Here is a 144179-nt window from a genome sequence, read left to right on the forward strand (position 1 = left end):
CAAAATGGTGACTAAAACAGAGTGTTTGTGCAGCAGATTCCCACAGTGAGTGTGACCTAGTTTCTTGCCAACTGCTAACTGGAGATCGACCTGTGGTTGCCTATGTTTAAAATTCTTCTAATTCTTCTAAATATCTGAGGTACTCCTTCCATGGGTCAAATTCTGGCCTATTTGGTGATTGGGCCACTTCCTTCATTTGTTGTACCCATCCCTATTTCAACTTTGTTGCTCTTGTAGTAGGCCTGCTAGACTCCATCTCAAGCTTCTTGGGTTGTTCTTCAACTACAACCTACTTACCTTTGTCTTTTTGTGTGATGTCATGCAACACCTTCTTTTGCAAAACATAATAACTTGGGCCTTATAATCAATACACGATTTAATTTATCATAGGATTTGGAGTGATGAGAGGATGATATGGGTAATGCCATTTAAATGTGCAATCATAGCTCTTGAATATGAAAATGGAAAAGGGAGTTGTGGTTATTTCTTGTTTAGGAGTGAAGAATGATTATATATATAGGGGAGTAGGGTAGGGGGTTTAAAACACAAGGAAAGGGGAAAATGGAATGTAGAATATAGGTTATAATGCTTAGGGAAAAAGAATAGAGTAGAGGGAGAAAAAAGAGGTGGAAATTCAACAACTATCTTGCTTTGGAACAATGATGTTTTCTCAACTATCTCATGTAAATCTCATGGTAGACCCACTATTTAAACTCATGACTTGGTTATCTCAGACTTTGACAATTTTCCCAATAACTCAAAACAACTTCATGTTTTTGACCAACCCTCTTGATGACCACACCCATGGCGATATTCTGGATAGTGACACTTGAACCTATGATAACATCTATGACATTAGGTTTGACTTTATTCAAAATAAACATTAAGTAATTTGTAGACACTCGACAAATACAAAGCTATTGACCCTAACATTGGCTCCAATGGCAATGACAGCCTCCTTGTGAAGTGCCAAGAATGAAAACATAGACTAGTAGCCTATCCATTGGGCAGATGGAGTCAAACAATCAAAATTGAAAATATGACAGACAAGACTAAAAATTTAATTATTGACTCACTAGACTTATGGTAGCAGATCACTGATACCTTATGGCCTTCACCTCGGGCTCCAAATCTCAGTGCCAACCACCTACACTTGTTGAATATATATATACACTCATTTGAAATGATCCCACCAATGTAGCCAATCAAGAAAATGGCTACTTACTTGAATTCTGCCCACACTTTCCTTTAGTAGGCAGAAAAAGTAAGAGAATGACAATACAAATTTCCCACTAAAAATATTTTCATGATCCATGAATTCCACAATGTTCTTCTGATCTAATGATTGTAGAAGGCTAGCCATGGGATCTTGAAAAACATGGAATATTCCCTTAAGATATCCTTATTGGTAACTTAGAGAAAATGAAAGATATCCTTCCCTTGAAGATTCCAATGGAACAACAAAAGATTCTTCAAAAGAAAGATTAGTTACCTTTACTTGATGATCAAAAAGAGGAAAAAAGCAAACCTTCAGGAACTTAGGACTATATTCGAAAGGAATGGGAGCAATTTGTTCATCAATATTTCCATGTACGTCAGAGAAAGGAAAAGTTTGTTCTTAAAAATATTCAATTAAGGAAGCCACATCAGCAAAAATGTCCATATCCATGAGTTCTTCAATAACCTGCTTTTCATGATTTTCTTCGTTGGTTGTAAACTAAGACAAGGAATGACATGAAGAATAAATTTCTTCCTCTGCTTGAACATTATAGCAACTATCCTCTACCATTTCCTCCTATTTTTGAAAAGTATTCCCATACTCTTGATCATGAAAAGACGAGCAAGACTGTTGTAAATTATCATCAAACTCAGAGGATGGAACATGATTGTCATAATTAAAATCTTGCTAGGCTTCATTTTCATCCAAGAGAGAGCCTACCATTTCTTCTTGGTGATGAAGGGGATTTTCATGAAGGGCCTCTAAAATTTCCTCATCCATGAACCCATTATCTTCATACAAGCTTTCCAAATTTTCAATCAAACTCTCAAAATGTCCACAGTAATTTTGAACCAGCAATAAAGACGGATAAGATTCTTTAAAATTTTCAAAGAATGCTTTAAAGAACATAAGCTAGTTGTTGGTAATTATTCGTACCATGACCTTGCCTTTCCTTTTATAGTAGCCGTGAACATCTTCATGTCATTCAGCTTTAAGCCTCTGTGAATGCATATAAAATTTGATGACATGTAAAGAAACATCATCACCCTTCTCATATTTTAACTTTGGAAAATATGGTTGCTAATCTATATAAGGCATGCGATTTGGAAATCCTAGAATGTGATCTCAATTCATGGGGGCATACCTCGTAGCTCAATTCATTCTAAAAACGTGGAGACACCAGTGGAACTTGAAAATTTGAGTTCTGCTTGATTAGAGTCACCAGGTGAATGGTTCAACCTTCTTTATATGTCTGAATGTTGTCCACCATTAGCAAACATATCTAAACTATGATGATATTTCCCGACGAATATGAAACCATTCACTCCCCAGAAATGACAACAATATGTTAGCACTCCATGATTCCTTTTAGGTTGAAGGAAAAGGGTCACAGAGGTAACCACAAAACTCTTTTGGTTGAGAGATTGGTCTTCTCCAACCAGAGGGGGGTCCCTCACTTGTAAAACTCAGAGACTTTGAAGCACTAATTCTAGCAGAGACCATATCTGAAAAGTATTTTTAAATTTTAGTTGGTGATTGGTGAAGGATTATGGAATAATTTATGCATGTGATCATTCATTTACTGGTTCATCATGCTTATGCATTTCCCAACTAGTTTCATACACAAAGGCTTGACTAGTACACACTTCAAAGTAGGAAAACAATTTGTAGTATAGTGGAACATGAAAACTAAAAAGCTCATTCACAACAATAGAACAAATTAAATTTTTGTTACTAAAATTTCAATGAGTGAATATCAAGAGGAAGGAACAAAACATTTAAAGGCATAAACATTTCATTTGCAACTAAAATATCTTGTACAAATAAACAAGACCATACAAGATGAATTCTAATGTATTTGTTCCATTACACATTTAAAGAAGAATAAGAAGAAAACATGAATAAGATCACAGACACACTAGAGAGTGACAATTTCGAAGCATCATACCGCAATAATCTCAGTAATGTTAACTAGAATAACTTCAGCATCAATCATATTCATTAATAAAAATCACATCATACATGAATCTACAATATTTCAGAATAATTTTGAACCAACAACAACTTGTTCTATCTATATTGTTTAGTTTAAATAGACCATAGAAAAAACAGAATAATTATCTAAATACATTGCATCACTAATCCAAACAATAGATCAATCTAAAACCAAAACGAGTAAAGATTCAAATTTTTCAGAACTTTTCCTCAAAATATAATACAAGAAAAAACATAAAAGTATTCATGACTTTATCTTAATAAAAAAAATTAAATCCCTATAAAATCTAGTCTATCTTCGAAACATATCTTCATGGAATGAAACAACAAAAAGAAGAAAAGGTGGTTGTTGTTTGTTCAAGAACCGCGTGGCAGCTGAGGAGCGATTATGATGGCACTTTTTCCTTCCAAAAATGTCATGTGGCTGGAAACTGATGGTCTAAGTTGGCTACCACCTCTGCTACATGTTCACACCTTTAAGCTCTGACAATTGGCATCTTCTCAATGCTCGTGCAAATCTGTATGCAAGGCCTGCGTAACGCTTATACAATGGGCCAATATCTTGGGTATATCTCCAAAATAGTAATACCTATGTAAAACTGGAAGGAGGTTATTGGAGATGATATTTTTTTGAAGATAAAACTCTCTCCATTTCTCTAAATTCTTCCCCAGATTCCCAGAACATGCTCTGCAAAACAATGGCTTAAAACAAGAAATTTGCGAATTGCAGAAAAATATGCTTTGAAGATGGATTTGAAACTCTTGATCTGTTACACATGTACAAAAACTGGAAGATGTTTTTGTTATTTTTCCTATCCTTGAGAAAAACCTCTTTCAGTTTCCCAAAATTCTCCTCCATGTGGTCGAAAACCATTCTGCAAAATGGTGACTAAAATAGAGTGTTTGTGCAGCAGATTCCCACATTGAGTGTGACTTGGTTTCTTGCCAACTGCTAACTGGAGATTGACTTGTGGTTGTCTATTTTTAACATTCTTCTAATTCTTCTAAATATCTAAGGTACTCCTTCCATGGGTCAAAGTCTAGCCTATTTGGTGATTGGGCCACTTCCTTCATTTGTTCTACCCATCCCTATTTCAACTTTGTTGCTCTTGTAGTAGGCATGCTAGACTCCATCTCAAGATTCTTGGGTTGTTCTTCAACTGCAACCTGCTTACCTTTGTCTTGTTTTGTGATTTCATACAACGCCTTCTTTTGCAAAACATAATAACTTGGGCCTTATAATCATTAGGAGATTTGATTTATCATAGGATTTGGAGTGATGAGAGGATGATATGGGTAATGCCATTTTAAATGTGCAATCATAGCTCTTGAATATGAAAATGGAAAAGGGAGTTGTGATGATTTCTTAGAAGTGAAGAATGATTAGATGTATATGGGAGTAGGGTAGGGGATTTAAAACATAGGGAATGGGGAAAAGGGAATGTAGAATGTAGGTTATAATGCTTAGGGAAAAGAAATAGAGTAAGGGGAGAAAAGAGGTGGAATTTCAACAACTATCTTTCTTTGGAGTAGTGATATTTTCAACTATCTCATGTAAATCTCATGACAGACCCACTATTTACACTCATGACTTAGTTATCTCAGACTTTGATAATTTTCCCAATAACTCAAAACAACTTCATGTTTTCGACCAACCCTCTTGATGACCACACCCATGGTGATATTATGGATAGTGACACTTGAACTTATGACAACATCTTTGACATTAAATTCGAATTTATTCAAACTAGTCATTAATTAATTTGTATACACTCGACAAATACAAACCTATTGACCCTAACAGTTTCGATGAGCCCAGTTTCGAAGGGTCGATATCAGCCTTTAGCCATAAGTCCTCAGTTAGTTAGCTCAAACATTATAACACATTGAGTAACATAAACCACTATGGAGGGGTACCCTATCGACCTCACATAGTGGTGGTGTTGCACCATGTGAGTCATGTGGGCCATGTGGAGCCTTCTTGATGACACGACCTCTTCTTAATGGGCCAAAATTTTAACAAGCATAAATTTCTAAAAAGAAATTGGATTCAGATAAACTTATATTGTTGGAAATATCTTAATGAGTTAAATGTAATGGTGGCATTAGTCTTAAGATTCGAATGATTTGAGAAATGACGTTGTTGTAACCCCATATTCATAACATACCTTGGAGATCAAGTCAAACAAGTAATCCCTCCCATAGCCAAAGATGGGATGAGGGCGTGTGAGGTGGTTATAAATTGGTATCATAGCATTAGTTCAATCACCACATGAAAGAATTGGGAGCTCTAGTACAGAGTGGTATCAGAGCTTAGGTTCAACATTGGACCTAAAGGGGCTCACACACATAGATTAGAATTTAATTTTATATCAACAAGTAAAATTTAATTACTTATATGTCGTTTTTTTCTATAATATGTAACTGACGTGGGTTTTGGATGTGTGAACAACTTCATATCGCATGTTTGGTGTTGACAGGCCAAGGTTATGACTAATATGTTTATGCATGATTTAGCTTATAATTGTGTGTATGGGACAACACATAAGGAGAAACAATCTATAGAATAAAACATAGGAATGCATAACAAAATGGTATAGTATAGTATGGGCATAACCCATCCTAACCAATAAGAAGATTCAATTGGAAAGAGGTTAGAATGAAACTCCCATAATTGGATGTATACCCTTATAAGGATGAGAGTTGAACTAAGAAGCTACAAGGCTAACAATGAAAAGATTTCCAAAGCTCAAGAAAGGAAAGTAGAGGTGAATGAAGTGATATTGCATAACTTGTCAGATTTGGTTCTAGTTATCTATACATGCACAAATCCAAGAAAATTCCATCTAAAATCTTGAAGCATGGATTGGAAACCAATAAGGGAGAAGGTGGTATGTCAAAGAAGAGAAACATGTAGATAAGTGAAGACACGGTGAGGGGAGGAACTCCAATCAGCACTCCAGAAATAGAAGCAAATAACCATGAACAACTATCTAATGCTACAACCAAGACAAAAAGACACCACCAACAAAGGAAGAGTGAGAAAAGCACAATGTCAAAAGATTTCAAGAAATCAAAGCCCCCTACCTTTGATGGAGCGATTAAGAAGAATGAATAAGCAGAAGCCTAGCTTTAGGCTTAAATAAGTACTTAGAGAGACCATGACTACTCTAAAAACATGAATGCATGGAGAAGGTATTGTAAGGGATAATAAAACCTATCTCGGTAAGGAAAATTTTAACACTTCAAATGAGGAGTTGTAGAAGGAAGGGGTGTGTTCCTGGTTATGATTAAGTAACCAGTGTAATATAGAACATAAAGTTTTGAATTGAAGAATACCCCATTCTAAATTATCACTTGCACTTTAGTCATGTTGCAATAACTAGAGTTGCAACACTTGCACCCTTGTGTGTTGTAACATTGGGGTACCATAGTTGTTGCAATGATACATGGGTGTTACTACAACCTATAAATGATGCAGCAACACAAAAGGGTGTTGTAGAAATTATCCCTTACTATTGATTAAGGAGTATTTGTATGAACCTTCATGAAGTGATTCTCATGAATTTTCATCAGTCGACATAAAAAGGAAAATTCCTTCCTAAATACATAAGAATGAATATTAAGGTGACATAATTAGAAGATAATTGTAACTTGATAAAAATGCATCTTTATGGGAAAATTTGGTGAGGGTGGTATGAAAATGGAAAAAGGCACTCAAGAAGATGTTGTACGGGTGCTAAAAAAAATGCTAATTTTCGTTCCCATCGCATTATAATAAAAATTTAGGTTTTTTGGTATTTTTAATCTGTTACATAGAATTCAAACACCATACCTCCTCCTTCACTTCATGCTTATTTTTGCACCTCTTCTCCTTTCAACTCATTGCTCCACATTGTTCTATTCATTGCTCCTCTACTCCTCTCCTCTATGCCTCATATCACATGGCATTAATTTTTTGCACGTCTAATTCACTCACAAATCATGTTATTTATAGACATTGATTCAAGCCTTTCCTACTTGCTTCTTAAGGCCAACTTATAAAATTGTCTTCCCTTAAAATTCATGTGCTCCCCTCAACTTCTCTCAACTAACATGTAAAATGGTCTTCCCCTAAAATATGACATTAACAACAACATTTCAAGACTAACATAACTGAATGTGGGCCATGTTGGGGACTTCCTAATGAACTCTTTGCAAGACTTTGAATCTTTAATGTATGTTTTTTTAGGTTCTCCACCCAATACTAGAACATGATCTTAGGAGGGATGGAGTTTGCACAATAAGGTGCACCAAACGCAAAACAATAATAGTTTTGCATTGTCAATTTTTTTAATGTTTGTGAACCTTGCTTTGCTAAATAAAATGACTTGGCTCATTGTAATCCAAATCAGGAGATAAGGGAATTAATTTTCCTTCCTCGAGTTCTTACACTCCTATAAGTGTATTTAAGTTGTCTTTTCCGCATGCTCTACTCAGTTGAATAACTTTCCTTCTTTAGTAAATTGGCTAATTGCTTTTGGCATATTTAACTTGACATTCAATGCTTGACCTATAGTCATAAAACGTAGAGACACTATGACACAATCCCATTTTATTTCTTGGTTAGTAACTCAATTGGTTATTAGCCCTTTGGATTATTTGGTTGTGGTTGACATTGTAAGTTAGTCAATTCAATATCCCTAGTCGTTTCTCTTGCGTAATTTTTCCCCTTTCCTTGGTAGACTAATGATTCTTTGTATAATCTCGTAGTAATATGTAAAGTTCTTTCCAACTAGAGGTATCCTCCATGGAAGTGACTAAAAATGAATTTAGTTTTTTCCTCTTTTCATCCACTGAAATCCTTGACTAGGGGGGAACCTAAATAGTGTTTAACTTGAGCTCATTCGAAAATATGATCTCTTTACCCTTCCTTCTCAAAGTATTGTGTGAATATCTAACAATGATTTTCCCATTAGATTTCCTCCATTTTTTCTTATTATATATTATGTAGTCACACCTCCAATTCTATAGTTCTTTCTCTATCAACCATTGCTTCTACCTAGGCTCCACTAGGTTTTCTCCTAATTGGAATGGTCCCTTCATCCTCAACATAGTTGCAACTTCATGATTATCAATAGTTGGTTCTCAAGTTTTGAATGCAAAGGTCAGGTAATTGATTTTAGGCTTGATTACAAAGTCGCTTGATCATTTAGGAGTATAAAATAATGTATTGAATTCATATGCATACTCTCTATTTATAGATTTGTATGGTTAGGATGCAACAAATAAATATGTTTATTAAATGTATAGATTTATATGATATTGTTTCATATGGAGATGTCATTTGAGCACCAATTTTTTTTTATCGTCGATTGGGTCATGTGGACGTTTAATCGAGTCAATTTCTATGTACTATTCAATCGCATCACTCTGGCCAACCTTTTTCCTGTCGTTCAATCTTTAAATTTTGTTCGACTTCTTTGTCCATGTCGAGTCAATGTCACCAATCGATTTGGTTCTTTATCATATTTTGACTTGGATTGTTTTGTTTCTCTAGTTGTTCCATCACCACTATCTTTATTCGTCAATTCCAGCCAATCGGATTTTTTCACTTCCTTTTCCAATTTAATGATTTTCCCTTGTCTTGAAAGGTTCTTATTTTCTTAATTTATTTTTTTTATTTTACTACTTCCCTTTCCCTCTTATTTAGGTATTTTCATATATCTTATTCTATTGGTTGCATTTGTTTCATTAGACTCTAGAGGTGTATGTTCATTCAATTTTATTTCTTTATTAGTTTTCCTACTTCTCCGAAGAATCTGCTCCTTCTCCATTTTTTATTTTTTTATGCAGTGTACGAATGAATGTGCTTATTTATGGTCTAAATAAACTTATAATATGATTTTTTTTTAGGTATTTTTCATATGAATTATTATAACCAACTTTATTACTAATTACTATTACATAAATAAATAGATTATTTAATTTATAGAAGGAATTATCGATCGTCACTGCAATGGATTTCAATTAAATGGAGGTCTAATGTCATCCAAAAAGAGGTTTTCGCCATTAGGACCATTCAGAAAATTTAGCTATAGTATTTATTTATTTAAGCATTATTGATGACATTTTTGAAAAGTTCCCGTTTAGTGTTCTCAATTGGATTGTGTTGGTCTATCGGATTCCATCGATGACAAATGAACCTAGCCACATACTTTCTAATTTCTTAGGTTTTCCTTTGATTTGAATGTCATATAAAAGAACAAGATATCCTTGTTTTATTTATTTATTTTATGTGTCAATCATGTCATCTTTTTTTTGTTTTTTTCCTAGAATTCATAGTTATGAAGTGCAATCAGTTGTTCTTATTTTATTTGATTTAAATGATAGAGATTCTATTGCTTAGCTCTAACGGTATTATGTGTTAGGATAGAGGATACTTTCGTAGTATTAGTCTAGAAATGTATTGGAATTGGCCATATTATAATTCAAAAGTAATTTATCTAGTCGATATTTTATATGTTATTCTATAAACCCAAAGTATTATCGAAACTTCATCATCTCAATCATTGTCGTTGATTCCACATATTTTTGTAAGCCCTTTATGTAGGGTTTTCTTGAATGACTTTACTATGTTATTTGTTTGTGGGTGATATGCTTATGTCTTTCTATCGTCAATTAGGAATTTTCTTAGCAATACCATAAGTGTTTTATTTAAAAAGTGGGTGCCTTGATCATTGATAATAGTACAGGGACACCCAAACCTTGTAAAGATATTCTTATAGATAAATTTTACATCTATTTCTTTTGTAAATTATTTGACTAGTTCTTCCTCTACAAAATTTTTTAAGTACTTGACAACAATGATGATGTATTTCACTCCACTTTTTTTTAGCATTCATGGAATGGAACAAAAAATTCAACTACCCAAATTTCAAATGGTAAACATGGGTTTACTGAGATCAAGGGAATCTTATCTTTCTATAGTGGTTGGTCATTCACTAGAAAATATCACATTTCTTTGCTATGTTTTTTAACAATATGAAAGCAAAGTTTGCCACCAAAGTCCAACCTAAAGAATCTTCTAAGTTTTTGTATCTACATGGTAATTTCATCCCATCAGTACTACATTTGCTTCTTGTTTGATCCATTCCCTTTCATGTTCTAAAGCACATCTTCAGAGGACATAATATGGTCCTAGATTATATAAATATCCATTCATTATTGTGAATGGTGTAGCTTTCAGGGCTAGAACATTCTTTTTCCTTTCATGAAGATCTTTAGAATCATTTCTTGTTTCCAAAAATTGGGTTATTTCAACTAGATCATTTGGAACTACCTCAAGTCAAAACAAGTGTGTATTGAGCAAATCACCTTCAATTCTTGTCGTTTCACTTGTGTCCACTCGTGACAGGTGATATCGCTAGACATTGTTTTTTCCTAGTTGAAATATTATATCAAATTCAAATTCTTGAAAAAATAATATTTAAACGTATGTGAGATCTACTTATCCATCTTATCTTGATGATGAAACACACGGAATGGTTCAAAACACGTCGACCAAAAAAGTCTTATGTGATTTTTCTGGAAAAAATAAATAAATAAATAGAAAAATAAAAAAATAAAAAATAAAATAAAAAAAATAAAAAAATAAAAATAAAAAAAAAAATAAAATAAATAAATAATAAAAATAGAAAAATCTTTATACACATTATGGATCACAGAAGCCTCAATTCGGAAAATAATAACCACTGACAAATTGTTCCTTAGTGAATTGGATTATTCACTAGAAATTTAAATGTGCAGTGGTATGTAAAGAAGGTGAATGGATTTGAAAACAAATAATGACCTTTTTAGGGAAAAAAATCATGGACAAACCTTCTCTTTTTGTAGTAAAGTAATTTATTTTAGCTTTGTTAAATTTCCTACTCGGATGCACATTTGAGTGGTCATCACTAGGTTGAGCCAAGATGGCACCGACCATGACATTCAAGGCATCAATGTGGACATGAAGTTTCTTTTGATAATCATGGAATATTAATATTGGAGGTTCTCCCAATTTTCTTTTTAAGTAGTTTGAATGATGTATTACATTCATGACATCATATAAATTCAACATATTTTTGTAATAGCTCATCGATGGGGAAGGTTATATCAAAGTAATAGAGAATACCTATTTTATAATATACATTCTACACTAGGAATTTTTTTATTTAAATCTAATTGACTAGGGATTTAAGATCAAGAATTACTTTTATTTCCACCATATCAACTTTGATACTATCATACAAATTCCCTAACAGTATTCCAATAGGATTTGGACAAAATGCATTTCTTAATATTGAGGTAAAGTTGTGTTTTTTGGAACATTTCCAACATCATTCTTAGATAATGTATATGTTCTTGAAGTATATAGGCATAGTTTTATGTATATATTCTTGGAAAGATTTTTCAACAATCCTTGAAAATATTTTTGGAGCATTTTTCATTCCAAATGGCATCACACAATGTGAAAATGAGCCAAATTCATATGAGAATGTAGTTTTTTCTTCATCTTTGAAAGAAGTTAGTACCTTATTTTACCTTGAAAACCCATTCGTAAAAGAATAGTGTTCATGTCCGATGACTTCAACTATAATTTCATTAGGAATGGATCAATTACCATTAATTTATTTAAACACATAAAGGTGATGTAGTTTCTCAATATTTTGGGGCCATGCTTCATGGAATCCATAATTACAACAATAATGTTGTCCTATTGTTTTCAGTTTTAAATGTCAATCCTTGGTTTGTACAAACTTTACAAATGCCAAGCCATGCTTTCTTGTACTCCTAATGTAGTTATTGATCCTAAATAATGAAGTCTAATGTGACATTGTTGGCTCAAGTGAAAGGAAATTAGACCATGGTTAGTTATCTCAAATTATTCACAACAAAAACCATTAGATCAACTTTCAACTAATTCTACTTGCAAGTAAAGAGAGAAACTATCACTCAATTGTACGAATGGAAATACTAATAATAACTTACATGAATGGAAATGTTATTGCTAATATTATAGAAACAAATATATTATTGATAGGATATATATATATATATATATATATATATATATCTATATATATATATATATATATATATATATATATATATATTATCCAAATCGTATAATTTAGAAATGCAGTAAATAAAGCATTTATAACAAACATCAAAAGGCGATTATTGAATTCTTGATTCCCTTTCCACCAGACAATGTTTCCTAGTGCCATTGATCTAAATCCTGATCGTTAAAAACTATCACTCAATTGTACGAATGGAAATACTAATAATAACTTACATGAATGGAAATGTTATTGCTAATATTATAGAAACAAATATATTATTGCTAGGATATATATATATATATATATATATATATATATATATATATATATATATATATATATATATATATATATATATATATATATTATCCAAATCGTATAATTTAGAAATGCAGTAAATAAAGCATTCATAACAAACATTAAAAGGCGATTATTGAATTCTTGATTCCCTTTCCACCAGACAATGTTTCCTAGTGCCATTGATCTAAATCCTGATCGTTAAATTGATACTTGGTTTATCAAACTTTTAAAGGTGTTTTTGCCTATTAAAAATCACCATAAAAGGGTTCAAATTTAATGGAATGTGAAACTTTGTAGAGAAATTGTAGCAAAATAAATGAAAACAAAAAATCACGCAATGGAAAATGACACCAGTAATTGATAACAAAGTTCAGCTATCTCAAAGCCTACAACTTCGGGCTTGGTCTTCAATGGGGAGGCCTCTTTATTAAATTTTAAAATCCATAAAAATACATCAAATACATTCTTTACTAGTCCTACTGTGTTTCGATCAACCTCAGGATTCCAACGCAATTGAAGACACTCAAAAAGACCTCCTGGAACTCCTGGAATAAGCCTCCAAAGTTTTGTTATGTCATTGGACTTCTTTGCATAAAATCAATTGCTGCATAAAAAAATTCAATTGTCTATCGTCTAGTGTATTGATAAAAAATTTATAATGATTTGGGAGAGTTTGGGCAATCAAATATCGACCTCCCCACCTGTTCATTGTGATATGGATAATATATAAGAAAAAAATAAAAATAATGTCGACAGGTATGGCCTTCCCCATCACCTGATGGCTCTGCACCTATCCACATTACAATATATATAATATATGGCCCGTGGACCATTCCCAAAGCCTTATCCCTGTGTCGATTATGATATGAAGGCCACCAGACTGGGTAGGGCGCAGAAAGCACCTACGGATCTACAAGATATAGCGAGCTCTGACCCCCCCCAGCTTTTAAATATATAACAACCATTACACAATAACTAAATTTGGTGCCGAGAGTTAAAACAAGAAATAATTGTGGTCTAATGGTAGTGAGTTGAGATTGCAAGGTGGAGGTCTCAAATCAAATCCCTCCGAGGTCAGTCAATCCTTAACAAAATTTTGACCAACCATAAAAGGCCACATATCACCCATTGATAGGGCCACATGGCAACCTCCTATTGGGCCCGACCTTGGAACCATGAATCAGATTCTTACGCTGAAAACACAAATTCAAACCTTGTCTGCTAGAACCATGAAATTTGACCTTTTGACCAACTTTGAATTTGACTTTTTGACCCACTTTGACCACGAATAACTTCTACATACAAACTTGGTATTTTTTGCATTGAAGTTGTGTTGGATTAGTTTTCTCGAGATCTATGCAAATGTAACTATTTTCATATGAATCCAGAGACTATGAATTTTTGGCCATTTTAGATCCCTTTTGATCATTCCTCCCCATTTAGACTTTTTGGACCATCAAAAGGCTTACGTTTCACAAAACAAGTGAGGTAGTTGCCTCCCCACTTGGTCAAAATTTGTCCCCCATGTTCTGTGTACTTGGCTCATCATAACAAGTTGCACAAAAACCATAACAATTGAAAGTACATTATTAGCCAACTGTATTTTTACACACCCTCCTGCATTCATTACTTCAGCTACTATCCATGCACTAAACATTAGCATCATAAATAAATACAAGGATGTTATAAAAAATGAACCAATAACATTTTTAATTCTCTTAACAGATTCCCACAACAAAATCTCATGTTGCAACATTGATGCTACTTGAGACACAACATCATTAGGTTCATATGTAGCAAATTTATGTTTCAAAACATCTTCTTTATCAACCTTAGTAGACATAAGTGAAAATGTCTTTCTTTCATTCACGAACCTTTTCAATTTCCCCATGGTAATAATCAAATAATCATATTTCATTCAATGAGGTCGAACAATGTATCCCACACCATCCTTGAAAAGATGATACTTGTTTTCCTCCCTGAAGTAGATTACCTTTGTGTCAAACAAATAAGGACTTTTAAGCATAATTCCACATATAACTAATGGAACCACATCCAATTCAACTTCATCCAAAAATTTTGATGTAATAGCAAATCTAAGCTTACATTTTTCAGGCACCTGTAGCTTAGCATTATCACATACCCATGTAAGTGGATAAGGTTTAAAAAGTGGTGTTGTCTTCAAATTTCACTTCTTTACAACTTCTTTAGATATAATATTAGCTTGAGATCCTGTGTCAAACAAATTATCTACTTTAACATGCTTAGTAATCACCCTCATGTGAAACAATTCATTTTTTTTTCTTACAGAAGTGGATGATAAACTAGAAGAATTAACATGTGATGTGTAACACCCTCCTCCCACACTTACCCAAGATAATTGTTCCACCAAGGTAAACATGTGACAAAGAGTTACTATGGCATGATTCAACTCCCCAAGTACAGTTAAGGAAGTGGAATTGATAAAACAAAACCAAACTAACCTTCTTGAGGAGCTACAGGATCTTCCGGAGCCAACCAACCCCTCCAGGTCTCTAACTCCTAAGAGAACTTGATGTTTTTTTGAACTAGACCCCCAGTTTCTCCCATGACAAGCCTTCAATGCGACTGAGACCCTCTAGTCACTCCATACCAAGGCCTCCATGTGATTGTGGCCTTTTTCAGGCAGATTTGTGCCAGCAACCCAAGATTCTGAACCACTTTTCACGACCAGGACTCAGGCCTCTACCCAGAACTTCATGAAACTTTCATAAATGATAAATAACATGATGTCAATGCCTCTATTGCAAAAAATTAATAAGGACCTGACCTGACAAGGCCTAGCCACAACAAATATTTCGTCAAACACATCATGAACATGTAATCTACAGGTCATAACAATAGATCTGAACATAGGGGCCACATAATTTTCTGATATTCATCAAGAATAATTGATTCCTTATCACAATAGTTACATTATCATCTCTTAGGTCATATATTTATTCACGTTCATTTAATAATCAAAACATGAGGAGAGCCATATCTCCAGTCTATCATAAACCATGCTTATAACTAGCATATAACCAACAAAATAACAACAATAAAATAGTTGTAAAAAACCACATATCAACAAGTGCTTTTACACATGAAATTACCAAAGGAAAAGGAGTTCTTATAATGTATGCATAATCCAACTAAGTCAAGGACTTCCATGAACCACCCGACCATAGATTGGGTTGACCAAATCTTTCTTTCAGTCAATTGCCCATGTGCCATCTTCTAAGCATGAATGTGGGACTCACAACATAACCAATCAAGTCTTCCTCAGGCTTTACCGTATATACACCAAGGGATTCCTAGGCCTGAAATCATCATCAATACAACCATGATTTACCGCAATCCAACCTGATCACTAGGCCATAAATAAGAATGGATGCCTTCGGATCTCTCCACCTAAATCGTGAGGAATTTTTCTATCTCAACCTCTCAGCTTTAACGTGTATCCCGCCATTACCAGTCAAGGGATTCCTAGGCCAACGAGGTCACTACCCTCTGAGCTTTACTGTGTATCCCACTGTTACTGGTCAAGGGATTCCTAGGCCCAATCAAGGGTATCCATAATCACGACTTACCGTATATCCCAACCCTAGATTCCTCGGCCTTGTGACTAATCCTGAGACCACCCCACTCAACTTCAAATCGATCCGGAAATCCAGATCAACCAAAACAAGAGAACCCCATCACACCATGGCTATCCAGAAATGGCAAGGCAAGGCTTAAATCCATTGTCACACCTAGCAAGACCCATACCAAGGACAACAAGAGAACCAAATACACACATGCATGTACTATATATGCCAAAACTGGAAAGGAAATTATACATGCATCTTGATACCTGCAAGTAATCCCATTGTAGTCGTGTGATCCAACTCTTCCTTGCTTGATCTTTGCTTTTCTTTGCCTTCTTGCTCCAAAACTCAAGAATGCCACACTCCTTTAAGAGTGCTCAAAGAAAAAAATTTGTCCATGAGTATGAGATAGAGAGAATAGAGAGAGATCTCCAAAACTAAACTGACAAAATTCCATGAACTGATCCTTATTGAACCTTTTTATTAATGAGGCCTCTATTTTCTTCATTTCTCGTTATTTTCCTTCATTTTCCTCCTCACATTCAACCTGTGACCTTTCACCTTCCTTTTCTCCTAATTTCCTTTATTTTCATAAATAAAATTCCAATTAATGCCCCTTTGCCTTTTCAAAGCCTTTTCCTTTGTCTTTGCCAATTTCCTTTAGCCATAATAAACCATATGAACACCCATTAGGATGTTTTTCCCACCATTCAACTTGGAATATGTGTCCCATGACCTTGGTCTTATATTTTTTTACATGATTTTTTTAATCGAGGCTGTTACATGATGACGATTTACCTTTAACACCAATAGTTCTGATTTGGCCTTCATCACCTGAATCTGACCCCAAATCCTCTAGTTTTGTTGTTGTTGCAACTTTTTTCTTCCCCTTATTTTATTTGAACCATTTTGGTTTCTTTTCTAGGTGTAGTTTCCAACAATGTTCCTCGTCATGCCCCTCTTTCTTGTAATTCTTTCAAGTGAGATTCTCCTCCTCAATCTTAAATGAATTTGTCTTCTTTGCTTTCCCTTTTCCTTTAACCTCCTTTTAAGATTTTAATTCCATTGTTCCACCTCCTGTTTTCCCTGCTTCAACATAAGTAGCTTGGACACATACTTCTTCTAAGTTAGTTGAACTAAACATGAATATAGTATTTTGAATATATTCACGTAACCCAACTATATACTTCATGAGGGTTTCTTGAGTGTGTAATCGAAAATTTAAGGTTAAGGATTTCTTTTGAAATTCCTCTATGTATTCTTTCACTCTTTGTCCTTTCCTTAACTTAAGACTTTGTCATTCAATTAATGTTTTCTCTTTGTATCCTAAAGGATAGAACTATTTTCTCAATGCAAGAACGAAGTCATTCCATGATGGAAAAATATTACCAATTGTTTGAGTTCATGTTACATTTTACTCTACCACCAAACAAGTGTTGTGCCTTCAAGACGAAGCTGTGCTAATCTAACTTTACCACCTCATCTGTAATTTGTTGCACACTAGAGTACACTTCCATTTGTCTGGTCTAGTTATCCAATCTTTTAGCGTTAATTTCTCCATTATACATTTGTAAGTCAAATTTCACATCTAAATTTAACAAAGGTTATGATGAAGACGTTTCAGGTTATTTTAATAATGAAGAGATAAGATCCTTTTTCTCATCTTCATTTTCTTTACTTGAATGTGATGGTTGCCCTTTCTCATCCTTGAGATCATCTTCATCTTTTTCCTTATTGAATTCATGATATATCTCCTCAACCATGGCTTGCAAGGTCATAAATGTGTCTGCAAAACCTACATATGAACCGAAAGGATGTTCTTCACCACCTTCTATAGGCGTCTCTTCACTTTGAACTATTCTTCTTCTCAAGCCAATTTCAGGATCTCCTTGTACAAGTTCTCCTTTACTGCATCTTGCCTTTCTCCTAGTGATCATGCACACTTATAAACCAAAGTTATCAAAAACCACTCTAATACCACTTTATCTGAATCTTGATGGTTAAATTGATACTTGGTTTGTGAAACTCTTAAAGGTGTTTTTGCATGTTAAAAATCACCATAAAAGAGCTCAAATTTAATGAAATGTGAAACATTGTAGAGAAATTACAGAAAAATAATAAAAAAACAAATCACACAATGGAAAATGACACCAAAAATTGATAACAGAGTTCGGTTATCTCAAAGCCTACTTCTCTGGTCTTGGTCTTCAATGGGGAGGCCTCTTTATTAAATCTTAAAAGACATCAAAGTACATAAAAAAAGTACATCAAATACATTCCTAAATGGTCCTATTATGTTATGCTCGACCTTAGGATTCTAGTACAACTAATGGCACTCAAACATACCTCCTAGAACTCCCATAATAAGCCTCCAAAGTTTTTCTATGTCGTTGGACTTCTCTACATAAAATCAACTGATGCATAAAAAAATTCAATTTCTTTTCCTCTGACGCGTTGTTCAAAATTCTATAATGATTTGGGAGAGGTCCGAGGTCAAATCCCAACCTCCCCACTAGTTCTTTGTGATATGGATAATATATATTAAAAAATTAAAAGTAATGTCGATGGGTCCAACCTTCCCCATTGCCTGCTAGCTTTGCACCTATCCACATTACAATATATATAATATATGGCCTGTGGGGCATTCCCAAAGCCTTATCCATGCATTGATTATGATATGGGGGCTGTTAGACTTAGCGAGGCATGGAAAGTGCTAGCGAAGCTGCTAGATATGGTGGGCTCCCCCCATCCCTTTTTTAAATATATAACAACCATTACACAATAATTAAATCTCATGCCAAGAGTTGAAACAAGAAATAGTTGCGGTCTAGCGGTAGTCAGTTAATTTTGCAAGGTGGAGGTCTCGGGATTGAATTCCTTTAAGGTTGGTCAATCCTTAACAAAATTTTGACCAACCATAAAAGGCGATGTGTTGCCCATTGATAGGGCCGCATCGTGGCATCCTATTAGACCTTGCCTTGGAACCATAGATCAAAACCTCATGCTGGAACCTTGTTTGCTGGAACCATGAACTTGACTTTGAATTTTTGACCCACTTTGATTAGAACTTTGACTGCAAATAACTTCTACATACTCACTCTATTTTTTCTCATTCAAGTTGCGTTGGATTTTTTTTCTTGAGATCTATGCAATGGCTTTATTTTTGCTCAAATCGAAAGAATTTGAATTTTTTCCCTTTTTAGATCAACCATTAATGTAATCACATACAAAATATGCACTAAAATGGAGAAAAAATCTTAAAAAGGAAGAATTATGGATTGATCTATAGTAAAATCAGTAAAGCTACAATTCTATATGGAACATGTGCAAAATGTTATAAATTGCAATTTAAAGAATCAACTTGTTGTTCTCATATCAAATGTTCATCATAGAGCTTAGATCTTGTATCTAAAAAGTATGAGAGTCATTCAAAAGAGAAGAAACACTAATAAGTCAACCTTTTATAGGAACATAAAAAATACAACATCACTACTCTACTACAATAAAGAAAAATGCTATGAACAATTTAACATAAAAAATATGTAAATACCAAGAAAATAGATACACAAGGGTCTCTATATCTGTTTGTTCAATTTAGAGTGTCCTAAATTGCTATATTAATTGTCAATCCGGGAGTCATAAACTGTCGAAGTGTGGCGCACTATATGTGCAAGATAACCTATCTCTTACTTTTTGTCGTTTTTTTTTTTTTTTTTAATTTTGTTTTTGGGTTTATCTTCGTTGATTTCCTAATGTGAGATGGAAATTCTAAAAGACAAGTATGGATATAAATGTTCAAGGCAATGATGTCCTTTATAATGATGTCCAAAACTTCAAACTTCAAAAGATCTTAGAATATGCAATGATGAAAGTAATTCCTAAAAGAAAATGAAAATGTACCACTATTCTAATTAAACAAATAGTGAACTATTGATCATGAAACCCATTATCCTTGTTGCTGTCTAAATACAAAAGAAACTGTACTCAAAGAAATCCAAAAATTGCAAGTAAAGTAGAGCTAAAATCAAATTACTTCAATTCATATTTTGACCCCTCACCATTAGTCTCGCTATGGCTTTCGGAGGTAATCATAAACAACTTGAGCAATCTGATATCTAATTTGCAGAAAATAAAACTAATATCAAATTACACACTCATACTTCAATCCCTCACCATTAGTCTCGCTATGGCTTTCGGAGGCAACTGATAATGACATGAGCAATTTAATATCTAATTTGCAGAAAAATAAACTCATATCAAACTACACACTCATACTTCAATCCCTCACCATTAGTCTCGCTATGGCTTTCGGAGGTAACTAATAATGACATGAGCAATTTAATATCTAATCTAACTAATAAAGCCAATGGACAATCTTGAAATAGCAAAACAAAACTGAAATTAAAAGCTAAGAAAAATAAATCAGCAGAAAGATAAGACTGATTCCATGTCATTAGTCATTGTGAAAACTATATGCAAATGCCCAGGCTGCCTACTGTAATCTGGAACAAATACACTGATCAGCGTTAGCAATGTAAAGCATGTAAAATCATGGACAAAAATAAAACGTTAGCACCATAAGAAATGCAATATATACAAGTGAATAATTATGGCATAATGAACGTAAGAAACACAATGGGAAACTATACAGCAAATAAACAAAACCTCAGCATGTGTAGGGGCCCTCTGCACAACCTCAAGCAACAGCTATCAACCACAAATTGTGCTTATAAACAGAGTCTTCTCATATATTCAAAACGCAGTCATAACAATGAAACAATGTCACAGAACAGTGGGCTTTATTAACAGCAAAATTACATTACCGAGACGAACTCCTATGCGTATGGAAACGCATTATTTATAGAAAACGTTTACATAACTGATTTCCTAAAAACTGTGCTGATAGAGGAAACATGAACAACAATGTCCAGGGATCTAGCATCATGGCTTTCGTGATGATTAAATCTATTGAGGGTGGTTGTTGGATTCGCCTTATGGAGCAGTCCATAGGTGTTGATATGTCCCCAGAGATCTAGGAACGGCCACACAAGTCTTCACGTGTTGAAAAACGGAGTCCTGTTGCTATAGGACTCTTGTATTTGACCATCGCTTGACCACCTTTGACCACGACCTTCTTTGATGAATTCGACTGAGCCAATAGGACTCGGTCCATGTCCACATCATTTCCAACTTGCCCATGTGGCTCGATTTGCCTGAAGACACCTGCAATATAGACTTTAACAAAAAGGTTGCGGAAAGTGACAAGATTCCGCAGCTCAATGAGCAAAAATCTAATTCAAACAACAGACACAAAACATAGTTAGGAAACCAGTTTATGTGCTCTTTTAAACTCAATATGCAATGATGTTGACAGCTCAGGAGGTCCAGGTAAATGGAAAAAGTCCAGAAAGGTGTATAGGAAAGATGCAAGTTTGGGGCACAACAATATCTCCTATGGGTGGACCCTCCCCAAGGTTCTAAGATGTCTATATGTATTCAACATTATCTAGCTAGAAAATATGACTACTTCTTCATTAACTCTGTAAATGAAAATATGTAATTTCTTGATATAAAATCCTAAAAGTATGCAAAGTAGTAGGGAAAAAATAGCAAAAGACTGCCTAAATTGAGGCCTAAAATTGAATTCTAGCTATACATTAATGTTGGGAGAACAACCTCCTTTGTAGAAGAGCTAATTACCCTCCAAGAATCCCAAAATAGAGGGCTATTGTCTCTTGGTATACCAAACAAGTTTCTGAAGTTGTGTTAAATGAACATAATTGGGTAGAGATCAAGTCCTTCTATAGGATGGAAGAGTATACCTACAACTTCTACTTGTTGTCAATTAAAAATTATGCCAAATCATTTACTTAATTTTCACAAAGAAGTCAAAAACATCCAAAGGTGGACTAATAATTTGAGCAACTCTAATGTACTCATAATAACCATGCATATATCAAAATGTTTGTTAACGCAAGGTCAAAAGCATGTAATATTGATGATATATTATTAGATGTTAGGGTTCTAAATATCCAATATGTGGGCTTGCCATCACCACCATATTGAATTCTTACACGCCCATATGCAACCAATATTTCTGCTACTACTCCGAACTCTTGTTTTATTGCTCCTTGAGGACTTGCCTTGCATCCCATGTAATATATCTAGTTATTTCCCTCATTTTTGTAAAATCTACTTGCATCCTCTATTCTCCTCCATTATTTGGCTTCTTGGTATTGGATAATTTCACTTTATGATCTAAGGAGGAGTGGTAGGTTAAACCCTAACCTAATCCACTATATCTCCTTTTTGTAGCAGTCTATTCTAGAGAGGTGTCCTAGAGATGGCATTATGTAAGGTGATGAGTGAGTATAATTCCCTAACTTAAATGTTATAGCTTATGGCTTTCTACCTTCTTTGGTAATATTATGTGGCTTCATCCCCCAACACCCTCATCATGCCTTCAAATTGAAAAATGGTTTCCTCGTGTCTATGTTTCCATATTGGTGCTACCTATTGATGTTCTGACAAAATAGCATGATATTCTATGATGGTGCCAAGATTAGGATCCTCCACATTAATCCATTGATGGGTAGACAACTCCTCCTCCAATTTCTTTATGACTTCATCTTCTCTCATATCATCATGAGTTAGTTAGGACGTCAAGGTCATGAGTCGTGCATCCCCCACATATGGATTAGGGTTCTAGGAGGATAATTGTGATAACACATGGTTATGGAGGTAAAATTCACACAACGTTTCCTTCTCCTCCATATTTCTACCTTGATAAGATTTGATGAATTATCTAGGAATTTGGATATGAAATTTCCCTTGCTAAGCTAAATCTAACACATGATACTCCCACTATTGCTCTCTTAGAAAGAGTGCATATGTCCTAACTAGCTACCTACAACTAGCTAGATCTAAGGATAAATGTGCCATGAAGCCCATAGAAAATTCCATGTTTGTGATATAAATGTCCTTGCTTGTCATTATTCGTTTTGCTTGTTCCAATTGTTACCTGAGGTGCCTATTCCATTTTTCTAATTTCTCTCTATTTGTTTGCTTCCTAGATGTTGAGAATCATCATATCCTTCTTGAGTTGGTGAATTTGATTTTGTAGTAGGGAAAATTTAAAGGATGGAAGTTTATATTAAAGTTTAGAAACCCTCAGGAATCTTACTAGTCACTAATATGCAAATTGTAAAATAAATTTGATTTTGTAGCACGGAAAATTTTAACGATGGAAGTTTATATTAAAGTTTAAAAACCTTGACAAATCTTACTTGTCACTAATATACAAATTATAAAATATTTGAAGATGTTTTTATAAAATTATTTAGATTTATAATTATCTTACATTAACCTATATGAAATTTTGGTGAATTTTAAGGTAATATATATATTGCGCAAATCATTTTTAGAAAAATACATAAATTAGTGAATCATTTTTGTGGAAAAAAATGGAAAATTATCCCACCTATGAATATTAGGCACTAAAATTTTCCTTTTTTGTAGGTTTTCTACCTCCCCTACTCCTTGCTAAGTTGCAATTGATATTCTTCCATTTATGGGCCTTTATCTTGTCATTTTCTATTTCCAACATGACATAGGGTAAGAGATGAGATGGTAGGATTATTTCTTTAGTTGATGGTCCAACATTCATTACAGGTTCTTGATGTACACCTTATGTTTCTTCACGGGGAAATCCTCCCTCTTTTTGTAGCTTTGTTTGTTTTGTAGGGTGCTTATAAAGTCCTAGTTGCTCTTTAGGGTTTGGGGTTTCTTCTATATGGACTATAGTTGGAGAAGATTCCTTCTATTTGGAGCTAACATGGTTCTAGTCCTAGGACTTTTGAGGACTTTAGGTTTAAATTTAATTACCTGTGAACTTTGACTAGGTTTAGGGGGTATTCCCATCTTAGCTAGTGTTGTTGCAACTTCTTTTGATACCTCCAAGTTAATATTCTTCCTCTTTTGTCTAGAGGATTTAGAAAGTGTGGTTGCTTTCCCTTTTCCTTTTCTTATGACTATAAGACCTAGATCCTTTAAGGTTTCTTAGGTCTCCAAGAAAGCATGTTTATCCACATTACAAGCCCATCCCATGGAACATAATATTCCAAGATATCTAGCGCATAACAAACAACCAGTTTAATAAGTGCATGATGAGCCAAAGCATCATGCTTTCCTCCAATTACTTTACTATTCATTTCATTCAATGAATATAATAGAAAATAGGGAATGCTTAAAGTTTGTGATGGTTGAAGGTGGTGTAGATTTTTGAGTTGATATAGCAATCTAAACTGGTTTGCATACACCACACTCACTCCATCTTAGGAGATGTATTTGAGTATGTGATATGGAAGCTCATTCCAAGGTTGTGGTAAACTTTCCCTTTTTATTCCATTCTTATACTCTATAAATTCCTCATTCTCCAAGAAAAAGAATCGTTTTTTGGAAAGAATAGCTTCTTTCCTCTCTTCTTTGTCCTATGGAAATCCTTATGGAATCTCAATGATTCTTCTGATTATTTCCTCGTTGACAAAGAATATATAATTCCTTTAGCGTAATCACATATTCTTGTCCTCTATAGTTTTAAATATTTGAAATAAATTTGAGGGTAATACTCATCATCATAGCCTATGAATTTTTTAAATTACCCCAACCAAGGACTCCTCTAGAAAATTTCTACGACCTCAAAATTTTGGTAAATCTTGGTGGGGTTTATATGTTCTCTTAAGTTGAAGCCTATCCTCATTCTACAAAATTTAGAGAGAAAGTCTATTTTTGAAATTGAAAAGGGGTTTTCCTATGGTTTAACTTTGATTTCTCATGGTTTTAGAAAATTCAATTTAGTAATGTTTGAAAAAAAGAGAGTTTCCTATAGTTTAACTTTGATTTGTGGTGGTCTTAAAAAATTCAATCTAATAATATAATTTAACTTTGATTTTTCATGATTTTAGAAAATTCAATTTAATAATATTTAAAATTAAAAAAACAAAAAACACAACACCTATAGTTTAACTTTGATTTTTGGTGGTCTTAAAAAATTCAATCTAGTAATATTTATAGTTACTTATAAATAGCATACAAAAAGGGCTTTGAATTTTTCACACCATTATATGGATTTAATAGAAAAAATAAAAACATCTTTAAAAAAATAAAACAAGACCAACCTATTTTTTTACCATTATAATCTTTCTCTATTAAGCTCCCTCTCGTGTCTATAGGCAACTTGTAATACTCGTAGCCAACTCTGTAGCCTGTCCTATAGAGAAAATTGTGCTTATGCAGCAAACTGTCTTATGCCTTCGACGAAAAAGAACTAAATCGCATGCAAGGGTGCTCGAATGAAAAGGCGGTGGAAAATAAAATTCTCTTAACCACAACTTATTTCGAACAATGTCACTCCTTCAGCTGTCATCTCATTTCACTTGACTACTTAACCTCGACATTCCTCCTCCGTCTCCATCGCTTAGTAACATGATGTCGTGTCACTTTTTTATATGACTGTCGTTTATTTCATACCACTTGTATGAATCTCATTCTTAAGTAGAATCAATCGAATGCATTCACAATTTAGGGACAAGGGCATCCACACTCAGAATTTAAATCTTTGAAACATGTGACTTGAAATCATTTATTAAAGTTCAGGAGTTTGTGTAATTATTTTAAATTTTAGTTAAATGAAATTTTATTGGGTTGATATTGTGATTTTTGGTTATTTAAAATGTATTTTTGATTATATAAAAAAATTTATTACTATTAAAAAAATTTAAAATATTTAAATTATACAAATTACATAATTCAAGTTTTTAAAACTCCCTAAATATTTAAATGGTATAAATCATATAATTCAAACCATTTTTAAGTATAACAAATCTATATTATACATTTAAATGTAACAAAAACAATTATATATTATATATTAAATTTGAAACAAATTTAACTGAAAAATATACCTAAAAATAAAATACATAAAAAAGTTAGACTATTATAGTTCCCTCCAATTCAGATCAGATCTATGAGATTACTAGTCTCCTGTTCCCTCTGATTCACATCTATGAGATTACTCTCCTGATTAGAAGATAGCAATGAAATTTGATTCTTTCCCATCTTTCACTTATTTATCTATCAACACTGAATCAGATTTCACATCTCTCTCCTCAAAATAATGTACACTTATGGCTGCAAATCCTTCGACTAAAAAATATTCAATGCCAGTATTCCAGAAATATTAAAACAAAATTGCTCTTCTCACAAAATCTTCCTCTGAAACTCATTAAAAAACTTGAATTCTCTAGAAGATGCATTAAGTACGCAAGACAGTTGGATTCATATACATTGAACTCAAATACATAAATTTGCAAACAGATTTAAAGCTATTTGGAGATATGTGTGATCAGCAGGGGCGTTGGCATTTCATTATGGGCGCCGCAGTATACTGAAGTCATTGACTTTCACGTAACAACGATCCTCATAATTGCTCCATCCTTATCCGTTCGTGTGATTTGTAGACCGCCGCTAGAAATGCTACAACCGTTCACAATTGCATGGAGGTGATTCTGTAACTTTGGACCCTTTTTGGCTCCTACTTGACCGTTTGTGTAATCCTCCTTCAAAGATGCAGATCTCCATTCAACTCCGGATGCCACGATTCCGACGCAAAACGTTACCCAATTTTAATAACATTGACCACGATAGAACCTTCGTTACAGAGCTCTGTAATTTTGGGTTCCGAGTACGCTACCTCCAAAGCAATTTGACACGCAGGTGCCATTTTTTCAACTTTCGACACTGTAGTGTCATGGAACAAATCCAACAAAAACCACAGCTCCCGTATGTTTCCAAGATTACTCCCGGTAAATTATTGCATTATTTACTTCCTTCTAATTTGCTGTAGGATGCTTGCGTTTTCGCCTTCACATTGTTAGGTTTAGGGTTTTGTCTTTGTTGGAATGGTTAGATTTAGGGTTTTGTTTTTGTTCGATTTGTATTAGGGTTTTGTTTTTGTTAGAATTGTTAGGTTTTAGGGTTTTGTTTTTTCTTATTATTTGTTGGGTGAATTTAGGCTGAAGTTTCATGTGATGTCTGGTTGGCTGGCTAGTAAGTAAAGATGCTGAACAGTATAGTCCAAGTAATAAGATCCGCAGTGCCCGCCATATCAAGTTAGTGTTGCAGAAGGTGATTGACAAAGCCAAGAAATTGAAAGCCTCTATCACCAACCCTCACAATCTTGATCATGACAATCAAACTGAGACCGAGTTGGATCAATCTAATCATTACAGTAAAGTCAAGGACGATTGGTCAGAGGAAAAGAAAGCGGAAATCACACATAATCTTCCCGGCAAAGAACGTGAGAAATCAAATACTCTAATGTTTCACTGTACATTTAATGAGGATAGGGTTAGGGTTTCTCATTATTTGTTTCCAATTTGATTTTGTTCTCGCAGTGCCTGAGAAGATACCCGATGAGGTGCTCGAGCCAGAAATAGATTGGAGTTCTCCAGGAGCGTTTACGAGGAGCAAAAGCTTTGGCTTTCGATCTGCGTTCCAGAAAGTCCAGAGAGTTCGGTCGTATGAAGATATTGCCAACCTAGTTACAGGTTTAATTTTTCTGTGAATCTTAGTCTAGCTTATAGATTAAATGATTTTTTCAAATTTTCTAGATATTTTTAAAAATTTGAATCTAAGTAGTTTAATTTATAGATTTTAGTTTCTACTTTCTGAATTTATTTATACATTTAAAAATATATTTGAAATAAAAAATCTGGTTTAAAATTATATCGTGGAAAAAACTATTTAGTCTATAATTTAAACTACACTTCCCTTTAATTATTCTATTCTAAATGTTGTGTGTAAGAGGGGATGATTTATGTATTGGTAATGCACTTAGGTGAAGTACCTGCTGCTATTGCTCCACTTCCTGCGCCCGTTCAGGCAATAAGCACTGACGATGATTTCGGGAAAGCTGATCAGAGTTTAGATGCAACAACCCACAAGGAGAAAAATGTACATTTTCTGGGTGCTGACACTGACAGTAGAATTCAGAAATTGAGTTTTGGATCAGACAATACGAATCAATCCGTAAAAGTCCGCGATAAAGGCCAGGATGGAACAACTCATGGGGAAAATACAGGTATGAAACGAAACATTTTTTATACAATTTCAACACTAAAGAATGTAATCCTCTAAAAGCTTGCACATGAATCAGGACAAGAAACTGCTACGTAATTAGAATTCAAGTCGTAAGAAATATATATAAGTCTACATCTTATTAATCGTAGGGATCTCCATGCTATGTGTAAAAAATCATCAGACTGATCTCATGGTTCATGGTGTGGTTCTTTATAAGCGAAGAATGATTAATAATAATAACCAAGAGCAAAGAGATAAGTAATAAAACCTTAGAAAAAATCATTTTATCGCAATTTTTTTTCCTTCGGGTGAATTGATATTATTTGTATAATCAAAAGGAAGGATTACATAGAAACAACTTTGTTGAAACTAAAACCCACAGGAGCTTGAAGGCTACGATCCAAACCCATATAACATGTCCAGAACAAGAGTTGCTCTGCAACACATAAAGATCCAAAATTCCCTGCCATACAAAGTGCACTCATCATTTCATAGAACATCCAGAGCAAGACCCATATAACATGTCCAGGACAAGAGTTGCTCTGCAACACATAAAGATCCAAAATTCCCTGCCATACAAAGTGCGCTCATCATTTCATAGAACATCCAGAGCAAGAGTTGCTCACCAAAACAGAAATATCCAGAACATCATCTCATACCAAGTATGCCAAACAATCCATACAAGTTGACATCAAAACAATTACATTCAGAATACCCAACAATATAACAGAATTGCGCAAGGTAGAAACTCCCAGCATGACCTATAAGATTGAAATATTGTCAATAGAGTTTACTTTAATCCATCCAGCTGCAATATGTAATCACTTGGAATAGTGGAACAAGCTATGGACTTTTACAAGATATGGCAGTAATAGATAAACCCTTATCATAGCTAATACAAGTAGAAATCAAACTTCATGTTACAAATAGCTTACTCAGTAAGGGTGAGTGATTCCCATTATAACATAGGTGCAGTTATACACATTATTGTAGTCAGGTAATGAACACATCACTCTTATTGATAAGGTATGCTATCACTCACAAAAAATCTTGATTCTTAGGGGAAAACTCTAAGGTAAGTTCTAACCAATCTTTTAAACTAAAAGCTAGCCCTTTCAATTTGAAGGGGTCCTTTCTATAACTCAGCAAAATTGACTCGCTATTTGATGATCTCGATGGCTAGATCATATGTAGAGTGAGGGGTTTTGAAAAAAGGAGTTTGGTTGGATAATAAAGACAATCCATTGGGCGATCATGAAATAACAAAGATCTGTAAGATGATGGTTATATGGTCAATGATTGGCAAGAGCAAGGTAGACAACAATTTCTTAGACATCAATTTATCATTGTAGCCGAAGGTTGAAGGAAGGAAACAATCCACTACAGTTGGGCATACAAGATGAATCCAAAAGCAACTTTAGAGGACAAGGGTGATAAATATCTGAGTACTATTGAAACAGAGCAGTGAAGAATTATGATTCATTTATCTCTACTCAAATATGAAGCTGAAACATTAAATGAATTAATTCTGATTCATTTATCTCTACTCAAATATGAAAACATTAAATGAATCAACTGAGAAAGGAAACACAATCAGAGAGAAGAATCATAGAGAGGAAACACACACATGAAATTGTTGGAACAAGAATCTTTGCATCAAAGAATAAGTACTTATGATCTTATAGTCTCAATCAATCAAAATGTGAAGAATACAAGGCCCCGAAGTCTTAAGATTGCATAGCCTTGCTTTATAAGAAAATTACAAACTCTAACAAGTTTCTCCTTCATACTTAATTACAAATTGCTAAAAATAAAAGAGATAAGCATATCTCTCAAATACATGCACATAAACATCTTCCCAAGCCTATCTGCATCTAAAGATCATGTTGTTGCTGGAGTCATAGGTGGAGAATTTGATGAGGTGGCATCCAAGTCAATAGTTGTCCATGAGCTTTTTCCTCATGAATTCCTGAAAAATAGGGTCCAATGATCCCTTTTAAACTCTAAAACCGTGAAATCTATTAGAAAACTTTAAGAAGTTTTTTTAAATGGGTCCGTTACGGTTTTGTAAAATTCATTCTCATTTTTAACTCACCATTTTTACAAAAATGTGTTGCTAATCCCATTGTGAGCACATTTTTTTTTACAAACACACAATAATGCTGACTCGGCGCTTTAACCATGTTTTTACAAATCGGCCTTGACACTAAAACATGTCATCATTTTAACATTGTTTTTTACAAATCAGCCTTGACCTTGAAACTTTCACCCGCTTCTAAAAACTAACAACTAAAATTGTCATAACAATTGCCTTCACCGGGATGTTGTCAATCATATATGGCAGCAAGAGCCCCTATAGACTAAAGGCCTGATCCATTGGGCTTAATACAAATCAACAACTGCAACTTGCAACCTACCGCTGAAAGAATTGTTGAATCAAATAATAGGAAAATGCCAAGTTGCAACCTACCGCTGAAAGAATTGTTGAATCAAATAATAGGAAAATGCCAATACAACCATGCAAGTAGTTGCTAAAATAATGTAGCTCCTTGATTGTGCTCTTTTCCTTGCTCCACATCATTAGATTTTCCTTTCTTAATCTTAGCTTTGGCAGGCATAAATCCATCACTCTTTACTTTATGGAATTCTTGCAACTTATTTAAAAAGTTGAAAACAAATTCATTATTGATAAAATGCGAAAACTTGGGCCTCCTTATTGACTCTAAAAATACTACAAAAGGATCTGCAAATGCCTGCAAATTGATTACACAACAATGTAAAAAACTATCACTTTGATGTATAATCCCTTCCACTACATATTTGCTTCCATGCATCTCAATCTGATAGTTGTCATGAAGAGGTTGAAATCTTCATATGACAGTTGTAATGGAATACTTTCTAATAAAGAAAATATCTCTAGTTGTTTTTTAGAATTAGCATCCTCACAATCATCATTTTCAAAATCCCTGTAAGTTAATGGCTGCAAATCCGAACTGACAAAACTTTCCATATACAAATCCATAGGATCATGAAAAACATGAAAATATTCATGCTGATCTATAATGTTGTCAGTTCCAGTACACATGTGTGATTTTTCATTAGTTCAAGTTCATCTGCTTCATTTATGATTTTAAAATTCTCTTTTAGCAACTTGAATGAAGAAAATCATAAAGGAAAAGAGTTACCCTAGCTAATTGATCACTCTTTTTATGTCGAATGTTGTAACTGTGATATATAGGTTGAGTGCTTTCATTAGACTTTTGAAAATGAACATTTTTTTATGAAGGAAATAAAGTTTGTTGTTCATGAAAGTCGTCATCATAATAATCATCATATTTATCATATATAGGAAAATCAAAATTTGAAGCAGCAACTTGCTTTTCAACAAGCTTATTATTGCTCTCTGCAAAAACATCATCATTGATACTTTCAAGAAAATGTATGATATTATCAATCCTATGCTCATAATAAAATGGATCAAGATTCAGAAAAACAATCTCTTTTGAACATGCTCATTCTCTTGTTCATCTGAATCTGTAACTTCATCCAGGATCAGCATTTTTTAGAGTTTCGTGTCACAGAGAAAGAAAGGGATGAAATTGTCTCTATGTTTAATAAGAATAGTTAAAGTATGAAATATGTTCAATGCTTACCATATATGCATGCCTATTCAAGCTTAAATAAGGCTAGTGACTATGTACTCATATCAATGGTTATGCTTCTATAATGATCTGTGGAAATCACGGTATTGGTATAATTGATACTAAAGAAGGATTTGTGACACATATGTCCAATACCCAAAGATAACATCATATACCAAGGAGGTTCATTTGCATAATTTTCATGCCAATACCATGCAAAATTGAAACTAAGTACTAAGATCAACATAGAAACTTGTAACCAACTTGGTACTCCATGAAGAGGGAGTTAAGACAAATCTATAAAACTAGAGCAGAGTGCCAAGACCAACATAGATACATGTAACAAGCATGATACTCCAACAAGAGGTAGGCATGACAAATCCAATAATTCATTCTAATAAAGTATCCATGTCCAAAGCCTTTACCAAGAGAAAAGACTCGTAATTGTGTCCAGAAAGCAATAGACATCGTCATCCACTGTGACAAAGTCAAAACAGAGCATACACGTTCCCATAATTCATATGAAAAATAACATCCCATTTCATCATAGGCCCAAAAATAGAAATAAACCACCATAAAAAGACCATGGCTGTAGAGTACAGATATAAAAAATGATGTAGTCAAAAAAACCATGAGACCCACGAGCATCAATCCTTATCAGAAGAAATAATAGTGAGTGGTTGACCATGATTTGAAGGGGTTTCACCATGATCAATTGGAGGTTCTATGAGGTCACTAGAACTAGAATCACTCACCAGGAAGCCTTCAACACGAGCCAAGCAGGAATCCATATTATCCAAACAAAATTTGAGGTTGTGAATCATTTATTTTAGGTCTTCTAAAGAGGAGAAAGTATTTTAGGTCTCCACTTGCTTTTCCTTAAATATCAAATGCAACAGAGTTTCCATTTGTTGGTGTAACGTGAGTGAATTCAAGAAGATAAGCCTTCTCTTCTAGAATCTATGAGGGTATGGAACCCATTTCACATTAGCATCACCCGATTCTAAGTCTAAGTGATAAGACTTATCCCATGCCTCCTTTCTTTATAGCAATAAGATCTCACTTCTAACCTCCAAAGGAACATAATCAAAGAAAGTGGATACGGAATCAAAGGTGAAAGGTCAGCCCCTTTTGGTGCCAACATTTCCTCCTCCTCCTCTTCTGCTAGCCATCCTTTGTCTAGATCCATTAGGACCACAATCAAATAGCACTATACAACCAACAAGAACCTCTATATTCAAAGCTACCAGCCTAGATCCATCTAAATTCGGATCTATCATGTGCCGAGAGGGATCAAATTCCTTGAGGGGCAAACCTTAGTTTTGGAGTGTAGAATTTGAGGAAAGGTCTGCACCTTGAGGGATTTGATCCCTCTTTGTGCATGATAGATCTGAAGTTAGATGGATCTAGGTTGGTTTCAGCTCAGGGCAGAAATGTCATATTTTTAGATTATCATTATTATGTATATATTTGAGATAAACCTCATACTTTGAAATTTATATTATGTTTTATTTGCTTGAAATGACCATATAATTATGTTCTTTAGTTTAGTCTATCTTGCTTGCCTTGATCAATCTCAACTATTTTCTTCTACTATTCTTGTTGTCACCCCTGTTAGTTTTGCCATATTTTCATATCGATTATATGAAAAAATTAGTTGAATCATAAACCATTCAAATCATTAACTCGAGCTATTGTAGTAAACACCAATATTAATAGGTTGAATTGGTATAACAAAAAAATCAATGCACGTTGTTAATATTTTTTTTGTGCTTACACTAAAACCAATCACATTGTTAATCCAATCGCTTTAAAATTAATGTACCATTATACATCCAATTACATCAAATCATAAATCAACATCTACACTTAGTTCAATGCATCTAATGCAAGCAATCAAATATGTTTTGGAAAAAACATCTACACTGAAATCAATGCAGCTAATGCAAGCAATGAAATAGGATTAGGAATCAACATCTACATGGAAATCAATGCATCTAATGCAAACAATCAAATATAATAAAAAATCAATTACATTGAAATCAATACATCTAGTGCAAGTAATCAAATATAATTAGAAATCAATGCAACTAGTGCAAGCAATCAAATAGAATTAGAAAACATCTACACTAAAATCAATGCATCTAGTGCAAGCAATCAAATAGGATTAGAAATCACATTTACACTGAAATCAATGCATCTAGTGCAAGCAATCAAATATCAATATAAATCAACATCTACGTTGAAATCAGTGCATCTAGTGCAAACAATCAAATAGGATTATAAATCACCATCTACAATGAAATCAATGCATCTAGTGCAAGCAATCAAATAGGATTATAAATAACCATCTACACAAAATTTAATGCATCTAGTGCAAGAAATCAAATAGAAGTAGAAAAAATCTATGCTAAAATAAATGCATCTAGTGCAAGCAATGAAATAGGATTAGAAATCATCATCTACCCTAAAACCAATGCATCTAGTGCGAAATCAATTATCATTAAAAATCAACATCTACGCTAAAATCAATGCATCTAGTGCAAGCAATCAAATAGTATTAGAAATCACCATGTTAAAATCAATGCATCTAGTGGAAGAAATATTTTTCCCTCTCTCCCCCCTCCATCCATATCTATATCTCCCTCCATATCTCCTTCTTTGTCTCTCTGTCTCATCCCCAAACATACACACACTCTCTACAACTCTCCCTTGTCACTCCCTCTCTCTCTCTCTCTCCACTTATCTCTCTTTATGTCATTCTTATTCCCTCCCTTTATCCCCTTCCAACTCCATCTCTTTGTCCCTCCATCTCTCCTTCCCTCTCTCTGTCCCTCTCTCCTCCTCTCTCTCCTCCTCTCTCTCCTCCTTCCTCTCTATCCATTTCTCTCCCCCCATCATTCTCTCTCTCCATTTGCCCTATAACCCTGTCACTTTCTCCCTCCCTCTCTCCTTATCTCTCTCCTCCTCTCAACCCTTCCATATCTCTCTCTCTCTCTAACCCTATCACGTTCGCCCTCCCTCTCTCCTTCTATCTCTCCTCCTCTATCCCCCTCCATCTTTGTGTATCCCTCTCTCTCTATATTAGCCTTCTCTCCCTATCTCTCTCCTCTCCTTCTCTCTCTTTTCATTCCTCATCTCCCCTTTAATTTATTTTATCTCCTTTAGTGAAAGAAATCAAATAGGATTATAAATCACCATCTACACTGAAATAAATGCATCTAGTGCAAGAAATATTCTTCCCTCTCTCCCCACTCCATCTATATCTATATCTTCCTCCATCTCTCCTTCTTTTTATCTCTATCTCACCCCCCCAAAACACACATGCTCTCTCTCTCCATATTTATCTATCTCTCCCTCTCTCTATTTGTATCTTCTTCCCTCCCTTCACATTTCATCTATATCTTTATCTTCCCATCCCTCTCTTTTCTTTCTATATCACCCCCAAAATATACACACTCTTTCTCCATATATGTCTATATCTCCCTCCCTCTTCCTCTCCCTCACTCTCTCTCTTCCCCTTCTCTCCCTCTCTCCTTCTCTCTTCTTCTCTCCAACTCTCCCAAGCATAAACATCATCTCTCTATCTCTTCCTTGTCATTCCCTCTCTCTCTCCACTTTTCTCTCTCTATGTATTTCTACTCCCCTCCCTTTCTCTCCTTCCAACTCCATCTCTTTATCCCTCCCTCTCTTCTCCTTTCTCTCACTCCCTCTATCTCTCCACCTCTATCACTCTATGTCTTTGTTCTTCCCTCCCATATATATCTAGAGTTAATATATATCATTATAATATAAAAATATTAATATTATATCAAATTTAATATTGTGAGAGAGAAGGAGGAAGGGAATATCACATGATAACAAAATTTATAATAAAACTACATCAAACGAATATTTTTTAATATTACAACTTTGACATGGAAATATTTATGTGTATACGGATTTTAATATATCCATAGGATATGGTTTTATTTTAAATATTCATTAAACAAATAATTAATTAAAAGAATATTAAAAGATTTTACAACAAGATTTTCGATTCTTTGTGTTGAATTAACCTTTTTACTTTGATTTAAGAAATGGTAGTGGGACTCAAGATGTTTAAAATTTTACCTAATTTGGAGTTTTAATGTGGTAAAATCTTATGTTGAAAGTAAATTTATGATCCATTCAAATTCAACGTAAATGATAAAAGAAATATTAAATGCATGAGATAAGTGTGTTGTAATTTTTTTATCTAAACACATTAGATAATTGTATTGTAGTTTTTTTTATCTATATGGTTAGTTTTTTCTATTTTCATTATTATTATTATTTATTGGAGAGACGAACATAAATATTATTTAGATTTCTAATTTTTTATTTTTATGTTAGCCGACATTACCTAAAATTTAACTTTAAGCACGGGCGTACTTACACACCAGAGCCATACCGGGTTGTAGAATGCGCCTCTCGGCACAATGAAAAGGATGGGTGATAGCACCTTGACTACCAGACCTGAAAACTACTATTATGCAACCAGCTCACAAAATAGAAGAAGAGATAGATCAACGACTTCAAAATTAGCCTCTTCAAGGGGGAAACCTCCTTTACATTCCACAAAATAAACAATTCTTGGATGATTCAAATGAAAAAACCTCATTTCTATACATAGGAGTCTAAGGGGTCACAATATAATCAAAGCCAACATAACAATAATAATGTAAAGGCACAACAATAACAATAGTGGGATTTTATGGGGCACACTAATAACAATATGAGGGCAACATGGGCACAAAAATAACAATAAGGGGGATACATTGACAATAACAATTAGGGAATACACTAGTATTATAGGAACCTAATATGCCCCTATCCTTCAAAAAAGTGTTTTCCTCAACGCTTGAGTAGTTTTGGATTCTTTTGTATAAAATTCTCATCCTTCCATGTGGAATCTTCAGTGGGTAAGTTCTTCCACTTGATGAGATACTCTTAAATTGATCGATTTCGTAGATGTCGAGTTATTCTTTCTGTGACTGCTTCAGGTTCGAATATGATTTTTCCTTCCTCGTCAATTTCTAGCAATATTGTTTGAATTGGGAGATTGTCACCTATAACCTTCTTTAAACATGAAACATGGAAAAATGGGTGCACTTAGGAAGATACAGGAAGCTCCAATTTGTATGCCATAGTACCAATCTTTTGCAACACCTTGTACAGACCATAATACTTTGGTGATAATTTATTATCCTTCTTAGCTTGCTTGGAAACATTTGTTTATATGGTTGTAGTTGTAGAAATACCTAGTCACCTACATCAAAACTTCTTTTGTTGTGATGTTGATCTGTGTGTTGTTTCATTCTATTCTGCACCAAAGTGAGGTTATCCATTAAGAGTTGGAGAACTTGTTTTTGATGCTCAATGTGATCTTCCACTACTTGAACCTTAGAATTTTTTCTTAAAGATGATGTGATGGACAGTGGATGATATCCATAAAGTGCCATAAATGAGGTCATTTTTGCTGCAGTATGCAAGGAAGTATTATACCATCATTGAGCCAAAGGTAACCACTTGACCTATTGTGTATGTTTATCATATACAAAGAAATGAAGATATCCTTCCAAACATTTGTTCACTCTCTCAGTTTTCCCGTCAGATTGAGGATGATAAGATGAGCCATGACCTAATTGAGTACCCAGACACGAAAATAATTTTGTCCAAAAATTTCGAGTGAAAAATGGGATCTTTGTTGCTTACAATAATCTTTGGGTTTCCATGTAGCTTTTGAATTGTTTCCATAAATGGAATAGCAATTGTAGTGGCTTTAAATGGATGAGATAATGCACAAAAGTGTGCATACTTGGTAATTCTATCAACTACCACCATGACGACACTCTTTCCTTCAGACTTGGGTAAACCTATGATAAAATCCATTGAAGCCTCCTCCCAATGTTGCCTTGGAATGGATAAAGGTTCTAACAGGCTCGGGGTCTTAATTGTCTCAAATTTTTTTTGTTGGCAAACCAAACATTCCGCCACAAACTTTTGAATATCAGATTTAAGGCCATCCCAAAAAAATCCTTCATAACCCTTTGGTAAGTTTTTAAAAATCCTGAGTAACCTCCTAAGGGAGAGGTGTGCAATTCCAGAAGAATCTTTTGTTTGAGTTGGTAATTCGTACAAAGGTATAACTGATCTTTGTACCATATTGAATCATTTTTCTAGCTAAATGTATCAGATGTACTGGGATCTTGCTGCAACTTTTGAATGTGCCCACGCATCTTCGTCATTCTTCCATTCATCATTTTTCTTCCCTTTTTTGTAAATGATTTCAAAGTCATAACCCAACATCTTTTGTGACAAATTGAGTAAAACCTATTATGTGGTGGAGATGAGTTGGAAACATAAAACACCTCCTTATAAAGTTGTATTGTGCAAGAATTTGACTAATGTTTGGTTTAAGACCATAACACTTGCAATGATAAAGTTCTTTCAAAACCAACTGACATAATGAATTTAATACCTCTAATTTGCCATACTCTCTAGTACACCCAAACCCCATCTTACCCACTCAAACAGAAATGGGAGCAATCTCAAACCGACTCCCTTACATGTGACTAAATCCACTCTTAGTAAGAATTCACAAAAATTTGATAAACAACAAAGTTCCTTTCCTTTCATACTAGCATTAAGAATAATATATTAACTTTCTTAATTTTAATCTTCTAGCGTCCACAACTAACTGTGTATCTCCCACTATCTCCCATAAAAAATAAATAAAGATTATAAATAAATTTATGACAATATTAATGTTAAAGTAATTTTAAATGGGTTATATGATATGCAATTACTTAATTCAAATTCCTTTGAACCTTAATATTCCCAAATAGATTATGTTCATCTCTATTGGTACCTTACAAGGTATTAGACTTTTAGGCTAATACATTTTTATGGAATCGGAATCAAGATGCTTTTACCATCTCAATTTAGTTATTCACATAAGATAAATATATATAATATTTTTAAAATTTATTTTAACATTTAACTATAATTAATATAAGTCCAAAAACAAATTATAACAATATTGTATATATTAATCGTAATAAAAGATTAACCATCTAAAAACTTCATAAATTATATATTTATATATATATATATATATATATATATATATATATATATATATATATATATTTTGAAAGATCAATATTACAAGGCTGGTGTTATAGAAATTATGAATTGTAATATTAACTAATAATAAGTTAAAGATAAATAATTAATAAATTAGTAGATAAACTTAATTAAAATATAAGATAGGAAGGTTGTAATTAAGAGAACTTATTGTTCTTAACTTTAATAAAGAAAGTAATTAGAAAGTGAGTAATAACTCATCATTAGAACTTGAAAATTATATTTTAAAACCCATGATTGATAAGCTATTAATTTAGTGAATATAAGCTATTAATTTAGTGATTATGTATTACAAGCTTTAATGTGGGGATGAATAGGGATAGTTAGATAGAATTTAGTGATTATGTATAGTTTTGGTGTGGGGATGAACACACATAGTTAGATAGAATTTAGTGGTTATGTCTTACCATTTTTATTTTTAATGTGGAGATGAATAGGGATAGTTAGATAGAATTAGAGGTTAGCTATGGTAATTGGAGTTTACAATTTGATAGGTGTATTTGATAGGTGTATTTTTTAATGTACCACCATTATATTATAATAACTAATATTAATTGAAAAATATGTGTTTTATAATTATATATAAATTAAATATTTATAAGATATTTTTCAACTGAAAAAGTAAATTAAATATATATATATATATATATGGAAAAATAACATATTTTTTTATGAGGGCATTTTTTTTAATTAATGATAGGTATTTACAATTTTAATGTTAAGAGTTTTGATATCTCTTTAAGTTTTGGTGTAATCTAATTATTAGTTTTTTTTCATTTTTTTTTTAAATTTCATTTTTTTTTTAAATTATATCTTAATATATTACTTTGAAAAAAATGTAATTTCTTATTATTTAAAATGTGTTTCTGAATGCGTAAATAAATAAATACAATTCAATATCAAACTATATATTTAAATTCTGCAAATTACAAATCTAAATAATCTATATAATTTTTTAATAAAATTAACCCAACCAAAAAAACATCCAGAGTTAAACTCAGTTTTAGAGTTATGTTGAGGCAACTTTAAAGTTATGGGAAATCTCGACAGGATTTGACTATAACAACTCGCCATCTTAGAATTTGCTAAAATAATCTCATGATTGGACTGTAGCTATAGAGCTTTATAACGGCCATCAACCAATGTCATTAAAATATTAGGCTTTGTTTCACAAAAGGAATTTTAGGAATTCTCTCTCATCACTATAAAGATGCATTAGACGTGCAAAACACAAGCATTAAACTTAATATATTATATTTTCAAATAGGTATAAATTTATTTTCAAATATAAATTTAGACAGTTGTAATTCACAATGAAAGAAAGAAAATATTGCTAGAAAAACTGTGTTAACCATTACTGAAAATTCCTCACTCCTGTAAATCTTTCGCCCATCATCCAAGACATGAAGCAAACTATTTGGTGGTATGTGGGATGAACCGGGGTGTGACACTTCACTGAGATGAGCGCCGCGGTACGCGTACGTCGTCGACTTTAATTGTTCTATCTTTATCGGTTTGTATGACCTGTAGACCGCCGCTATAAATCCTGCCTGCCACTGGTCACAACTGTACGGGTGTGATTCTGTAACCTGGACCCTAAATCTCTCAGCATTGAAACATGAAAATAAATCGTTGATACAACCATTCATCGTCCTCCTCGTGGGATCTGCCCTGTACTTCTTTCAACACATGTCATACGCTGGCCCCTTTTTGGTTCATACTCTGCACCGCTTTTCTAATTCTCCTATACTTTAGTTGCTTGAGAGATACAGATCTCCCTTCAACTCCGGATCCCACAGTTCCCACTGAAAACAATACACATTTTAAGCAGTCATCGTAGTTTAGTTTTGGCCAGGACAGAAGCTTCGCTGGTTTGAGAGAAAACTTAACGAATTTGGGTTCAGAGAGCGCTACCTCTAAAGAAATTTGCTAGGCAGGTACCTCTTTAGTTTGTGTCATGGAAAAAATCCAAGACAAACCACAGCTTCTGGAAGTTTCCAAGATCAGGCCTGGTAAAATATTGCTTTCTGTTCTTTCCTTCTAATTTGCTGTAGGATGCTTGTGGTTTAATCACCTGGAAATTTTTAGGTTTTGCTGTGGGATGCTTGTGGTTTAATCACCTGGAAATTGTTAGGTTTTTTATTTTGCTTTGATGAAATTAGGGTTTATGAATGTATATTTCCACTGTAGTTAAGTTGATATACGTTTCTCATATTTTTAGATATATGAGAGTTTACAGATATCTCAGTTTGGAGTGGTATTACCACTCATCATCTAGTAAATAAATACTTGGGTAGCTAAGGATGGGCGGTGAGACCACTCTAAACCTAAGAGTAAATTGGCACACAGCATATATCCAAAAATTTATATGGTAATTAGGTTTTGTTATGACTTAGGGTAAGTAAATACTTGGGTAGCTGGTGGTGAGACCACTCTAAACCTACGAGTGAATTGGCACACAGCATATATCCAAAAATTTATATCGAAATTAGGGTTTGTTGTGACTTAACGTTTTGTTTTTGTAATTGTGGTTTAGGATTTTGCTTTTGATGAAATTGTTGGGTTTAGGGTTTTGTTTGTTTAACTGTTGAATGATTTTAGGGTTTTGTTTTTGTAACTGTGGTTTAGGATTTTGCCCCTGAAGAAATTGTTGGGTTTGGGGTTTTGTTTTTGTAACTGTTGGATGATTTTAGAGTGAGATTTCATGTGATGCCTGGTTGGCTGATTAGGAGGCGACGATGACGAGCAGAATGTTCCAGGTACTAAGACCCGCAGCGCTAGCCATAATAAATCAGTGATGAAGAAGGTGAAAGACAAAGCCAAGAAATTGAAAGCCTCCATCACAAACCCTAACAAACATGATCATGACAATCAAACCGACACCGAGGAGACTCAATATGATCAGTACAGTAAAGCCGAGGACAATTGCTCCGAGGAGAAGAAAGCAGAAAGCACACATAATCTTCCTTCCAAAGAACGTGAGAGATTGAATGCTCTGTGTTTCACTAAGAAGATAAAGCTAGGGTTTTTCGTTTTTCGTTTGGGTTTTCCATTTCTGGATTTCAACTTGATTTTGTTCTCGCAGTGCCTGAGCAAGGACTCGATCAATTGCTCCAGCAGGAAATAGATTGGAGTTCTCCTGGGGCGTTTACTAGGGTCAAAGGCTTTGGTCCTCGATCTGCCTTATGGCCGGAAGTTCATAGAGTTCGCTCAGAAACTGCCACACTAGCCGCAGGTTTAATTTTTCCTCGCATATATATATACTTTCAATTTTCCAATTCGAAATGTTTTGTATGTAGAAGACGGGATGATTTGTGTATTGGTGATGCATGCAGGTGAAAAACCCGCTGCTATTGCTCCACTTCCTGCATCTGTACAGAAAATAAACACTGATGATGATTTCAGGAAAGCTAAAGCTGATCAGCTTTTAGGTGAAAAACCCTACAAGCAGAAAAATGTGCATTTTCTAGATGCTGATGCTAAGTAGAATTCAAAATTTGAGAGTTGCATCAGACAATTCAAATCAAACCCTGAAATTCAACAAGGGCAGGATGGAACAAAATTTGATGGGGATGATACAGGTATCACAGGAAAGATTTTCGATACAGCTTCAACAGTAAAGAATGTAATCTTTTCAAGGCTTGGCTATGAATCAGGACAAGAAACTGCTGTGTAATTAGGAATTAGGTTGTAAGAAATATATATGTGTATAATATCATAGTGATCGTAGGGATGTCAATGTTGTAAGAATTCATGAGAGTGACCTCATGGTTCATAGTGTAGCTCTTTAGAATGGAAGAATGAGTGTAGGATTTGTGTTTAAATGTATCTGTAAATTTGATATTTTTATTTTAATGCTGTGTATAGATTGGGATTTTCCCCACGAATATAATTCACGTACCACCACTTTAGTGTGGTCTGAGCTCCATGCTGATATTTTCCATCAATGTTAACGGACTCTTTAATGCTTATTTGGAGAACAAAACAATCTAGTATAAATTGGTTCTCCAATCTGTTATAAATATGGTAATAAATCCAAAACACATCGAGTCGAATTGTGGTAAATGGTAAACTGGTTATTTTTTACGATTAGAACGGGATTTATATTAAATAAAAATAAAAATAATTGTCATTATCTCGGTCATCATTATCATTAGTAGAGTATTTTTGTTATATTTTTATTAATTATTATTAGTTTTTACAACATTTTTTTCACTTTTCACTAGAGGTGTAATTTATTTTAATTTTAATTTTCAGTTAAGTTGATATATAAAATTTAAAAATATTAATAATAAAGAATATTTAATATAGAGTATATTATATGGATATATGTTTTCTATTTCCATTCCATATATAAAATTTAAAATATTAATAATAAAGAATATTTAATATAGAGTGTATTATATGGATATATATTTTCTATTTCCATTCTATATATGTTTTCTATTTCTATTTCTAAATATGAAAGGACATTTTTTTAGTTTTCACAAGTTGTTTAATTTATTTTATTTTTAATCTGGTTAAGTTAATATATAATATTTAAAAATATTAAGAATATTTAATAGAGATATTATATCATATGGATATACTTTTTCTCCTAAATATGAAAAGACATGTATTAATATTTTGATGCGAAGAATGTGAAATATTTTATTTTTAATATCGTTAAGTTAATATATAATATTTAAAAATATTAAGAATATTTAATAGAGATATTATATCATATGGATATACTTTTTCTTCTAAATATGATTGGACATGTATTAATATTTTGATGTGAATAATGTGAAATATGAATAAAATATTTAATCTCAACTGTGTATATATTATATAAAACAAGTGAAAATAAAAATAAAATATAGTTAAAACATTTTATTAGTGTGTTGCTCAAAATCACCACAGTGCATCTTACATTTGGATATACCAAGAGCAGAAAAGAATTAAGAGCTGCAAATTTTCCCTCAATTTCTCAATTTTTTGCACTCTAAAACTTTGAAATGAAGATGCTTGAGAGATTGAATCAATATTTAAAAATATTAAGAATATTTAATAGATATATTATAGCATATGGATATACTTTTTCTTCTAAATATGAAAGAAAGTGTATTAATATTTTGATGTGAAGAATGTGAAATATGAATAAAATATTTAATCTCAATGGTGTATATATTATATAAAACAAGTGAAATAAAAAATTATAGTCAAAACATTTTATTAGTGTGTTGCTCAAAATCAGCATAGTACATCTTACATTTAGATATACCAAGAGCAGAAAAGAATCTTGCATTTGGATATACCAAGAGCAGAAAAGAATTAAGAGCTGCAAATTTTCCCTCAATTTCTCAATTTTTTGCACTCTAAAACTTTGAAACGAAGATGTTTGAGAGATTGATTTACTCTTGGAGCTTGAGACATTGAATCACTGTCAGCCTTTGATAGATCGTGATTTAAGATAAATCTATGATGGTTTTATAAACAATTCTTATAATAACAAAAAATTGTTGTAAAGGTCCATGGGGTGAATAGAGGGTGCTAGGGTGTAATGTTGTTCTAAATTTTGTGGGCAAGTATCCATCCATGTTAAGGGTTGGTATGGTGGAGGCATCCCTCGATGATTTTGATGCCCTTGGATGGAGGTTTCTCAAACCAAAGATTATGTGTGCACTGAGGATTCACACAACTTAGCAAAAAATAAATAAATTTGTTGTTAAGACTACAAAATTAAAATAATAATAATAAATTAATAAAAATATAACTAAAATACTCCTACTATGATTATTTTCCTTTCCAACTTAATAATGATAATTCATTTTTTTATTTTTGTTTGTCAATTTAATATAAATCATGTTTTAATTGTAGAAAATAACTACTTTACTATTTAGCAATATACTAATAAAATGTTTTAGCAACACACTAATAAATGTTTTAACTATAAGAATTTTTTATTTTCATTTATTTTATATAATATATGCATAGTTAAGATTAAAATATTTTATTCATGTTTCACATCATTCACATTGAAAAGTTAATACATGCCCCTTCATAATGGGGATAGAAAATATATATTCATATGATAACAAGGTTCACAATTGGCCTTTGTTATTAATTGGGTTTATATGGAGGTCTTCAATTCCATTGCTAACGATTCGTATGGAAGCGATGGTAAACCCTTGGCCACTTGTTTTATGCATTTTTTTCACACCTAAGCTAAAGAAGTTTGGAATTGTCACAGTGAGAGGTAGAGTTGATGGTCTGCAAAGGTGGTGGAATATTTGGCCTTTTCCCCTGGGTGATTGGTTTTGTGTACAACGGCGAGTAGCTTTGAAGGTTGGTTGGTTGGCATCTACCATTGTGGAGTCTTGGGTCAAGTTCTTTCACTTCCTAGTTTTTTGGTCTTCACGTTTTTAAGTAGAGTTGAGTCTGGTTATGGGGTCTCAAAGTCTTTGTCTTTGGGTTTGAAAGACCAGCTACAGGTCATGTTGAAAGACAAGGGTGTTTTATTTCTTTGCATGTGGTTTCGGGTTTTGAGCTTCCAGCTTTTTTCCAATTCTATGCAGTGGTCTATTGTATGGTTGGAGGAGTTAGGAAGTTGGTGTGCCAAGTTTGGAGCAAGTCTAGAAAGTTTCATGTGGTTATTGTTTAGGGGTTTTGTTCGTCTATTTAGTTATTGGGCCTCATGGGTATTCATGGGTCATTCTCTGTGTTTAATAGTGTCGGGGTTTGATTCTTATTCATAGATTTCAAAGCCTTTTTCTTCTCTTAACAAAGTCTATGTTGAGTCTGGCATTTCTGTTCTAAGTTCTATGGATATTTGTTTAGGGTGGTGTCTTGGTCCTATCGTTGCTGGGTCTGGCATATTTGATTGTTTTTTTGTAGGGAGAGGAATTCATAGCAGTTGTCAAGGTGTGCCCCTAGGGTTTTATCCATGCCATCGACGCAGAGAATGAGATGCAGGCAGGGTGGAGGTGGCAGTGCTCCTTAGGGTTAGTGAGGAGAAAGACTATTTTCCTAAGTTGCAGGAAACATGGGTGGTCCCCTGTTTCACATGTGTTTCACATTTTGAAACATGAAACACATGTGAAACATGCTTGAAACACATTTCAAGAGTGTTGAAATGCATTTCAAGATTTTAAAACACACTTCAATCCTAAGTGAAACGTGTTTCAAGCGCATTTTCAAAACAAGGTTGTGTTTCGAGAATGTACAGTGTTAAAACGTGACCGTACTCATGCGCATGTGGGTCATTACACCAAAAACGTATATATGTGTGTGTGTGTGTGTGTGTGTGTGTGTGTGTGTGTGTGTGTGTGTGTGATTTTTTAATGGCAACTAAACACATCTAGAGGCCTTTATATCTCTAAAACAAATTATAAATAGAACTTGTCTGTTGCATTTTCTATGGCATTGTTTGTGTTTATATATATATGATTTTTTAATGGCATCTAAATGCATCTAGAAGCCTTTATATCCCTAAAACAAATTATAAATAGAACTTGTCCCTTTCATTTTCTCTGGCATTGTTTGTGACTTGAGCAAATGAGAATTCGAGATGTAGCACTTTTGTGGTGTTTTAGGAAGCTACAACCATAATATTTGGTAGATTTGTAGTGTGTTTGGAGAGCTATAGCCAAAAAAACATCTTCTGGTAACTAGATTTAATTTGTGGCAATTAGTTTTAAATTTTTTATTTGTATTTTCTCAGGGTTTTTTTTTCTTTTCAAAATTCATTGTTTAGATTTCACTTTCATATTTTTTTTTATTGGAGATTTCAGATTTTTCTTGACTCTTGAGTCTTAACTCTCTGTATTTTTTTTTTTTTGCAGCAATAATGTATTCTTTCTGTAAAGTTGCATCTTCTTCAGCTCCTAAGAATAAGGACAATAGTAAGCCTAACTTATACCCTCTTTATCATTATGTCACAAATATTTCCATTATGGAAGGTGGTGACTCATGGGAACGGATCTGCAATCTCTATAATGAGTATCACAAGAGCTCTTACCCAAGAATCAAGGCCCATTTTTTTCAAGAGAATGGAAAGGGCATGAAATGTTGCAAAAAGATAGTTGACTCGGAAGACAAGAGGAAGCATTAGATGGAGCAAGAATAAGTTGAAAATATTAAACAATGATATGAGGAGCTTGTCAATGCCACTCCTCTGGTTCCTTTAGTCAAGGATTGTGGTTGAAGCAAGGAAGAGGAGATCAACTCACTTACAACAAGAACAACTTGCAACTAAAAGTGTGAGGAGCCCAACTATTCAAGAGAGTAAAATAGCTAATATGATCAATGTTCAAGGAAGAGAGTAAGTTGAGTAGGAAGTGGCACATGCTATTTATGCATGGGGTACCCCTTTCAATGTTGTTCAGTCTCCTTATGGGCAGGACATGGTGAGGGAAATTAAAACAACTCCTCAATGGTTCAAGGGACCTAATTATGAAAAGGTCTCAATCAAACTTCTTATAAATAAGAAGGAGATTCTTGAGGACATTTCAGCTCCTATTATTTCTTCATGGAGTAGCTATGGGGTTAGCATTATCTCATATGGGTGGAAAGATAGTAGGCGTAGGCCACTAATTAACATCATTGCTAGTTCACCAAAAGGAGCAATGTTTCTGAAGGCTGGAGACTGCTCAGGGGAAATAAAGGATGCTTCACTCATTGCTAAGCTAAAACTTTAATCAAATCTATTGAGCAAGTTGTACCTGCTAAAGTGGTGCATGTTGTTACAGATAATGTACTGGTTTGCAAAGTTGTAGGGTTGATAATTGAGAGTAGATATGAACACATTTTTTGGACTCCCTATATTGTGCATAATCTGAATTTGATCTTAGAAGAGATCAACCGCAGACTTCCATGGATTAAGGAACTCACTGGAGATGCAAGGGAGATAATTAAATTCATCACCAACCACCACCAATCCCAAGCAATATTTCGAGAGTACTCCAAGTTAGAATTATTGAAAGTTGTTGAGATAATTTATGCCTCAAATTTCATCATGTTGGTCCACTTTTTGAGGTAAAGAAACCAATAATTTCTATGGTGGTCAGTCAACTTTGGTTTGAGTGGAGACATGCAGATTTAGACTGGGGAGCCATGGTGTGTAGATTGTGTCTTGATGAGGATTGGTGGAGCAAGATAGATTTCCTACTCAAGTTCACATCCCCTGCATTTGAGCTTCTTCAGAGTGTCGACACAGACAAACCTTTATTGGGAGAGGTTTATGATGGTACAAATACCATGATTGAGAAAATTATGGAAATCATTAAGGAGGAATCTCCTCAGCTTTTATTTATTAATCTTGTTTTTGAAGATAATGTGCAGAAAATCATGGTTGATAGGTGGAACCAATTTAACACTCCATTGCACACTTTAGCTCATGCCTTAAACCCAAATTTTTATGATGAAGACCTCATTTATCAAAGAAATGAGAAGAGGAAGAAATTGAATAAGGACAGGGAAGTAGCGAGTTGAGTGAAAAGACCCTTATGAGAGTATTTCCAACTAATCTACATAGAGAGGTCAAAGAATAATTTGATAATTTTGTTGTTGGTTTGGAAGAGTATTTAGATATTTCATCTTTAGATGAGAGGAGCACCTTGAAGCTAGTTAGGTGGTGGATTTGTCATGGAGAAAGTGGTGTACATTTTCAAAGCATTGGCATTAGTGTTATTTCAAAAGTGGAAAGCTCTTCATTAGCATAAAGAAATTGGAGCACTTATGGCTTTATTCATTCAGTGAAGCACAATAGTTTGGGTTCGCAAAAGGTTGAATATATTGTTTATGTACATTCCAACATTTTCCTTGCATCTTGCAGGGGTCCAAAATATGGTAGTGGGCCTTCTAAAGAATGGGATGTAGAGCCTGAATGCCTTGAATTGGACCTCTCTCTTACTGCATTAAGTATTTATGAGCCTAGAAGTGGAATTGGAAATACTTCTTCCAATCCACGTTCCACCACTAAATATGCATCTTCCTTTGTTTTCCAAGATTATGATGAAGATGAGTATGATGACTAGTAGGCTTTATTTATCTTGCATTTTTGTTGACTAGTCATAAATACAACTTCCAACATTGTAGTAGTAAGGCTCATTTTAACTAATATAAATAAAGGTTGTTTTTGGATGTTATTGCTTGCAATGTTTTTTATATGATGTAGCACTTATTTTATGTATGGAATGGATCTATGATGTATGACTTGTATCATGTATTATGTATGATGTATTCTAAATTAAATTAAATGTTACTTTTCAAAGCTTCAAGATCCAGTGCACTCTCTCTCTCTCTCTCTCTCTCTCTCTCTCTCTCTCTCTCTCTCTATCTATATATATATATATATATATATATATATATATACCCCCATGTTTCCATTTCCTAATTTTTTGGAGTCATGTTCCCAATGTGTTTCCATTTCGAAAATGTGTCTATGTTTCCCCATATCATGCAACTTATCTCTTTTCTCATGACTTGGGTGCCACCTATTTCAATGTAGTTTCGTCAAAGACTAGGAAATATATATAGATATATCTATACCCCCATGTTTCCATTTCCTAATTTTTTGGAGTCATGTTCCCAATGTGTTTCCATTTCAAAAATGTGTTTATGTTTCCCCATATCATGCAACTTATCTCTTTTCTCATGATTTGGGTGCCACCTATTTCAATGCAGTTTCATCAAAGACTAGGAAAGAAATTTGAAAGTTGGAGACTCAAGCAGGGATTGGACGGTAATCGCATTCAGACTCAGAGATCATGGATAATGTGTCATCATGGGTTCCTAACCCTAGGCACACCAAGCAAAGGAAGAACCAATACTTGAACTTGGGGTGGAAGTTTTTTATACTACAGCCTTTGGCTCGATATTCAAGGCATGATTGCATGACCTCTCGTGGTTTACTTCTAGTTCATTGAGGTTTTCTTCTAGTTCATGGCTCTAAATAACTTTGTTTTTTTATGGTTGATCCTGGCCTATGTCTATGGGTCTCTCTATTGTGGTGCAAATTTTTTGTGTATGTTTTATTTTGGTTCCTTTCCTGGCATGTTCGTAGCTCTACTTGGTTAATTATGTGTCGGAGGGCATCTCAATGTATGATTGATATATGCCTATGTTGCAGATCTAGGCGTTTGTGTTTTTGTAATGGTAAGGTGTCGACTATGCTCCCATATGGGTACTCTTTGTGTTTTTCTTCGCTGGTAATGTAGTGGGATGGGGAGAAGATCTTGTTTTCAACTTGGGAGCATAGTTATATTGAGTCTTGTCTATCGTGGTTGTTCATGACGGCTTTAGAATCTAGTTTTTAGCCTGGGCAATAAGAAACACACTCCTATGGGAGTCGTTTGGAAAATCTATGTATCCATGATTTGTTGAGTAAGACAAAAGCTCATGATTTGTTGATAAGACAAAATATATATATATATATATATATATATATATATATATATATATATATATATATATATATATATATATATATATATATATATAATACTATTTTCTCCACATTAAGTAGTCGATGTAGTACATATCTCTTTCACAATAAAAAGTATTGTTTTTTTTAACTTTCAGTTACTTATCTATCAATATAAAGTTGATATAAAATTAAGGTGAAAATTGAAGTATTTTATTTACGATCGACATTAATTTTTTTCGTTATTACTATTTTTTATTTGTTAATATAAGTATTATTTTATTTATTTTAAATTGAACATTACTTGACAACATCTCCCTCATACTAGATTGTAAAGCGCCTCTAAGAACAATAATAATTATTTTTGTTATAAATATATTTTCAAATATATATATAAGAAATGTTATGGATCACTCCATATTAAAAATGTAATAAATTACATATATACTTTACAATGAAAAGTGAAAATATAATAATTTTCTTAATTTAAATTATTTTGTCTTTACATAAATCTCATATACAACTATTTATTCAATTACGACATTGAAATATTTTATCTATAAGTAACATTAATATAATTTTTGTTATTAATATATTTTTATTTTAACTATTACATGCCAAATGAACTTAGAATGAATTATATATCATGTAATATCAATTATATTATTTATTTTTCAAAATAAATTATTAGTTATTTACTTTAAATTACTTTATCTTTATAGAAAGTGGATATAAAATTAAGGTGGAAATTTTTACTGTTTTTTTAATTTGTTTTTGTAAGTATTATTGTATTATTATTTTATTAAGAATGCAATAAATTACACATATAATTTACAATGAAAAGTGAAAATATAAGAATTTTTTTAATTGAATTTACTTTGTTTTTCCTTATATAACTTGATATGAAACTATATTATTCAATATGGACATTGAAATATTTTATTTATAAGTCATTTATCTCCCTTATACTAAGTGTAGAGAGTGAAGTAATAGGTATCTTTTCAAAATAATATTAATTATACTATCAAATACATCATATTCAATATCACATCTAGAATGCATTATGTATAAATATTATAAACCTTTTTTCATTTTATCCAACTAATGTGATATAAACCTCCACAGTTTGGTAGGCATAAAACAATAGCCACTTATCAAAACAACAACATGCTTTTCATATCAATTATTAAGTTCAAATTCTATTTCTTTGGAGACTAAAGTGGACCAAGTTTCAGGGTAAATCATGGAAACAAATTTATTACTAATCATTTAATCATTTTATAACTTTTGACTATTTTATTTTGTTTAATTTTGCAAAATTATAGATAGAAAAAACAATACTAAATACCAGGAGTACAAGCAAAGCAAGAGAATAAAGAGAAAATTGGAAAGACAAGGTTGAAGGCATCTACTTCAGGAAAAATAAAAGGATATACATGTTAAACATCCTAAACAAACATTTCTTTTTTGTTTGAAGTTTGGCATTCCATTAACTAAATGAGACATTGCAAAGAGAGTGTTTTGTGCTACCGGTCTGCCCAATGGAAAACCAACCCAATAACACAAGTTAAATATCTTCGAATTACAATGGCTTTGCTTAACTAGAGCATCAAACAAGCAAAAAGATTTTCCAATATTTACCAGGAGCCCCAAGAAATCATAGGCGTTAAGACTTTGTTGTGACCAGTTATAAAAACAAAAACTAAATGTTGACATTTTTTAAAAGGAAAGAGACTAACTAGTTATTATGCTTGGCTTGCAGAACCTCTTGAGGTTGTAAATTCCATACTCAAAGAGTCACCTCGAGCCACATGGTGCAATTTTCTTGGAGCCACAAGTTGAGATCTTCAAAAGGAGTCGCCCTAAGCCACGATTTCCAACCTCCGTGAATTTTTTGATCGGTGTCTCAGGGGAAAATGTGTTACACCAAGAAGAATTGGCATACACAAGCCACATCCTACTTAGATCCGTTTTCCCACATGTGCACCAACACGCAACTTAAGCCTTGAAATTGCTTACAAAACTCTCCATCTTTATTTCTTCCATGCCTGACAAAGAGCATACTAGAAAATTGGTGAGAGGAGTTGAGGATCGCAGACCAATTTCCCACAAACCCTCAACAACATGCCAAATTTCCACAGACCCTGTTGAGAGGATGACCAAACAGGGACCAGTACGAGTATGACACTTGACTAGGGTAGTCAACAAACAGAAAATAGGTAAAAGACTTTGTGGGAGAGTCGCTCCATTACAATTAGCTAGGCTAGCCACCTGTAACTTCGGAGAGATCATATGAATGCGGAAGCGAAATGAGATCCCAATGTAAAGTGTAAGTAAATACTAAGCCTTCATTATCTCGTGAATTAGTAAGTACCAAGAGTTGGGTCGACCATTGGGTGTATACTGACCATAATGACAACCATGAATGTGCATAGCTAACCGCAATAGAGGGAAGGAAGAGTTGTTAATCGGCAGTCAGAACCTATCCAAAGGAGAGCGCTACCACCACCTCATTATACCACCACCTGTTCTGAATGCAAAGAGAAAACATCTAATAATGATTATCAATAATTAATATCCAACGAACCTGACAAGCATAGGCGTACTTATGTCCTAAGATCAGCCTTAGGAAATCTACTTATGTCAGTAGATTTCCTCGCATGTGAGAATATAAAAACATGCTCTAGGGGAGAGCCTTCTATTGTTGTGCAGGGACCAATACTAGTTATAGTACTAGTCCCACACATCCATCAAAACATATTCATAAACCATCAAAAAGATACACATAAATAGTTTACATTAAGTTATATAAGTTATATAATTTAGTCCAAAATGGGCCCATATATTGATTGGGCCAACAAGTGTCAAACACCAAACCTTAACATCACAAGTTGACAAGACATAATGTCCCAAGTACCTCCAACTCTGAATTACCAACTAAGTCAAATTGCACTACAAAACATTCCATTGAATTCTATTCAAGAGTACACATATCTCCTCAAACAGTCACCCACTGATTTCCACTGGAGCAACGCATCCCATTACTCAGTAATACCTGCAAAAGAATAGGTGACATGTGTGTGAGCCATATGTACATGTGTGTTTAACCATTCAACCTATGGAAGACAATAAATGACAACATTCAATTCAGGAATTAGTTCATAGGATGCAATAAATGACACCAACCCTTTCAATTCAAGTATTAAACATACCAACCTTTTCAATTCAAGAATTAAACACAGGAAAGCACAAGAATCAACCATGAAATATTATCAGCCATTTGATCATGTACAAATCAATCCATACCACACATTTGAATTTGGGAGATGGAAATCCATACCAATCTTCCCTACCAATTAAATTATATATCAAAAAACTATAAAACATCAACTCTTACAAATTTTCATTTCAAACATTCATTCTACTCATTAGTTGTCAGAGACATACAATCAGAGTGTTCAAACACTGTTACATTCATTATATTCATAAGTTGTTGGATACATACAAATGGAGTGTGTGCACACTGTTACATTCATTCTATTCATTAGCTACTAGAGACATACAAACAAAGTGTGTGCACAGTGTTACATTCATTCTATTCATCAGTTTTTTGAGACATACATGTTTGTTTTTGTTGAATAATGTTATCATTTTTGTTGAGAAACAAGGGTAAATTAAAGCCATTATAGCCAATATCACTTGTTAAATAGATCACAAGATCTGATTAGAGAAGCATTTCTATATGAATAACAAACCCACTGATTTAGAAACCAATTTCAATGCCACTGTAACCTCAAATTTGACCCTTGCAATTCAATATCAGACTACTATAATACCAAATAATATCCTTTCAAAGAGAAAATTCTGATGTCAAGTAGATTCATTGTCTGGTTAGAGAAACATTTCTAAATGAATAACAGACCCGTTGGTTTAGAAATTCTCTTTTGATTATTAGAATATCAAATTATTACAATATCAAATTAAGACAAGATAACTATAATATTGTAGGAGCAGAACTACAAGGAATTAGAGGACTAGCTATTCAAATTAGAGAATAACTGAAACTAGATAAGTTGGGTAATTTGGACCAGAAACTAATAGATTGTAGTTTCGTTCAATTGATTTATGGACCATGTTGAGCTTCTGCATATAAGGGGGCAACATTGAAGGCATATAGTGCACCATTAGGTGTGGAAAACCCAAATTGTAATAGTTGTGAGAACATGTTATATTATCTCCGTTAAGGTTTGTCAAGGTCCTGCATAAACTTGTCTTTACAATGTCTGGAAATCATATACCATGTCAATTAAATGTAACAAGTTGTATGGGTTCTGAGTTGAGAAAGAAAGTGTAGATTTTGTTCTTTCATTTTGGTTGTTGAACAGATATGTATAGACAAACATGTAAGGCTAAAGGTGTTTATGTTGAAAGTTGTGACCTACACTAATTTTATCATTGTATCATCAGAGGGGAGTTACCAGTGATCCCTGTGAGATTGTGAAAGCCAGTCATGGTTTAAAGCTGAAAAGGAAAGTCAAATATAACCGACACCAATTTGTTACTTCCTCTTTATATAAACTCTAGGAGATTTTTAGTTTATAGGGTATGTATTTGTAAGGAAAGATCTTATCCTGAATAAAAAGGAGATACCTTCTTGTATTTATGTTAGTATTTAGAGGAACTATAATTAGATAGTATGATTTTTATAAGATAAGTGAAAGAAGGAATTAGATATCAAGATATAGTTTATATAGTTTAGTTATAATAATTAGGATAGAGTAGGAACAAGAACAAGAAAGAAAGAAACCTCCTACCTGTATTTGACTTAGGCTTTGACTTGCAAGAACAAAAAGAACTAAAACTAAGGATTTGAAGGAGAATAACTACATAGGGGAGAGACACCAATGCACAAATGCCTCCACCTTAGACTTTTAGAATTTGAAAGGGAATAACTACGTAAAGAGACTACAACTAAGAACCCTTAATAGGAATGAAATGAATGGCAAGAACAAAATGAATTCCAAGAACAATGATTTAAGGACACAAAAATCTAGTTGGGTTGAAGAAACTGTGTTATGTCAAAGCTGTTACAAAAGGAAAAAGGAATAGATCTTCCTGATAACTCATATTTGTTGAAAATAGCAACAAGAAATGCTAAATATATAAGTGCTAAATTTAGCACTGCTATAAATAGCATTTCGGGATACCTTCCTATTTTAGTTAGTCCCTGAACTAAAATAGAGAAGTAAAATTTGAATTTGATCTTAGCAGTTGTTTGTAAAATAATTAATTAATTCATCTTGAGTTAATTAGTTGTAGAAGATCAAACATGAAGTCTATGTGGAGACATGCAACAGTTTCTCCATTGATTGAGGAATTTATCCATCAGTTAAAGAGATAAGGATGAGTTGTAATATTGAGTTGTAATTAGTTGGCTCAGTTAACTGAGTCAAGTCCAGTTAGATTAATGCAAACATTTTGTTGAATTAATTGTGAGTTCAGTTAGTTAATGCATGCATGCATGTAACTGTTGCACTTCAGATAACTGAATATTCTCTCATAAATAACTCATGCATGTCAGTTAAGACAAAGACCTAGTTGAGATTAGATGGAGGGATAGTGTACTATCAGTTGCAGGAATATTCCATTGTGAATATCTCTTGCATGTAGAAGGAATTCATTCCTTGGAGATTGCGCAGTTACTTCTTCAGTTTAGTGAGTGTGATTAGGCCAATTCACACAAGTGGCATCATTGGACCCCAAGAAAAACTGTGCAAGGAAATAGGAGGCTTGGAAGGCTGAGGGAAGGCATATCTTGTGTCTACTCACTCTGTGAGTTGTATTGTTTGATTGCAGAGGGAGCAGAATAGCTTGTGAGCTGATTCTTTTTGTAACTTGAACACATTTCCACTTGTATGATAATACAGAGATTGGTGTTTTAGGCTGAGGCTTTCCCCGGGTTATTCTTCTGTGTTCATGTGTGATTGAATTCTCATTCTTAGTTATATGCGTTCTAATTGATCTTGCTCATATTCGATTAAGCTTCCGCAAAGTTTGTTGTAGAAGTAGATCTTGTATTTTGCTTTAGTATATTGCATAATCTTTTGATCTACAGTGAGCATTTTTACAATATTTTTACCAACTAGGAATAAAATGAATGCTAAGAACAAAATGAATACCAAGAACAATGATTTGAGGACATACAAAGCTAGTTGGGTTAAAGAAACTATGTTATGTCAAAGCTGTTACAAAAATAAAAAGGAATAGCTCTTCCTGATAACTCATATTTTTACCAACTAGGAATAAAATGAATGCCAAGAACAATCATTTGAGGACACAGAAAAATAGTTGGGTTGAAGAAATTGTGTTATGTCAAAGTTGTTACAAAATTAAAAAGGAATAGCTCTTCCTGATAACTCATAAAAATCATCTAAGAATCAATAAAGAAGTTAAAATGCAAGAAAGGGTCAATGCCACTGTAACCTCAAATCCGACCCCTATAATTCAATATCAGACAACTATAATAGCAATGCTTCAAACCTGATATCTTTCAATTGTCTGCAATAGGTCACTGTTGAGGAGAAGTAAGCTTACAAGTGATTGAAAAAATACACTCCAATCATCAATAACATGCAGAAAACCTTAGAAGATTCTCACAGCCTAGACAAATCAATCAAATAAAGCCCACAACCCTACAAGAGAAATCTAGAAATAATTTTTATGTGTGAATCCTCACTATTCCTTTTTATATTTCTTGTTTCTTTGTGTGAATTTAATTATTCCAATCCTATTGTAGTATGAAATTTTATGTGTGAAAACCCTTCCAATGATGAGTTTCAGATCCAAGATGTATTCAGTTACAATATATAGATAAAGCACTGATTGTTGTTGCTCATTGATTGCAAAGGCCAATGAATTGCCTTGTTTTCTAATACAGTTTTTTAAAATCAGAATTTTGTGGTAACTTTGCAGGTTTTTGCAGTCATGCCAAGAGTTTCTATTGTAGATTGTACAAGGAACAGGAGGAAGCGAGGGGTGTGGGGGGCCCAACTACAATCCATTTCATCAAATGAGGATAGGAGGGGTGATGTGAATTCTCCCAATGCGCCCAGTAATGTCATTGAAAAAGACACTGTGGTGGAAGATCATGCTATCCCACCATCAACCACAGAGCCACCTTCAACCATAGTGCAAGGTGCAAGTTCAATAAAGAAAATTAGTTCCATCAAAGGCTGGACAAAGCAAGACATGCTAGCTGAATTTGATGACATTGATTTTAAGGGACTTTCAATCTGTGCCTCTACAAAAACCATTGTATTGCTGCCTCTAACATACAGTATTGGATAAATGGGTTGACTAATACAAAGCGTAGAGGGCCTGTTACAATTATGACAGAAGAGGAGGAGACCAAGCTGGTTGAGTGGTGTAAGGAGATGGACCAATTGGGACATGGGTTAGAGCTTATACAACTTCAATCCATAGTAGCTCAAATCTGTTAGGGGAAGCCAAACCCATTCAAATATGGGTTTCCTGGTAAATCATGGTGGAGTGGGTTTACAAAAAGGCATTGAGACCTTGTGCTACGTATAGCTGAGGGCCTTGACATAGACATGGCTTTAAATCTACACCCTACAATTGTGTCCAAGTTCTATAACACTCTTTCTGTTGCATATGAGCAACACTCATATGTCCTAGACCATATATGGAAATGTGGTGAAACAAGCTTACATGCATGAAGGAATTGTGGTATGCGGGTAATTGGCGAGGGAGCATAAATGTGCCTAAGATTTTGCCTAAGAGAAGGGAGTGGATCACTATTCTTTGTTGTGTCAATGCAATTGGTTCTTCAATCTCGGGATTTTATCTATTCAAAGGTAAAACACAACTGAAAAACTATATACATAACTGTGAACCAGGTGCATGCATGTATGCACATCCCCATACATGGATGACAAAGGAACTATTCCTGAATTGGCTTTGTCACTTTGTTGCATCTGTACCAGGTGGTCTCGCCTGAAAATAGACGCCTACTGATTTTAGATGGTCATGGAAGCCACATGGTTGTGCAGACAATTGAGGAGGTCAATAATTTGGGCATTGACCTGTTAACATTATCAGCTCATACCATTCACAGATTGCAACCCCTTGATGTCAGCGTGTTTAGGCCTTTCAAGAACTATTTCAGGGTCGAGCGAGCTTCGTGGATGGAAAAGAATCCAGGGGTGGAACTAAAGAGGTTTGAGTTAGCTAAGATTGTAAGTAATCATTTAAAAGGGCTCTCACACCTTATATTATCAAGTTCGACTTTAGGAGGAATAGTATATGGCCACTTAATGTTGATGCTATTATGCATGATATTGGTTGTAGCCAAACATTTTATGTGGAAGGTCAAGAAGCAGAGAACTTACAAGACCATGTTGATGCCCAAGAAGATGTTGTTGTTGCTGAAGGTATAATGTCCCTTTATGAAGGGCACTTATATGGTGATGATGATGAACATATGAGTGAGATACAGTTCAGTCATGAACCAACTGTCAATATCATGGAGGTTATCACATCCACTAAACCACCTGTCAATTCTGCATGCGATATTCCATATGAGGCAGTTGATGAAGTGAATGAAAATGAAAACTTGATTTTAAATGATAATGCAACAGGAACGCAACAACTTACAGATATAATCACAACTACAGAGATGCAACAGAAAAACACTTCATTTCATTAATAGAAAAATATTGAACTATGCTTACAAACAGAATGGAAATAAGATAGCTTATGGGATGGTAGCTTATCTCTCAGAAGAGATGTGATGGCTACATGCCTATGAACTGTGTTACAATGAGGCTCAAAGACCTATTTATTACTGAGAAACAATGGAAAACCATAAACATCCAAAAACCTAACCCTAGGAGATGAAGCGCCAAAACTATGGGCCCCGTTTAGGTAAATTGGTACATCAACTTCCCGAGGTTGTAACTTTGGCATACGATCTCCATTTGGCTATCATAATACCTCGTTTCAAATATCTCGAAGAGAAGGCCAAAAGCAAATAATCAAGCCAATTTGTGAAGTAGTTGGTCTCTCTGTTTTCCCTAAAAACATCGTTTAGGGCCTCAAAACGGCTCTGGAAGTTTAGGACCCAAAAAACTTCCAAAAATAGTAAACTATGCTACAATTAAGGAAACCAAAAAACTAAAAGAGACAGTGTTGGGGGTCCAAGTGGAATAGGCAGGTGGCCACCAATATCCACTTGGATCATTCCTCCCCCCTTAGGAAGAAGTGGTCCCCATTACGTTGAGTGCCTCCATGAGATGGGGAAACTTTTGCTGAACTTGGTCCCTGGTGAGCCACTTACCTTGGTGAAGGAGTTGTCCAGCTTTAACAACCCAATATACTTGGATATTCTACTAGCAAGTGTTCTTGATCTCTATGTCCATGATCCGATCAGTGGTGGCATGTTCCAAGCAGTCTGGGTTTATCTCTATTGGTGTGAGATGTTCTGCAACGTCAGATGTGTCCAACAATGGTGGAAAGTATGGCCGAAGGCGATCTACATTGAACACTGCGTGAAGACCAAGGAACGGTGGAATGCTAACCTCGAAGGCATTGTCCCAAATCGGAGCGGGCGAAGCTTGTGGTGGGGTCTAGCAAGGCACTCCTTCTGCAAATGTAGCCAATCTTTGTCGCCCACCTGAAACTTGTGTGGCACCCGATGTTGACCATGGCGCTCCTTGTACTTAGCATTGGCTCTATCCAATATATCATGGACCTGCTGGCAGATGTATTGAATGTGCTCAATGAAGTTGTTATCCCTGTCAGTTTCGGACTAGACATGAGTCGAATATTCCTAAGTAGCTGCAAATAGTATGGTCACATCAATGGGACATAATGGCTGAAATCCCAACCCTACCTGAAAGGGGTTGTGGCCCATTGAGTTGTGGAGAGCTCTGTTGTAGTTTTGCTGGACATAGGGGACGCTTTCATCCCATGTGTGTGGATGCTTCGAGTTATACATGCGTAGAATGTGTACAATCATCCTGTTGACAAACTCTGTTTGGCCATCAGTTTGGGGATGGAAAGTTGTGGACTTAGTAAGTTTTGTATCCAACATCGACCAAAGTCTTGACCAAAATGCACTGAGGAATCTGTTGTCCTGATCTGAGACAATAGACTATGGAATCCCAAAGTGTACCCACACTCACTCAAAGAAGAGCTTAGCAATGGCCTCCATTGTGATACTCTTCTTCCAGGCTACCATGATGGCCATCTTAGAGAATCTTTCGATGACCACAAAAACGCAATCGTTGTCGTGCTTAGTAGAAGGATGGCCTAAAATATAATCCATGGAGACAGATTCCCAAGGCCGACTAGGAGTAGGTAGAGGAGTACACAGGCCTTACTTCTTGATGGTTGGTTTGGCAATGGAGCAGGCGTTGTAGGATCTAATGTACTTCCCAACATCCTAACTAAGTTTCGTCCAATAAAAATGCTTCTGCAATACTGCCATTATTTTCTCTACTCCGAAATGTCCAGCGACACGACTGTAGTGCTCCTCCAAAATCATCTTGTCATGCTTGCTTGAAGGAACATAGATGTGTCTCGGGTGGCATAACAGTGCATCATGAAGCTGAAAATTTGGAACTTGCTTCCCTTCTAGGAGTGCCTGATATGTGTTGTCAAATTTTGGTTCACTCTTCCAAAGATGTGGCCACCTCGATGTCTTGTGCCCACAGGAGTCAATCACAGTGATCAGCGTCATGACCAGTGGTCGGCTGAGGCAATCAATGACATTATTGGTGTTGCCCTTCTTATACTTAATGTTCAAATGGAACTATTGTAGGTAGGTGGACCATTTCTGATGGTGATCATTCTGCAACTTCCTTTGTTTCTGTATGAACTGTAGAGGTCGGTGGTCTGTGTGGATGACCGTTTCCTTCCTCAAAATGAAATGCTTCCATTAACGGCAGGCCTACACAATGGACTACATTTCTTTGTTATAAGTGGGGTACTTTTGGACTGTTTCTGAAAATATCTCATTATGGTAAGCCACTGGATGCCCATGTGAAGTAAGAACTGCACCAATAACATACTTGGAGGCATCTGTCTCAATCTCAAATGGTTGTTGCAGGTTTGGTAATGTGAGCACTGGTGCAGAACAGAGGTGATTTTTTAACTCAGAGAATGCATGTTATTGGGTTTCAGACCAAAAAAACTTTGTTTTTTCTCCACCCTTGGTGACTTGACTTAAAGGCCAAGTGATATGAGAGAACCCCAACATGAACCTACGATAGAAGTTGGCAAGACCCAAAAAACTGCAGAGCTCAGTTACAGTGGTTTGGGCTAGCCAATCCCGAATTACTTGTATCTTGTATGGGTCCACATCTACACCCTGCTCATTAATTAGGTACCCCAGATATTGAACCTAGGTCAGGCCAAAGGTGCATTTCTCCAAGTTAGCACACACCTTGTGTTGTCGCAGGGTTTGAAGGGCCAGTCGAATATGGTGGAGGTGCTTGTCCAAAAGCTAGTTGAAGATCAAGATGTCATCTAAATACACCACCACGAATGCATTGGTGAAGGGTCTCAAGATGTCATCCATCAGTCTCATGAAGGTTGCAGGGTCATTCGTCAATCTGAAAGACATGACCAACCATTCAAAAAGGCCCTCCTTGGATTTGAAGGCAATCTTCCACACATGAGAAGGTTCGATAGGCACCTGGTGCTAACCTAACTTCAAGTCAATCTTGCTGAAATATTTCCCCCCTTGAGTTGGTCGAGAAGGTTATCAATCTGTAGGATTGGGTACCTATTCCAAAAAATGATTTTATTCAACACCCGATAGTCAATACAAAGCCTCCAGGTCCCATCCTTCTTCTATACTAATATAATCAGGCTCCAACAAGGTGATGAGCTTGGCCTGATGTGCCCTTTCTGTAATAGTTCCTGAATCTGCCTCCTGATCTCATCGTTCTCCAGTAAATATTGCCAATAGATCAGCCCATTGGGCAGTGTCCCGCCTGGGGTCATATCGATGGAGTGCTTGACTTGACAATGCAGAGGTACCCTTATAGGTGAGGCGAAAATATCCTTGTACTCCTCCACAACCTTGTCCATCTGTTTCTTCTATGTAGAGGAGCCCTGCTTGGAAGTCATGGCCACAACCTTCTTCTTTCCCTGAGGACGAATCATAAGGAAAAAAATTTCCTGGTTTGGGAAATGATCTTACTTCATTGCATTGCAGTGATCAAAAAGATGGTGGTAGGCGAGGCTAGATCCAGTATCCTGTACAACTTGTTGGCCAAGGTAATAATCATAGAGTGAGGTCTTGATTCATATACAACATATCACTTCCACAAGTATGGTTTTCCTAACAATACATCACAAACTTCAAGAGGAGCAACATCGCACATTACCTCATTCGTGAAGGGCTTGATGTTGTAGGGAAGGCGACACTATTGGCTAACGCGAAAATCTCATCCTTGGTGAAACCACTTGATGGTGTATGGCTGTGGATGTGTTTTAGTCTTCAGGCCTAGCCGCTTCACGACCTCTACTGAATTGAGGTTCTTTTGGCTCCCATTGTCGACAATGAACTGCAGCGCAGAACCCTTCACCCACATCTATGAGTGGAAGAGGTGTTCCCCCTCCTCTATATCTTCAAGCTCAATCTTCTAGATCTTGGTGGTGGCCATGGTGGCACTGGACTTTTCATCAATGATCTTCTTCCCTTTGTCAGTTCCCTTATCAGGTTCTGATTCAAAGTCAGAACATGCGTCTGATTCAGAAGCCTTCAGCTCGTCCACTAGTCACTGCTTGGCCCGAAACTCACTTGTATTGTGAGTGGAGCTCTTATAGAACTCACACCATTTTCACGTGTCCTTCTTTGTCAAGTTCATGGTTTTATTATTTGCTTATGGCTTCGGCAGGTAGCCCCTCCTTGGCTTGATCCTTTGTTCTATGGTTTGGGGGTTCCTTTTCCTTGCTTTGGATTCATAGATCCAAAGTCCCACTTCTTCTATTTAAACTTCTGCTCAATCTTGACAGCATACTGGTACGTCGTGCCAAGCAAGGAAATTTCCAAGAACTCCATCTCGTCCTGGATGTACTTATGTAGACAGTCGTGTTACTTGAGCACCAAATGCTTCTTAGTATCCTTGATACTTAGCTTTGTGCGAAGGGTATGGAAAATATTTGTGAACTCCGACACATCTTGGTCCCTTCCCTGCCGTAGCATGGTCTACTTTATGTATTTATATTCATAGCTCCTGATAGGGTAATATTGTTCCTTGATGGTGTCTTGGAAAGAATCCCAAGTGGGTGCGGCTGAAAACATCGAGGGTTCACTCTCATACTTTTGTTCAAAGTAGGTTTCCCACCAGTCCTTGACATGTGGAGCGGCTTTGAGAAGTGAAAAAGTAATATTTTCCCAATTGGAAAAGTCATGAACTGTTAGGTCCCTATAATACTAGTGATTCCCCCATTAATATTTTCATTGTATCCCTTATTGTTATTATTGTGCCCCTATTGTCCCCATATTATTATTATTGTGCCCCATAGAAGCCCAGTATTGTTATTGTTGTGCCCTTATATTATTATTGTTACGTCGACTTTGATTATATTGTGACCCCTTAGACTCCTATATATAGAAATGAGGTTTTTTCATTTGTATCATCCAAGAATTGTTTATTTGTGTAATGTAAAGGAGCTTTCTCCCTCAAAAAGGTTGAATTCTAAGGCATTGATCTTTCTTTTATATCTTGTTGTGAGCTGGGTTCATAACATTTGGTATCAGAGCTTTGGATTCTAGGGTTTCGCTGCTCCAAACAGGGCATCATGGAATTTTCGTTATAACTTTTTTTCTGCGATGTTTCATAAGCTAAAAAAAAAAAACACATTTGAGCTTAAATCATTCTGAACCATGGGTCTAAATTTCAAATCTTATCTCGCTACGTTTTCGGAGATATGATCTAAGGAGGTTAGGGTTTTTGCAGACTCCCATGACCTTGGGAAAATCGTCATAACTTTCGCTCTAGGCATCAGATTGAAATTTCATAAGAAGTTATAGAAAGAGGACAGACTGTAGTTTTCTTTGTATCTTTTTCAAATCCAAAGGTTGAAATAGTGACACATGGCACATCGTACAAGTTTGCTCTATTGAAAAATTATATAATCAAGTCATCTTGGGAGAATGGGCATAACTCTTTCTTGGAGAATTAAATTTTGATCAGACTAGTGGCATTGGAAAGAGAACTCAAAGGGATACCGCAAGAAGCAATTTTAGACCTTGGAGATCCACAATTATAGAGATACAATATATTCAATATCGAGCTTCTAAAAATTGAAAAAAGGTGTGTAGTCTTTTTAAAATTTTGCATAAGTTTTGGTTGAAAATTTAGGTTGAATTTCAAAGGGCATAGTGAAGCATAATTATCATTAGTTTATGCCCCAAAGAAAGAAAATGGAAACACCTAGTAAGCAACCTGAAATATCTAGCATGACTCATGAAGAAGAGGAAGAAATGCAACATGATATATCAAAATTACGAGACCAAGTGCAACAAATTTCACTCTCACAAAAGGTAACCGAAGCTAAGATGAATGGGATGGAAGCTAATATGAAAGGCGTGCAAGTTAAGATGGATGGTGTGGAAGCTAAGATGGATGGAATGGAATCTAAGATGAAGGGCATGGACGCTAAGATCGAAGATTTGAAAATAGATTTGAATAATTTTCTACAAGAAATGCTTATTAATGGTGAAAGGGTAGTAAAGGAAACTCATGATGAGAACAAAAGAAATGTTAATCATGATTTCATAGACTCTAATGTTGGATTGAAGACCCACCATGTTTGAAAGATCGATATGAGGAAGTTTGATGGCAAGAATCTTGTAACATGGATACTATAGATGGAGCAATATTTCGATCTCCATAATGTGCAAAACACACAAAAAGTAGGCATTGCAACTTTATATTTGGAACCAAATCAGTTTGTATGGTATCGATGACTTTGCTCTCGTAAACAAATTGTCACTTGGGAAATTTTTACGGAAGAAATGATAGCACATTATGAGGATACAAAAAGCAACACTTTTTTAGCCAATTGATAAACCTCAAACAAAAGGGTTCAATGATGGAACACATTGAAGACTTCCAAAAATTGAATATAAGGGTAAAAGATATTCCAGAGGAGCATAGGATTGATGTGTTCATAGGGACTTTAAAGGATAACATCCAACATGAGGTTCGCCTTTGGAACCTGACTCATTGGAGAAGGCATTCAAGTTGGAAAGAAAAATGGAAAGCAAAATTATGGCAAGAAGGAAGCCTACCACTCACAACTATAAGGATGGAAGTGTTGTTTCCCCTAGCCTTCCACAACCTACAAGGTTGACACCCCAACAATTGGAAGAAAAAAGAGAAAAAGGGCTTTGTTACAGTTGTGATAGCAAATACACTAAAGGTCATAAGTGTGTTGAGAAGAAATTATTTTACATAGATTGTGAAGAGGAGGAAGAAAAGGAACAAGAAACATCAAAAGAAGAGGATATACACCAAGAACAAACCCTAGAGAAAGAATAAATGAATCCGACCATATCTTGTAATGCATTGGCCGGAATTACCACTCCTCAAACTATCAAGATAGAAGGACATATCAAGAAGAAAAAGGTAATAGTGTTGATTGATTCAGGCAATACCCATAATTTTATTCATTAAGGTAGCCAAGGAATTGAGTTGCTTCCTATATCCAACACCAGAGTGTCAAGTGATGGTTGCAAGTGGAGGAACCATAAATTGCTCTGGAAAGTGCCATAATATCAAGCTATCCATGGGATAATATGGATTGAATAGCCCAATTCTTTCCATTCCAATGGATGGTGCTGATGTTGTACTAGGAGTCCAATGACTACAATCCTTGGGTACAATAGCTTTTAATTTTCAAGAACTTTTCATGAAATTTTCTTCGAAAGGAAAGGAAGTTGAATTAAGAGGTATCGCAGGGAAAGCAGGAAATATAATCAACTGTAATGGAATTACAAAGCCTCTAAAGAAATAACAATGAGGCATAATTACACAATTATGTTCGCTAGAGGTTCCCACATCAAAATAATCTAGTTCTCCAGATCTCCAAAAAGTATTGGAAAATCATTCCAAGGTATTTGAGACTCCCAAAGGTCTCCCACATATTCGTGATCATGATCATGTTATTCATTTGATTCCAGGAAGTGTTCCTCCAAACATCAGGCCTTACAGATATCCCTATGCCCAAAAGAGTTAAATTGAACGTATGGTTGCAGAAATGCTAGAGGCTGGTATAATTCAACCTAGTCAAAGTTCTTTCTCTACTCTAGTAGTATTTGTGCACAAGAAGGATGGATCATGGTGCATGTCTCCGAATTATAGGGAGCTCAACAAGCTCACTATTAAGGATAAATTTCCCATTCATGTCATTGATGAACTATTGGATGAATTGCATGGATCAATTTACTTCACCAAGTTGGATATTCGTTCAGGATATCATCAAATCAAAATGAAGACTGAAGACATTCTGAAAACAACATTTAGAACTCATGAGGGTCATTATGAATTTTTGATCATGCCTTTTGGCCTTACCAATGCAACTTCTACATTTCAAGGTTTGATGAATTCCATTTTCAAACCCTTCCTTAGAAAATTTTTGTTAGTATTTTTTGATGATATACTAATCTATAGCAAGTATTGGAAGGAACATGTTCAACATGTTGATAGGTTGCTCAAACTATTGGAGGAGAAACAATTATATGAAAAAAACTCCAAATGTTTCTTTGGAGTACAAGAGGTGGAATATCTGGGTCATATTGAATCTCATGAAGGTGTTATGGTAGACCCTAGCAAAATTAAAGCCATTAAGGAATGGAAAATCCCCACTTCCATAAAGCATCTGCGAGGATTTCTTGGGTTGACATGGTATTATCGCAAGTTTGTTAAGAATTATGGGAGAATAGCATCACCTCTAACAAAATTATTGAAGAAAGATGCATTTTTATGGACTCCAGAAGCAATGAAGGCCTTTGAACATCTTAAAGAGGCAATGTGCCAAGCACCGATCTTAGCTACGTTGGACTTCACAAAAACCTTTATTGTGGAATGTGATGCCTCAGGAAATGGAATTGGTGTTGTTTTAATGCAAGAAGAAAGACCCATTGCTTTTGAAAGTCATCCAATCAAAGGAAAGTATTTATACAAAGCTATTTATGAGAAGGAAATGTTGGCAATACTACATGAACTTAAGAAATGGCGACCATACCTAATGGGAAGACACTTCAAGGTAAAAACAGATCATGATAGTCTTAAATACTTTTTAGAACAAAGATTATCTTCAGAAGAGCAGCAAAAATGGGTCACAAAGATGTTGGGTTATGACTTTGAAATCATATACAAAAAAGGGAAGCAAAATGTTGTGGCAGATGCTCTCTCAAGAAAGGATGAGGATGGGGAAGCATTGCTTTGTGCCATTTCTATTATCCAACCAGATTGGATAAATGAAGCAATGTATGAATGGAAGAATGACGAAGAAGTGTGGGCACTCATTCAAAAGATACAACAAGATCTTAGTAAATCTGATACATTTAGCTAGATATATGATTCGTTATGGTATAAAGATCGCTTATACCTATGTCAGAATTCCCAACTCAAACAAAATATTCTTATGGAATTGCATGCCTCTCCCTTAGGAGGGCACTCAGGATTTTTAAAAACTTACCATAGGGTTAAGAAGGAGTTTTTTTGGGATGGCCTTAAATCTGATATTCAAAGTTTGTGGCGGAATGTTTGGTTTGCCAACAAAATAAAGTTGAAACAATTAAGACCCCAGGTCTATTACAACCTTTATCCATTCCAAGTCAACGTTGGGAGGAGGTTTCAATGGATTTCATCACAGGTTTACCCAAGTCCGAAGGAAAGAGTGTCATCATGGTGGTAGTTGATAGATTTACCAAGTATGCACACTTTTGTGCATTATATCATACATTTAAAGCCAGTATAGTTTCTACTGCATTTATGGAAATAATTCAAAAGCTACATGGAAACCCAAATATTATTGTAAGCAACAGAGATCCCATTTTCACTGGAATTTTTTGGACAGAATTATTTTCTTGTCTTGGTACTCAGTTAGCTCATAGCCCATCTATCATCCTCAATCTGATGGGAAAACTGAGATAGTAAACAAATGTTTGGAAGGATATCTTCATTGCTTTGTATCTGATAAATAGACACAATGGGTCAAATGATTTCCTTTGGTTGATTGGTGGTATAACACTTCCTTTCATATTGCAACAAAAATGACCCCATTTATGGCACTTTATGGATATCGCCCACTGTCCATCACATCATATTTAAGAGAAAATTCTAAGGTTCGAGCAGTGGAAGATCACATCGAGCATCAACAACAAGTTCTCCAACTCTTAAAGGATAACCTAACTTTGGCACAGAATAGAATGAAACAATAGGCAAATCAACATCACAGCGAAAGAAGTTTTGATATAGGTGACTGGGTATTTCTACAGCTACAACCATATAAACAAATGTCCCTCAAGCAAGCTAAGAAGGATAATAAATTATCACCAAAGTATTATGGTCCGTACAAGGTGTTGCAAAAGATTGATACTATGGCATACAAATTAGAGCTTCCTGCAGCTTTACGAGTGCACCTAGTTTTCCATGTTTCATGCTTAAAGAAGGTTATTGGTGACAAGCTCCCAGTTCAAACAATATTGCCAGAACTTGATGAGGAAGGAAAAATCATATTGGAACCTAAAGCAGTCACAGAAACAAGAACTCGACATCTGTGAAATCGATCAATTTCGGAGTATCTTGTCAAGTGGAAGAACTTACCCACTGAAGACTCCACACAGGAGGATGAGAATTTTATACGTAATCATCCATAACTACTCAAGCATTGAGGACAACACTTTTTTGAAGGAGAGGGGTATGTTAGGTCCCTATAATACTAGTGATTCCCCCATTACTATTGTCATTGTAGCCCTTCTTGTTATTGTTGTGCCCGTATTGTCCCCATATTGTTATTATTGTGCCCCATAGAAGCCCACTATTGTTATTGTTGTGCCCTTATATTGTTATTGTTATGTAAGCTTTGATTATATTGTGACCCCTTATACTCCTATATATAGAAAGGAGGTTTTGTCATTTTATCATCCAAGAATTGTTCATTTGTGTAATGTAAAGGAGGTTTCCCCCTCAAAGAGGCTGAATTCTAAGGTGTTGATCTTTCTTTTCTATCTTTTTGTGAGTTGGTTTCATAACATAAACTACAAAAATATCCTTCCAACTGATTTAACCATTTATCTACAGTGTCTGCATCTATCAAGCCTTCAACTATGGAAATATTGAAGTTAACTTGTACCTTAAAAGGGGTGGAACCTGCAGAGTGGTTGCTCGATGAAGATGCATTTCCTATGGGTAGTTGTCGAAGGATCTGGGCAAAGTTATCCATCATTCTGTCCCTTTGTCACTCGAGGGCTTCCTCGAGCAACATTTTGAAAGGATCTCATGCCCCCTTGTCTTTATTTTCTTCTGCCATGGGAGGTCGTCAGGTTTTATGAGGCTAATCTTGCAACGGTTCAACCAGATCAAGCCCTAACTCCTTATACCCTGACCTCGTTGGGGACTTGTAAAGAAAAACAAAGAAAGAGAAGACCGCTCTTATACCACTGATCTGAACTTAAACAAGAACACAACAACTTACAGATATAATCATAAATACAAAGATGCAGTAGAAAAACACTTCATTTCATTAATAGAAAAATATTGAACTATGCTTACAAACAAAATGGAAATAAGATAGCTCTAGCAATGGTAGCTTATCTCTTAGAAGAGATGTGGCAGCTACATGCCTCTGAACTGTGTTACAATGAGGCTCAAAGCCCTATTTATTATTGAGAAACAATGGAAAACCCTAAACATTCAAAAACCTAACCCTAGGAGATGAAGCACCGAAACTATGGACCTCATTTGGGTAGATTGGTACATCAACTTCCCAGGGTAGTAACTTTTGCATACGATCTCCGTTTGGCTATCATAATACCTCATTTCGAAGATCTCAAAGAGATGGCTAAAAACAAATAAGAAGATCAATTTGGGATGATTTTGGTCTCTCCTTTTTCCCTAAAAACGTCATTTAGGGCCTAAAAATGGCTCCAGAAGTTCAAGACTTGAACAACTACCAAAAATAGTAAACTATGCTACAATTAGGAAAACAAAAAATTGAAAGAGACAATGTTGGGGGTCCAAGTGAATTAGGCAGGTGGCCACCAATATCCACCTGGATTAGGACTGGTATATGGCCACTTAACGTTGATGATCTTATGCATGATATTGGTTGTAGCCAAGCATTTTATGTGGAAGGTCAAGAAGCAAAGAACTTACAAGACCATGTTGATGCCCAAGAAGATGTTGTTGCTGCTAAAGGTATAATGTCCCTTTATGAAGGTCACTTATATGGTGATGATGATGAACATGTGAGTGAGACACAGTTCAGTCATGAACCAACTGTCAATAGCATGGAGGTTGTCACACCCACTGAACCACCTATCAATTTTGCATGCGATATTCCATATGAGGCAGTTGATGAAGTAAATGAAAATGCAAACTTGATTTCAAATGATAATGCAACAGGAACACAACAAATTACAGATATAATCACAAATACAGAGATACAGCAGAAAAACACTTCATTTCATTAATAGAAAAATATTGAACTATGCATACAAAGATAATGGAAATAAGATAGCTTGGGCGATGGTAGCTTATCTTTGAGAGGAGATGTGATGGCTACATGCCTCTGAACTATGTTACAATGAGGTTCAAAGGCCTATTTATTATTGATAAACAATGGAAAACCCTAAACATTCAAAAACCTAACCCTAGGAGATGAAGCGCCAAAACTGTGGGCCCCGTTTGGGTAAATTGGTACATCAACTTCCTGAGGTCGTAACTTTGGCATACAATCTCCATTTTGCTACCGTAATACCTCATTTCGAAGATCTCAAAGAGAGGGCTGAAATCAAAGAGGCAAGCTAATTTGGGTTGTTGTTGGTCTCTCCGTTTTCCCTAAAAAAGTCGTTTACGACCTCAAAACGACTCTGGAAGTTCAGGACCCGAAAAACTGCCAAGAATAGTAAACTGTGCTACAATCAAGGAAACTGAAAAACTGAAAGAGACAATATTGGGGGTCCAAGTGGAATAGGCTGGTGACCACCAATATCCACCTGGATCATTCCTCCCCCCTTAGGAACCAGTGGTTGCCATTGTGTTGAGTGCCTCCATGAGATGGGGAAAATTTTGTTGAACTTGGTCCCTAGTGAGCCACTTGCCTTGGTGAAGGAGTTGGCTAGCTTTGACAAATCGATATAGTTGGATATTCTACTAGCGAGTGTTCTTGATTTGTGTGTCCATGATCTGATCAGTGGTGGCATGTTCCAAGCAATATGGGTTTAGCTCTATTGGTATGAGCTATTCTGCAACGTCGGATGTGTCCAGCAATGGTGGAAAGTATGGCCGAAGGCAATCTACATTGAACAGTGGGTGCAGACCAAGGAACAGTGGAATGCTAAGCTCGAAGCCATTGTCCCCTACAGCCTTGGTGATGGTGTATGACCCATATCGGAGTAGGTGAAGCTTGCAGTGGGGTCCAGCGAGGCGCTCCTTCTGTAAATGTAGCCAAACTTTGTCGCCCACCTAGAACTTGTGTGGCACCCAATGTTGATCATGGCGCTGCTTATACTTAGCATTGGCTTTGTCCAATATATCATAGACCTACTAGAGGATGTATTGAATGCGGTCAATGAAGTTTTTAGCCCTGCTGTTTTCAGACTGGACATGAGCCGAATCTTCCTAAGTAGTTGCAAATGGTATGGCCACATCAATGGGACATAATGGCTGAAATCCCATCCCTACCTAAAAGGGGATGTGACCCGTTGAGATGTGGAGAGCTTTGTTGTAGTTGTGCTAGACATAGGGGAGGCTTTCATCCAGGGAAAACCCTAAATTTATAAATATAATAAATGGGCGAATCTCCATGGTATATAGGAAAAATGGAAGGCGACTTTATCAATAATATAATATGTATATATAATTTTTTGGCGAATCTCTCACTAGGCATGGCGAATATTTTACTCAATTATAAAATCTTGTAAGATCTTGGCGAGTCTTTCACTAAATAATAAAACTTTGTAAAGTCCTAGTGAATCTTAGCATAGGCTACATGCTGGTTTAATTCCCCCCATTTAAATAGGCTACATTCCAGGTGAATACCATGGGTCAATACCATGTGCCATTTTGGTGAATACCATGGGTCAATACCATGTGCCATTTTGGTGAATACCATGGGTCAATACCATGTGCCATTTTTATTTTTATTAATTCTAATATTAGGGTTAATAATAGTTTTTTGCATGGTATTAATAACAATCTAGTCCATGGTATTTGTCCCATAGTATTTTGGCCAAGGTTTCACCTAAATATAACCCATTTTTTGAGTGTTCGTAAATATAAGGTGACTTATGGAGTAAATATAAAAAAAATGTTTTATTTGTTTACCATACCTCTCGTTTATTTATATTTTTATTAATTTACCATACCTCTTTTACAAATATGGTATTTGGCCCATAGGATTCACTTAAATAAAACCTCTTTCTTGAGCCTTCATAAATAGAACGAGGGTGATGGACTAAATATAAAAAGAGGTTTTATTTATTTACGATACGTCTAGTTTATTTATATTTATTTATTTACCATACCTTTTGAGTAAGTATAAAAAGACGTTTTATTTATTTACCATACCTCCACTTTACTTATATTTTTATTTGTTTACACCCTTACATGTATATAAGGTGACTTATAGAGTAAATATAAAAAATGTTATATTTATTTACCATACCTCTCATTTATTTATATTTTTATTAATTTACCATACCTCTTTTATAAATATGGTATTTGGCCCATAGGATTCACTTAAATAAAACCTATTCTTGAAAATGGGCGAATGGATTCACTTAAATAAAACCTATTCTTGAAAATGGGCAAATGGAAGGTTGTAAGTCCTAATTTCAAGGGCTAAATTTACCTTTTTTACCCTCCCTTAAAATAAGGTGGGCTATTTGAGGTGATTTGTAAAAATGTACTATGATACAAAATATTCGCCCACTAAAAATTTAAAACCCCTTAATTTCGCCAAAGGGCGAACATTCGCCCCTAAAATTATCCTTGCTTTCATCCCATGTGTGTGGATGCTTCGAGTTGTACATGTGTCGAATGTGTACGATCATCCTGTTGACAACCTCTATTTGACCATCAGTTTGGGGATGGAAAGTTGTGGACTTAATAAGTTTTGTATCTAGCATCGACCAAAGACTTGACAAAAATGCACTCAGGAATCAGCTATCCCGATCTGAGACAATGGAATGTGGGATCCCAAAGTGTACCCACATTTTCTCAAAGAAGAGCTTAGCAGTTGCCTCTACTGTGACACTCTTCTTGCAGGCCGCCATGATGGCCATCTTAGAGAATCTGTCGATGACCAGGAAAACACAATTGTTGTCGTGCTTAATAGAAGGAATGCCCGAAATGTAATTCATGGAGACAGATTCCCAAGGCCAACTAGGATTAGGTAGAGGAGTATACAGGCCTTGCTTCCTGATGGTTGGTTTGAGAATGGTGCATGCAGTGCGTGATCTAATGTACTTCCAAAAATCCTGACGAAATTTCATCCAAAAAAAATACTTCTGCAATACTGCCATTGTTTTCTCTACTCTGAAATGTTTAGCGACCCAACTGTAGTGCGCTTCCCAAATCATCTTGTCACACTTGCTTCAAGGAACATAGATGTGTCCCAGCTGGCATAACAATGCATCCTGAAGGTGAAAATTTGGAACTTGCTTCCCACCAAGGGGTGTCTGATATGTGCTGTCGAATTCTAGATCGCTCTTGTAAAGATGCGGCCACCTCAATGTCTCATGCCCACAGGAGTCGAGCACGGTGATCAACACCATGACCAGTGGTTGGCTAAGACAATCAATGACATTATTGGTGTTGCCCTTCTTATAATTAATGTTCAAATGGAACTATTGTAGATAGGTGGACCATTTCCGATGGCGATCGTTCTGCAACTTCCTTTGTGTCTGTATGAACTGTAGTCAGTCGTTTGTGTGGATGACCGTTTCCTTCCCCAAAATGTAATGCTTCCATTGATGGTAGCATTTCACAATGGAATACATTTCTTTGTCATAGGTGGGGTACTTTTGGACTGTGTCTGAAAGTGTCTCACTGTGGTAAGCCACTGGATGCCCATGCTAAGTAAGAACTGAACCAATAGCATAGTCGGAGGTATCTATCTTAATCTCAAATGGTTGTTGCGGGTCTAGTAATGTGAGCACTGGTGCAGAAAAGACGTGATTTTTCAACTTGGAGAACACTTTTTGTTGGGTTTCATACCAAAAAAAAAAATTGTTTTCTCCGCCGATGGTGACTTGACTTAAATGCCAAGTGATATGAGAGAACCCCAACACAAACCTATGGTAGAAGTTGGAAAGACCCAAAAAACTGCGGAGCTTAGTTACAGTGGTTGAGGCTGGCCAATCCTGAATTACTTGTATGTTGGATGGGTCCACATGTACACCTTTTTCATCAATTATGTACCCTAGATATTGAACTTGGGTCAGGCCTGTTAACACCCAGGTTGTTCCCTATGACTCCCAAGGGAATACGGCCGGGGTAACCACTAACCAATCTTTGGGTTACAGCTTCTAGCCAAACTGCAACCAGAGAGGGCTCTCTCTTTATGATTTGTCTCTGTTCTTATAGTATTTTAGGCTAGCTATGATGTTCAACTTTTGTTTTTGTGTTTGGTTGGATAACAATTCAGTCAAGGTGTATATGCTCTCATTGGAATGTTAAATGTCATTGGGCAATGGAGTCAGTGGTCCTTTAACTGTTTTGAGGTGCTGTGTGATGCTGTAGTGATGCTGCAGAGCAAGGTTAGTGTCTGAGAAATAAACTTTCATAAAGTGTTTGGGTGGGTTGTGTCCAGTTTATGCAAGGCACTTAAGAATCTTACAGTAAACTGCTTAGAGAAAGACAGTGAGGATATTGACCTAGGAGCATTTAAGAATTTCTAGGTAATATTCATACATATAGAATCACCAGCTACATGAGCAATTAAGAATTCATGTCCATGGTTATTTCTGAAGACAAACATTTACAGCAGTAAAAATTGAGTACAAGGTGTCGTATAACAAATCCTGCACTATTCTTTTTCTTTACTGCTAGCTTAGTGTAACATGAGTATGATTTGATAAACATAAGAAAGACAAGAACAGAGATTAAGGAAAAAACTTGTTATTTCATCAGACAGCACAGGAATTCTGCATCAACACATGAATCATCAGCAAGACACCATAGTTCCAGGAAATCACTGAGCTGATCTAGCTCTTTGTATTAAACAATTCAGAAGGTAAACAGTATACATGCCTCAGAGTGAAAATTACCAACCCCTTATGCGTTACTAAGGGGAGTATATATACAAAGTTTTACATAAGAAGAATATCTGAAATGAAGAGTAAATGCTTCATTAATAGCATGCCAACTGCTAGAGTGTAGCAGCTGAGAAAGTTAATGCTGAAATAACTTTTGTTGCCTTAGCTGTCAAAAATGGTCAGAACTTGTTGACTTTGCTGGCAGTTGGAGTCGGCTGAGGGTATGCTGTCAAAATTTGTGCATTTCTTTACCTTTTGGGCCAGCCGTTGTTGTCTATGTGCTGAGTCACTTTTAGCTGCTTTAACTGCTGACATTTGTCATGTTATTTGTATTGTATGATCTGGAGCTGGCAGTGGCCGAATGACTGAAGCTACCATGGCAAAACCTGAAGCATCGCTTGCCACCAATCCTCCTTTGGCATTTGATGTCTGCGCATCTTTATCAATGTTTCCTCGGTCTCTGTATGTTTATAAAGATTGGGAGGGGTTTCAAACAAGTGATTCACTTCATTCTCAATGAAGAATAGGCCTTCAAGTTTGTCATATAAGCTCTGCCCTGTAGGAGGCCCTGCTTGTTCAGATGAACTGCCAGATGCAATAATCTGATTTTCTATAGTGGTTGCCATTTTGTTGGCCATTTGATCTGAAGAGATCAGTTTTCCTGCACCACTAAGTAAGCTGGGCAGGCCTTTTGCTTGCAGCACTCCCATTTTAACTTTGTATTCCTCCACATCTGCTTGCATCTCATAGTACTTCCTCTCCACTGTTTGTATATAGTTCCTGAGAGTTAGTGCCTTCTTGGCAGAGAGGACAGCCTCTGTTCTGTTGGGAATGCCTATAGCTGCTAATTCCTCCCTTTCTTGCCTGTTCAGGAAGTCTATCATTCTGTTTGCCTGCTCTGGTCTGTTTCCTAGCACTGTCTTGGCCTTCTGAATTTCTACTTGAGCTTGGCCCATCAAATCCATCTGCTCATGCATTATTTTTATTGACCTCCATTGCTATTTGATGGATTGGCCAATTTTGGCCCATAGGATTCTTTTTATGTCGGCCATAGCAGTCTCCAGATTTAACTCTTTCTCCAAGGCCTTTATCTTTTCTTTCAAAGCTTTTATTTCTCTGCTTTGCTCTGTTACAGTCATTTTGGACTTGTCATACTTGGCATCTAATTCTGCCAGTTTGGCCTTGGCCTGTTTTATTTCATCAGCCTGCAGCTCCATTTGTTTTATGGCCTTGGTCAAGTCTTCTACACTAGTACTGGTATCTGGAGCTGTTGTTGTTCCTACTGCTTCTGTTGTGGGGGCCACTGCTGCCCCTGAAGTTGTTGTTGTTGTTGAAGTAGTTGGAGGAGCTTGGGAAGTGGATTCTGCCTGTTTATCTTGTAGTGCTCCTTCCAGCTCTTTCTCCAATTCCCTGATCCTCTGGTCTTGCTGCATTAGGAGGTCTAATTGGTCATCGACCTGTTTTTGCTTTTGAAGCTCTGCGGTTTGAGGGTGCTCTGTGGGCTGCAGCTTCAACCTCTTCTTTAATGCATTCAGGTCATCATCTTTCTTCTTCATGAGTGCCTTCACACCCGTTGGATCACTAGGATCATGTCCTAGATCAATGATGATCTCCTCAAGAGACTTTATTCTATTGTCTTTGGCCTGAGAGGACATTCTCTCAAAATCCAACTGGGTGTTGGTGTTTTTTAGGGACTCTTTCAGCTCATGTGCCATGGTGGCCTTCTCTACCAAGGTTGCATAGACCATCTCCCCAGCTTGCTTATGGAGTTCAATCTGGTCCATGGGATGTATATCTCTGGCTAGGACCTCCACCCTTGTCTTTACAAAATCTGCAACTGTCTTAGGCTGCGGCCCTTTGGGCTTAAAGTGGCTAAGGAGCAATTTTTCCTCCTGAATGTCATATACCGACATTAGCCTTTCTTGCTGGGCTGGTGTTGCATCTATGAATTGCTTGTAGACCTCAGCCCTTAGCAGCTCATTCTGAGCTTTTATTTGTTTGAAAGAAGCCTTAGTGCTTTTGGGCTTCTTGCTTTGTTGGGAAGAAGAGGACACCTCCAAACCGAGCTGTAAAGTTTGCTCCTGCTGAAAGGAGCTTGTACCTGTATGCTGACTGCCCTCTCTGTCTTTTCTTGCACTGTCCAAGACATCTTCAGTAATGTCTTCTACCTCTGGGGAGTCTGCTCTTTGCCTTTTGGCTTCTGGCTGGTGGGAGGATCCACTGAGAGGAGTGGACTCTTCTCTTTCTCTTTTTGTACCCCTTTCCTCATGTGCTGGGGTCTGTAAAATTGGGGCAGTTAATGGCTCAGTTTGAGCTGGTGGTGTTTGCATTATTGGAGCTGCTGGCAGCCCAGTTTGTGGTAGGACAGTTTGCCCTTGCTGCTGTTCTGGCTGCTGCTCTGTTACAGGGGCAGACTTTTCCTTCACTGCTTCCTCCTCTGCACCCATTATACCTTTGCCTTTGTCTGTCACCGGTGCTGATGTAGAGGGTGCCTGTGGTGCAGTCCTTGTAGCCGAGGTCCCTTCTCCCACTGAATAAGGCGGTCTGAAAGGTACCTGCTGCACATAGTCTAGGTCAATAGTTTTTTCAAGCTCCCTCCTATTCTTTAGCATTCTCTCTTCCTCAGTTAGATTTTCAACTAGAGTATCCATCTGCCATTCTTGCAGGTTGGCATATTTTTCAATATGTGGGTACTGGCAATGCTTAATGCCTATAAGCCTATACTTATTTCTCCTAGCAGTGATGAAACCTTCAGGGTCATAAGGGACCCACCGAAAACTATAGGACAACTTGTATTTATCCTTAAGGATTAGGTCTGCCTCTTCCCACCCTTCTTTCTTGTTCATGATGAAGGGGCCCAACTGATGTTTGAACTTGAGGTGGGCCTTCTTTTTGGAGCTGTGGAAATGGGTGAGGTCGGACTGAATCAATTGCCTGTAATACTCCAAGGAAAATAACCTCATAGGTACATATTTTGGGAGCCTGTAAGGACAGAGCTCACAGCCATAGATCCTAATGAAAGTATGGTTCTCATATAGGTACCAATCACCTATTTTATATTTTTTGGAAAGCTGCAGAGCTTTCTTTATCTCATTTGATATTCTGGGAGGAGGGGACCTCATCAACAAGCAAGAGACTGGGTATACAAATTGGTCAACAAATTCACAGTAGGTATAGGGTGAATTTGTGACTTTGTGATAGACAGAGGTCCAGAAGATGACAGATCGTCTTTCCCCTCTATGATCCAGCCTTTTAATGTAGCATGGGAAGGCTTCAGAATGGTAGTACATGAACAGGTGGTAAATATAGGCCGAGTACTTGAAGACCCCCTGTCTGTCCACTCTGCTCAACTGATCATGAATCTTGTTAGCTATGAACTTAGCAAAGTTATATTTGCAGGCAGGGGGTTGGCGTGGGCTGTAAGCAGATAGCAATACCAGCATTGTTTTATCCACATGCTCACTGTTTTTGTACCCCAACACATAGGCAATCATGTCCAGAAGAAGCCTGCCTATATCATTGAAATGGACATTCAGGTATGGAGGTGGCCCTGTAGGCTGGCACTCAGGTCTCATGAAATTCCTGGTGACCTTTTGGATCTCCTCACTGGTCATCTTGGCACCAGTGTCCAGCAAATAGTTCATGGAAAATGGGATCAGCAACTCTGTCTGATCAAAATGTAACATTTTGTTGATGGACTCAGCATTAATGTAGAAAAGGATCCTCCCAGATGGAGTGCTAATAGCTCTGTGCTGCACATCATAGTTTTCAGCACATAGGTGAATGATTTCAGGGAAGACATTTACAGCTGGGAGACAATAGTATGGTAGGTTTGACTCCCATATCCCATGTGTACCATGACCATCCTTATAGTCCTCTCTCAGTTGAGTGAAGATCTGCAAGAAGTCCCTGTTACCCTCAAAGTCTTCAATAAGACAGTCTTTGTCAGCAAATGCCAAGGCCTCCAGCTCTTTATTTGGTGGATTTAATGGAGCTACACTGAGGGATGAGGATGCAGAAGCAGCCATTGTAAAACTTGGTTTTGAAATAAGGTGATGGCAATGGTCTGCAAAGTTTTTTAAGAGCTTGAGTAATAGGCCAAATGTAGACCAAGTCTAAAGTGTTTTTTCAGTGGAAAATGCAAGCTGGTTTCTGCTGTTTGCTGCAAATTCACAGGGATGTGAATTGCTAAGAGTAAGTTGCAGAGGGTATGAGGTCTCCTTTGGTAGCAATTGCAGCTGGCCTGTACTCGGCAAAAGGGAACAATGCCGAGCACCTCGAGGAAAATTTTACAGTTTTAGTCCGTGGAACGACTGCTTCAATGTCGAATTATAGTTCTGGGGTAATGCAGGTTGCTTGGTTCACTCTAGGTAGTAGGTGCAGAGTTTAAATGGAATTTAACAGGTGCTTAAATGGCAATTTTACAGTGAAATGGTAAGCATGGGTTAAACAGAGGAATTGCGGTGAATACCTGGATGGAACGCTTAAATGGTCTGCGGGCCGGACTGTGGAGGCACGAGGTAGCTGAATTGATAAGCTTGGGCGGCACAAATTCGAATTTTGCAGCTTCAGGAACAGTCTGGCGCGGAAGCAGCAGCAAGAGCTCAGTGTATTTTCGCTCGAAAATGACACAAAATGGCTATTTCGGGCCTTAATAATGGTAATTTTGGCAAAAATGGCTTATTGGCGCGTTTCCGCCAATGACGTCAGCATGACGTCATGGCGGGGCCCGGGTACGGAGGTGACGTGGCTGCTGAGGTGTAAGCCAGGGTGGCAGGACACGGTGGCGGATGGATAAGGTGGCAAGGCTACGTGGAGGGCCACGCGGCGCGGGGGTGGGCGGAAGCGACATGACGTCAGGCTGACGTGAGTGATGACGTGAGGGAATGGCGGTATCGGGATGGTGGTAAGCGGGTTCCCCGCACCGCTTTTGCTGATGAGTGGTATTGGGGAGGGGGGCTCCGAACAACCCCAGCGTTTGACACGCGTCCCTGTACGGGGCGGAAAACCATTTTCCCCGGACGCTAAAGGTCGGCAGATCCGGGCCCAAGAATACCCGCCCACCGTCGGATCATGGGTGGCGGAAGATCGACGGCTGACGGGCCCTCCGACGGATCGTGCAGGTTGGGGGGGCCCGCTAGCCTATTAAAATATTCAATTTAATATTTGTAGGCGGAAAACTTTAGAGTTAAGGGTTTTTTGTGCGTTTTTCGGGATTTTTGGGTTTTTTCAAGGGTTTTATAAGGGAAAAAAGGTTTAGGAGTGGGTTTAGCAGGGGAAAAGGGGTTTTCTGTGTTTTTTGAGCAGAGGGAAGGTGAGAGCTTAGGGGAAAGGTTGTTGCTCATAACCAGAGGTTAGAGCAGCCCCAAGACAGGGTTGACCACAGCCCCTGGTGGACTGGAGTCTCCCTAAACAACATATTTGGCTATAATGCCAAAGGGAGGATATGTAGATAATGCTGGGATTTATACACCATAGTGTTATAGTAGTAGGGGGAAGGGAGATATGAGGGATTTAGATAAATAGACGTTAGGGGTTAATATGGATGACAGGGGTGAAACATGGATGAAATCACTAAGTTTATGTGAAAACAACTTAGTTTAGAGAGTAGATCAAAATGAAAAGAATTTTAGACAAGAAATGTGGCTTTTAAAAGAATAAGAACCACCATGAAACCTCAGATCTTTTCATCAATCTCAATAGATGAAGGGATGTTAGTTATGAGAGTGAAAGGGGAAATTGGGGAGTTAGACATGCTGCCTTTCTTTGCTGTAACCTGATGGAGAAGAGGAGCTTCTCAACCATTGATTTTCCTTTGTGGACATTTCAGCACACCTTTATTTTGCAAGGAATGATGTTTCTGCAACCCCAGCTGCCTACCCATCTACTTGCCTAGCATTTTTTGTTTCTTCTTGGAGGGTGCACTTAGGCTTGCAGACCCTTACTTGCCTTTTCTTTTCTTTGGCTTTTTATTTTGATGGTCTATCTACTTTTACCCTTATTTCTTCCAAGGTCCCAGATTAAGTTGTTGGGAGCCTTACTTCTCTACCTAAGCTACTTGTCTGCCAAGATTAAACAGTTTGGACAGACTTCTTTCTCTAATCTACAACAAAAATTGAAACATGGCATGACCCAGCTTAGGCTGTTGGATCACCCATTGAGAAGCATAACAGCAGCAACTAAATGCACATGTGTGCCTTTTATCAGAATATGAGATCTTTGCCTTGCCAAAGTAGATCATATTGGCACTTCCCATGCCAATCATGAAAAATGAAACCTATTGGTATAGGTAGCTAACAAGGCCAAAGGTGCATTTCTCCATGTTAGCACACACCTTGTGTTGTCGCAGGGTTTGAAGGACCTGTCAAATATGGTGGAGGTGCTTGTCATAACTCTGGCTAAAGATCAAGATGTCATCTAAATACACCACCATGAATGCATTGGTGAAGGGTCTCAATATGTCATCCATCAGTCTCATGAAGGTTGCAGGGGCGTTCGTCAATCCGAACAACATGACCAACCATTTGAAATGGCCCTCTTTGGATTTGAAGGAAATCTTCCACACATCAGAGGGTCTGATAGGCACCTAATGATAACCTGACTTCAAGTCAATCTTGCTAAAATATTTTCCCCCCTTGAGCTAGTCGAGAAGGTCATCAATCCACAGGATTGGGTACCTATTCTAGACATTGATCTTGTTTAATTCCCAGTAGTCAATATAGAGCTTCCAGGTCCCATCCTTCTTCTGTACCAATACAATCGGGCTTCCACAGGGTGATGAGCTTGGCCTGATGTGCCCTTTCTGTAATAGTTCCTGAATTTACCTCATGATCTCATCATTCTCTAGAATAGAGCATCGATAGATCAGCCCATTCGGCAGAGGCACCCCCGGGGTCAGATCGATGGAGTGCTTGACCTGACAGTGTAGAGGTACCCCTGTAGGTGAGGTGAAAATATCCCTGTACTCCTCCACAACCTTGTCCATCTGTTGTTATTGTGTAGAGGAGCCCTGCTTGGAAGCCGTGGCCACAACCTTCTTCTTGCCCTAAGGGCGAATCATAAGGAAAACAAATTTCCTGGTCTGGGAAATGATCTTATTGCATTGCTTTGTAGTGATCAAAGAGATGGCGGTAGGTGGGGCTACCTCTGGTATCCTATACAACTTATTGGCCAAGGTGATAATCACAGAGCAAGGTCTTGATTCATATACAATATGTCGCTTCCACAAGTATGGTTTTCCTAACAATACATCACAAACTTCAAGAGGAGTAACATCACATAGTACCTCATCTGTGAAGGGCTTTGTGGAGTACTAAAGAAGGTATGTTTTTGGTAATTATTTCAGCATCTTTTCATTAGAACTTACAAACCTTTTGCATCATGAAATAGGAAAATGATAAGGGATTGTAATAAAACTTGTAAGATTAATGTGCAAAACGAAAACACTGACAATTGTCATTCTCTTATGCAGGAAGAAGGAAAAACGAAAAGCTGTCGTTCCAAAGGAGAGGACAAGGACGGGTTAACCGCTGTCCCTTTGACGGGGAACCGTATGCAAACAAGGCAAAACAAATCAAAGCGAATCAGCCCTGGAAAGGAAGTGGAGATATTGGCTCAGCGCAAGAAAGAAAAGAGATAACTAAGGACTAACAGTTCGGCGAATCCCTCAGGATCCCTTGATCCTGAGGGATCGCTGCTTTAACTATTTTTTGCACCTAGACATCTCCGCCTTCACCATTATAAAAGGGGCAGCACTGTTAGCTCGAGGGGTCTGTCGAGTCCTTATGTTTTATGTAATTTCTCTGAAGATTGAAACTTTGATCATCGAGTCTCGTTGAGAACTGATCTACTGTAATTCCATTTTATGCATTAATACAAACTCGGTTGCTATTTCATCTCTGAATCTGGAATAACTTCAAGCGGTGTACCCCTGGAGGCTAAGGGCCCAGCCCTGGAGGACACTTGCTCCTGTACTATTACGTTTGGTTTATGTGTGGTTTTTTTATCAGCGTTATTTGGTAATCTGATATGTTTTGTTAGTTTACATCACATGCTCTGTTATGTTTGATTTGTTAAAGTTTCTAAAGACATAACTATTGCATTAACTTGGCAACGTATCACTGTTCTTTTAAGTGTTGACATAATATTGTCGGTCTTTACAGAATATTGTTGCTGTTCAATTACAGAGCCTCTGTGTTGTGCACTTATTCATTGATATTACGGAATTCATCTTAGCGATTATGTCTCTGCGATTGTTGAGTTTATAGACATTGTTGTTCCATTTTGAAATGCAGTCGTACTCTTTCTAACTGAGATTGATAACTGGATCAGATTACTATTAAGGTGTTTCATGTGTATGTATGCGAGGTTTTCAAGCACTGTTCTATAATTCATCATTAATCAGTGCTGTTCCATTTTGGTGTGTTGTTCAATTCGTCCTTAAGAGTGAAGGATTGCCATTTGATTCCTGTAGGTCACGATTCGTGCATTTGATCTTGTAGACTAAGGTGTTACTGCTTGTTAGACTTAGTTGTTGTTACAGTTTCCTGTTTGCTGTTCCATTTCAGATTTGTTGTTCTATTCCTTAATTGTTGTCCCATTTCTTATCTTCCGTTCCATTTCCTGTCATTTGTTATTTTGGTGTGAAGAACGATCCAAGGCTGTAGTGAGCACTGACATTTACTGTCTAGCTCCCAGATCCACGATCTGTTCTCTGATTTACTTTAGTTCCATCAGTTTACAAAGGGATGAGTTACTACTACTGAACCCTTGACTGATAAATTGCTTAGTTTTCCGAATGTGTGGTTTAATCTTTTGAAGTAGTTTGTTGTAAACAAGCATCCGTTTACTCTTGTATTTTTAAGCACTGTACTACTAGCATTACTCTGGCAAATGATAGCCTCAGACTGAGACACTCTTTGAAATAACAAAATGTTCCTGGATTGACAAACTAATGTGAGGTAATTAGAGGTGAAAGAGACCCTTTTTATAGCTCGACATTTTGGCGCCGTTGCCGGGGAAAGAGTGTAGCCATTTGTTTCTTTTCAGAGTAGTGTAAGAACCTGTTAGGGAAGAATTGGGTTTTAAAAACGGAAGGTAATTTTTTAACTACGTGTGGAGCATGTAACAGCCCTGCTCCCCTGCCCGCTTTCCTACAAATTTGCTGCTGTCTTGTTTGGGTAGAATCTAGCAATTGATTTGTGTGCATGACTAAGCAGAAAAAGCCATAAAAGAATTCCAAACCTCTACCCAAGCCAGAAAAAGCTAAGGGTCCGGTGACCCTTGGCCGATCAACCTTCATAGACGAAATCTTCAAGAAAGCAGAATCTCAGCCTTCAGTAGGGCCCAGAAAAGTTATTTCTAAACAGCCTACTAGTTCCCTTCAGGCCACAGGATCACCATCTGTAGCCTTTACTGAGGTGCATAGTCAAACTGAAGAGCAGGACTTTCAAGAAATTGAAAATTCTACTCCAGAACTATTGCAAGAAGGGAATTTCAGCAATCTTTGTGAAGGAGGAGGAGAGACAGGGGAAACTGAGGAACCGAGGTCTCCTCTTGGGACAACTCAGCCATTGAACAGCCCAGACAAGGGAAGTGCTGCAAAAATCATTGTTGAAGAAACTCAATCTCCTCAAACATTAGGCACTCTCGTTATCCCAGACAGAGGAAGTGTTATTAAAACCATTCATGTTAAAGCCATTCCTTCTCAACTTAGGAATACCCTCCTAGATATCCCAGAAGGTTATTGGCATATATTCGACCAAATGGCTCAAAACTAGCCAAACACCCAAACCTCTACATTGCAATACCCCATAGTGGATACTGCAGCAAATGCACCCATGAAAGCAATCCCTCTTCAACATATCCCTACATTCCACGGTCTTACATCAAAAGATCCAGATGCATTTCTATTTGAGTTCGATGTGTTGTGTAGGGGATATGATTACACCACCGACCCCTAGAAACTAAAATTATTTCCCTCTACATTAAAAGGGGCTTCCTTAAGATGGTTTATGGGATTAGGTGGCGGGGTTATAAATAACTGGGATCAAATGAAAGAATCTTTTCTAAAAAAATATCAGGACTATTGCATGTCTAGAGAACTGAAGGATGAAATATTCCAGATGGTAGCTAGACCAAATGAAACGTTAGAGGAGTATGTGGAACGTTTTTAGTATAATCTTCAAAGATCTCCTTATGCATCACTACCTTTACCTGATAATGTGTTAAAAACAGCATTGATTAGGGGCATGAAGGAACAATGGATTGAAACATTAAACATTATGGGAAAAGGAGATATTTATCAGGAAAATTTTGCTGACATTATTGACTTATGTATCAGGAGCTCGAGAGGCAGCACAAGATTAAAACCGGCAGAACATGATTGGGTTGTAAGAGATAATAAAATTTTGACAGAAGGAGTAACGCGTGCAGAAATTGGAAATCTATTGGAAAATTTTAAAACTGATATACTAGGGACGCTAACTACACAACTTGATGTTATGCAGGCCAAGTAGAAGAAAATGGAGGCAGAGCAGAATTTGGCAATCTTCTGTCCCCGATGCAGGAAGAAACATAGCCATAAGGAGTGTCCACTAGATGCAGTCCGAACATGCGCCATCTACACAAAAGATCACCTTACGGAAAGTTGTCCTTCACTTCCCGGATTAAAAGCAGTATATAAGGAAGCAGAAGAAGAGCCAGAATCGGTATATTTGCTCAAGCAGCGCCGTCAGTGGCAGCTGCGACAATCTGGTATGTTTTCAGACCCAACCTCTTCTTTTTAGTCTCCGTAGTATAATGCTCAACAATATAATATGTGGCAAAGTCAATCCCAACCCCCGTTTCCAAACTGGTCACCACAGTCGTTTCCTTCATCAACCCCGTGGCTGAATCAGGCAAGCCAATCTGGTTGGCCGAATCTTCCTTATACCCCACCATATTGGCAAAGTAACGCATACCCACCACAATGGACTCCCCCTACTTCACAAATTTCAGCCTGGCAGACAAACTGGCAAAGACCGATGCATCAGCCAGTAGGAACCATGCCGCTCCCTCAACCTACACTGCCAGCCTTACAACAAAATCCCCAGTCTAATCTGAGACCGCAACTCCCAGCCCAACCCAACCCCAATCCAAATAACAGACCGGTCCAATATGTCCAAATAGTAGAAACATCAGAAATAGGAGCTGATCTAAGGGAGTGTAATGATCTTCAGCTAAGATCTGGGCGTATTATTGAAACTGAGGGAGATAAGACAGCCCATGTTGAAAATCAGTTACCCAGAGAACATCTGTCACAAGAAGAGGATGTGAACAAACAACAAACTCATAACCAAACAACCACATCCTCTCCCTCATTCCCAGAACGATTAATCATACCTCGACCTACACAATATCCTGATTTTGACATTCTGGGAGAATTACAAAATTTGTACATAAAAATTCCATTCCTCCAAGCCATTCAAGACATTCTGATATATGCAAAGACTATCAAAGAATTGTGTGTAAAGAAATCAAGGAGGAATATGGCAAATAATCCAAGAGTCCAAGTAGTTGGCACTCTATCTGACTTATTATCAGGAAAAGAAACACCCATTAAATACGAAGACCCAGGAAATCCAATAGTCACCGTACAAATTTATGGTCAAACCTTCCCTAATGCCTTAGTTGATCTAGGAGCTGCAATCAACATCTTAACAACTACTACTTGCCAAAAGCTAGGCATTACATCTGTAGAACCCACCTCTACCTTGTTAGAGCTGGCTGACCGATCTGTGGTTAGGCCAGAGGGCACACTACATGATGTCATGGTATCTGTTGACTCCTGGGAATATCCGACCGATTTTCTGATAATAAATCCCAAAAGCCGACTTGATGGACACCCATTGATTTTAGGAAGACCTTGGCTTGCAACTGCCGATGCCTATATTGGTTGCCAACAAGGCAATATGACCATAACGAGGGGAGCGAATATCAAGAACTTAGCCTTATACCCTCCAGCACAGCCAAGTGTCACAATGATCAAAACTAATAAGCACCCTGTATCATACCTTACTGACAACATTAGATCTCCATTAACTATACAAGAGGCACTTGATTTTAAATATCAGACAGAGGACGATGCCATTAATAAATTTATTAGTCAAACTGAATTCAGATCCCGCACACAGTGTCACATGATAGAGGCAGCATTTGATAATGAATTAGAAGAAGATCCTCTTAAAGATACACATGATCAAATGATACCTGTTACCTCTGTTGCAAATAGTAAAATTGTGGAAATCGAACCGGGAAAGACCTTAAACATTAATGCCAACCTCACCTCCAAACAAGAAACGAAGCTCATCCATCTGTTGAGGAAATATAAAGAAGCATTTGCATGGGACTATCCTGATATGAAAGGAATTGACCCTCAATTATGTACACACCACATTTACATAGAAAAAGATGCGAGACCTGTTCGCCAGCCTCAGAGGAGACTTAATCCTCATCTAAAGGATGTGGTAAAAGCTGAACTTCAAAAACTTTTAGATGTCAATTTCATCTATCCTATCTCCGACAGTAAATGGGTCTCTCCGCTTGTGGTGGTACCAAAAAAGAATGGGAAATGGAGAATTTGTGTGGACTACAAAGAACTAAATAAAGCAACACAAAAAGACCACTTCCCCCTCCCATTCATCGACCAAGTATTAGACACTTTGGCAGGAAAGAAATTCTTTTCTTTCCTAGATGGCTTCAGTGGATACAATCAGATTTAGATTGCCCCTGAAGACCAAGACAAAACCACTTTTACTTGTCCGTGGGGAACATTTGCCTACAGAGTTCTACCTTTTGGCTTATGCAATTCTCCTGCCACATTCCAAAGGGCTATCCTCAACATTTTTGCAGACTTAATAAATGAAGGACTTGAAGTATACATGGATGACTTTACACCGTATGGAGACGATTTCGATCCAGCATTGGATACACTGGAAAAAGTCCTACAACGCTGCATTGCTACCAGGCTTTGTTTAAGCCATGAAAAATGCTATATGATGATGACTGAAGGACTTATTCTAAGATACTTTATTTCAGCAGCTGGCATTCAGGTAGACCCAGCCAAAATCCAAATAATTTTGCTTATTCCCACTCCTACCACTCAAATGGAAGTACATAGTTTTCTTGGATTTTCTGGTTATTATAGGAGGTTTATAGAACATTTTTCGCATATTGCTGCACCTCTGTATGCACTAACTGGTAACATTGATTTTCTTTGGACAAAAAAATGTGAACGTGCTTTCCAAGATCTGAAGAAGCTTGTGTCCACAGCCCCAGTCCTTCGAGGACCAAATTGGGATTTGCCATTTCAGATATCATCTGATGCCTCAGATACAGCCATTGGAGCAGTCCTTGGGCAGGAAGAGGATAAAAAACCATATGCAATTTATTATATTAGCAAAAATTTATCCCCTGCTGAATTAAATTACACTGTTACTGAGAAAGAATTTCTAGCTGTAATACATGTTGTCAATAAGTTTAGACATTACATTACTGGATATCCTGTTATCTTGTATACAGATCATTCTGCCATCAAATATTTAGCAAACAAGCCTATCACAAATGGCAGAATAACTAGATGGCTGATTTTATTGCAGGAATTTGATATTACAATCAAGGATCGACTTGGAAAAGAAAATCCTGTAGCCGATTTTCTCTCAAGAATGCCAAAGCCAATCGATGCAGCAGTAGTGGAAGATCAATTTCCGAACGAGCATCTGTTTGTTGTGGCTGTTCAAACACCCTGGTATGTTGATGTTGCCAATTACTTAGCAGTAGGTAAACTACCAAAACATCTAACCCCTAATGAGCAGAAACGGATTGTTCAGAGGAGTGCTCGATTCTTGTGGGTTGGAGACTACCTGTTCCACACAAGGGCAGACATGCATATCAGAAGATGCATTCGAGAGGATGAAATCTTCGACATTTTAAAAGCCTGCCATGACGGACCATGTGGCGGACATTTCGCCGATCGCAGAACTGGACATAAGGTGCTGCAAACAGGGTATTATTGGCCTACAATTTTCAAAGATGCAAAGAAATTCGTCCAAGCTTGTGACAGTTGCCAGAGAGCAGGACGCCCTGGTCAGTCCGATGAGATGCCCTTGAACCCACAGTTAGTCATTGAACCATTCGAACGATGGGCCCTTGATTTCGTCGGACCAATTAACCCACCCTCAAACCAGAAAACATATATTCTGGTGGCAACAGAATATGTCACCAAATGGGTTGAGGCAGAGGCGTTGCCGAGAGCTACAGAAGATTCTATCATACAGTTCTTGTTCCATATATTTGTGCGTTATGGCCTTCCAAGAGATATAATTACAGACGGTGGACCACAGTTTGCTGGGAACAAAATAGCTGCAACACTCAAAAACTATCATGTCCAGCATAAAATCACTACTCCATACCACCCACAAGAAAATGGTCAAGTAGAAAGCAGCAACAAAATAATAGAAGCAATCCTGACAAAAACAATTGCGTCACATAGACGTGATTGGGCTGCCAGATTACCAGAGGCACTGTGGGCTTACAGAACAACATGGAGAAGTACCACTGGTTACTCACCTTATCAATTAGTGTTTGGCAAGCAACCCATTTTTCCCATAGAATTCAAAATCCAAACACTGCGAACAACACAGGAAGTTGGCTTAGATTTAACTGAGGCACAGATCAATCGATTACAGTAGATCAATGAGCTCAATGAAATCAGGCTCTCTGCACTCCAAAATACTGCACTTATCCAACAGCAGTGAGCTAAATGGCATGATGCTCTCATTAAAAATAAAGTCTTCCATGAAGGAGACTGGGCACTTTTGTATGATTTTAGGTTTCAGGACTTTCCCAGGAAACTCCAGACTCGTTGGTTGGGACCATACGAAATCCAAAAGGTACATGACAATGGTACTCTTACTCTAATCACTATTGGCGGTTCTGGATATGCCTTCAAGGAAAATTTCCACTGAGTTCGCCTTTATCGCAAACCACTCACTCGGGAGTCCTTCTGCCAGCAGCTACACCAAGACTCTGATATGGAAATTTTGGGGGAGGGAGAGAAGTCTTCCTCACCTGTGATTCATTAAGTAATTTACCTCTTTTCACAGTTTGTACATAATTTCTTTTGTTTTGTTTTTGTACATATTTTTGAATCAAACGCTTTGCCGTTACTTTTCAAAGTAGCAGCAATGTTATTATTTTTGCTGTTCCTTTTCTGAAAGGGACAGCATTTTCGTTCTGTTGTTCCTTTTTCAAAAGAACAGCACCTTTTGGATCAGCCGTCATTTTTCTTTAATTTTGTTCTTTTTCCTTATTTTTACTTTCTGTTGTTCCTTTTCCAAAGGAACAACACTTTTTCTTTCTGTTGTTCCTTTTCCAAAGGAACAACACTTTTGCTTTTTGTTGTTCCTTTTCCAAAGGAACGGCATTTGTGTGTTTTGCTATTCCTTTTCCAAAGGAACAGCACTTTCGATTTTTGTTGTTCCTTTTCCAAAGGAATGGCACTTGGGTGTCTTGCTGTTCCTTTTCCAAAGGAACAACATTTTCGATTTTTGTTGTTCCTTTTCCAAAGGAACGGCATTTCTGCGTTTTGCTGTTCCTTTTCCAAAGGAACAGCGTTTTCGATTTTTGTTGTTCCTTTTTCAAAGGAACGGCATTTGTGTGTTTTTCTGTTCCTTTTCCAAAGGAATAGCATTTTCGATTTTTGTTGTTCCTTTTCCAAAGGAACGGCATTTGTGTGTTTTGTTGTTCCTTTTCCAAAGGAACAACATTTTCGATTTTTGTTGTTCCTTTTCCAAAGGAACGGCATTTGTGTGTTTTGCTGTTCCTTTTCCAAAGGAATAGCATTTTCAATTTTTTTTGTTGTTCCTTTTCCAAAGGAACGACATTTGTGTGTTTTGTTGTTCCTTTTCCAAAGGAACAACGTTTCCTATTTTCGCTGTTCCTTTTCCAAAGGAACAGTGTTTCCGATTTTTGCTGTTCCTTTTCTAAAGGAACGACATTTGTGTTTTCTTCTGTTCCTCTTCCAAAGGAACAAAATTTTTAATCTTTGATGTTCCTTTTTCCAAAAGGAACACCACTTTTATTATTTTTCTCTTCCTCTTTGAAGCAACAACATCCTCGTATCCCTTTTACTTATGCTTGCTCCCCTTGTTGTTTTAAATTAAGGATGCTTACTGTTCCTGTTCTTTCAAGTCTTTTGGAATACAGTTATGCACTTATGCAATGGATACAAAATCACAACATACTGAAATCAGGTGAATTATAAAATCGTTATTTTTATAAGAAATTGCTCTGAATTGGTAAAAGGACAGAGGGAAGGACACACTTACCCATTATCTTTTGTTGTCATTGCTTCACTAACTCTGCTCTGATTGGTTATCTTTATCATGTTGGTTCCTTTTAAATCCTCTTTGATTATTATTCAGGAATAGGAGCAAAGGGTTTATATCTTCCTATTGAGATGTTAAGACTTCTTCCACCATTCCTACTCTTAAGGAGTGTTGAACCACCCTTTGTGTATAAATGGGAAAGTACTTTATGAAAAAGAAAGAAAAAAAAAGAGAGCAAACTGACTTGTTTATATAAAGATGTCAAATGCAGGATAGGGGGTCTCATCAAGAGCCAGCCTACCATGATCATGAGGAAGAAAGTGAAGTGGCATTCCCACTATGGCCACCACACCAGGGATATGGTCCAAAAGGTATATCAAATAAAGAACCCTTGGAACAGGAGGTCTCATCATGAGCCGGCCTGCCCACCTTTCGCTCCTTCCTTGTGAATGGCATTATGGCTAACTGGTCACCAAGCCAGCATAATGGCCTACATTTTGACATCACACAACACTTCCTAAGCATACACAAAGGATCATGGTTCCATGGGTGAAATAAACAACTCTGCCAAGGTTATGGACACCTGTCGGCAGCAGAGCACTGTTAATGGTATTGAAGTCACATTATTTACACCAATAGGTAGTTATTAGCACCCTTCTGTTTCTTATACCTTAGTAATCAATCACATAAGACGAATGCATATTATTTTCCGAACCATACAACGCATGTAAATCTATTATCACCAATCATGACAGAACAATTGACAATGACCGCATGAGACTCGGTATGTACAGCAGATGTCCTATCCTCCCAGCCTCGCATCATATCACAGCAGTCTCTTACGTATTAAGCAATCCAACTTGACACCTCGATTTCAGTGATCTGCTACCTTTGTAAACATGACATATTGCCATATGCTGTTCCTTTATGACTCTGCTTCAGAACAAACCGGCATGCCGCTCCTTTATTTGACGGCCGGGACAGCCTATCACATTGTGGGGGGGGGGAGGTTAACCTCATCATTCCTTGGATGATGTGTCAGACCGCTATTCGGGAAACTGTGTACTTGGGAATAGCACGGCTCAACGGTATACTATTTTTTATTTTTGCATGACTTGTTGTTCCTAAGCCATTTCCATTGTATATTCTGCAGCATTAGATTTTGAGCGAGTCTTGCGTCTGTCAGCCTCTCTGTGTTTTAACAGCGTGAACAGTTGTCGTTCCATTGTCAAAATTCTAAGATTTTACAGCAAAACCATAAACATGGGAGGGAGATCGATTCGGAGAGAACCACAGGTGTTAACAGTCTCTGATGCTGCACGGGAAATCCTGGCAAGAGCCAGGTGGCTAACTTATATCAATCGCTTATAGGAATCCAACGAGACTATAGCAATTGAATTCTTGCAGAACTTGCAAGAGGATCACTCTACAGTGAGGGGGAGACATATAGCAGTCACCGATGACATAATCGCAGAGGTCTCGGGACTGCCAACCACTGGACCTGTATGGACGCTAAAGAAGGAGAGATTGCAGAAGATTATAGAAACCTTCCAGGAGGAAGGCCAGAGCCTGACAATTAGAGGAAAGGGGGTTCTGCCAGCAGCATTAGGAGAACCATGGGTGGAATTGGCAAAGACCATTCAAAGATACATCACCTGTGAAGGAAGAAAATACGTGCATGAAAAAGGCACAGCATGTAGAATCAGTTTTTAGCCATCATGGGTTGATACGCTTAATAGTCAGCCATAGCCTTACTCAGCAGCAAAGTAGCTGGGAAGAGCTAATTGCCATGATAGATGGAGGATTGACCACACCATCCCCAAAACGTAAACATGCCACCAGTACACCTGAGCGTCTAGAAAAACAAAGGAAATCGGTCCGACTAGCACGGCTACGAGGGAGGCTGGAGAAGCCCCAAGGAAATACCAGCCAACTGGTAGAGATAGAAGATACAGGGGATGAGCAACCCCCACGATTAGAAGGAGAAGACAATGAGAAAGTAATGCAGGAAAACGAGGAAGGAGAAATGGAGGAAGAAACTGAGCAATCTGAGCAGGAGGAGGAAATGGAACAGCAGGAAGGCAGCCCAGTGCAGGATCCATTGGGAGAAGACGAATTGGCCAAATTTTTGGCCAATATAGGCGAATATGGCCAATCTTCTAGCCCATCAGACCTCCATGCTGAAGAAGAACCAAAAGAACACTCTGCTCAGGAGGGAAATGCACCTGAAGAATCACATGCAGAGGAAGTAGAAGAGGAGAGTCAGCCTGTTCATGATGAAAACATGACAGGAGATGCAGAACAAGAATAATCCATTCCTAGCCAAACGACACCAGAGGAAACTCCAGAAGAAGGGGGGGTAGAAAAGGAAGTCACCCAAGAAATAACAAAACCAGCTAGAGTTCTTGCCCCGGAGCAGCCAGAGCAGAGCAACAAAGAAGCACCCCAGAGAGAAAATCAGGAAATTAATCCAGGTCATAGTCCAGGCCGCAGCGAACATTCTGTTGTTCCCTCTAAGGAAATTGAAGAAATTAAGAAATTACGGAAAGAACAGCAAAGACTACTGAATGTAATAGTTCAACTTCGACAGCAGATTAGGATTTTGAAAGCAAGGAAAAGGGTAAAAAGAACTTCGAGAAGGAAACATGCAATCGCTCTAGCAAAACCCCTCAAGACAAAGGATCGGAGGACCAGATTCCACCCTGCTATTCAAAACCTGTCGAAAAGCGGGCTGCTATTCCAAGTGTTGTTGAGAAGCAGACTGTTGTTCAAATTAAAAAGGAACAGCATTTGACTGATACCCACGTTAAGATAGAAACGGATGATATATTGACCTGCGATAAGGAAATTCAAACAGAGGCACCACCCTCGAGAGTGATAAGGGCCATGAATGCAAGACAACGCAATAGGAAAATTCATGTAAAACTCCCGGTTTCCACCGCTGCATGGGAAAGAGATCCGAGAACTGTAACCCTACAGGAGGGTTTGACGCAAGCCCAGCAAGCAGCAAAAAAGCTCATAGAGCAAACGGTCCCTCGAGAAAGGTATGAAGAGCTACAGCAACAGCTTAGGAATGTCAATCTATCCGAAAGCCAAGCCTTTGAAGGGTGGCGAAGGGAAGAAGAAAAAGTCGCGAAGGTAACTCGTAGGTTAGATATAGTTATCAAGCAGATGGATACCTTATGTTCTTTGTACAATGACGTCCTAGCATGTAGAGCCCCTGCTAAGAATTATGCCTTGTTTTTAATGGAACGATATTTGCAATTGAAAATAAAGGCTGTTAAAGCAAGTGCTCCCATACAAATTAATACCATCGATGACTTTATAAACTATTGTAAGCACTATGGGGTAAAAGTTCAAAGACTACTGTGTGAGTTTTATTTACATAACCTTGTATTAGACCAAGAGACCGAGCTGAACCCTGGCCCTTTTGTTGGGGATATCCAATTACAGGCATTTATTTCATTTGGGGTTAATCAAATTAAATGGCTTAAAGCCTATAATGCTTTCCAAAGGAAAGAAAACGGATTAGATTTGTGGGTAAGAGCTGAGCCTAGGAATCCAGTACAGTTGTGGAGAGAACATAGGAACCTCATGAAGACTCCAAGTGTAATTGAAGCATTAGGACCCATTCACACAACAATCAATCAATAAGGAATAGAATACTTTTTCACTATTAAAGACCTTGCCATTGATGCGGCTAAATTTCGATATCAGATCTCTAATCCGAATATCCAACTCAGGGAGCCATTTAAGTATGAAAATTTTAAGTTAGCCGCCAACCGCTTGCACCTCTATGGCGAAGTCATTTTGAGGGCAGGGCCATCCTGGTTAGGATATAGGTTCCGGAGTCCAATTATTTGGCACCCTGCACCTGGGTACCAAGCCCTGTATGAGATGCCTGAGGGTCAGACAGGCCATTTCTTTGAACACCTAGTTATGCATCATGGTTGTAGACCTCCACATGAGATTCCATCTCCAGCCTACTCTCTCACTGCCTTACATGTCAACTACAATGTTTTCATGAGGGCATGAAAAAGGGTAAGCAGGGGGGTGTGTGGAGTACTAAAGAAGGTATGTTTTTGGTAATTATTTCAGCATCTTTTCATTAGAACTTACAAACCTTTTGCATCATGAACTAGGAAAATGATAAGGGATTGTAATAAAACTTGTAAGATTAATGTGCAAAACGAAAACAGTGACAATTGTCATTCTCTTATGCAGGAAGAAGGAAAAACGAAAAGTTGTCGTTCCAAAGGAGAGGACAAGGACGGGTTAACCGCTGTCCCTTTAACAGGGAACCGTATGCAAACAAGGAAAAACAAATCGAAGCGAATAAGCCCTAGAAAGGAAGTGGAGATATCGGCTCGGCACAAGAAAGAAAAGAGATAACTAAGGACTAACGGTTCGGCGAATCCCTCAGGATCCCTTGATCCTAAGCGATCGCTACTTTAACTATTTTTTGCACCTAGACATCTCCGCCTTCACCATTATAAAAGGGGCAGCACTGTTAGCTCGAGGGGTCTGTCGAGTCCTTATGTTTTATGTAATTTCTCTGAAGATTGAAACTTTGATCATCGAGTCTCGTTGAGAACTGATCTACTGTAATTCCATTTTATGCATTAATACAAACTCGATTTCTATTTCATCTCTGAGTCTGGAATAACTTCAAGCGGTGTACCCCTGGAGGCTAAGGGCCCGGCCCTGGAGGACACTTGCTCCTGTACTATTACATTTGGTTTATGCGTGGTTTGTTTATCAGCGTTATTTGGTAATCTGATATGTTTTGTTAGTTTACATCACATGCTCTGTTATGTTTGATTTGTTAAAGTTTTTAAAGACAGAACTATTGCATTAACTTGGCAACGTATCATTGTTCTTTTAAGTGTTGACATAATATTATCGGTCTTTACAGAATATTGTTGCTGTTCAATTACAGAGCCTCTGTGCTGTGCACTTATTCATTAATATTACGGAATTCATCTTAGCGATTATGTCTCTGCGATTGTTGAGTTTATAGACATTGTTGTTCCATTTTGAAATGCAGTCGTACTCTTTCTAACTGAGATTGATAACTGGATCAGATTACTATTAAGGTGTGCCATGTGTATGTATGCGAGGTTTTCAAGCGCCGTTCTATAATTCATCATTAATCAGTGTTGTTCCATTTTGGTGTGTTGTTCAATTCGTCCTTAAGAGTGAAGGATTGCCATTTGATTCCTGTAGGTCATGATTCGTGCATTTGATCTTGTAGACTAAGGTGTTACTGCTTGTTAGACTTAGTTGCTGTTACAATTTCATGTTTGTTGTTTCATTTCAGATTTGTTGTTCTATTCCTTAATTGCTGTCCCATTTCTTATCTGCCGTTCCATTTCCTGTCATTTGTTATTTTGGTGTGAAGAACGATCCAAGGCTGTAGTGAGCACTGACATTTACTGTTTGGCTCCCAGATCCACGATCTGTTCTCTGATTTACTTTAGTTCCATCAGTTTACAAAGGGATGAGTTATTACTACTGAACCCTTGACTGATAAATTGCTTCGTTTTCCGAATGTGTGGTTTAATCTTTTGAAGTAGTTTGTTGTAAACAAGCATCCGTTTACTCTTGTATTTTTAAGCACTGTACTATGAGCATTACTCTGGCAAATGATAGCCTCAGACTGAGACACTCTTTGAAATAACAAAACGTTCCTAGATTAACAAACTAATGTGAGGTAATTAGAGGTGAAAGAGACCCTTTTTATAGCTCGACAGGCTTGATGTTGTAGGGAAGGTGACATTGTTGGCTGATGCGAAGATCTCGTCCTTGGAGAAGCTACCCGATGGTGTACGACTGCGGATGTGCTATAGTCTTTAGGCCTAGCCGCTTCATGACCTCTACTAAAATTAGGTTCTTTTGGCTCCCACTGTCAACAATGGACTGCAACGAAGAACCCTTCACCCACACCTGTGAGTGGAAGAGGTGTTCCCCCTCCTTTGGATCTTCAGGCTCAATCTTCTAGACCTTGGTGGTGGCCACGGTGGCACTGGGCTCTACATCAATGATCTGCTTCCCTTTGTCAGTTCCCTTATCAAGTTCTGATTCATGGTCGGAACATGCGTCTGATTCATAAGCCTTCAGCTCAGCCACCAGTGACTTCTTGGCCCAACACTCACTTGTATTGTGAGTGGAGCTCTTATGGAACTCACACCATTTTCATGTGTCCTTCTTTGTCAAGTTCATGGTGTTATTCTTTGCTTACGGCTTCGATGGGTTGTCCTAGGCAGCCCCGCCTTGGCTTGATCCTTTGTTCTGTGTTTTGGAAGTGCCTTTTCCTTGCTTTGGATTCACAGATCCAAAGTCCTGCTTCTTCTATTTAAACTTCTACTCAATCTTGAAAATGTACCGGTATGCCGTGCCGAACGAGTAAATGTCCAGGAACTCCATGTCGTCCTAGATGTACTTGTGTAGACAACCATGATACTTGAGCACCAAATGTTGCTAAGTATCCTTGATACCCAGCTTCATGCGAAGGGTATGGAAAATATTTGTGAACTCCGACACATCTTGGTCCCTTCCCTGTCGTAGCGTGGTCCACTTTATGTATTTAGCTTCATAACTCCTGACAGGGTAATATTGTTCCTTGATTGCGTCTCAAAAAGAATCCCAAGTCGGTGCGAGTGAAAACATTGAGGATTCACTCTCATCCTTTTGTTCACAGTAGGTTTCCCACTAGTCCTTAATGTGTGGGGCAGCTTTGAGAAGTGCAAAAGTAATCTTTACTCGATTGGAAAATTCATCAACTGAAAAATATCCTTTCAACAGATTTAACCATTTATCTATGGCATCTACATCTATCAGGCCTTCAAATATGTGAATATTGAAGTTAACTTGTACCTTGAACCTATTGAAGATTTGCTTGTACCTTAAAAGGAGTCGCTCATGGCTTCCTTGAGAAACATTTTGAAAGGATATTCTGCCCCCTCATCTTTCTTTTCTTCCACCATGGGAGGTCGTCGGGTTTTGAGAGGCTGATCTTGCAACAGTTCAGCTAGATCAAGCCCTAACTCCTTATACCCTGACCTTGTTGGGGACATGCAAAGAAAAACAGAGAAGGAGCAGACTGCTCTGATACCATTGATCTGAACTTAAACAGGAACGCAACAACTTATGGATATAATCATAAATACATAGATGCAACAGAAAAACACTTCATTTCATTAATAGAAAAATATTGAACTATGCTTACAAAAAAAATGGAAATAAGATAGCTCTAGCGATGGTAGTGTTGGAAAATACTTGTGGGGGGGGGGGGGGGGGTGGTGAATCAATATTCCTTAGAAATTAGCACTTTAAATATTTTCAGAGCATTAGTTAATCTTCAATTATCATTAATGTTTGTGCAGTAACAACAGTGAATAAAAGAACACAGGAGGCACAAAAATTTTAGGTGGAAAACCCCCTCTGGGTAAAAAACCACCGAACTCTTTTCTAATAATTCTTCAATCTTCAACTCCAATTGTAAAGAAAGCTCCAACTTCCTAGAATCTAGAAAAGGATTCTTCTTCAACTCCCACTGGATGGACGCTCCAACACCCGAGATTCTTCAGTAGTCAACTGAACGGATGCCCCAACACCCAATGAACTACAACTCACCCTAGCACCACCCTACTACCCTGAAGTTTTCACAGGCTTGAACCTGTTGGTGACTTCATGCACCAGCCTAGCACCACCCTACCACCCTATAGAAGAATAATAGAAGAATGGACTCCCGTACCAGGGAAAATGGTCCACTTTACAATGATATAGAATGATGTAAAAGAAAAAGACACACTAGACCATAACCCCAACTATGACACAACCACCTAATGATGATCCTATACCTCCCGACACTTCCTCTTCAACTCTTGGTAGATAGACACTTGTACAACTTTTACAATTATGCTTTTACAATTGCTTTGTACAATGATACTTTTACAATGATTGTATGCAGTGCTTCCCACTTGAAGACTTCATGTGGTGAACTTCTTCTTGTTGTTTTGCACCTTGATCATTGCTCGTGTCATGCTACCCTTTCTCACTCTTCAGAACATAAGATTATGCATTGAGTCTTCTCTTGATGAATGTATAATACCTGCAAAAAGTCTTCAAAGAAATACCCATGACATGATAATAGCAAAACTTACCTCATCCTACAAAAAATATGTTAGTGCTAAACAAAAACAACAAATTATAATACAAAGAAACTAATGCAATTAAGATATGAACATGCATATACAGAATATACTTACCTGTACCTTACCTTTGCTGCATCATTTTGCTGCACCTTGCTCTTTGTTTCCCTAGAAAGTCTGGTCCTTTGCACCCCTTGACAACACTTGATCTAGTTTTTCTTTCCTTCTAGGAGCACGATATTTAATCTAATGTATCTTTGTGATTTCAAATTCCCAACATGTGATCTTCTGTCCTGTAGAAGCCCTCTGAGTCTTCTTTAAAATGCCACAGGTCTGACCCGATTTGGACTCTTCATGACAAAGTTATGCCCAATCTCTCACAATGACCTAATTATGGACTAGTTCAGTAGAGCAAACTTGTACAACATACCACGTGTCATTATTTCCTCCTTCAGCTCTCAAACTGATACATATAAAACTATAGTCTGCCACTTTTTACAAAGTGCCAATCCTCTTCTCTCAGAGAGAGTTATGACAATTTTCCCAAGGTCACTTCTTTGAGATGAAATTTGGTAGCTTGCAAAAACCCTAACTTCCACAGGTCATATCTCAAAAAATATAGCGAACCAAGATCTGAAATTCGGTCACAACATTCATCAGGATTGCGAATCAAATGGGTTTTAATTTCAGAATCTAAGACTTCACAGAAATGAATTTATAGCTAAACTTTCACAGTCACTACATTTGGAGGATATATGAGATTTCTTTTTATAGAGTTGAGAGGGGCTTCTATAGAGAATGTTGGAGGGATTTTAGGAGCTTAAAAAAATTATTAATTATTGAATATTCAATGACCAAAACCAATTATGAGTGCCATGCCACAACCCCATAGGGTTTTAGCCCACTAACTGGGGTTACTAACTTCAAACATGAATATCTCTCAAACCGTGAAGAATTACTTGGTGTGCTTCAAATATCTCTCAAATCAGATTCATTTTCAACCATCTCCTTGTAGATCTTAAAGCACTCAAATGCTTTGGATTTTTTCTTTATGAAACTAACGGTTGTCATCCTGGTATAGTCATGTATCATTAACATGAAATATAATTCTCCATCTAAGCCTTTTGTTCCCATAGGACCACATAGATCAGTATGTATGAATTCCAATGGATGTGATGCAAAGTGTTCTTTTGTTTTAAATCTGAATTTTCTCTGCTTGCCATGCCATAGGCCTCACATAGTGTGCTGGAAGGTTTTGAGATTTTCATAATTTCTCGTATTGCTTCCTTTTTTCTTATCCTAACAAGATTGTCAAAGTTTATGTGACCCATTCATTTGTACCATAACCAGCTTTCATCTTCTTTAGCTAGTAGACATGCTTTAGTTGCTTCATCCAGAACATATATGTCGTTTGGAGCTCAACTTCTTGTAACTACAACTTTACCATACCTGCCTTTCCTGATTTCACATTTTCTGGAGTTGAATAGCATTTTGTGTCCTTGATCACACATTTGTCCAACACTGAGTAGATTGTGATTCATGTTTTCAACCAATAGAACATTCTTGGCTAGAGCATCTTTGCTTCCGAGACTGATAGTACCTGATCCTATAACATTTGAAGATCCATCATTTCCAAAGGACACGGTTCCATCCTTCTTCTCTTTAAGAGATACAAATTTCTTTCTATCTCCAATCATATGCATTGAGCAACCGCTATCAACATACCACACATCTTTGTTGTTTTAAGCCTTGAGAGTGAGAGCACAATTATCAATGTTCTTCTTCTTCCATGTTCGTTTGTTCTGTGGCTTCGAAGATTCTTCTGGAGGATTTTCAAGTCTGCAATCTCTAGCTATGTGTCCAATGTTTCGACATTTGTAACATTCAATATTACTTCTTAAATTTTCAAATCTATTGATGTTTCGTTGAGCCCTGGGAGGTTCATATTTGACAGATCTCCTGGAATTGTATTGGTTCCTAGGGTACATGCGACATTCTACAACTTTATGACCAAATTTTCCACATGAATAAAAATAGCCATGAAAAATATGTTGGTACCTGGATGGAAATATTCGTCGGGGAATTGTCTTCCAAGGTTGTTCTTGCGAATCTTGTCCAATGAAGTCTACATTCCTGTCAGATCTCATAGGTTCATTGTATTTTGTTGTAGAAGGTCCTACTTCTTCTTCTTTGTAACCGAGGCCAGTTCTGTCGTTGTAAGATCGTTGATTGTTGATGATTTCTTCCAACGCCCTTGAGTTGTTGGCATAGTTTTGGACAATTTTTCCCTTCTTCACTTCCTTACACAGCGAGACTACTTCGGCTTCTAATGCTTCCCTTTCTCGGTTGCTTTCTTCCAACTTCTTTTGAAGTGACTCTTCAATACATTTGTGTTCTTCAACTTCAATTTTGAGACCTTGAACTTGTTCTTCAAGAGTATTGGAATGGATCTTCTCAGCCTTGAGCTCTTTTATAAGCTTGATTGCCTCCTTAGAAAATTCTTCTATGGTCAACCCTTCTTCTTCGTTGTTTGATACCTCTTGTTTATTGTGCTTGGCCATAAACAGTACTCTCTCATTGGCTTCTTCTTCACTATCATTGTCTTCATCGGATGATGATATATCTTCTTTAGAGAGAAAGTTCCTTTTGAATCCTTTATTCTTGCCTTGCTTGTTGAATTTCTCAAAGCCTTTCTTTCCTTTTAAGTTTCCATCACTTTTGTTTGGACATTTTGCTGCGAAATGCCCAACCTCACCACAACCAAAACATATCAATGGAAGTTTACCTTTGAATTTTCCCTTACCAATTTTTAGTTTTCTCATAAAGTAAGCATATTCTTCATCTGAAAAACCTTCATCATCTTCCTTTTCTTCACACTTGTAGGTGTAGGTGTAGGTCTTTGCCTTTGAAGGTTGTTTGTCCTTATTGGTTTTCTTAGATGCATCAAACGCAGTTTCTAGATATGAAGTACCCTCTTCTTCATAAGTCTCATTTCATATGCTATGAGAACTCCATGTAATTTCTCTTTGCTGAGTTTGTCCAAATTTGCACTGTATTCTAAGGCCGATACCTTTGGGTGGAATCTTTTGGTAACATTCTAAGAATCTTTCGTATAATAGTCTTCTCGTCAACAGGCTCGCCCAATCCTTCTAGAGTGTTGGTTATTTCATCAATGTGTTGGAAGTATGCAGCAATGTTGTCATCTTCTTTCATTCTGAGTTGCTCAAATTTTGCTCTGTAGATTTGAAGCTTTGCTTCTTTGACATTTTAGTCACCTGCATATATATTCTCAAGCTTGTCCCATACATTTTTGGCGGTTTTACAACCCAACACCTTATGATAAGCAGATTCAATAAGTCCACTAATAATAATATTATTTTCTTTTTCATCATTTACCAAATTCTTCTTACCTTGTTCATTCATGGTTGGTGTAAAGCCATTTTGAACAGTGTCCCATACTTCGTAACCTTGCGCCAAGAGATAGACCTCCATTCTTCCTTTCCAGAGTGCATAATTATTTTTGTTGAATAGAGGTAGACCATTCTTGGTATGCTCCATGATCTCCTTCCAGTTGTTAAACTGTTATTGAAGGAACCAAGCTTTGATACCAATTGTTGGAAAATACTGAGAGGGGGGGGTGAATCAATATTCCTTAGCAATTATCACTTTTAAATATTTTCAGAGCATTAGTTAATCTTCAATTATCATTAATGTTTATGCAGTAACAACAGTGAATAAAAGAACACAGGAGGCACAAAAATTTTAGGTGGAAAACCCCCTCTGGGTCAAAAACCACCGAACTCTTTTCTAATAATTCTTTAATCTTCAACTCCAATTGAAAAGAAAGCTCCAACTTCCTAGAATCTAGAAAAGCATTCTTCTCCAGCTCCCACTGGATGGATGCTCCAACGCTCGAGATTCTTCAGTAGTCAACTGAACAGATGCCCCAACACTTAATGAGATACAATTCACCCTAGCACCACCCTACCACCCTATAGAAGAATAAAAGAAGAATGGACTCCCGTACCAGGGAAAATGGTCCACTTTACAATGATATAGAATGATGTAGAAGAAGAAGACACACTAGACCATAACCCCAACTATGACACAACCACCTAATGATGATCATATACCTCCCGAAACTGCCTCTTCAACTCTTGGCAGATAGACACTTGTACAATTTTTACAATGATGTTTTTATAATGACTCTGTACAATGATACTTTTATAATGATTGTATGCAGTGCTTCCCACTTGAAGACTTCATGTGGTGAACTTCTTGTTGTTGTTTTGCACCTTGATCGCTACTCTTTTCATGCTACCCTTTCTCTCTCTTCACAACATTATATTATGCATTGAGTCTTCTCTTGATGAATATATAATACCTGCAAAAAGTCTTCGAAGAAATACCCATGACATGATAATAGCAAAACTTACCTCATCCTGTAGAACATATGTTAGTGCTAAACAAAACCAACAAATTATAATACAAAGAAACTAATGCAATTAAGAGATGAACATGCATATACAGAATATTCTTACTTGTATCTTACCTCTATTGCATCATTTTGTTGCACCTTGCTCTTTGTTTCCCTAGAAAGTCTGGTCCTTTGCACCCCTTGACAACACTTGATCTAGTTTTTCTTGCCCTCTAGGAGTACGATATTTAATCTAATGTATCTATGTGATTTCAGATCCCCAACATGTGATCTTCGGTGCTGTAGAATCCCTATGAGTCTTCTTTCCAATGCCACAGGTCTGACCTGATTTGGACTCTTCAAGGCAAAGTTATGCCCAATCTCTCACAATGACCTAATTATGGACTAGTTCAGTAGAGCGAACTTGTACGATGTACCACATGTCACTGTTTCCTCCTTCAGCTCTGAAATTGATACAAATAAAACTGCGATCTGTGCATAGTCCACCACTTTTTACAGAATTCCAATCCTTTTCTCTAAGAGAGAGTTATGACAATTTTCCCAAGGTCACTTCTTTGAGATGAAACTCGGCAGTGTGCAAAACCCTAACTTCCACAGATCATATCTCCGATAATATAGCGAACCAATATCTGAAATTCGGTCACGACATTCATCAGGATTGCAAATCAAATGGGTTTTAATTTCAAAATCTAAGACTTCGCGGAAATGAAGTTATAGTGAAAATTCCATGATCACTACATTTGAAGGATATATGAGATTTCTTTTTATAGAGTTGCGAGGGGATTCTATAGAGAATGTTGGAGGGATTTTAGGAGCTTAAAAAATTATTAATTATTGGCTATTCAATGACCAAAAGCAATTATGAGTGCCATGCCAAAACCCCATAGGGTTTTAGCCCACTAACTGGGGTTACTAACTTCAAACATGAATATCTCTCAAACTGTGAAGAATTACTTGGCATGCCATATATCAACGGAAACATCTCGACGAGTAGAATCCAACTAGAATATCCTTGACTCAAAATAGAGTAAGTTTTCAAGTCAAAATTCCTTTCAAGATCAAGGTAGCCCCTGGTGTTGCTTGGGTTGACATCAATGAAAACATCAAATCATCATTAGATCAATAGGTAGCTTATCTCTGAGAAGAGATGTGTAGTTTACATGCCTCTAAACTGTGTTACAATGAGGCTCAAAGGCTTATTTATTATTGAGAAACAATGGAAAACCATAAACATTCAAAAACCTAACCTAGGAGATGAAGCGCCAAAATTGTGGGCCTCGTTTGGGTAGATTGGTACATCAACTTCCCGGGGTCGTAACTTTGGCATATGATCTCCGTTTGGCTATCATAATATCTCGTTTTGAAGATCTTGAGAAGAAGGCTAAAGAGAAAATAGGAAGTGAATTTGGGACATTTCTAGTCTCTCTATTTTACCTAAAAACGTTGTTTAGGGCCTTAAAACGACTCTGGAAGTTCAGGACTCAAAAAACTGCCAAAATAGTAAACTATGCTACAATTAAGGAAATCGAAAAACTGAAAGAGACGATGTTGGGGGTCCAAGTGGAAGAGGCGGGTGGCCACCAATATCCACCTGGATCAGGACTGGTATATGGCCACTTAATGTTGATGTTCTTATGCATGATATTGGTTGTAACCAAGCATTTTATGTGGAAGGTCAAGAAGTAGAGAACTTACAAGACCATGTTGATGCGCAAGAAGATGTTGTTGTTGCTGAAGGTATAATGTCCCTTTATGAAGGGCACTTATATGTTGATGATGATGAACATGTGAGTGAGACACAGTTCAGTCATGAACTAACTGTCAATATCATGGAGGTTGTCACACCCACTGAACCACATGTCAATTCTACATGCGATATTCCATATGAGGTAGTTGATGAAGTGAATGAAAATGTAAACTTGATTTCAAATGATAATGCAACAGGAATGCAACAACTTACAGATATAATCACAAATACAAAGATGCAGTAGAAAAACACTTCATTTCATTAATAAAAAAATATTGAACTATGCTTACAAACAGAATGGAAATAAGATGGCTTGGGCGATGGTAGCTTATCTCTGAGAAGAGATGTGATGGTTGCATGCCTCTGAACTGTGTTACAATGAGACTCAAAGTCCTATTTATTATTGAGAAACAATGGAAAACCCTAAACATCCAAAAACCTAACCCTAGGTGATGAAGCGTCAAAATTGTGGGCCCCATTTGGGTAAATTGGTACACCAACTTCTCAGCATCGTAACTTTGGCATACGATATCCATTTGGCTATCATAATACCTCGTTTCTAAGATCTCGAAGACAAGGCTAAAAACAAACAAGCAAATAAGTTTGGGATGTTGTTATTCCCTTCGTTTTCCCTAAAAAAGTTGTGTAGGGCCTCAAAATGGCTTTGGAAATTCAGGACCCAAAAAACTTCCAAAAATAGTAAAATGTGCTACAATTAAGGAAACCGAAAAGCTAAAAGAGACGGTGTTGAGTATCCAAGTGGAATAGGCAGGTGGCCACCAATATCCACTTGGATCATTCCTCCCCCCTTAGGATGCAATGGTCCCCATTGTGTTGAGTGCCTCCATGAGATGGAGAAACTTTTCCTGAACTTGGTCCCTAGTGAGCAACTTGCCTTGGTGAAGGAGTTGGCCAGCTTTGACAACCTAATATAGTTGGATCTTTTGCTGGCGAGTTTTCTTGATCTATGTATCCATGATTCGATCAATGGTGGCATGTTCGAAGTAGTCTGGGTTTAGCTCTATTGGTGTGATCTATTCTGCAACATCGGATGTGTCCAGCAATGGTGTAAAGTATGGCTAAAGGTGATCTACATTGATCACTGGTTGCAGACCAAGGAACGGTGGAATGCTAAGCTCGAATGCATTGTCCCCTAAAACCTTGTTCATGGTGTATGGCCCATATCAGAGTAGGCGAAGCTTGTAGTGGGTGACATTCTCTTCTTCTTTCACTTTAAAATATTGCAAGGTTTCTTTGCCTTACCAAATATTACAATGAGTGCCATACAACCAACTAATGAATCAAAGTCTGCCCATCTCCAATGGATCTAGCTCCACAAATTTTCTCCAAAGGCAATGTCACCTTAGCATAATGTTTTTCCACCACTTATAAAGAGAACAAATCACCTTGTGAATAACAACTAGACTCCAAAGACAATGAATATTTTATTGGATCCTCCTCATTACTACCTACATTTGAAGTCCCTTTCTCACCTCCACCAAAAATGCCATCTAACTTATGAATTCCCTTGCTCACCTCCACCGATACCTGGCTTAAGACTAGTACTATCACCCAAAATCCATCAATATATTCGTTTATGGGCACTAACGAACATTCCACATCTACCACACCCACATCATGGAAAAAACCTAAATTTTTTTGTAGAATGAGCATGACTTCTCTCCCTTGTTGCAAATAAAATTTTAACCATATCTATATATATATATATATATATATATATAAGACCCATTCTCATGGGTTCCTCATTATCACAATCCCTAGGCCCTCAATGTTTGCATGAAAAAATTGTCATGGCACAATCTTCCCCTCCTTCAACCGACTAATAACTGGTGGGGGAAACCAACAAGCATTCGGGTGGGAAATAATTCTTGTTTGGACCCTATTCCTTCCCAGAATTGTATTTTTGTTTCTAATTGATGGTTTCAGGGTTCATGAACAATCATATTGGTGAGATAAACTTTGGTTCAGTCGACTGCAGGAAAGAAAATCATTAGGCAAAGGGAAGTGTTGATGTTGTTGAGAGGCTCTGCAACTTGACAAAGTGATTACTTGGAAGCCCTAAAGCCTTGTTCTATTAGTTGTTTCCTTTGCCACTCCTTGTTGCAAGAAGAATGTAGGCGTCAGTTGTTCCCCGGCACCGGCTGCAGTTTCTCAACACAAAACCCCCATTGAACTATGTGGTCGAACTAGGCTGAGGGGCTAGAGGGTTCACCACGTGGTCCGATATCGGGCCTACGAGGTTCATCCCAAACCCACCATACTAGTTTGCCACCTCCATAAGCAGTGTAGAAGAGGGTGGGGCAAGGGCGGTTTCAGTGTCGCAGGTGCAGAAGAGGAGGAAGAAGTAGACGATGATAAGGGATATGATGAGAACCATAAGTTCATTGAATTTGAGGGTAATGGTGTGGGTTTGTTTGCCTCTGCCCAATACGATGAGGACGACAAGGAATTCGATGCCATTTGGGAGAGCATTGATAAAAGAATGGACTCTCGCTGCAAGGACAGGCGGGAGGCAAGGCTGAAACAGGAGATTGAGAAGTACAGAGCCTCAAACCTAAAAATTGCAGAGTAGTTTGTAGACCTTAGAGGAAATTGTATATGCTCCCCACTGAGGAGTGGGATAGCATACCAGATATTGGGGATTATTCGCTTCGGAACAAAAAAAGAGGTTTGAGAGTTTTGTTCCCATTCTAGATACATTTCTAGAGAAGGTCGGGCAAGAGAAGGAGCATGTCAATGCATTGGATCCGAAAATTAGGGCTGGGTGGCACAGAGACACCGTGGGCGTAGACGTCAGTGATTGATCTCACAGTTGTTGGAGAGGGGAGAGGGATTGTGCTGTCTTTGAAGCTCGATAGGTTATCTGATTTAGTTTAAGGATGTAGTGGATCCCAAGGGGTATATGGCTGATCTCAAGAGTATGAAGATTACCAACGATGCAGAGATTTCAGATATTAAAAAGGCTATATTGTTGCTTAAGTTGGTTACTTAGACTAACTCGAAGAATCCTCTTGGTTGGATTGCGGCAATGAGGCTAGAGGAGGTTGCAGGGAAGATAAAAATTGCACGACATTTGATTCAAAAAGGTAAGTTCCTTCCCTAAGTAACCTCTTTATTAATTCAAAATCGATAATTGAATTTAATCATAATTCATTTAAGATTTAGGTGAGAAGTGTCGGTTTTTTAAGGTTTCATTTCAGTTAGAACATCTTATATATAGAGATTTGATTTTGGTCATTAAACATCTCAATTATATAGGCTGCAATTCTTTTTTATTTTAGACGGATATTTGATTCAAAAGGGTTGTATGGTTTGTATTTTTATGAATTATGGGTCCTCTTTTTTTTGTAAGAGTCAAATTCCAGATTCCAGTATACCTTTCATTTTTTTTTAAATTTCAGCTTTCATGATTCGTTTCTTTATATTGGACATTTCAAGTTGTGAATAATGCCAAAAGAATGAACATGTATGGTTGGAGGCTTGTAGATTGGCAAGTCTAGATGAAGCCAAATCTATCATTGCACACGATGTAAAGGTGATCCCCAATTCGGTGAAGTTGTGGATGCAAGCTTAAAAACTTTAACTGGATGATGTGAACAAGATTCGAGTGTTGAGGAAGGGGCCGGAGCATATTCCTGACTCTCTGACACTTTGGAAGGCTATGTTGGAGTTGGAAAATGAGGAGGATGCTCGGATTTTGCTTCACAGGGCAGCGGAGTGTTATCCACTACATGTTGAGTTGTGTCTTATGTTGACAAGGCTTGAGACATATGATCAGGAAAAGAAGGTTCTCAACAAGGCCAAGGAGAAGCTTTCCAAGGAGCCTTCAATCTGGATCACTACTACGAAGCTTGAGGAGGCCAATGGAAACACAACCATGGTGGGCAAGTTTATTGAGAGGGGAATCAGGTCCCTGCAAAGGGAAGGGGTAGTAATTGACAAAGAAGCTTGGATGAAGGAGGCAGAAGCTGCAGAGTGAGCAGGGTCTGGTGTAACTTTCCAGGCAATAATTCGCAACACAATTTCTATTGGAGTTGAAGAGGAAGATAGGAAGAGAACATGGGTTGCAGATGAAAAGGAATGCAAGAAGAGGGGATCAATTGAAACGGTTTGTGCTATATATGCACATTCCCTTACAGTCATTGTTGCTAAGAAGAGTATTTGGCTTAAGGCTTCCCAGCTAGAGAAGAGCCATGGAACTAGAGAATTCTTATATGCTTTACTAAGAAAAGTAGTGACATATTGTCCGCGAGAAGAGGTGCTATGGCTAATGGGAGCTAAGGAAAAGTGGCTTGCAGGGATGTCCCATCTGCTCGAGAAATTTTGCAGGAGGCTTATGCTACAATACCTAACTCAGAGGAGATTTGGCTAGATGCATTCAAGCTGGAGTTTGAAAATCATGAGCCTAAGAGAGCGAGGATGCTTCTCGCTAAGGACCGTGAGAGAGGTGGTATAGAAAGAGTTTGGATGAAGTCAGAAATTATTGAAAGAGAGCTGGGAAACATTGCAGAAGAGAAGTCACTGCTTGATGAAGGGCTTAAAAAGTTTCCTGCATTCTTTAAATTGTGGCTAATGTGAGGACAGCTTGAAGATCGTCTTGGGAACTTGGAGGTTGCCCGTGAGGTCTATGAGAAAGGCCTCAAGAACTGTCCAAGGTGCACTCCTCTATGGCTCTCAGCTACTAAATTGGAGGAAAAAATGGGCGGTATGAGCAAGGCGGGTGCAATTCTTATTATAGCCAGAAAGAGAAACCCTTAAAATCTAGAGCTCTGGCTTTCTGCTATCATGTCAAAATCAAGGCATGGAAACAAGAAAGAGAGTGAGATCCTTATGGCTAAGGCATTACAGGAGTGCCTGACCAGTGGCATATTATGGGCAGCATCAATTAAGATGGCTCCAAGGCCTCAGAGAAAGAGAAGGAGTATGGATGCACTCAAGAGATGTGATCATGATCCATATGTGATTGCAGTTGTTGCCAAGTTGTTCTGGAACGATAGGAATGTTGATAAGGCAAGGAATTGGTTGAATAGGGTAGTCACTCTTGCACCAGACAATGGGGATTTTTGGGCCCAATACTACAATTTTGAGATTAGCATGGAACTGAGGAAATCCAATAGGATGTAATGAAGAGATGCATTGTTGCAGAACCAAGGCATGGAGAGCAGTGGGCATCTATATCAAAAGTAGTTGAAAATTCACATCTGCCTATTGAAGCTATTTTAAAGAAAGTAGTGGTTTATCTAGGAAATGAAGAAGGGGTTATAGGTGTTTGACAAACTTTTAGAAAAAAAAATTAGGCCTTCCAATTATCAATATAGTCACCTGTTATATGTTTTTACTAGCTGACAATTTTGACATTTTATTGCTCTCGCAGTATTATGGTAACTATTGTAGCATATTTTTCCTAATGGATTAGGCCATTTCTCTGTATATATGATGGATTCATTTTTGTATCATCACCTAACTCTATATAATAGGTGATGATGTTATAAATCTAGTCATAGATTGTTCCCAGTGATACTACTTATACTTTGTAGTCTCTGAAAGAAACTTTTAGCATTGGTCTAACCTTAAATTCAAACATCTATGGCAAGTCACCTCTAAGTGAAATTGTAATACATGTGGCTCATGGACCTATTATCATATTATGGCCATTGGGAAAACTCATGTGATGTTGGTTTCATACACCTCCCTGGATTGATTTAGTTTCTAGACTATTATTTCCTCTCTTTATAGAAGGTGATGAGTGGAGTGTAACAAACTCCCTGGACATACATATATTATTTTTTGAGAAGTAAATTCATTGTTTTGCTTAAATATCCCATAAGCAACATATGTATGGTGTTGCTAATAGTGCAACAACTACGTGTTCAGTGAGTTCAAGGTGTGTTCTAGGAACTTATTTTAGACCCCATTGGCCTAGATAGCCTTATGATTGACCCGTAGGCCCTATGAACCATTTTTCTTTCTTTACACTCAACCTCATCCTTGACCTGATCTTGTTAGGATTTTGAGGTTGGATTTATTTTGTAGGACCCTCGAATAGTATTTACCTTTAGGTGCCACACCCAACAGATCCACTGCTATATGCCAAACACAAAACTACATGAAGCAAACAAACTATTATATAATTATTTGAAAAGAGGGCTTGTCCTTTTATTAGTTCCCTTATCTCCAAAAAACAATGGAGATAATTTACCCTTCCATGGCTATTTGTCGACATTAACTAGAAACTACTACCTTAACTAATATGGTAGATCATACAATGGGATGCCTATACATATGACAGATAAATGTAATCAGGTTCCACAAAAGTGACTCATTAATTGCCAGATAAGCAATACAATTTCTTTCAATTATAGGAAAATCTTAAACAAGAAAATTGATATGTGGTGACCCATAGTCTTACAACCTTTTCTACTTTTCTTATTAAACATAAAGAGGGAACTCATAAGTATAGAAAGACCTGCCAAAGAAACCAAACTTCAGACCTACTTAGCCCCAAGGAGGTATGGTCTATGCACAGGGAGGTACCCAAAAATATACACCTACATTTCTGATAGTGTGAGGAGAATAATCAATTCATTTTGGTTTGCTTTGAATTATTATTGTCAGCTAGAAATGGTACGGTTGTTGGGAAGCCTTAGTGACCTCACTGACGGTTGGATAGGTAATGGAATAAATAGATTGTCAAAAACAATTCCTGGATGAAGTAAACCTTGGATGCATAGAATGTACATTCCCTTCAATCAAGGGTTGGCCTAAACCTTGTAGAGTCTTTGGGTCCTTGGACCAAGGATTTGGCTTTAGATTTAAGGAGTGACAATACATCGAAGCTGACTCACAAAATTATCATATACAATAGCATCATTTCGTTGAGTGTTATGATTGACCTTATTAGAACGGGTTCAAGTCAAATAGCAATGATTTGAAACACTTTTTTATACACTATTTTGTAAACCTAAGGACTTGATCGTATAGATATGTAAAATACAGGATTTCCAATCATAGCAAAAGAAAGGGAACGGATACTCATTCAATATTTCCCTTCTTAGAGGATAAATTCCCGCATTCAAATTCTATATTAGATGCACAAATACCCTATTCTATTCATCCAGAAATTTTGGTTCGAACCTTTCGCATCAGCAATCATTACATAAATCAAAATTACAGTAAAAGAAATACTTTCATATCAGCACCTTTGATTGTACTTGGCGTCAACAATCATTACATGAAATAGAATTATATTAAAATAAATACTTTTGTAATAGCACCTTATACCTAGCAAGGTTACACCTTGTAAGTATACAGGAAGTGCAATTGGAGGCCACATAAACTATTTACAAACTGTTGTTTTCATGCAGAGGAATCCAACCATGAGCACATTAATTAATTTATTGCCATCTTGTTTTCTTTGTGTATAGCAGAAACTAACATATATGTCTAATATTTAACTTTGAGAGTGTACCAACCCAAACTTATACTCATAACCTCCCAAGGAGAAGGTTATGGTAACTCCAGTTTATCTACTAGTCAATGAATTGAGGTGGCATAGTTAATATAGCTGACGATAAGATGGATTGCAGGTCAATATTCCTCATTCTAACCTCTAGGCATGCTTAAATCAGGTTGTTAACCCAATAAGTTTCAGAATACCACAATTAACAAAAGTATACAACACTTCCTATGGGCTCAGAATCTAAGACTTTCATTGATCATGTAATGGGAAGGTTGTATTATTAATGGAAACCTGTAACTTTGCATGGGAATCATTAGAACACAATTGAACAATCTTGGCCAGTCGAACACTTGACAATGGAACCAAGCTAAAAACAAATATCATCCCAACCACTGACAGATTGCCAGTACTATAGCATTACTGGGAACTGTTACCCCCTAACACATTTAGCATGTTCCAATGGTTGTATCACCAAATACACTAGGGTGTCTGGAGGTGTTTCCTCACCTCCACCCTTCTAGTCTATAAGGATAATTAGGTGCGTCAGGTACATTAGAGATGTTCCACACCTCCACATTGTTTAATTGATAAAATTTTGTTGTCACAGGTGCACCCAGAGAGTCTAGAGGTGTTCCACACCTCCACGCTTCTCACTTGAGCATGTTCAATTGCAATGGGTATGCTAGGGAGTCTAGAGTTGATCGACACCTCCACCCTACTTATTGAGAATATCTAGTTGTCATTGGTACACTAGGGAATCCAGAGGTGTTCCACACCTCCACCCTTCAACAAGTGCACTAGAGAATCTAGAGGTGTACTATACCTCCACCCTTGTGGCTTAAGGATATTCAGTTGTTGTCTTATTATGGGATTCCAAAGGTAGTCTTCCTCTACCCAACAACCATGAGGGATTCTAGAGATAAAATCTCCACCCTCACTTAACTCAGGGATTCTAGAGATATTCCTCCACCCTGAGATAGAAACTCCACCCTGAGCTAGGATTCTAGAGTTTACTCAATTTGGAGTCTAGGGTAGCAGAAAGCCCCCAACCCTTATTCGATGCGGGATTCTAAAGGTACAATCCTCCACCCTCAATCAACCAAGAACCCTAGAGAGCTAGGCAATCATTGTTTTTTTTTTCCTGGAGACAAGGGTTCAATTTTATTGTATAGGGCTATGATGAATGCAAGTGTTTCCAAGTGTTCCTACCACACCTACTTGAAGATGTCTAAGCAATGGACATGACTTCAAGGTTCTTGCTCTCTATTAAGTAAATTTAACCAAGTAATAGCTATTCCTACCCTAATTGTATATCAAAAGGGACATCATTATAAGGTATTTACCCTCTGCAGAGTAGAGGCAATCATATCCACTGTTGAAAGGTCACCCCACCACCCATATTCCATATATGTATGTGAGACACAAAGAGTAATCACGGTCATGTTTAATTTCTAGAAAGCTTGTTTTCACCATTAAATCATGCCCTAAAACCCAGACGTTAATTGGTTGTAGAGGCAATAAAAGTTTAGTGTAATAAATGTTAAGGGTACAATCCGAGAGCATCACAGGGACTCACCTTTAATACTGCAACTTGGACCTGCCATCCTCATGGTGATGATCCCATGGTTCCCGAGTATGCATCCCTCCTTGTAGAAAAATGCCCTCCTCTTTGTCCTCCCCTTCCCCTTCTTTTATATTACTTGAATTCCTTCCCGATTAGTCAGGAACCATAGCATTTCTCAGCTTGCCAAAAATATTGAATTGGTTCTTCATAAGCAAAACATGTTTATTTATGTGTGTGTTGTTGTAAATTCCTTTTCTCTTTTATCTTTATGTGTTCATGCTCAGTGATATGGAAAAAATTAGTTCTATATGTCAAACACTAATGGTATGAATTGTTTTCTTGTTGTAAAGAATGTGACATACATTATGAAACATAAGCCCCTCCTCCCCTCTTTCATGTCTGATGTTGAATAGTTTATTTTATAAAAAAAAACTTGAATTTGCTAACAATTTGTCCAAAAATTTCTTCTCTCCCTTGCAACATAGGCATCCTTTTTTTTCCAATAGTAAACCACTAGTTTCCAACTGTCGACTTTGGAATTAGGCTCCCAAAATTATAATCTCTCTTTTATTAAGGTTTTGTAAGCTCTTATAATGGGTCCTCTTCACATTTACAACTTGTACCTGAAGTATATCAAATTATTCCTCGGATTATTGCTTGTTGCCAATGAGAGCTTCACTATCACTGCTAGCCATTTGTAACTTGAAATACCAGTTTTCTTACTGCTTCGATATATGTTTGTTCCAAAAATTATGCTTTTGAGCTAACATGCTTGTGAAATTGACATCCTGTTTTGTGCTCCAGTACCACTGGTAGCATCCTGCTCTAGCATGCAATGAAAAAAGAGCAATCTCAATATAGGAAACACCATCACACAGCCTACAAGTGGTGGATACAACATTATAGCATGTTCTGACAGTGGCTTTCTCAATGGCACAATCCTCACTTCATAAGCTCCTCTACCAGTCCTTCTAGTTTGCTTGCTTTTAAGTTTCTAAGATCTTGGATTATTTATCTCAATAGAAATGGTAAATTGTTATCAGTTTGGATAAAATTGTAATCCTAGGAATAGTTAAACTATATCTACCATGCCTAATAAATTAGAAGGTATATAAAAGAATACCTTAAAAGCTAAAAATTTGTGGACAAGTGACAATACTCGAGGGAATTTTGTATAGAGGGGATTGACGATTTGGACAAATGCTTTTTGTATCCAAGATGAAAACATTATCAAGAGTGTTATACTTGATCTATTTTATGCTTCTATAGACTTCTATAAATTCAAGCAAATGCCTGTCATTATTTCTTATAGAGTCTCAGAAGTTTCTTCTTTTGACTCAGCTTGAGGTCAATGGACATTATCCACTATGTTCAGTTTGTCAACAAACTTTCTCTCATTTATTGTTTAAGCCACATGTCTGCAACTATGTTTTCTATTTGACACTCTGTATTGCCTTAACCGTTATTTTTTGAAACCTTAATCATGTGGATTTCTTTATTTATGTAATCAAATCCTCTACAGGTTCATTACAGGGATTCCTTCCATTTCTTTAGAGAATAAACATGTCTACTTACATGGCATATATGATTTATTCCACTCCCTATACCCATCCTCCAAACAAAATATTGTCTTTCTCTAGCTATTAAATGTTTTTACAAGGTGATAGGGGTTGACATACATTCTTTGATGTGTTATAAAGAAGGTAATGCATCCCAAACTTGTACACTTGATTTGAGTTCCCATTCCCCTTCTCCCAATAGACTCTTTGATAAATCTAGTGATTCTTCTCCTGCACTTAATTTGTAACTATTCCCAATAATTTTTCATGGTCTCCATCCTAGAATGATGCAAAAGCATAAACCCCACCCCAAACCAAATTTGGTTATGAGATGCTTCCAGAAGGGTGAAGGGGTACACAATGAAAGAGGACACGATTTTTCTGAGTTTTATGTAAAATGAAAATGAATTTGTAAAGCCTTCGGAAGGAAATTAGTTGGAAGGAATGAGATTTTCATTCTATTAGGGTTGTTTTGGGTCTTGGTTATTTATTTTGCTTGCAAGTGTGTCAGAAGGCAAAGAGTGAGAATGATATAATTTAGGAAAGAAAGGCCTTAGGGCCTGTGAAGTTGCCTATGTAATCCTTTTTTTAATTGTGAATACACACACACACACACAGTGTGTGTGTTGAATCTTGTCCCTATTCAATTTATGGTTGCTGAGTTTTTGCAATAAACCCTTCCACTTGTTTCAATGTTATTTTTGAGTGTGTGTTATCCAAGAGTTGAGAGACGAAGGTTCGACTGCAAGGAGCTACCATTCCTGAGTGTTGACGAGAGGAGTGATGTGATCATTGATCACCGCATGTACTAATGATTGGAACTCTAAAGTATCGACCAAGATCATAAACCATGCAAAGGAATGGAGTTCGGCGGGAGATTGGGAATAGTGAAATCTCAGGATGACTGCAGGTTGTCAAATATATGGAGTGAACAAGGGGATTCAAACTGGGTTCGAGCAATCATTGTAGTCGAATGAAGTCTCATTCGAGTGAAATAAAGGTTGGGATGATAGGTAGATTGGAGTATGGAGTGAGAGCCAACCAAGTCCCGACTTTTACCTTGAGGTAGGGCCCATATAGTCGGGCTTGCATGTCTAAATCTTATCCAAACAAAAAAAAAGGGGACCATCCCCTAACTACTCGACTAATGATAGCGCCAACCCCAACCTCTGATGTCAAGGTAGGACCGTGATTCTAGGTCTATAGAAGATGCACATTAGGGAGAATTGTGGGTCAAAGGAACGAGTAATGAAGTTGAATGTTGCTACTGAGATTTTATGGTGTTGTGAAAGCATGGTTTTGGGGCTCATTTGTTGAACATAAGGTTTAGGTAGTTCGTTTCTGCAAATAAAAGGTAGAGACAGTCAATATCGTGGGATTTGTTGCACCCTTTTTTCAAAATTCCAAGGACACGAGATCTAGAAGCTTGACGATTTATTTTTTTTCAAAGTTCAAAATCACTAGCCAGTAGTCTGTCATGTCAATACAAACCCATTATGCAAATTTATAATGTAAATGATGCTAGTACGACCATTTAATTATGTAATAACCTAGGTAAGCTTATGATTTTGGGGACAAATTTCATCTTAGGAGCTTTTTTGTCTCACTAATTATCTGTGTTTCTAAACATGGATGATCGACAAAAATTTTCCCTTCAGCATCAACCCCAAAGCTAGGGTGAAATTTATTGTCAAAGTCTTAGGTGAGTCCTAGCTTTTTAGCAGAGTCTATTGTAAAAGTTATTTGGGAATAATCTAATCTAATTGGCTAAAATTATTTTATCACAATCACTTGGTCTACTAGATCATATTGTGTCGCAAAATTGGGTAAATATTATGAGGGTCTATAACGATATTTCCCCTTTGAGGGTTGAATTTGTAAAATCTTATGTAAAAAATATTTTTAGTGCATGGTCCCTCATACTTAGACACCATGGTTAAAATATTTGAGGGTGGAAGAATAATTAATCCCCTCATGAGTCAATTAATTAATTTTTCTGGCAAAAATAAAATTAAATCCTAAGCCAGAAAATTAATTAATTTAGAATAAAAATTAAAAAGTTAGATAGATTAATTTCCCCAAGTGGAAAAATTTGTGAGTCTAAAAGAAGTTAATTTTTGGAGCCCCCCACCAAGGGAATATTGGAAATTTCAAGAAAATTTGGACCCTTGGACCTTGGTCGCTAACTCAAAGTCAATTTTTTGAGGAAATTAGTTCAAAATAATTGTTTTTGAACTAGCAAAAAATGGTTTTAATGAGAAATTCGAAAATTCCTGAGAATTAAATATTCTAGATTGCAAGTATTAAAAGTTGATCAAAAATTTATCGACGATCAATAATATTTTGATGAAGATCAAGCCAACTAGCCGTTATTTTCCACTTGGAGGGATTTCTCTATAATAGAAGGCATTTTGCTTCTATTCTCTATCTTGGGTTTGATGTAATTTTGTAAATGTTGGTGTGAAGCCATTATTCTGCTCGGAACGTTTTAATCTCATAATAAAATACTTTGGGGTATAATTCATGGTGTCTTTGTCTCATTGATCTGTGGTATGTGCTTTCCTATATTGTGCTTTAATATCATATGAATTGTTATTTCATTTGTAGATGATAGGAACATTCTATTGGTAAGTTTTGGGCTTATCTTAGGTGATCTGATTCATTGTATGATTTAACAGGTTGTGGGCAAAGACTAACCTTGTTTGCACTTTGAATATTTTATTTGATTTTCTTACTTTGCTAAGATTGTGGTTTAATATCTATCTTTTGGAATACATCAAGCCATTGTCAAATATCATAAAAATTATTCTTCCAAAAATTCTTTTAAGCATTGTATAATTTGTACATATATTTGTAAATTAATTTTGTAAATACTTTTTGTAGAATAATTTTCTAACCCTTGTTTGCAGCTAACTGGCGTTTGGGGTTTATTTTTAAAATTTATATATATATATATATATATATATATATATATATATATATATATATATATATATATATATATATATATATTGTTGGCTTAGGGGGTCCTGATCCAAGTTCAGAGTTAGTTGTGCCAACCAAAAAAACCCTACACTACTGGCCCTTTCGGCAACAACTTGCGTAGTGCAGGCTGCAGTCTCACCCGAAGCAGTATGCGGGGACGCTGGAACCAAGTTTTCGCATCCAAAGATCAGTGTGATGTATTTTAACACCCTAGATCTGAATTTGCGTAGATCGATAAGCCCTTAGGGCTCAGTACTTCTACTATGTTAAAACAGCCTTTAGACATTCGCAAAGGTCTACGATCAGCCTTTGCGGGCCCTTAACGGTCGATTTATCGACTTATGCACATCAGAGAACAACCCTAAATTAGTGTTCACACAGATCTACCTAAGTTATTTAGTAAACATAACAAAATTCATCAGAGTCTTCGCAAAAGTAGTTAACATGCATTGTGTTCATTTATTAAGACTTATTAAAGAGAATCATCCAACATTCCATCAATATTTCATAAAACACATCATTGATTGATAGCATATAATATTAACAACAATAAACAGAAATATGCAAGACTTCTTCAGAAACAGTTCTTTATTGATCTTCAATTCAAAATACAGGCTCAAAACTTCCCTGCGTACTCAGCTGCAGGGGTCCGCGCACTCAGCTGTGGACTTCTACCTAGGCCTTCGCGCACTCAACTATGGAGCCTTCTTCTCTATCTTACCCACTTCCTTACTTACTTACTTTCCCTTCTAATCTCCATGGCATACCTTAGACTCTCTAAGACACACCTATTTATAGCCTTTCTCATACAATCCCATGGTCTGCGAACCATGGGTGGATCTTAAAACTAACTCAAAATTTACATAAACAAGGGGCTAAAACCCCTTTGATTCCTGATCATCTACGTGCTCCCCATCCAAAAATCGCGGAGAATTTACATTATTTGAAAATTTTATCAAAACTTGTCTTACTTTAACCCCAAAACTAACTCAAGGGACCCCATCCCAATAGGCCCCCAACACAAAGATCGTGACTCACCCTCGAGTCACTCAGCTAGTGTTGCGATCTTGTTGTGAAGATCCCACTGCTCCACCTAGATCACTATGACTTCGGCAGCGCTCTGAGTTGCTTACTGCTTAACTTCCTCAACCAACTTTTTTGTAGCTGGTCCTTTAGCGGCCAGCCTCATTGTCTGTTGTGTATGCTGCAAGCCTTTAATCTTATCCTGGATGGTTGTCATGACTTGATAAGCCTCTTCCAACCATGGCTACAACCTAGCCTTTAGAAAGGCCTACTTCTTATGTGCTTCCTTTACCTGCGCTAGGAGCTTCTTTCCCTCCTGCAATTTGGTTAGGCATTGTGTTGGTGCTATGGAGCACGTCATTGCCCTAACTTCATCGTACTATCGTTGTAGCTCCCTGACTTCTATGTTCAGCGTCTGCAATTTCAAATCCTCTTGCAGATTGGTCACCAACTCCATTGCTTGCTCAAATAATGTCATGCAGTCAGCAACTATGACATCCATGGTGGCCATTCTTTCCTTTATTGCAGCTCCTCGCTTCTCCCGGACCTCAGGTAGAGTCATGGGCTGCAACTTTAACTGCAGCTCTGTGATCTTCATATTGAGTTCAAACTAAAATCGACCATCCTCAGCTCTAGCTTCGTGCACACCAACAACTAGTTTTCTGATCTTTGCTTATAGTTATGCATCATTCGAGATGTGAAGCTCAGGCACTGTCTTGCATGCCTCTGCGACTATTGACTCCAGTCGTGAACTCTGTGCCTGTAGTGTCTCTTTTTCCTTTAAATCCTTTGTTTTCTCAATGAACATCTGCTCATTATTTACTCTATACTCGCTGATAAGGTTGAGGGCGCACTTCTCTCTCGCTCTTAACTCATCTTCCACCCCTTCATGCAGCACGTGGAGGGTCTTGTTGGAGAGCGTTGTGATATTTAGTGCAATGTTCTTGATCGTACTAAGTATGATACGATCATCGGCGGTTTCTGCGTGAAGGGACCCATCGGTTAATTCTATGGTTCTAACATCAAGGGTCCTTACGAACTCTACTGCTTGGTTGTCCCAGGTCACTTGCTCCATGCTCGCCTGTCCAATGCCCACCTGTATCCTGCAACTCGCATAGATCCTTTTGGATGCTCCCCAACGTCTGCATGTACTTCTACTCAAACTACTACAACACCTCAGTTGTGGTATCCCTGATTTTGTCCCCAATCTCATCGAGATCACCTTCTGTTAAGACCATGGGATTCGTCTAATACTTGTCTAATTTCTTCTTTTTCCTTGGACATTCCTGTTGCTCCTTGCAGGGAAAATTTTAAGAACCCCCCCTAAATTTACATGTATAACAAATGGGCGAATCTCCATGGTATATAGGAAAAATGGAAGGCGATTTTATCAATAATATGATATGTATATATAATTTTTTGGCGAATCTCTCACCAGTCATGGTGAATATTTTACTCAATTATAAAATCTTGTGTTTATTGAATACACAAATGAAATCATTGCATTTCTTTAAAATATCTTTTGAAATCAAAATTACCGAAATTACATATCAATAACCTAGTGGGTGTAGGATAAAATTCACCCGTGCCATTCATAGAAAGCATGAGAAAAAACCTAATACTATATATAAAACCAAGAAAAATTCAAATTCATCACTTCTAGGGACCTCGTAACCACCCTGCCAATACACAAGTATGTTCCTATTTGCAATTAGAAAAATTACTCAAATTACAATCTGTTTACTCCAGCATATGTTGGAAAGTTATAAAAGGATGACTAGTGCAATCAATCCATTCCTTTTAGCCCTGGATTTGTTTCAGTTTAATACAGAAGTATACAAATATACTTGTCCAATGTCTATGCTTTAACCATTCACCTTAAGATGTTTTTACAATATAATTTCCCAAGTCTATTTAATATCTTCATTATCATAAAAGCAACCTATATCCATCTTAACTCCACATCTACCACTCTTAGGGGGATGAAATCTATTTATCCCTCTGAGCACTTGGTAGACCTAGAATTAAGATGGATCTAAGATGATAGAATTTCCCCTTTAAATAGTCTATGCTCACATGAATACCATGGTATTACCATGGGTCAATACCATGGGTTAACATGCATTAAATTACAACATCCATTTTTACTCTTGATCGGATCAAATATTTTTTCACTCTATGCTAGTTTGCATATCATGATATTTGATACCTCTCGGGGGTTAGTAGATCCAGAGTAAAGATGGATCTATGCTGGTTTAATTCCCCCATTTAAATAGGCTACATTCCAGGTGAATACCATGGGTCAATACCATGTGCCATTTTTATTTTTATTAATACTAATATTAGGGTTAATAATGTTTTTTTGCATGGTATTAATAACAATCTAGTTCATGGTATTTGTCCCATAGTATTTTGCCCATAGGTTTCACCTAAATATAACGCATTTTTTAGTGTTCGTAAATATAAGGTGATTTATGGAGTAAATATAAAAAAAATGTTTTATTTGTTTACCATACCTCTCGTTTATTTATATTTTTATTAATTTACCATACCTCTTTTACAAATATGGTATTTGGCCCATAGGATTCACTTAAATAAAACCTCTTTCTTGAGCCTTCATAAATAGAATGAGGGTTATGGACTAAATATAAAAAGAGGTTTTATTTATTTACCATGCGTCTAGTTTATTTATATTTTTATCTATTTACCATACCTTTTGAGTAAGTATAAAAAGACATTTTATTTATTTACCATACCTCCACTTTACTTATATTTTTATTTGTTTACACCCTTGCATGTATATAAGGTGACTTATGGAGTAAATATAAAAAATGTTTTATTTATTTACCATACCTCTCATTTATTTATATTTTTATTAATTTACCATACCTCTTTTATAAATATGGTATTTGGGCCTTTGGCCCATAGGATTCACTTAAATAAAACCTATTCTTGAAAATGGGCGAATGGATTCACTTAAATAAAACCTATTCTTGAAAATGGGCGAATGGAAGGTTGTAACTCCTAATTTCAAGGGCTAAATTTACCTTTTTTACCCTCTCCCTTAAAATAAGGTGGGCTATTTGAGGTGATTTGTAAAAATGTACTATGATACAAAATATTCGCCCACTAAAAATTTAAAACCCCTTAATTTCGCCAAAGGGCGAACATTCGCCCCTAAAATTTTCTATGGCTCCTTGCCATGCTTCTTCAGAACGAATGGGGTGCTCTGCCCCTCATCTCCTCTGCCACCTTTCTATGAAAGTTCCTCCTCCTCTATCTCTGGCGAAGGTGACTTGTGTTGTTCCCGTTCTGCCTGCTCCTTGGCAGTGCACTCTTGCTCCACTCAAGCCTTCTCTGTAGCTTCCTTCTTTTCCTGCTCTGCGAGTGTACATGCAACTTTCTTAGCTACCTCCTTTCTCTTCTGCACAATAGAACTTCCCGCACCTGTGGTTGTTCCAGCATCTAAATTTGAGGGGGCATGCCACTCTGCAGGCCATCTCACTATCACCTCCTGCACATCTGTTTCTGTCACCAATTATGGCAAGTCATGCCATTTCTGCTGTGGATCCTTCTGCGCTTCAATGTATACTCTGTGGAAGTCGGACTTGAATGTCGTGTAGGGTGACAACTACGTGAAAAAGGTTAGTGACAACCTCGGACACTTTTTAATGGCCATGTGGAGACTCCATTCCATAAGGACCCAAAATATTTTCGTCTCTGTGATCCTCACGAGGTCCTTTGTAGCCCATAAGGAAGTGAATTGCGTTGCCTCTGGTAATCCTTCCTCAAGTGGAGGAAACTGGTTATCCTCTGAAAATTCCCATGCGACAAATACAATGGAAAGAAATAACCAAGCGTAGTGAAACGGCTTGGTTTCATCCTAGGCCTCTCGGACATTCGTGAGGAACTCCTAACAGAGGTATCTGGACCAATTGAATTGTACGCCCTTCGCACACTAGGTGGTTAGGGAAACTACTAGCGCTAGAACTTCATCCGCGTGGCATTTCCTCATCACCTTCCCTACTAATATCTGAGTGGCCAATTGAACTGCAGGGTCTGAGATAGATAGAATTGAATGCCCACGTGACTTCTTTATGAGTTCGTAATCTTTCTTCATTCTTTCTACAAGGTCCTTCTCCCCCATTTTTTCGCCAAACTCCTTGGCTGGGTTCATTCCTTCGTACTATAGGTGCGTGATTCTGTGAATTAGCATGTATATAATGGTTATAAGCCCTCCTAGCCATAGACAGTCATCATGAACCAATGTGAGAAGTTGGTGCATGCAGATTGTGTTAATTGGGGTGCGGTGATAATGGGGCACCCACAGCAGATTAAGTAACCCCGAGTTCTCGACACCGCGGACCCATTCCTTCATTTCTAATGTGGTAACACCTAACTCCGCATAGTAGACATGCCTCATGTACTTATATGTCACTAAGTGTGGAAACCTAGCATGATCCATGAGGTCCCAATCCTCAATTTTTAACAATGGGACCCACGCGAGCCATGGACCTTCAAAGGGAACCATGTCAGGTAGCAAGGGTGTGGAAATGGTAAACTTCTCTGAATATGGGTCCTTTGTTATCTTCGCCTTTCCCTTCCACAGAGGGATATATTCGGGTAGCTTCATTATAGGTTCCACTCCTTCAGCGTCAATATCTTTCATTCCCTGGCCTTATTCTGCCTCCAGGTCCACGACTTTCTCCAGCTGCCTGTCTTTCTTTTGTTTTGCTTATGCTGTGGAATGATTTCTTGGTGATTCGCGCACTGGCACTGGCTTTTTATGCTTGTCCTTCTTCGATTTGGCTATTTGGGTTTCTCTGGTAGATGTAGAATTCAGCCTAGGCAACCTCAACATCATAGGCAGAGGAGTCGGAGATTCAATTCTTACCACTTCCGGGCAGCTCCCTCAGAGGCCTTATCGCCACCAGTACTCACTGTTTCTGCAAGGCGTGGTCCAAGCATTTTCTCTAGAATGAACTTCTGATTTAGCTTAGACAACTTAGCAAACGCAAGGCTCGTGACTAAATCCTCCCAATATGATTGGTTCATAGGCGACAGACACAAATCTCACTAACAATTTTGAGAGTGCAAAGTGTTCTCTATTGGACTGGCATGTGTAATTTATAGGGGTTTTTGAATTCAAATCCAATTGTTCCCCCCAATTTCTGACAATTAATGATGTTTTGGTGACAGATCTTCAAAGATTTTTGCCTTAAATGGCAGCCCGCTCCTGTTAACTGTCTTCTAATTGTCAAGTCATGAACAGTGACTCCAAGGGTCACTTTGTTGTTGTGTTGTGCGGTACCTCCCTCCGTGGCGCAACTTCCTGCGCACCTTCCCTAGATTGCATCCTCTGTTGAATTTTCTAATTCTATCTGTTAGAAAATTAATCTGTATTCTATTGGTATATTTCTTCTACTTGTTTAAATTCGAACAAGTTATTTAATACATTTAAATACCAAAATAAACACAATACAGTCACAACATCTACAGATCATCAAATAAAAGAAAACAAGCACACAAGTGACACCGTTGTTTTTAGACAAATGTCCCCAGAAAAACCCAATGCAGGAAAATCGGTGCAGCTATTCAGAGGGTTAAATTATTATGCAGTCTATCTGAGTACAACTGGGTGCCTAACCGGCTCACCCGACAGAGAAAAATACATAGTAGAAATACCTCTATATTCGAAAATAGGTATTAAGAAAATTTGTCCCATGAAACCCTATCTGACACAACTGAAGCTCAACGCTGGCCATTTTGGCCTATGTGTCAGCCTTCTGTTGACCTGCATCAACCTCAGGACCCTCTGTGTCAGCCCTTTGAGGCACTGCGCAGCCTCTAGGACCCTCTACGTCACTCCAGGAGCCTCTGCATGGATGACACAGTCCCTCTGGCCTTTGCGTTGTCTTTGCTTCACTCTGCGTAGCCTAGACTAATTGTTGCTCTCACTCTCTCTGCTTCTGCGCTGATCTCCCGATACTTTCTCTGCCTCTCTGCCTTGTACTCACTGCCCCTCGTTGCTGATCACTGATTCAACTTTGCTTAGCAACCCCGCTCTAACAAAAATGAATGAATGATCACTCTGGTGTGTCTCCAACTGACCCTCAAGCCTCCTCTTATACTTTTATTGTTGAGTCTCCAACGGCTAAGATTAAATATCTAATCAACGATCAAGATTAGATTTGGCTTGAACCATGTATTTTAGAACATTCTCAGCCATTTTTATATTAATACCCATTAATATTTTTATTTTCCTAAGTTTAGACTTAGGAACCCATTAAAAATATTAATTATTTTAATATCTCTCTAACCAGGTAGAATTTCCCCAAACCATTTCTGGGTCTTGGATATCTCATGTGCTTTAGCCTCTCCACCAATTTTCATGGCTAGATAACATCTAATGCTACCCCAAATAAACATCTTTTTCATTGTTCGTGCAGCATGTTTTTTGCGTTGTCCTCCAAACTGGGCAGCATAGTTTATAGTCCCGCGCTCCCTTGCAACTGCCTGGAGCACTAAGACTATCCTACTGCCATATAGTCATTGCGCAGGATCCCCTTTATAGAGCTTCAATATGCTCCCATTCACTCTTCCTGGAAAAGGTTCTCCATTCAGCTTCGCGAGCTGAACTGCGCCTCCATTTGTAATTTCTTTGATAATATATGGCCCTAGCCAATGCATTTGGAATTTCCCTTGAAACTTATTAAATTTACTATCATATAGCAGGACAATATCATTTACCTTGAACGTGTAAAGCTTGATATGGCGATCATGCCATGCTTTTTCACGCTCCTTCTTACTTTTTGATGGAATCTTGCCAAAAATCGATCCTCTTCAAGCTCCAATAGTTGCACAAGCCATTCCTCCAAGGCCTCATGATCTGCCATACCTGTGAGAGCTTCCATGCGTAGACTAGGCACAATATACTCCATCGGCATTACAGATTCAACACCATATACCAATCTGAATGGCATTTGTCCTGTTAGCTTCTTGCAAGTAGTCGTATAAGTCGCGTTCTCCAAAATCTTGTTGAAGGATTCAACAGTTCCATTTTCCTGTGGATGATACGGTGTACTCTTCTGATGGTATACCTGCAATTCTTCAGTCCACGTTGATCGTCTCATTTAGAAAGTGTGTACCTATGTCACTCATCAACACCTTCGGGTAGCCGAACCTAGCTAAGACATATTCAAACAAAAATGTTGTTGTCGTAGCCCCTCTACAATCCTTAACCGGTTGTGCTTTCGCCCATCTAGTAAGATATTCCATTGTGGTGATGATATAGCGCGCACCAGTTTTCTTCCTGGGGGCTGAATTGGCCCAACGAAATCAATCACCCATTTTTCAAATGGTTGTAAAGATAATTAAGGTTATAATGGAAATTCATCCCTTCACGATGGTCTACCAATTCTCTACATGCATCACATGCCTTACAATACGCTTTGGAATCCTTGTGCCACTTTGGCCACCATAGACGTGCGCGCAAAATCTTCTGTGGAGTCACCTTGCCTACATAATGACCTCCCACAGCCCCTCCATGAGCTTCAGCGAGAATGCTATCCCTCTCAAAATCTGGCACATATCTTCACAATATTTCATCAGCACCCATCTTATACAAATGTCCCGCAATAACTGAAAAATCTATCGCGCGCACTACTAGTTCCTTCTTTTGCTGACTTGTATACACTTCTGGTGCTATCCCTATAGTCAAGAAGTGAATAATATCTGCAAAATGGTTATCTGATACGCACGGCAACGAGCTACGTATTTGGAAACCCTTCCTCTAGATTATTAGGCTTCTCTCCTGTTTCGATCCGCGACAGATGGTCAGGTCCCACATTTAACCTCCTTGGCTTCACAATTACTTCAAATTCATACTCCTGGAATAGTAGCAACCATCTCAAATCTTCCCCCCCAACACAAGCTTATTGACCAAGTATTTCAAGGCAGAATGATCTGTGTACATATTGAAATGCCATCCTAACAGATAATGCCTGAATTTCTGCAGTGCGTACACCATGGCCAATCCTTCGTGCTCAGTCATTGAATAATTATTCTCAGCCTTTGATAATTTCCTACTCGCGAAGGCTATAGGATGGTCCATTTCTCCTCACCAGCCTGTGTTAGCACTGCACCCAAAGCAATGCAGGAGGCATCCACATATACGTGAAACTCCTTTTTCCAATCAGGCAATACCAAGATCGGCACAGTGACCATATTTTCTTTCAATACATCTAAGTTGCATTGACATTCTTCGTCCCAACAAAATGTTGTGTCCTTCTTCAGCAGTTTCTCCATGGGCGCGGTAATTTGAGCATATGCTTTCATAAATTTTCTGTAATATCCCTGTATGTCCTAGTGTCATGCACAACTACTTAACATTCCACGAAGCCTCCAAATTCACTATCACCACAATCTTTTCAAGGTCCACCATCAACCCTTGCTCACACACCACGTGACCCAGCAGGATTCCAAAGAGAACACAGAAGATGCATTTCTTCAAATTCAACACGATCTAGTATCTGTGACACGTATCCAACATCAGGCGCAGACTTGCTACATGGTGCTTTACTAATCCGAACACCATCCAGTCATCAAAGTGCACTTCCAAGAACTTACAGATGAACTCCTTGAACGTTGTGATGACTACGCGAGAAAATATCGCAGGTGCATTCTTGAGTCCAAATGGCATCACAGTGTACTGAAAACAACCCCACTCCATCGTGAAGGTCATTTTCTCCTATCCTTAGGCACGATCTTTATATGTTGGTACCCCAAAAACTTGTCAGTGAATGAGTAGGCCTCCTTCCATCCAACGTTATCTAATACTTCATCAGTAAATGGCTTCAGAATGGATCATGGACACATGCATCGTTAAGCTTTCGCAAATCTATGTAAATCCTTATCTCACCCTTCTGTTTCTTTTCCTGAACCACCACTGTGCTCACCCAATCAGATTCTTCAATTGATTCTATGATGCCTACTTCCAGCATCTTATCCAACTCTAGGCGAACTTTTTCCTTATATTTAGGATTAAGGTGATACAGCCTCTGTTTAATAGGCTTGGCATCTAGCTTTAGAGTAATTTTCATAACGCCCAAATCTCCTACTATGCCCTTCAAATCTGAAAACTTGGTAGGGAATAGATCCTGATATTCGTGGAGTAACTCAGCAACTTTATCCACAATAGCGTCATCCCAATAATCTCCAATATTTTCAAACTTCGGCTAAGCTTCAGTGCCAATGTTCACTTGCTTTGTTTTCAATGGCGCGGTGATTTCTGGGTTGTCTATTTATGGGCCCTTGACTTCGCGATGCCCTTCTACCTCTGGAATGTTAATATTTCTCGGATCTTCATCCTCCTCTTCAGCAGTCACATTATAGCATTTCAGTGCATGGCGCAGCTGGGTGCTCTAATCTGGTTGGACCCATTTCATAGGTTCTTGCGGTGTTCTGAAGATAATTGCCTTAATCTCTTGTAGAGCTTCATCGATGCTTGCGAAGCCATCTTCAAAACTGAAGGTCAATAAGAACCCTTCCCTCAATATATCCCACTCCACGGTGCCATGGTGGAGCTCCGTTTCCAGATACCAGTTCATGGGAATTGTGTCCAAAGTATGGCAGAATACGTGTACCCACTCCGGCTGTGGTTTCGTTCCCCAATATTTAGTCAATTTTGCTAAGTGGTCATGCGGATCATCCTTCCCACTATATTTCTCAGTCAATCTAGTGTTAGGATGCCCAAACTGTAACCTCATCATTCTTTTGTAATCCCACCATCCATCAAAGTTGTCCTTGTGCGTACCCCACCATCGTGTGGGTGTAGCGTGCAGTGCCAAATTTAATGCTTGGAAACGGTGATCCTCAGGGACTTCACAATCAAATGCATATAAAAACTTATCCAGGTCAGTTAACCCATCATAATAGGGTAAGTTCCTTACCTCCGACGAAACATAGCATAGCGACTTCATCATGATATTGCATCACAGCATGGATACTTCATGCAAATGATTTTACCAATGTTCCAACTCTTCGTCTGAATGAGAGGTGCAGGAACTCTCTCGGTCCCATGTAATCTGTCCATCTATCGTCGGATCGATCTAGTCCTGGTCTTGCACTATTATTTTGTAGATTTGATCCAATTCATCCTCACTTTCTTCATAATCACATACTTGTTTAGTGTAGTGCACCCCTTCCGCAGGGTCCAATGGCACTATAACCCGAAGTGATTTTCTCTCAAATGACATCGTCCTCTTCTTCAAATTGATGACTCCATTCATATCAATGGCCCAGTCAATTCCCAGGAGCGCAGGGTATGGATTATTGTCATCCACGATCTTTATCACCTCAAATTCAGCCATTGCGCTCGCACCTTCTATATCAAATGTTACTCAATATAATCATCCCATAGGGATGATTTTCTGCTGGTTCGCCATTCTGAGTTGAATTGGAGACCACTGCAACGTAGGTCTCCCCATTATTTCCCATTTTTTTTTGGAAAAATGTTTGCATCAGATCCTAGATCCAAGATGACCTGATCCATATCATAATCACCTATCTATACGATGAGCCTCATCTTGCACCGCGTTCGTGCCTTCTGCTTACCAATTTTTCTAACTACGCAGTGTCCATCAAGGACGTTCTCTTTGCTGGCACATTTTTTTATTAACTCCCACAAGCCTTTCACAACTTTGCTATCACGCAGAAGTGTCATGCAGGTCTCCAAAAACGTGGCAAGGACAAAGGGATCAACCTCTGTAGGTGCACTGGTTTCTTACACCTTGTTCTGGCTTCCTGAGGTGGAGGCCTAGCTCTTCTTGGCTTCCATAAAAGTTTCCTTAGCGTGCTCCAGATCAAAACTAACTTCCTTTTTTTGGGCCTTGCAGACCCATCTGTCCTCTTCAGGTTGTTTTCCTTTATCATCGCCAGTTGTTATTCCAATTTTAAGCATTATATTCACACTCTAATCCTCTTCGCAGGGCTCAACTCTCATCATCTGTAAATTGTGTAGGTTGATGAGGCTATGCTTTCTTCTCCTACATCTTGGCTGTCAGCACCAAGAATTCTTCTATAGTATGGTCAAACTAACTGTAGTATTGACATGATGGGTGTGTCTGATTCTGACACTCGCGCGTGTAGTTCCTTGGCATTCCGCAGTTGTAGCAAATAACCCAACCACGACCTCTACCAAGTCCTCCTCCTCCGCGGCCTCGTCCTCTTCCCTGATAACCTCGCACGCCCCTACGGCGCCCTGATCCAAAGGCCGAGTTTCTGCTTGCATCCAGTATGTAGGTGTTATTTCCATCATCATGGCCCACATATTTGTAGAAGTTACAGAACAGTTTTTGAGGTGTCTAGACGAACTTTTGAAGCAAATGGCAGTTATTTGTCGCATGTTGTCCAGCGACCTGACAAATACCACACCATAGCGCAGCCCCCATGCTCGGCCCTGTTGGAGCTTCTAGCCTCAGGGGAATTGGTCCCCCTCCTATAATATAATTTGAGTACACAGGACAGTGGTCTTTATTGTGCCCCTGGCTCTTGCACTTCAAACACCAGACTTCCGCACGCACCTCTGGTTTAGTCTCCTTGTCCTTCTTCAAGCTCTGTAATTCTAGGTAGAGGCTCTGTAACTGAGAGTGAATATGATGTACCCCCAAGTTCACATCTTGAATAGACATTGCATGCAACCTCATCGCAATTTCCAAATCTTCCACTTGTGTTACTATCTTCTGTTGCGACAAACAAATCCTTATGTGGGGTAGAAACGAAACTATAAACCATTTGCGATGTTGACCATCTGTGAGTTGCATGTTAGCTTCTTGAATTTGACATTTCAACCTTTGACCTAATTCCCAAGGCGTCTCATCAACCCTCATCATGATTTCCTAAAATCCAACTACTAACTATGAGTCAGACTTAAGCTTACTAAACTCCTTGTTTAAAGCAGCCTTAGTTTCTGCTAGCGATGCCAGAGGATTATTAGAACAGTACTTAATATACCAAGTCAACACGTGATCTTGCAAAGTGGTAACCAACTATGCTTTTTTATATTATCATCAGTAATCTGTTGCGTTGTCCAAACAACATTTGCAACAAACCAAAACTGCTTTGTATCTTCACTCCCGATGCCCTTGAAAATCGACAGCTTCATAGTGTTATCCATGTTGAATGGAAGTGGTGGAGGTGGAGGTGTGGGTGAAGGTGTATGTAGTGGAGGTGGAGGTGGAGGTGGAGGTGGAGGTGGGGTGGAGGTGGAGTGGATGGATGATTTACTCGAGGAATCCCCTAAGTGATTAACTGAACAGCGCTTCATGGCAAAGTCTGTTCTGCCCCTTCGTTGTCACTTTCAGGTGGTCCAATAAAGGGACTATACTCTAGTCCTGATCCTTCACGATTTCTAAAGACTTATCCACTTCGCGTATCTCCGAACATCAAGGTAATAGCATCACCCATTTTTCACACAACAACATTTTAATCCAAGTATTCAATGATCTTAAATAATTTCCTTGTGGTCCCTTGAAAAATCATCACTTCGCTTCATTGTAGCTGACTGAGGTATCAACTATGAATTTTGTAACAAATCCTCCCAGAATATGATCAAGCCAATGATCAATAGCCAGCGCGATCTTGTTTTTAGAGGCTTCTAACCACCGTAATAGTTTTGGAGTCCACACTATAGGACTATCGAGCTTTCTCCTTCCTTGGTTGTCTGTCAATTTAGCCAACCATTCATACATCTCAATAGGGAAGAGGTAGAATAATATCTCATGTATTTCTTTATACAGGTACTTGTTCAACTACTCTTCCTTCAACAAGGGCGTATTCCTATTTTCTTGTGCCGCAAACTCATGAATCTTCCAATCCAACGACTTTTCAATTTCTTTCTTGGTCGGATTCCAGTGATGCGACATCACACATCTCTTTCAGGCAGATCTCGGTCCCGACAATGGAACCATTTGTTGTCTTAGGGGGTCCTAACCCAGGTTCGAAGTTAGTTGTGCCAACCAACAGAACCCTACACTACTGGCCCTTTCAGCAACAACCCACGTAGCATAGGCTACAATCTCACCCAAAGCAATATGGGGGGATGTTGGAACCAAGTTTTTGCATCCAGATATCAATGTGATGTCTTTTAACACCTTATATTTTCCTTCATGTAGATCGATAAGCCCTTAGGGCTTGGTACTGTAACTCTATTAAAACAACCTTCAGACCTTCATGAAGGTCTATGATCAGCCTTTGCGGACCCTTAACAGTCGATTTATCCACTTATGTGCATCAGAGAACAACCCTAAATTAGTGTTCGTGCAGATCTACTTAAGTTATTTAGTAAACATAATAGAATTGATTAGAGCCTTCGCGAAAGTACTTAACATGCATTACGTTCATTTATTAAGACTTATTAAAGAGAATCGTGCAACATTCCATCAATATTTCATAAAACACATCATTGATCAATAGCATATAATATTAACAGAAATACGCAAGGCTTCTTCAGAAATAGTTCTTTATTGATCTTCAGTTCAAAATACAGACTCAAAATTTCCCTGTGCACTGAGTTGTAGGGGTCCACACACTCAGTTGTGGACTTCTACCTAGGCCTCCACGCACTCAGCTGCAGAGCCTTATTCTCTATCTTACCTACTTCCTTACTTACTTACTTGCCCTTCTATCCTCCATGACATGCCCTAAACTCTCTAAGACACACCTATTTATATCCTTTCTCATACAATCCCATGGTCCGCGGACCATGGGTGGATCTTAAAACCGACTCAAACTTTACATAAACAAGGGCCTAAAACCCATTTCACTCCTAATCATCTGTGCGCTCCGCATCCACAAATCGTGGAGAATTTACATTATTTACAAAATTTATCAAAACTTGGCTTACTTTAACCCTAAAACTGACCCAGGGGACCCCATCCCAACATATATTGGGGTTTTGGGCACTTATATTTTCATTTTTGCAGGTGATATTCAAAAAATATTGTTGGGTTGGAGTTAGACCTAGGCCCTTGAGGGTAAGATCTAATGTATAGAATTTTTGCAAGCCCAACATTAGTGAGTTTTGGGAAAATATTTAAGATCTGAAGAAAAAATAATTTTGGCAAGTGTTTGTAATTTTTTAAGGGCCTCTAGGCCCAATGTCTTCCTCTCTAGCCCAAATGTGGCCCTTGTTTTCCCTATAAACTTAGTCTTCAACCCTTTTTCTTCCTGGTTGTGCACTTTTCAAAACCTTAAGGCTTAGTTGCAGGTCCCTAAGGCCTCGACCTTCCTCCCTAGCCTTTGTCGTGGGCTTCATTAGCCCTTTTAGGCCTAGCTGCGAGCCTTAAAGGCCTCCACCTTCTCCTCCTAGCCTTGTGTCCTCCTTTTCCCCTCTCGCCCTACCCTCCTTGACCTTGGCTACCCATTTCTACCCTCCATCTGCCTTGTCATGGCCTCTCCAAGGCCTCTCACCCTTGTGACAACCCTTGTGGGCTCTTCTTACCTTAATGCAAGCCTCCATTTGCCCTCTCCCCTTCGCTTCCTCTTCCTTGAGCCTAAAACTAGCTCTCTAGGGCCTAGCATTCCCCTAGCCTTGCCTCTATTGTCCTCTCTTGGTCTATGTGGTAATAATTTGATTTTGGGACTGATTCTTGCTGCATTTTGTAGAAGTATTAGGAATATTTTTTGGTGTTTTCAAGTGCCATAGCCATTGGAAAAAATTTGTGCTAGTTGGGAAAGTGAAATTCAATGCCTAAGGCCTAATGGTTTGGCCTCCTAACCCTTCTTATCTCACTATTTGCTTTAACATTCTAATTTTTGCATAACAATGGTGAAAATTCCCATCTTAGTGCCATAATAATCTTTCATAAGTTGCTTGACACATCAAAGGAATAAATTGCATAAGTTGGGAAATCATAATTAGGCATGACTCTATGAGTTTTGGTGACTGTCATCTCTACATAAGAAGTTTGATATAACAATGGTGTTCGCATCATAAAAGGACTAATAAAATCATAATTTTGTATTGGCAAGATTGGTTTGACACTTGGAGTTCATATTTCTCATACTTGGCAAGCATATGCATCTTGCATTTTGCGTTTAGGAGCCTCTATGGTGGTTTATCTCTTGTGGTTCATTGACTGTCTAAGATAAGTCATCTGTCTTTTAGCTAAGTGTCGAAAAGGTTTATTTCATGGTTTATGTGCTATTGTGAAGAACATCGAGCTAACATTATGTTTTCCTTGTGAGTTCATTATCCATAAAGTTTATAATTCACATCTAATAACTCACTCCCTAAAGCACATAATCTAATGATTTTGGTCACCTAAGTGAAGTAATCCAAGAGTTCATTGGATGTTGGTATCGTGTTGGATGATGGAAGTCACATTACTTTTCTTTGAAGTATAATTGTTTTCATTGACATATGAACCTTGGTGAATAGTGCTCTCATATTGTCATTCTTATTGGCATTAAAATTCGAAGTGTTGTTTACTTCAAGGGTTCTAATCTAATCGAACATCTCTTGGATAATTGGTGTTGAGTAATATTCGAATCTATCTTGTTGAACTATCTTGGAAAATTTATAATCGATTGGCATCTTGTATTGAGAATTATTGGCCAATTGATCCTAGTGCTCTGATTTTTATTTATAGTTCATATCTAAATGTGAACTTTTTATTGGTGAGTCATTATGGAGAGCATCTTTCTTATAATTGAGCAATTTCTTGATGTGGATATCTTTTGTATATTTTTGTTATTTATATCGTTGAGCACTTTGTCTTGTCTTAAGATTTGTTTCTTGATTCACTGATAAGTAGGATTGTTATAAGATAATCAACGTTGAGTACTTAAAGAACATTAAACAATCCTACTTCAAGAAGCACTCATAATCTTTGCATCTCATTCTAGGACTAGTATTGCATCTAATAACCTACTTCCAAATATAATCTTGTTTGATAGAGATAATAGGAAACCTTTTTCACCTAGTTTGAGGAGCCTAGCACCTCTTTAGTGATTAACACGGTGACCCTATAGTCGTCAAAGCCACAATCTCTGCAGTGCTAGAGGCATCAGGTAGTTAGTACCTTAGGGGAGGTGTCATTAATAAAGCCTTTGCTTGCTTCCCCTTGGCCTCCTTCTCACAACCTACTCAATAGACTAGTTCCAAAATAGTTAATAGGAACGGCACACCTAGAATAGGCATTTAATTAAAAGTAACCAAGATTATTGCATCACACCTAGGTCTTATGATTTGCATAGCATATAGGATAATCATTCATTCAAGTGGCATTTTTTCATCCAATTACTTGGTTTCTAATCAATATAAAGCAAGAAATTAACTCGAGAAGGCACTGGTCTCACATCTAAATTTAATTTATTCTATTAATCTTGCTAAATCAACCAAGTGGCTAGGCCATTCAATCGTGTCTCCAAGACTCATTGGTGACCATCTTGTCCTTCATTTCCATCCTCGTGACAGCCCCCGATGTGATTCGTTGTTGCACCGTGCATGTAGAATCTAAGCAACAACATTTTCTGGCACCATTTTCAGGGACCAATTTATTGGACCTTACCTTTGCAACATTCATCTTGATCTTCATCTCCTCATTATCTCATCATTCCTTATCCCATAAATGCCACATTTCCTAGCGCCATTATATCTCTTCATATTTTCATCACCTTGTTTTTTTTCATCTCACTAATTATTTCATCTTGTCTATCTACACCTTTAACACCTTGACATTTTGGTTGATTTCCTGTTTAGGTGGTGACTCCACTTATCCATCCATATACAAGAGCTTACTCTAAAATAAATCCTAGTAGCTTGGTTAACCCCGCTCCTGATCCTGAAGAGGCTCTTAGAGCTTAGTTAAACAAATTACATTCTAGAAAACCTTTAATATTTCTCGGACAGGAAGCCCTCCCTGATATCCACTTGCTTTTTCTTAATCTCACCAATCAAGAATTCATGGATTATTACACTCCTTGCAGATTTTCCAACATTCAAGGATATCTACATGATTTTCCAAGTGATTCAGCTATAAACAAGCTTTTGACATTCCATAGGAGTAATGCAATCTATTTTGAAGCTCACATAAAAAAAATTCAACACTTTTATATAGAGATATGCTCATGCGACTGCATACAATCATGAGGATGTTAAAATGAAGTTGTTTGTCCTCACATTAGAAGAGGTCACATTGGATTGGTTTCATGACAAGATGAATAATTATTTTGACTCTCTACGAGCCCTTACCAATGCATTCAAAGTTAAATTTTGGGATAAGAGAGAGGGAAAATATTTGCTTAATGAGCTTAACTCTATCAAGAAAAGGGAAAATGAAACAGTTGGGGATTTTAATCAAAGATTTAATGGTATTCTTAAAGATATGACTCGGGATTAGAAGTCGCCTGAGAAACAATGTTGGAGCAATATCTTGAAGCATTCAATGTTGACAATCAATATGAGATTAGACATGCCAAGCCTGCTACGTTAGTTGTTGTTGAGGAATTAGAAAATAATAAGAAAGCTTCAGGTAAGTTAGAGGTTCCTGATTTTGAAAGCGATCTAGTTAAATATAAAGGAAAATAAATTAAGGAGGTAGAGCACAATCTGTTTAAAGAATTAACTCAAATGGTTAAGGAAATGAGAGTTGATTATGTTCAAGAAATGAGTGCCATGTAGTCTAGGTTGATTCAAATGGAAATAAATCAAGCCCATAATATGTAACCTATGAATAATAATCATAACAGAGGAAACAATAATCCATAGCTAAAAATAAATCTTCTTGGTGATTAGAGACCTCCTACTCCACTTGAGTTTTCCAATGTTGTTGATCAACCTATACCATTTTGCAGACCATGTGAAATTTTCCATGAGGAAAGTGCATGTTCCCTTGCTAAAAAAATCTTGGATGAAGCAACGAATGAACTAATAAATAATGTTGGTAAAATTTCTTCCAAAGAAATTAGTTTCACAGACATGATTTCTTCATCCTTCACCATCAATAATTTCAATGTTGAAAAATATCCTATTGCACAAATGTATGGTGAAAAGCCATCTCAAGGACAAATCCTAGAAATTGATCAAAATAAGGGTTATACTTATCAAAGAAAAAGTAAAGAACATAATCAAAATAAGCAGGTTGCGTCTAAAAAATATAAGTCATGATTGAAAGTGGATTGGGCCGCATGGATTAATAACATTAAGATGTATGTCCTAGTGTTTGAACTTCTGGAAATTCTATCTTAGAGGGCATCATTCTTCAAAGCTTTGGGTATGGTTCAATAGGACAAGATTGATAATAATCCAAAGGATGAAGAAATTAAGTTAAAGGATTTAAATTGCTACATGACTAATGAGAATCATCAACCTTTCTTCCTAACTTTGGATATTAATGATCATCTGCTTCATAATTGCATGCTTGATTCTGGTGCTTCAACAAATGTTATGACTAAAAAGGTTATGGACCAGTTGAACTTGAGAATTTCTAGGCCTTACCATAACATTTGCTCGATGGATTCTAGAAAGGTTGAAGTCCTTGGTGTGGTCAAAGATTTTGCTTCTATTCTCTATCTTGGGTCTAATGTAATTTTATAAAAGTTGGTGTGACGCCACTATTCTATTGGGAATGTTTGAATCTCATAATAAAAGACTTTGGGGTACAACTCATGGTGTCTTTGTCTTATTGATCTATGGTATGTGTTGGGTATGTGTTTTCATATATTGTGCTTCAATATCATATGAATTGTTATTTCATTTGTAGATGATAGAAACATTCTATTAGTAAGTTTTGGGCTTATCTTAGGTGATCTGATTCATTGTATCATCTAACTATTTTTCTTAAGAAATATATATAGAGTTTGCAAGTTCCTCGGCCCTTGGGCTCCAAGTTCACAGATTGTGGGCATAGGTTGACCTTGTTTAGACTTCGAATAATTTATGTGATTTTCTTACTTTTCTAAGGTTGTGGTTTAATATCTATCTTTTAGAATACATAAAGCAATTGTCAAATATCATAAAAAATATTCTTCCAAAAATTATTTCAAACATTGTATAATTTGTATATATTTGTAAATTAATTTTGTAAATAATTTATGTAGAATAATTTTCTAACCCTTGTTTGCAGCTCACTGGGGTTTTGGGTTTATTTTTAAAACTTTGTATATATTGGGGTTTTGGGCACTTGTATTTTCATTTGCGTAGGTGATATTCAAGAAAATTTGTTGGGTTGGAGCTATATCTAGGCCTTTTGGGGTAAGATCTAGTCTCTAGAATTTTTATAGGGCCAACATTAGTGAGTTTTGGGCAAATACTGAATATCTGAAGCAAATTTCATCTTGAAGAGGGTTTGTAAATTTTTTAGGGCCTCTAGGCCTAGCGTCTTCCTCTCTAGCCCCAACGTGGCCTTTGTTTTCCTTATAAACCTAGTCATCATCCCTTTTTCTGCCTGGACGTGGGCTTTTCAAGACCTTAAGGCCTAGTCGCAGGTCCCTAGAGGCCTAGACCTGTCCCCCTAGCCCTTGTCGTGGGATTCATTGGCCCTTTTAGGCTTGGCTGCAGGCCTTGAAGGCCTCTGCCTTCTCCTCCCATCCCTTCGTCCTCATTTTCCCCTCTCGGCCTACCCTCCTTGCCCTCGACTACCCATTTCTCCCCTCTGTATGCCTTGTCGTGGCCTCTCCAAAGCCTCTCACCCTTACGGCAACCCTTGTGGGCTCTTCTTACCTTGACATAGGCCTCCATTTTTCCTCTCCCCTTTACTTCCCCTTCCTTGAGCTTAACGCTAGCCCTATGGGGCCTAGTTTTCCCCTAGCCTTGCCTCTATTGTCCTCTCTTGATCTCTATGGTAAGAATTTGATTTTGGGATTGATTTTTGTTGTGTTTTGCAAACGCATTGGGCATAATCTTTGGTGTTTTCAAGTTCCATAGCCATTGGAAAAAAAAATTGTGCAAGTTGGGTAAGTGAACTTCAAGGCCTAAGGCCTAAGGGTTTGGCCTCCCGTTACACAGCGTTTTGTCAATGTCCCTGTACTACGATCCTGGAGGACCTATACAGTGTACCCAGCATGATTTCCTATCATGAATAAACTCCCATTGTGTCCCTCTTCATGAGCAAAAAAATTTCCTTTTGCATCATTTCCAAAAAATCTTATGTTTATCCTAGTTTACAAGACCAGCACTAATGACCCATGTCCTCCTCGCGCCAATATGCAAGCCTTACAACTGTCCCTAGCGCCAATCGGATCGATTGAGCCCTTTCTCAGTCACGTCAATCCTCTTTTGGAAAGTTTTTTAAATATGGAGCCGAAGCTTCCAACTCTAGAAGCCTTGTAAGGTAAGTCTAGTAAATGGTTAGGCCGAATGGAGTCGAGGAGGTCAGTTTGGGCTCCTTTCCCCTATTAGGATGGAACTAATCCAACAGATAAGGCCTTCTCCCATGAGAAGAGGAACCATCTCCCCTCCATCCAAGCTATATAAACCTCTCTTCTTCCCAAGCATAAGTTAGTACTAGTTAAGTTCTAATTAAGTTCTGGTTGGAGTTTTGATTTTGGAGTAATCAGCAAGTTACCCATAGTTTGTAGCTCTCTAGTTTGTGTTTAAGGGAGAATTGTGAGTTTGGTTTGGTGTGAAGACTAAAGGGAAGAGCCTTGAGACTACCATTGTTGGGGCTATCCATGAGATGCTAGCAAAAGTGTGTGGGAACCCAGATATGTCGGAGGAGAACAGCAACGTCAAGACATCGGTTGTAATCTCTTCTTGAACTAATATAGATGCAACTATCGATTGATTTCCTACATGAAATGTCATCTCACATATTTATGGCTTAATGTTTCTTGACTTATTAAGTAGGTTGAATGCAATTTGTATGTTATCACATTTGTTGTTTGTTGTTGTTTACTTGTTTCAGGTGTTCGAAGGAAGGAAACGAAAGATAGCTGGAGCAAGGAAGCAAGATCGTCACCAAGCGGAATAGCGTACTAAGAGGTAGGCCCTCTTATTTGATTCTAGCTTAAGGATATCTTCCATAGATTGTTTGTTTGTGGCTAGACCCGCTCTCTCAAGCTAGAGGAATTGTTTGTGTCCGCACTTAGAATTTACCTACACCACAAATTGGCGACCATACTGGGGAACCCAATCCTTCTGTTTGATTGATTGTCATTTTATGGTTTTGTGTGAACTTTTCTAGTATCATCATTTCCATTTAGTGTTCTCTGCTTTGCCTAGTTTATTACTCTGACCCTGAAATTTACAGTTGCAAGTCTGGTCTTAGCCTTTGAAAATTTTTATTTTTTTCCTTGAATCCTCAGTCAGCGCTTTTATTTTTCTGACAGTCGTGCCGATCAGCATGATTTTCTCGAAAATAGTCACACCGATCCCCTTTTGGCATGTGTTGTTAGTTAGGCAGTCACACTGATTCATGTAGGTGAAGATCAGTGTTTCCCCTAGATCTCAACCAGTGTGTCTTGCCCTCTTGATTTCTGCCTCTTAGCTTGTTCTGACTGTGTTCTCCCTGACTGGAATGCTTCATTAGCTTAGTTTTTGTGATTGTTTGGTTTAGCCCATCCTCTGATGTGTTAAGTCTGGCCCTATGTGAATTTCTTCTTTATTTGTTCCTTGAATCCCTCGATCAGCGCTACTTATAGCCTGCCCAGTCGTGCCAATCAGCCCATCAGCGCTAGTTGTAGTCTAACCAGTCGTGTCAATCATGCCGATCATCAATTAGGTAGTCGTGCCAGTCTCTGAATTAAGAAGAAATCAGAATTTCTCCCATTCTAGTGCCAGTGTGTCTTAACCCTTTGACTCTCTTCTTCTGCCCAAAAGTGACTAGGATTCTTTGTTTGTTGGTTTTGATTGATTGATTGCCTTGAAGTGTCATTGCTTGATCTTTTGAGTTTTTTGGATGGTTTCTATGACCCTAGGGCATCTAGATCAATTACCGTTCATTTGTATGTTTACTCATTGTGTCAAGTTTCTGATTTTCTGCTTCATTTAATCCATCTTTCAGTTGCAACATCTTCATTGCTTCATTTTCAATTGAATGAGTGAAAGAGTCTCATTTGTTCTCTTATTTTGAGTGTTTATTTTCTCGTTCCGAGCATAGATTACTTTGCTTGGTTTGTCGATTGAAGCATTTGTGTGTTTGGTTTGTGTGATTCAGGTAAGAAGTTGCTTTTAGTTTCATTTATCATGCTTTGGATTTGATTGATGCTTGTTGTTCGAAATTGTGAAAATTTTCATTAAAGTGTTTTATGTGAAAGATTCATTTTTCATTTTATGAAAAGAAGAACATCATTCTAGTTTACTTAAGTGAAAATATTGCATTAGTAGCGTCATTGAGAAGCTAGAATTGTATCATCATAAGCATTGGAAATGAAATGAAACTTCTTTTGTTGTTAAGGGAAGATTAAGTGCATTTAGGACATGTATTAGTGAAAGATTTCATTCTTTGATTGTTGCATTGATTGTGTGCTCTCTATCCCTCAATTAGTGTTAACTTTCATCGAAGAAAGATTTATTTTCTCATACAACTACATATAGGAGTTTTCAGATGACAACGGTAGGGCCTTGAAATTGAAACCTAATTCAAGATCAACCGTTAAAATTTATTGAATTAACCTAAGGAATCATCGAAACTTAACGCTCACATTTAGTGGTCTAGGTTAGAGATGTGTTCCGGCGTCTTTAAACCTAGCAGTTGTGGTTTGCTTCGGAATTAGACAGCGCTAGTACAGACTTGTGCTCCCCGTACCGTTGTGTATATAAAGGGAGACCCCACTA

The 144179-nt window shown here is 37.3% G+C and overlaps 1 protein-coding gene and 1 pseudogene across 1 annotated transcript; both read left to right on the forward strand.

The window, feature by feature from the left end:
- Nucleotides 1–40747: 40747 nt before the first annotated feature.
- Nucleotides 40748–42795, forward strand: LOC149151865 (uncharacterized). Its single transcript, XM_089440349.1, has 4 exons — nucleotides 40748–41169; nucleotides 41887–42135; nucleotides 42243–42392; nucleotides 42493–42795. Exons 1-4 carry the CDS (start codon nucleotides 41115–41117, stop codon nucleotides 42642–42644), a joined length of 606 nt encoding a protein of 201 aa, XP_089296475.1. The 5' UTR covers nucleotides 40748–41114; the 3' UTR covers nucleotides 42645–42795.
- Nucleotides 42796–58309: 15514 nt separating this feature from the next.
- LOC149151866 (protein STABILIZED1-like) lies at nucleotides 58310–112085 on the forward strand (annotated as a pseudogene).
- The last annotated feature ends 32094 nt before the right edge of the window (nucleotides 112086–144179 follow it).

This window comes from Pinus tabuliformis, chromosome 9 (genome assembly GCF_031772625.1).
Source record: "Pinus tabuliformis cultivar Carrire ecotype Pingquan chromosome 9, CPIR1, whole genome shotgun sequence".
Classification (NCBI taxonomy): domain Eukaryota; kingdom Viridiplantae; phylum Streptophyta; class Pinopsida; order Pinales; family Pinaceae; genus Pinus; species Pinus tabuliformis.

What these genes read in the sequence shown, in the direction of transcription:
- LOC149151865 (XM_089440349.1), top strand. Translation starts at nt 41,115, where the DNA reads ATGGAAAAAATCCAAGACAAACCACAGCTTCTGGAAGTTTCCAAGATC. An exon ending in AGTTTCCAAGATCAGGCCTG is followed by an intron (nt 41,170 to 41,886) that starts GTAAAATATTGC and finishes TTGGCTGATTAG; the next exon opens with GAGGCGACGATGACGAGCAG. An exon ending in AACTGCCACACTAGCCGCAG is followed by an intron (nt 42,393 to 42,492) that starts GTTTAATTTTTC and finishes TGATGCATGCAG; the next exon opens with GTGAAAAACCCGCTGCTATT.